The 144,179-nt window shown below is 39.7% G+C and overlaps 3 protein-coding genes across 3 annotated transcripts; 2 read left to right on the top strand and 1 right to left on the bottom strand.

Annotated features, from left to right (window-relative positions):
* Positions 1-65,915: 65,915 nt before the first annotated feature.
* LOC137088828 (zinc finger protein 160-like) lies at positions 65,916-79,521 on the bottom strand. The gene is made up of 3 exons (XM_067452179.1): positions 79,260-79,521; positions 78,818-78,966; positions 65,916-68,219 (listed from the first exon to the last, which is right to left on the bottom strand). Exons 2-3 carry the CDS (start codon positions 78,903-78,905, stop codon positions 66,415-66,417), a joined length of 1,893 nt encoding a protein of 630 aa, XP_067308280.1. The 5' UTR covers positions 78,906-78,966; positions 79,260-79,521; the 3' UTR covers positions 65,916-66,414.
* Positions 79,522-79,615: 94 nt separating this feature from the next.
* On the top strand, positions 79,616-97,981 carry sharpin (SHANK-associated RH domain interacting protein). The gene is made up of 9 exons (XM_067452184.1): positions 79,616-79,905; positions 80,398-80,572; positions 86,662-86,748; positions 88,038-88,179; positions 88,994-89,084; positions 89,230-89,539; positions 95,803-95,903; positions 96,237-96,347; positions 96,446-97,981. Exons 1-9 carry the CDS (start codon positions 79,735-79,737, stop codon positions 96,470-96,472), a joined length of 1,215 nt encoding a protein of 404 aa, XP_067308285.1. The 5' UTR covers positions 79,616-79,734; the 3' UTR covers positions 96,473-97,981.
* A 3,958-nt stretch (positions 97,982-101,939) lies between these two features.
* On the top strand, positions 101,940-119,859 carry LOC137088830 (alanine aminotransferase 2). Its single transcript, XM_067452183.1, has 11 exons — positions 101,940-102,223; positions 102,588-102,677; positions 102,807-102,915; positions 104,412-104,545; positions 104,697-104,940; positions 105,040-105,119; positions 108,583-108,719; positions 108,893-109,061; positions 114,643-114,798; positions 119,122-119,234; positions 119,461-119,859. Exons 1-11 carry the CDS (start codon positions 102,119-102,121, stop codon positions 119,549-119,551), a joined length of 1,428 nt encoding a protein of 475 aa, XP_067308284.1. The 5' UTR covers positions 101,940-102,118; the 3' UTR covers positions 119,552-119,859.
* The last annotated feature ends 24,320 nt before the right edge of the window (positions 119,860-144,179 follow it).

The following is a 144,179-nucleotide window of genomic DNA, read 5'->3' as shown; positions in this document are numbered from 1 at the left end:
GTGGTGTGCCAGTTTACCAAGTGGGTGGAGTGTCTACCAGCACCCAACGACACCGCCCAGACCACAGCATACCTCCTGTTAAACCACGTTTTCTCACGGTTCGGATTGCCACTGAAAGTCAACTCAGACAGAGGCACCCATTTCACTGCCGAGATCATGCAACAAATCTGGAAATGCCTGGGGATACAGGCTAGACTGCACGTCAGCTACCATCCAATCGCATCAGGGCAAGTTGAACGATCGAATCACACAGTAGTCGCCATGCTGAGAAAGTACGTGTCTGCTAACCAAAAAGACTGGGATATGAAACTCCCCCTCGTGCTGATGGCCCTCAGAGCCACCCCGCAGGAATCAACACGGGTATCCCCTTTTGAACTCATGACTGGGCGGCAGATGACTCTGCCACTACACCTGCTGTACCAACCCGGCGACTCCAACCTGGTCACCGCGTACACCACATTCCAGTACCTCGATGAGCTCCATAGACATTTAAAAACAACTTTTGCCTTTGCTCAGCAACACTTGCAAAAGAGCGCTGAAGGTCAGAAAGCCTACTACGACCGCAAAGCCTCACACCAAGAACTGGAGGTGGGCAACAAGGTCTGGTATTACAACTTCAACCCGCCACCTTTGACAGGCTCCCGACGATTGTCAAAGAAATTTCTGCCCCACTGGACGGGACCCCATGAGATTATGAACAAACTCTCTCCCGTCGCATACCAGATTCAGCTAAACCAGGGACAAAGAGAACCAGTTCTCAAATGGGTTCACAGGAACCAGATCAAGAGACATGTGGCCACTAACAGAGAAAGACAGTTAGGGGCCAATGCAAGCTGAACACAACCGCCGTCCCCGAAACGAGAAGACTGTCCCACCCACCTGGGACAAATCTCACTGACACACACTCTCTCTTTCTCTCTCTCCCTCTCTCTCTCTCTCTCTCTCTCTTGCCTGTAACAGGATGCCACTGTGGATCCTGCTCCTGTGCCTCCAGACAATCAGAGGCCAGCCACCACCAGACATCATCACACCGGGTCCAGCCTCGGGCATCGTACTGAGAGAGCAACCTGGACTTCTGATCACCAACTGCCGAACCCACACTCAGAAGGTGTATGTCCGACTTGACCCCCGCAACGTCTACAACGCACACTACCCCCGTGCAGTAGCCCAGTACAGCTGGGCCGGTGCTCGCTGGACAAAGGACTCTCTCCGCCACGCCGATGCTGATGTCACGCACATGCTAAAACAACTAGAGAAGATGACCGTCACCCAGGCAGAATTAGGTGGACACAACCGCCGCCCCAAACGGTTCCTGGGAGCGCTGCTCGGAGCCGCTGCCGCCGTCGGAACTCTGTTTAACATTGGTATGTCCAGTGTCAACGCAGTGAACATCGCCACAGTAAGACGACATGTGGCTGAAATCCAAACTGAACTTCCACAGCTCAAAGAGCAACTCACCACACAGAGTGCCGCTCTACAGACTATCGGCAAGACGTTGAGAGGAACTGTGGTAATTCTAAACACCCACAGTGTCCTGTTGAACCAGACCGTGAACTCCATGAAACAGTTATTCACCGTCTTCCAAAATGACTTTGCCCAAACACAGCTAGTTACCGCCTTAATGACGGACATGTTACGGGAAATAAGCTCGTCCATCGACAGCTTAGCCATGGGTAGAATCCCACCGTACCTGATACCCTTAAGCCTGGTGCAAAACGTGTTGGCATCTGCGATCAACGCACCCACTGACCCGCTGCAGATACACCTGGCCTACTCGTTGGGAAGCGCCATTCCCCTGTATGTGGATCCCGAGCAGAAAGAAATGGGTTTCCTCCTTAATTTACCCATCATCGAGTCGAGCCGAATCTACCGACTCAAAGACATTATTAATGTAGGCTTTTGGAAAGGTAACACCCACCTCAAGGTGCGCACTCCTCAGGTAGTCGCGTACCATGACAGCGACACACAGCTGTACCTAGCCCCAAACCTACACATGTGCACCCTGACCAAAGACATTCATTATCTCTGCCCAAGCAAACCTTTCCTCCGAGACAACACGGAGGGAATCTGCGGGTTGCAACCTATGCTCAGCAATACCCGCTGCCCCACCGACGCAACGCCTCGTACCCTAGTCACCGAGACGCAAGCAGAGATCGTAGGTGACAGGTGGCTCGTCAACACTCCCGTGCGCACCGCCACACTGATCTACGACCAACACGACACTGCGACTCGTATCAACCTGCTGGATCAGAGCATGTGGGTCCAAGTACCACGAGGAGCCATCCTCCACCTGGACGACTTGGCCTTGTACCACCTCCCGAGCGAAGAATACCAGTCGGAACTGGAAATCCCCGCCTTCTTCAAGGACCACAACTTCACCCTCGCTCCCGAGTTAGAATTGTGGATTGAGAAAGGGGGGCCCCAGCTCATTGACATTGCTCCCCTTGATACAGCCCTCCAAGCATTGTCCCGAATACCCATCCTGAATAACTCTCCTGTGGTCCAAACCTGGACCGCAGCTGACACTGCGCTATGTGTCTCTATGATCTTCGGCAATACCCTAACCCTGGGCATCGCTTTCCTCCTGTACAGAAAATTCAACCAGATGAGAACCTCCACAGCCAAGCTCACAACGGCCGTGTCCGGGGGTCTCCGATGGAAACCCCGGAGGGAAATTACAACGCCCGGAGCAGAGACGGACCTCATCGAGCTGGCGCCCCAGCCGTAACAAACACCTGCTCCCGACTGCCCGACTCACCTACCATCCATCCATCGTGATGGGAGGCTGTCCGAGAATAACCTCAGGAACCGAAGGCTGAAGAAAAACAACAATTAAGAAACCACTAGCCACTTGACCCTCATGATCCACCTGTCATCCGACCAAAACGATAACTGTCATCCGACGATGTCATACGGACTTCGTCAGATGAAAAGGGGGAACTGTAGCGTCTGTGGTCTCTTACAATGAGGATCAAAGAGGAACCCAGTGTTGATTGTAAAAAGGGGGGGGGGGTAGCTTTTAGCCGCATGTAAATTAAGAGCCACGCCACAGAGTCTGGGGGAAGTGACAACTTCGGCAGTTTTACGACCCCGTCCAATAACACAGGCCCTGATCGGGTCACACGACTCGAACCCTGTTTCCCCCCCCTTTTTCATTCCCCAGACCGAAAGGCGCCTGTCAATACACAAGGACTCACACACACACACATTCCTTATGAAGCTTTAATTAAGACTATTCTAGACTGTATACGAGGTAGCTTGGTGTGTATATGCATGCTCCTTGACTCAGGCCTACTCAGTCATGGCATAGAAACAATGTAAGCTCATTTTAAATGCTTGTATTCCTGTGTAAAATTGTATCTCTGTTTTAATATCTCCCAGCCATAAGGTGTTTGATATCTAAATATTCCTATTTCTTTGACTTACTCAATGATGCACAAAATGGGATTGTGAAATGTATCATTAATATGTTTAGCCGACTTGGGAGTAAAACCATACAAAATCAACACCCCTTTACGACACCTCAGGAACATGCAAAATAGGCCATAAAATGAGACAAAGAGAACTTTTCCCGCTACCGAATTCACCCTCTGGATTGGGTGAATTAGCCAGAAGGGGGCGTGGATTAATTCTCTTAAAAGATCAGTGGAGACCACAATCTTCCCTCTTCTTCCCCTCTTGACTTCCCTCTTCTCTTCTGGAAACTCCTCTTCAAGAAACTCCGTTTCTACAATCCGGTCTTCAACAATCCTTTGTTCCTCGTTCCATCAACTTACTAGCCACGGGCTACTTCAGGAGGTAGACCCGAAACGCCGCTAAAGGAAAACTACGTCACCTCCCGACCTCGGAGAGAACTACCTAAGACGCAGACATATAGCCTACACACACACACAAGCGAGAAGCCAAAACGAAACCAAAAGAAATGCAAGTATTCTTCTTCTTATAAAATTCATACTGCTGTAAAGAAGGTGTGTATTGTCCCGTTGGGACAAGCTCCGTGAAGGTCGTAGTTGCTGAACTGAAGGAAAGTTGTGTTTTTACCTCTAAATGCTTTGTACCATCTCTCTCTCTCATCTCTCTCTCTCTCCCATCTCTCTCTTTTATCTCTCTCTAATTTCAGTCTATTCATTATTCTCTTTTATGTATTCTTTCGTTAATATCTACATGTCTACTTTCTTGATGCATATTTAGTGTGTACTCTCTGTGTGAATCGTAGTGTTATTTTTAGTCTGTGTTTATTAAACCTCCAGAAAGACATTTAATGAGTTGGGTCTGTTGTTCTCCCACATACACAAAGTCAATGAAACTTGCGATCTAAGTTACCTAACTGCTTATGCTACTATGTTAGTAAAGTAAACTGTATGACCATTTGAAATATTGAACTTGTCCTGATCAGTAAAGTTAATGTTTCTTATGCGCTCGTAAAGCAGTGATCCCTTATGGAGAATTGAGTTGAAAAGTCTATAACTAATTTGGTGGACGAACTTAGTAGGATAATTTCAAGCAATTTCATAAAGGGTTACTTGTATTTAATTAAACAATTTTCCCTATCGGGAAATTTTTAATACGTAATGAATGACGGGCAAATTATATTCATAAATTCATGAATATTGAATAGTGAACCCCTTTTGAGTTAATTATTCCCCGAGACATTAAACTCATAAACTCGTTGTTGTTACAACAGGTTGACGCGTACAGAGAAGAGCGAAATGTTGGAATTTGCATGGTTACTCAAATGTTTTTTTTAATTTATTTATTTTTACCACTTTCGTTATTTTGGCTAGACATTTTGTTTGTTGGACATATTACCTGAATTTAGAAATGCTTTTGAAAAGAAAAAATTGGCATTTAATAAACAAAATATTTTTTTTTAAATGAAGACAGCGTTTGGAGTGAGTGCATGCAAAATAATTAGTTCCCTGAGTCCACAAATAAACGTAGACAGTTTATAGTTTATAATTTTGTCTTGAACTTATCTGTATAGCTAAAAATTGTGAATTGTTAAAGGAAGTCTTAAAGGAAGAAGGAAAAAATTAGAAAACGTAGGCGCTTTTATTGGCCGTGGGTTAAAGAAAACAGCCTAACTAGGAAACTAAATAGGCTTTGTTTAGGCCTTAACATTAGCCTGTAATATTATTGTTTTAATTTATATGTTGATTATGAAAAGTGAGCAGCATGAGTAAGATATAAGAATCGCAATATGTTTCAGACCTGGGGAGTCACATGATTTTGATCACTTCGAGTTTTATTTTCTAGAAAGTCTTTCTTTAAAAAATGATTTAGTTTTGTATTTTTATTTTGATCGATGTTTCATCAATTAATTGCCTGTATATTAAATAAGAAGCATCGTCTGGAATGGATTGACGTGCGTAGCTGGCCTGTTTCCTCGGCCTTTGAGTAAGGCTAAAGCTATAGCTCTTTCTCTTTTAATACATTTCTTGAATATATGTCTTAATTACAGTAGGCCTAATTATTTGTGGCTGCACCGGGGTCCGTCATTACTAGGTTAAAGTTACGCCACTGTCCTTATTAGGAGAAAATATATGTCCTTTTAACTACATTATATCTTATTACGACACAGTTGAGTGGAAAATATAATATATATGCCCTATGTTGCAGCAATGCGTCACCGCACCAGGTGACCTGTAAATGCGAAAAAAACGTTTCCATTGCAGTTTTGCGAAAATGTCCTTTTTCGAATTGCCTGAAAAACCACCTCATGAGAGCGTAAAAACTTTTTTGCGATATATGGGAGTTTTTGCGAAATTGCCGCGTTTCCATTGGGCGTATTTTCAATTCGCAATTTCAATTTGCGCAATTTGAAGGCTAATGGAAACGCGGCTAATGATGGTAAGGAATATCTCAGGGCTAAATACAAGATGAACATAACATTACAATGTTGCATCTCCATCGATCTCCATTTAAAAATGACACTGTAAATGCAGTTGATATAATAATCAATGCACACTATGCTGTACTGTTTACCAAAAATGGCTGCAAATACCTGTATAGTGAAGCTGTTGTCTATTCAAATGTAATGATTGACACAGTGCTGCTTTGTTTAGAACAAATGAGAGTGTTGTGATCACGTGAGTGAGTGAGGCGAAGAGAGAGCTCAGGAAATGCTGCTGAACGAATATGTGTGCGTCTTTTAAATAGCGTAAAAAGAATGACGAAACGCAATATGTGGTGGCCGATGTTGATTCTGTGGTGGACCGCCACAAATTAGTCTGTGTGGGAAACACTGCTTTGTATCATACTAAAAGTAACAAAAGTAATAATTGAGATTATTATACAAATACACTACAAATGTTTTCATGCATGGACTGACAGAATAGACTGAAATGGGTTTAAAAGAACACTTCATGTAACCCAAGACGATGGGAGTGGGCCTGCTCTTGCTGTCAAAATGCCAAATGGTTCTGAACACATCTATATTTCAACCACAAGTACTATAACTTATTGGGATCCTGTTTTTTGTTTCAGGTTAATGATGACATCATGAGGTCCCCACTGTACAAAGGAGCATTGGTTACTCTTGGACAGACCATTCTACTTCTGATGGCCTTTGCTGGAACTGTAGGATTGACGCAAGATGGTCTGCAAAAACTTCTACAAATGTTGATTCTTATATTACCACAAGATTGCCACTTACCAGCCACCAAATACCTCTTAAAAAAACTTTTCAAAACAGGAAATTATGATTTTCATGGTTATTGCCCCAACTGCTGTTGTGTTTTGGAAAGTAATGAATGCAAAACGTGCAATCAGTTCTTTGACAAAACCAAACTAATAAAAAATGGTAACTTCTTTTTTACACTACCACTTATTGGCCAACTATAACATGTCCTAGAAACTTTGAATCTTGGAGAGTCATTAAACTACAGAAAGACCAGGCCAAGGAACTCTGACACAATTTCAGACGTTATGGATGGGAAATTGTATGAACAAATGTGCAAAAACTCAAATTTAAAAAAAGATTACTCTTTTAGCTTCACTTTTAATTCTGATGGTGTACCTATCTTCAAATCCTCCTCTTTCTCGATCTGGCCACTTCTGTGTTACATAAATGAGCTCCCACCTAATATAAGGAAAAAGAACATGTTTTTAACAGGACTATGGTTTGGTGTGAAAAAACCAACCATCTCCACATTTTTTTAGACCATTTATCAGCGAAATGAAAACTCTTGGTTCAGCAGGTTTTGAGTGGTGTTTAAAGGGAAAGATTATAAAGTCTTATGTATATGCTATAATTTGTTCGTGTGATAGTGTAGCTCGGGCTATGATACAAAATATCAAGCAATTTAATGGGAAATTTGGTTGCAATTGGTGTCTACATCCAGGGGAAAGAGTCGAGAAAGGTAAAGGATATGTTCAAGTATATCCTTATATGGAAGAAGTGACTGAACGCTCTCACAAAGATACGGTTGAATGTGGAAGAAATGTAGTGGTTGGTGAAACCTTTGGTGTGAAAGGAACCACACCTTTGATGTCGCTGCCTTTTTTTGACATTGTCTCTGGATTCATTGTTGACTTCATGCATTGCATTGATTTAGGTGTGATGAGACAGCTGTCTACCCTGTGGTTTGATAGTTCTTACCATAGAGAACCATGGTATATAGGAACGCGAATCAATGAGATAGATGGGAAGATGGAACATTTTCAACCTCCATCTAACATCACAAGAATGCCTAGATCTATTATAACCAGAGCCTACTGGAAAGCCTCAGAATGGCGAGCTTTTCTCTTGTTTTATGTTCCCATTGTTTTGAAATATGTTCTTCCATGTAGATTTTTTGAGCACTTCCTCCTTTTGTGCCAAGCAGTTTTTGTCTTGCAAACAACCACCATTACGCAGCTGGAGCTTTTTTATGCATCTCAACACCTGAATGAGTTTGTGCGGAATTTTGAGACCTTGTATGGTAAATCACATATGACATACAATGTTCACATTCTTCTTCATCTTAGTGACAGTGTCAGAAACTAAGGGCCTTTATGGTGTTATAGTGCATACAGTTTTGAAGGGTGCAATGGATTTCTGCTGAAACTCTATAATGGTACACAATCCGTCCCCTTACAGATAGTAACATCTTTTCTCTTACTAAAACAAGTAGAGTGCATTGGCACGATTGTGATGGTAAACCCTCCCCCTAGAGTGAAACAGCTGTTTGACACAGTGCTCGATGGCTATAGTACAACTAAACATGCAAGAAGAGTGGATGGCACTGTGCTTTTTGGGTATGGTTGCTTTAGAGCTCTTGATTTATATGAAAGGGATGCTATTGAGCAACATCTCGGATACCCTGTCAGAGATCGAGCTATGTTTTACCACAAAGCTGTAGTTAACTCTCAAATATTTCTGAGCATTAATTACAGAAGAAAACTTAGAAGAGATAACACTCTGGTCAGGATATCTGATGGCAGTGTTTGCCAGATAGTCTCACTGGCTGTGAACATGCATTATGTCTTTTGAGAAAATGTGTGTCAAAACCAAGATTGTTCCTTCAAGTCTACTATGGTGAATCTAGGTGCCAGGTTAAGCATGTAATGTCAATACCATCTGAATTTGGTGATTTGATTGCTCTAGACATATGCCAATTTTCAGAAAAATGCAAAGTGTATAGAAAAGAAAGTGGTTGTGTTGTTTTTTGCTTAATGCCAAACACTTTTGAGCAAGATTAGCGTGCCTGGTTACAGTGTGTTTATATATATATAAATAATATGCATACATACATACATACACACGTGTGTATGCATATATATAATATACGTGTGTGTATATATATAATATAAATATGAATTTCACATCCATTTTTATTTAACTCCATATTAATGCCATTGAATGACTTGATTTTGATGTGGATTTTGCAATCCTGTTTTTTGTGTATATTTTGTACAACTTAAAAGAATCTGCATCTGGTCAGTTTTACTTTTGTCAATAGCTCATTCTGTCAAAATAAATATTTTAAAAAGTCTATGTGTGGTGTATGTATTCCCTTTATACAGACTTAATATGAGTTTATATCACTAATCAATTTTGCACAAATTTTGTGTTTGTACTTACCGCTTGGTTATCGCTTTTGTAACTGCTGCATAGTTTAGCTAATGGGGATGAACACGGAATGAACAAAATATAAACATTGCATAAGTTTTTGTGTTTGGGGATTTGCCCATAACGTAACCTTTTAATGTGTTGAGGAATTTAGCTATTATGATGTAAGATTTTAATTATAAACAAGATTCAAAGATCTAGTAAAATGATCTGAAATTCCCATTGTGAAGTTGAAAATGTACCTTATTTGTGACATGGTAACATGATTTACATGTTAACCTATTACAGCATGTGCAAATATATTCCAACATTGACGTTCACGTGATGACGTTCACATGTGTTAATTTTCACATGTGGTGACATGTTCACATGTGTCAATCTTCACGTGGTGACATTCACCTGTTAATCTTCACATGTGCTGACATGTTCACGTGGTGACATTCACATGTGTTAAAATCTTCACATGTGCTGACATTTACATGTATTAAAAACACATGGTGACATTCACATGTGTTAAAATCTTCACATGTGCTAAAATCTTCACATATGCTGACATTCACATGTGTTAAAAACACATATGGTGATATTCACATGTGTTAAAATCTTTACATGTGCTGACATTCACGTGTTAAAATCACATATGGTGACCTTCACATGTGGTGAATGTTATTCACATGTGGTGAATGTTATTCACATGTGGTGCAATGTTGTTCACATGTGGTGAAATGTTGTTCACATGTGATCATTGAAGGTCACATGTAATCACATGTGAAATTCATGTGGTTTTTCTGTAAGGGTTAAGCCATTGGTTACATTCAACACTGCCTTCCAGGTGTGTTGAATGAATGGTGGAGAACAAGTATTCTTTATTATACATTATATTTAAATAAAAAAATATATATATTTTTTTTTGTTTTATTAAAGTTTACCCATTTTTGCCCAATAGGCAGAGGGAGTGATGATCCATAAGCTACACAGTGAGATGACAAGACTGGTCAAGAGATACTTGGGCTACATTGTTCCAGCAAGATTAATTGTGGATATACCAATTAGTGAAGTGTCATATGGACATGAACACCAGCTGGCGAATGAGGATCTGTTCATTGGGGCTGAGGCCAGAGCATTTCTTGAAAATGAAGAACTATCCCTCATGTTAATGACAAAAATATATAAGTAAGCTATAACTTCAGTAACTATGATGCCTGCATGCTTCATTTGTCTTTCTTCATGATTCATTGTTAATATGTGATTCTGTCATAATTGTGCTCTTAGGACAGTGAGAGCTTTCTATGTGGAAGTTATTGGGAAGATGCTCAAGGTCTTTCCCTTAGACTCACAGCTGCTCTGTGACCTGAAGGTGTTGGATCCAGCCTCTCTCCTGGACGTCTCTCCTGAAACAGGTTGACTGTGTTCTTTTGTGATTTACCTATCCCCTCCAATTATTTTATTATTGTAAGAATACCAGCTTTGTACATTTAAGTATGAAGTATTTAACCTAACTGATAATGTGTTGGAAATGTGTTCATACCACATAGTGACAAGGCTAGGTTGCATGTTTCCACAACTGAGGCTTGATGCAGATAAACTGAGAGAGGAGTTCACAGACTACCAGGTCACAGACAGCAAGGAGTTAACCCAGGAAGAGAGAGTGGACAGATTATGGGGACTTGTAGGGAAAAGTGAGACTGAGACCAGGTTTAGTCAGCTGGCTGGTCTGATGAAGGCACTACTTTGCATTCCTCACAGCAATGCCTCCTCAGAAAGAACATTCAGCATGGTAAGAAATATTGTAACAGAAAATCGGATGAGCATGAGTAATAGCACACTTTGTGCTTTCTTGTGCTGCAAAATAAACTACACAAACCCTGCACACAAGTACACTCCCTCCAGGGGAGTACTTAGAGCAGCAAAGTCTGCAACGTACAATTGTAATTCAGGATGTAAGAAAAACTAAGCCTCCTGCTCTACTCCTGGAATACTGTAACACATACTGTAAACAACAGTTAATGTAATCTACAATGTTAAAAACATTTTACATGTGTGTTTGTTACATGTTCCACAGTGCTACATCACATGCACCAGTTTTTCCTTTTATGTAATATAAAATGTTATAATGTGTTATAATAAAAATAAAAGAAACATGTCCCATTATTATAATATTTTTTTATTAATAATTATGTATCTATGTGTATTTAGCCTGCCTTTGCCATCACAACCAAATGTTAAAAGGTATGGTTGCTGTTACTGTTCAGATAATAATTTATCTTTTTTTCCATGCAGTTTGTTGATCTTGTTGATTATTGTACTTAAACGTTGTACTTGTTTAAAACATCTGTAGTACTTGAATTATTATTTGGAAAATTATTGTCAATACCTATTTAAAATTCATCTATAAGCGGCCAAATGTTTTGGCCATTAATAACCAGACCCTGGGTCACATTCTGGAGGGTGATGCCCGGGCAAGGATCAGTTATTTTAACAAAGGTAAGAAGTGCCCTGACAACTTAAAAAGCCAGTTCTTAATAGTTGTATGGGTATACTGTAACTAATATAGACACAAATTCATTGCTAGTCTAACACAATAGTTAATTTGCTCATGTTGACTTAAAGATATAACATACAATTTACTTTACATTTGCATCTCCTTTTAAGAAGAACATATTTGAAAATATAACAGGTTGTTGGTCCCTTTTTGGAGGATGGAAATCATTGGACGTTTTTTGTAATTTACTCACCAATTAATTATGTGTATTATAAACATGTCAGGCATATTGGCTCCTAGTGTAACATACTTGTATTTTCTAGCACTGCAGCATATCAGATTGCGCTATAACGTACCTAAATTCACTTGGAGAAACGGATGTAAAATACAATAAACTAGCAGAAAACTGGAGGTACGGGCATTTAATCCACTCAAAAAACTAATATACATTATGTTTTTCTATAGAAACTTTATTTTACACATCTACTACATATTTTAATCTTTATCTACGTTTCAGCACATTTGCTGCATCAAAAGGCCTCCAGGGGCCATGGAAAAGGGTAGTGAGGAAACATAGCTTGCAGCAGGATATAATTTCATGCGGTGTTTTCACAGCTTTGGTAAAATGTTTTTAATTGATTATTGTTCATATTATTACTATTGCAACAAATCATTGGCAGTTTTTTAGATCATGAAACTGTTGTTATTTGTAATTATACTGTATATATTCCATATGACTAAATGGTTTATTGGTTTTAGATAGAATGGCCTTTTCATTCTACCACAAAATTACAATTGATTATGGCATTGAACTTATTATTCTTTTTGGAACACCTTTAGTTTGTTGAGGCCATTCTAGGAGGCTCAGTGGGGTACATCGTGTGCTCTACTGTTCAGGAAGAGAGGGAGCGTCTGGCGACATTTCTTTTCACTTCACTTGGTAAGTGCCATGCCCATGAAAGAGTTCCTATTGGTTGTTTCCTTTTGAAAGATTAACAATGAAGCAATGTTCATATGTGTTTTAGATAAGTCAGGTACCCAGGAAGAACAAGGCAAGTGATGCAAATGACATTTAAAATATTAGAAAATAAGATTGAAGAGATCAAATTGTCTAATTAATTGGGGAGTAAAAAAATAATTGTTCCACAGAATTGGATAACCTTGATCTAACCTTTTTTTCATGGAAATGATCTTTCTAGGAAAAATGTTCAACCTGTCTGGTAAAGATTCATAAAAAGTGTCTACCTGGGAAACAGGAGGATGCAAAGTGTCTTTTTTGTAAAGGTATCATATTTTGGATAGAATGACCCTTGTGACTTAATTATAAAACAATCCTTCTAATATTACATAGTTTAGGGTTAGTTGACCCAAAAATGAAAAAATTCAGTTATTAATTTACACTCATGTTGTTCCACACCCGTAATGCAGAGTTTACAATGCCGATTGTAGCCCTTATTTTCCATCACCGACAGGTTTTGTGTAATCACTGACAAATGTCGAAATCATAGTCAAACGAGTGACAATTATGCAGTGTCAATTATGAATCAGAGAGAATCACTGGCAAGTCCCAGACTCCCATTAAATATTCTGCATGCTCAATAATTGATGCATCAAATGCATCACAAACTTTCTGGAGTTTATCATTTTTAATAACAATTCCAGTCTTGCCTGAGAACTCCGGTCTGACACACGTTTGATCTTGCATTGTTTCCTTGTCACATTTAGCATGTGTTTGGTTGTGAAGCATACTTTTAGATTTGTCGGTGATTCTTCTTATGGTAATAGTCATGCAGTGTAAAATATACCCTGGCGCCAATAGAGGTCTCACTAAGCCATCAGATTTAATCACAAATATCTTAATTTGTGTTCCAAAGATGAACTAAGGGGTTATGGGAGTGGAACTAATGACATAAATAACTTTTTAGGGCAAACTAACCCTACATGGCATTTTACAGGCTGATAAAATATTATTAAAATTCACTAATAGATAGTCAGTTCACTGTTCATTTAATATTATGTCTAAATGTATCAATTATGTTAGAAGACAGCTCAGCAAAAAAAACAACAACAAAGCAACTAAGGGACAAGACAACTCAGTAGAAAGAAACGAAGAACACGAGGGACAAGACACCTCAGTAGAAATAAACCAAGATCCCGAGGGACAAGACAGTGCAGAAGAGAGAAACCAAGAACCTGAGGGACAAGACCAGCGCCAGAATTGAGGGACAAGACAGCTTAGGAGAAAGTAACCAAAATGAAGGATTTCCAGAAGAAAGCAGCTCAGGACTTAACCAAGTTCAGACAAGTAACAGTTTAAGTAGGATCTTGGACAAATACAAACTTGCTTAAATGTTTGTGGACACTTTGTCCTTCATGAATTTTTATGTGATATCAAGGTTGTTACTATTGAGGTATTATGCCATGCGCAGCTGCTCTGTAACTGCTTTATCCTCTGGAAGGTTTTAGCCATTGTAAACACGGCAGTGAACAATGTGATTTTTGTTTTGTGTAGTAAAGAACCAGTTTAACGCTGATATAAACACTTTAAAGTTGGCATAAATAAAGGAAACCAGGATGAACACATTTTATGATGCTGTAGACGAGTAAAAAAAATAAAAATCAATGCATTTATTTGGCAATAGACATGGCAATTACTTTTAACGTCCATGGGAAGCATGCTATGCGGTGTTGTCATACTAATACTGTTGTTCTTCTTTTTAAAAATTGTATTCGCTCTCCCAGGGGGATTCCTGGTGGAAAGTGTTTACAAAGTGTCAGACGCGCACCAAACAAAAAGGTAAAAAATAATTAGTAAATAAAAAATGAGAAAAAGACTATTGCTTTAAATGGGTTATAAATTATAGCAAATTATACTGTATATCAATTATTTTCATTCTTTTCTTTTCATAACAATAAATTCAAATCCTAAATTCAAAAGATTCAGTTTCGTTTGTATTCGGATGCATCTGACATATATATATTTTTAAAGGATAAAGCAATTCTGCCTTTTAAAGAATCATTATAATGTAACGCATTGATATTTCAGATACCTGGTCACACCAGAGGAGCTACAGAGGAGGTGCTCTCCTCCAGAGAGTTACTCAGCAAACACAGTTGTGGCTTATTTACGCAAAGCAAAGGGACAAAAAATTTTTGGGGTCACCCACCTAGAGACTGATCCCTAATGTCCTGGTTTGTGACGCCCATAAACATTCCTCAAGACCTCAGCAGTAGTGGGTGAAGCAAAGAAAGACCAAAACTGATCCATCCAAATCCATTCACAACTATGTTTGGAAACTACACACATCCATTTCATACTTATTCAGAAAAATAAGTATTCTCAGTGACAGCTATTTGTAATGCAACATCTTACACAGAATCAGCTGTTAATGAACAAATTAATGAACACATGACAGTTCAATCTTTTTCTATCATGTTTGGTGTCTATTTGTTTAGTATATTGCCAAGGGTATTCTGATGGTGGTTTGGAAAATGAGAAATGCATTGATAAACTTTAAAGGCATTTTAAAGACTTTTAACTGTGTACAGTATGCAAATGAGTTCCACAGGGGAAAAAAGGGTGGGCCACACTGTGTGCCCTCTCTGATGCCAGCAGCCAAAAGCAACACTGGAATGGAGAAGCACCAAATTGCAATCTCCTCCTATTCGGAAAAGGATAAAGGTACCCTTTCAATTGACACTCCTTGTTCTGAGTCTGTTCGCTGAGGATTAGACTGTGACAGAGCAACCTTGTTCTGAGTCTGTCCGCTGAGGATTACGCCCGTTTCACACATACTCCGTCTGCAGTGCGTGTGCGGTGCGTGTTGCGTTGCAGGAGCCCCACATCCTGTTGTGCTTTCACATATGCTGCGTTTGCAGTCCGCAACTGATCCGCTGTTGCATACCACAAACACAGCATTTATTCATTATTTTTTACTTAAAGGGTTACTTCAGCGATTAGCATATGGCTTTGTATCAGTAGAAACCCTGGAGAATATTCAAATTATTGTGCTTTCCCCCCTCATATCTCCCTGAGACGAGAGATTTATGCATTTTATTTCTGGAAAAATTCCTCCTATGATGCAAAATGACGATTTTTGCATCATAGGAGGAATGCTTGCCCAAAGGCTAAAGACTACAGCCAGCAGAGGGAGCCATTTCCGCATGTTTTGAATCTGCGCATGGGGGATGGGAGATAACACTCAGCTGGCAGGGAGAGCTCAGCTTGCAGACAGGATCATTTAAACGGAGCTATGGTGTGCAATGTAAGTCTTTTAACTTCTCAAATTCATTTCTATGAAAGTTAAGCTTGCAAAGGCATGAACTGAAACGCGTGCCAGACTGAACTGGCGTTGTGAATGTATGCCGCGAATGTAGTCGCGATTACCTCAGCTCTCATCACTCCTGCAGTTAGTGCTCAGTGCTGTGATACTCGCGCGGTGACTCACTCATTATATTGAACAGACACGTTCAGTTTTTAATTATAGTGTCTTCTCTAACTCAGTCACAGTAATGAAGTTGGTGGTGTTGGAATGGCCTCACAGGGCAGCGAAGCATTCTGGGAATTGTAGTCTTTCATCCCCATGGGACAAAAATACATTTTCTGTCTTTTCTCAGTCTAGAAGGCACCAAATTCAAAAATAATTTCACATTTCTACTGCATTGATGACCCAGTTTAAATACAGATTCATCTTCCCAGCGCTGAAGTACCCCTTTAAAATCCAACAGTTTTTACTGAATGTGCCTCGTCAGAATTCCAATTCTCTTTGTTTACTCTTTAATATAAGTCAGGTTACGTAGCCTACTACATTTAAACAACATTTTATTAAATTCATTTATTTATATATATATAGGCTACTTTAGATTTAGCTCACACAAGTGGCAAAACATTTAAACATAGGTTATAGCCTTAAATCACAAACATTTTAAAATAGAAACTAACAATAGTCTATTCAAAAACAGACGACTCGTCTTTTCTTTCGTTTTTACACCCTTTTAAAAGAAATCCTGCAGGTCAAAAAGAACTTTGCTTTTCACCTCCAAGAAAGTACGAGTGCTATATTATGGCACTTTTTTTTTTTTTTTTACCTAAATGCCAGGTAAGGTGTCGTTTTGTTGCTTTACTTGAGAAAAAAAGCCATGTCTTGACTTTGAAACAAGAGTATATTTTAAATGATATGCATCTGTGGTGAAATTACTAGATTTTCGCGTCAGTACATGTTTATTTTAATGCGAACAATGTTCTGTCACTTTAATGCAGCAACGCAGCGCAGCAAAAAATAGACTCGGTACGAAAACGATCCGTGCACTGCTGCAGACGCAACGCACCTGGAACGGACTGATGGACCGCATCCGTGTGCAGTGTGAAAGCTGTCATCCGTTAACATGGGTACTGAAAAAAATGTGCACCGCACACGCACTGCAGACGGAGTATGTGTGAAACGGGCATTAGACTGTGACAGAGCAACCAGGTTCTGAGTCTCCACACGAGTGACAAACAGTCCAACCAGTTCTGAATCTGTCCGCCGAGGATTAGACTGTGACAGAGCAATCAGGTTCTGAGTCTGGCCGCTGAGGATTAGACTGTGACAGAGCAACCAGGTTCTGAGTCTCCACGCGAGTGACAAACAGTCCAACCAGGTTCTGAGTCTGTCCACCGAGGATTAGACTGTGACAGAGCAACCAGGTTCTGAGTCTGTCCGCCGAGGATTAGACTGTGACAGAGCAACCAGTTCTGAGTATGTCCGCCAAGGATTAGACTGAAACAGTTCACCAAGTTCTGAGTTTTTTCGCCGAGGATTAGACTGTGACAGAGCAACCAAGTTCTGAGCCTCTGGTTTAACCAGAGAGACAACACAAGATCCGAGGATCTGAATCTACAGCTTGTGAGGCAGTGACAGATACAACAACGTTCTGAGCCTCCAGCCTGTGAGGAAAGAGACATTAACCAACACTACGTTCAGAGTTTTAGTCCAGCGAGACGACAAGCAGATCCAGTCAGTTTATTCCGTCTAGCACGTCCCGAGTCTCCATGCTAAAGAGACCAGAGCAGATTGACTAACTTCCGAGTGTCTGGTCCAAAGAGGCAGAAGACACACAGAGACATTTGCAACAAGGTTAAGCTCAGGAGAGCAAACCTTCACTTCAAGGTTCCTTCGTCTGCGTGTTCCAGATTAAGGACCTTCTGCACCTACTTCAGGGCCTCATCTGCATGTTCCAGATTTTAGGACCCTTTGGTGCCCCAGGAGATCAGCATCCCACAGATCTTCGTGTTCAAGGCTGTTGAAACGGATTCCAGCTCCTTTCTTCACTGCACTGTCTCCCAGCAAAACCATTGGAAGAAGTCATCACCATCGGACTGCTTACTCAACCACGTGGAACGTAAATATCACTTAACCAAACCTCTTTCTAGAGACCTTGGCATTGTTGATTATTATCATGTATGATTATATATATTATATGTATAATTATGATATAATAATAATCATGGTATGATTATTATTATATATGATTTTCTAATTTACATTAGAGGTAATATAACTGATGCTAGTAAATAACAAATAATCTTTCGTTTATTTGTTTAATGCATAATAAGGTTCTTCACCTTAATTTCAGAGAAACAACAGTTTATCTTTCCATAAGATAACGTAAATCTTCTATAGCCACACTTAACTTACTCACATGCATTTTATGCATTTTACGCACTTTATTCCTTTATCATTCATTGTATTCATTAAGTAGTTGTGTTAATTGTTGTTTATCTTTTGTTAATAAAATCTATTTTATTACAATTGTGTCTTCCTTGTGCTGATAAAACAAAAAAGGCTCTACAAGTTAGAAATCTCACCATTCTTTCAGATAAATCAGCGGACCAATTCTCCCCCCTTTACATTCATTATAAATGACTGGGCAGCCTCCTGTTCGGGGTGTTTTCATACAGCCAAGGTAAAAGACCTTGACTAGTGTCCCAAACTAAGAGGGGGGAGGTGGTCATCTGATGTACTCATAACCACACCTTAAGTGACGTGTGATCCAAAAATCACAACGTCAGCGGTGATGTGAGTACCAATCACTACCTTACTTAGTGTCCTTGGGTGGACAAAAGTAAAAATCACTACAACAGAATATCCATCCAGACCTGGGGTTTTTCCAGAGGGCATTGACTTAATTACTTGTAACACTTCCTCTGGGGTAAATGAGGCATTTAACTGTTCATTCTCATCCTCGGAGATAGAGGGTAGGGATATTTTTTCCAAAAATCTGTGGATATCTGTTGCGGAGGGATTTTCTGACGCGTAAAGCTGTTTATAAAAATCAAGAAATGAGGACATAATAGATTGTGTATCATATTTCAACTGGCCTGCCGCATTGCGTCTGCACTTTATTGTGCTTTCGGAATGTTCTTTTTTGAGTTGATAAGCTAGAAGTTTACTTGGCTTGTTACCATATTCATGATATTTCTGTTTAGTAAAGAATATAAGTTTTTTAATATGTTCTGTTTGAATGAGATTAAGATTAGTTCTGGCTGCATTTAGTTTTCTCAAGTTTTCCTCTTTAGGAGATTGTTTATGGCATTGTTCCAAATCGATTAACTCTTTCTTACGTTGTTCTGCTTTTTTAGTAATTGATTTTTTTTTTTGCAGATGCGTATGAGATCAACTGGCCCCTAATTACTGCTTTAGCCACGTCCCACATCACTGCCAGAGTGACAGGGGAGGCCGCATTATCCTGTCTGTACTGCTCTAACTATTTTTTTACATTTTTACAGGCTTCAAGGTCTGTAAGAAGTGAGGCATTAAATCTCCATTGTTTGGTTTGATTTGTCTGCTGGGGGAGGGATAACCGCAGGTAGACAGGTGAGTGGTCTGATATAAGAATGGGCTCTATGTCGCATGAAACTATGGATGAGAGATGATCTTGGGGTAAAAAAAAAAAAATCTAATCAAGAGTATGATTTGTGTCTAGCTGAATAGAAAGTGTAGTCTTTCCTTGTGGGATTAAGTTCTCTCCAAACATCGACCAGTCCTACATCAGCCGAGGCTAATCTCAGAGTCTTAGAAGCGTTGGGGTTAGACAGTGTGGTTGGAAATTTGTCTAAGTTACTATCCATATGACAATTAAAATCTCCAGCAACTATTCCAAAGTCTGTATTATATTGATTAAATAAGCCGATTATATCCATCATGAATTTAGGGTCATCTTTGTTTGGTGCATATACGTTCAACAATGTCACTTCTTGTCCATATAGCAAGAATACTTAGTATTCTTAGATTAGTATTTGCCTACCACCAAAATCGCTATTTTGCTCCTTAAATATGAAAGGTATTTTTTTATGAATGAGTATTGCGGTTCCCCTTTTATTACTAGTAAAGCTAGAGAAATAAACTTGTCCAACCCAGTCTCTCTTGAGTTTTTTGTGCTCTTTATTGGACAAATGGGTTTCCTGAAGGAAAGCTATGTCTACTTTTTCTTTTTCTTTAAATGTAAGAATTCTCTTTCACTTGATTGGGTGGCCAAGGCCTCTGACATTAAACGTTATTACATTAAGTATACTAAACATACAACGTTTGGCCTGCTACATTGGTTTCGTGTGACCATGATAGAGTAAAAGTCAAATAAAAAACAATATAAGACAAACTAATAAAAGCAAAAAAAAATATAACATCTGCAGAGCATGAAGGGCCCCCTCTGCCCACTCCCTACCCAAAACCCTAGCCTAGTCCCCAAACGACAAGGCAACCCCATTGAAACGCGTAACACCCTCAAGTTGACCGGCAAGTAACCGCTAACTGTCAACAGCGCACATCTGTTTAGAAAAAGGCGGCATCTCTATGCCGAAGAACGGCCAAGAAAAGAGTTAAAGTTTAAGATTCTTAGGTGGTAGCCTATTTTACTCCACTTTAACAGCAAGCAGGCAGGTAAAAAAAAAAAATCTTAGCCTTGCTCTCTTCTGTTTACCATGTTAGGCAAGTATCAAATATATCCAAAATAAAGTGACAGTCATAAACAGAGGCTGTTTAGTATTCACAGAAAATTAAAAAAGAAATTAAAAAAAGGATGAAGCAGAAGACTGTTTGATGCCTGCTGTGGATTGTTCATACTTCCCACCGGTGTAGAGCCTAATCTTACCTGGCCACCATCAATCCCAGAGGTGAGACTGATTTCCACACAGAAAAGTATGCACTCGCCCCTCTTCAGGTGTGGAAAATGATTAAATTCAGTTCAAACCTGGTCATGTTTAGGCTATTTTGCTGAGGTTTTGCGGTGGAATACCTCAGCCTCATGTGGGGAGGAAAACATCTGGATCTTCCCATTGTGTAGCACTCTCAGTTTACATGGTTGGAGGTGAAATCCTTGGAAGGTCCCCATGTCCACAAACAGCTTTTTTACTGTGTTGAACTCCTGTCTTCGTCGGATCGTCTCCGCAGAAAAATCCTGGACGAACGCGAGTGTGGATCCATCGTGTGTAATGTCCCTTGGCTTGTGAAGCGTAAGACGAATTCTTTATCTTGATAGTTGAGAAAAAGGAGGAGGGCGGCTCGATTCTGGTTGGGGATAACTGAGGTCAGGGTAGAGTGGGCTCTTTCTAGTATGAACACTGTCACCTTCGATGCCCAGCCACTGGGGTAGCATATCGGTTACAAAGTCAAAATAGAACGGTTACAATAGTCAAAAATAGAACGTTTACCCTCAGCTCCCTCCTTAAGACCAAACAGACGGATATTTTTCTTCCTACCACGGTTTTCTAGGTCGAGTTGTTTTTCATTAGCTGTCACATCTCGTTTAATTTCACCTAAATTATTCTCAATCACCGAAATAGAGTTTGTCAGCTCGCCCAATTGGTTGTTTATTCCGTCTAATTTAGAGCTGAACTCAGAGCGGAGTGATTTAAGCTCAGTTAGCACGTCGGTTACACTAGCCACGCTGATGGTTTCGACACTCTCGACCGGAGATGATATCTTCGCGCTTCGTGAGCTTGTTTTGCGAGCATTCGAGAAGATTTCGCACTCCTTTGGTACAGGGGGCTTAGGCATTATTTGTATCATATAGTTTACCAGTTTTGCAAAGGTCTGGAGCTGTTTATTGTGCAACGTTGTACGGAGCCGTCAAACTATGCTGCCATCTTGTTCGGGCTCTCTAGCGTCCCCCGGACAAAATTTCTAACCGGCATGCAGTGCTTCAAATCTGCCGCCAATCGGTCTGCGCATCGCTGGGTGAAGTCGAACAAGCCTATTGACATCCATGGAGTAGTAGGGTTAACTCAACCTGAGCCAAAGCCTGAGCCAAGTCCTTCATGTTCAGAGGAACTATTTTCACCTGCCATTTCCCAGCACCTACCATCTCCTACTTCTCTACTTCAGCCACAGCACCTCAGCAGTTTGATAATTTGTGTAATTGTAGTCAGGACTTAGTTCATCTGGAGATGGAGAAACTAGATGTCTTGAAAGATATTAGGCAATCCCTTAAAGAAGCCACTGTAGCGTCTGTGGTCTCTTACAATGAGGATCAAAGAGGAACCCAATGTTGATTGTAAAAAGGGGGGGGGTAGCTTTTAGCCGCATGTAAATTAAGAGCCACGCCACAGAGTCTGGGGGAAGTGACAACTTCGGCAGTTTTACGACCCCGTCCAAATAACACAGGCCCTGATCGGGTCACACGACTCGAACCCTGTTTCCCCCCCTTTTCATTCCCCAGACCAAAAGGCGCCAAGGCTCCTGTCAATACACAAGGACTCACAAACACACACACACATTCCTTATGAAGCTTTAATTAAGACTATTCTAGACTGTATACGAGGTAGCTTGGTGTGTATATGCATGCTCCTTGACTCAGGCCTACTCAGTCATGGCATAGAAACAATGTAAGCTCATTTTAAATGCTTGTATTCCTGTGTAAAATTGTATCTCTGTTTTAATATCTCCCAGCCATAAGGTGTTTGATATCTAAATATTCCTATTTCTTTGACTTACTCAACGATGCACAAAATGGGATTGTGAAATGTATCATTAATATGTTTAGCCGACTTGGGAGTAAAACCATACAAAATCAACACCCCTTTACGACACCTCAGAAACATGCAAAATAGGCCATAAAATGAGACAAAGAGAACTTTTCCCGCTCAGAATTCACCCTCTGGATTAGGTGAATTAGCCAGAAGGGGGCGTGGATTAATTCTCTTAAAAGACCAGTGGAGACCACAATCGTTCGCTTCTGAAACTCTCCTCTGAACTCTTCTGAACTCTTCTCTTCTGAAAACTCCTCTTCAAGAAACTCCTCTTCTACAATCCGGTCTTCAACAACCCTTTGTTCCTCGTTCCATCAACTTAAGCCCACGGGCTTCTTCAGGAGGTAGACCCGAAGCGCCGCTAAAGGAAAACTACGTCACCTCCCGACCTCGGAGAGAACCACCGGAGACGCAGAAATATACACACACACAAGCGAGAAGCCAAAACGAAACCAAAAAGAATGCAAGTATTCTTCTTCTTATAAAATTCAAACTGCTGTAAAGGTGGTGTGTATTTTCCCGTTGGGACAAGCTCCGTGAAGGTCGTAGTTGATGAACTGAAGGAAAGCTGTTTTTTTTTACCTCTAAATGCTTTGTACCATCTCTCTCTCTCTCTCATCTCTCTCTTTTATCTCTCTCTAATTTCAGTCTATTCATTATTCTCTTTTATGTATTCTTTCGTTAATACCTACATGTCTACTTTCTTGATGCATATTTAGTGTGTACTTTCTGTGTGAATCGTAGTGTTATTTTTAGTCTGTGTTTATTAAACCTCCAAAAGACATTTAATGAGTTGGGTCTGTTGTTCTCCCACATACACAAAGTCAATGAAACTTGCGATCTAAGTTACCTAACTGCTTATGCTACTATGTTAGTAAAGTAAACTGTATGACCATTTGAAATATTGAACTTGTCCTGATCAGTAAAGTTAATGTTTCTTATGCGCTCGTAAAGCAGTGATCCCTTATGGAGAATTGAGTTGAAAAGTCTATAACTAATTTGGTGGACGAACCTAGTAGGATAATTTCAAGCAATTTCATAAAGGATTACTTGTATTTAATTAAACAATTTTCCCTATCGGAAAATTTTTAATACGTAATGAATGACTGGCAAATTATATTCATAAATTCATGAATATTGAATATTGAACCCCTTTTGAGTTAATTATTCCCCGAGACATTAAACTCATAAGTCGTAGTTGTTACACCAATAAAAGGGATAAAAATTTTCAACAGCAGCTCATTGATCTCAAAAAGGCCAAGCTGGCCTTAGAAGAGAGGAGACTTGCTCTAGAGGAGATGAGGTTTGCAAGGCCCTCCATATCTGTGCCAATTATCTTGCCAGAGGAGTCAGGTAATATAATTATTGTTACATGTAGTGGAGCGGCTAAGTGCTTATGTTTGGCAGAATCGTTCAGTTTTTGATACAAGCATAGAAATTGGCACAAGCAGTCTCCATGGGTCACTTGACAAGAAAATTGTCAGAGCCACTGGAAATTTCAAGATGGCAGCAATTTTTCAAGATGGCTGACACCTTAGTGGAGCAGTTAGATGATATAGTGGTTTATTTGGTGATACAAGCATGAAAATCTCCATGAGCAGTCTCTAATGGTCACTAGACAATAAGCCACCCACAGCTACTTGAAATTTCAAGATGGCGGCCATTTTTCAAGATGGCCATTACCTTAGTGGAGCAATTAGGCTTAAGAAATCATTTAGTTGGTGATACAAGCACGAAAATTGCCTTGAGCTGTCTCTAAGGATTGCTTAACATAAAAACACTCTCAGCCACTTGAAATTTCTATGTTGAAGATGGCCGACCCCTGGATCCTAAAAAGATCAATTTTTCAATAGAAATGTATTGTTTTTTTCTTTCATTAAGGAAGATTTGGTGTCATTTTATACGTTTTAGATTATTCTAAAGAACAACTTTTAAAACATCAAAATACAGTTGTGTTGATTTGTTGATTATAGATAGATTAGACAAGAGTGAATATCTGCACTACCAGGGTACACTGGTGATATATCACTGCTGTTAAACTCAGAGTGGGGTTCAATGTCAGCTAATTGTAAAGTTAGTATCCCAAATGCTGTCTAATCTACCCCAAAACAGTTAGATAGCCGCACCAGAACTGACAGGTTATGCTATCGCGGGAGAGTCGAGCCAAGGTTAATGGGGTTTTAGTTAACCGGATGGTGTACAGATCGCACGGGATATAAATGGCATTGGATGAACGATCAGACTAAGTATAGCGTTAAGGCATGAACTTAGTTGTATCCCATACATTAAAATGCTTGGTAAAAGGTGGTAAAAGGATAAACCTTCGGCCTCTGCCTATACATTTGCTGCCGACATCACAGAAGCCATCATAACAGTTGAGAAAACTAACTGGGACAGATGTTTTATTTGTTGAACATAAGTTTACATAAGCTGTAAACTTATGTTCAATAACACAAAGCTGGAAGGGCCCAAAAGAGAGCATCTACTGCTGCTAAAGACACTGAAGATAGCAAAGATATCAATGTCAAGATGCCAAGAGGATCCCAACCCTCGAAAGCTTTGTGCTTTATATGTGAAGATGAGAATGCAATGTCTCCCTCACGAGAAGCAATGACAATGAAACTTAATGAAAGTATCAATAAATGTGCCAGGAATCTAAGCGACATGAATCTCCTTGCAAAGCTTAGTGTTGATGTTGTTGCACAGGAATTTAAATACCACCCTGCCTGTCTCGTTGGACTGTACAACAGAGAGCGAGACCATCTCAATGCCATCAAGCAAAAGCAGAGCCTCAAAAGCTCAGCTTTTGACTGGTATCCCTCTATTTGTTCAGAACTTGTCATCTACATCACGGACATGCAGACCACAAGTGACAGTACAGATCCAGTTATATTTAAGCTTGCAGATTTATTCCGTCTCTACAAGCAATGACTGCAGCAACTTGATGTCGAATCACCAGATGTGATTTCAACCAGACTGAAGGAGCAGCTGCTTTCTAGCATACCTGAGCTAGAAGAACACAAGGCAGGACGTGATGTACTGCTTGCATTCAAAAAGGACATCAGCGCTGTTCTTTCTGATGTAAGCAAATACAATACAGCTAAAGCCATTCACTTAGCCAAGGCCGCCAGCATCATACGTAGAGAGATGCTTAATCACAAGATAAAGTTTGATAAATATGCTATATTGAACATGGTCCAGATATCAAGTCACATTTGAATCATGGGGTATTCAAATTAGACATTGCAATTGCAGTTATTGCAATACAATTGCTACTCTAAGTGCAGAGATGATGCAGCATGCACAGACACTCATTAGGCCGCGAAACTCCAGAATGGAATTAGCATCTCCTATGACAGGGTGTTGGAAGTTTCCGCATTGATAGGATAATCTGTAGTGAACCATTTAGCTCAATAGGGAATTATGGGTATTCATATTTAATTATTTATTATTATTTAACTGGTTATGATCAAACTATAAATCTTCAAATCACCCAAAAGAACATACCTAACCTAGGTATTTAAGCAATATAAATTTGGTTAACAACAATGGATTGCAATTAACAAATATATATTAAATCATTACAGAATAACCTTTAAAGAATTAATTCAAAACTCATCTGATCCGTTCTTTTAACGAATGATCAGTACAATCTCTTATCAACTCTCAAAGCTTTTACTCTTTCTACCAAATCTTCGGGAAGGTTACTCTTCTGGCCACAAAGAATAAACTTTCCGAGCTATTGGGATATTAGTTAAAGTATTCAAAGATACTTGAGCTGTAGCTGTAGATCTGAACATTAAAGTGACTTATGTTTTGTGAGCAGGAAAAATTACAATTAAACATGGATACAATGGTTTTAATAATTGATACTACAAATACATATGACTAAATAAAGAATACATGTATATACAGACAGGGTAACGACAAATAGAAAAAGAGAAAGAAGAGAAAGGAAGGGTTCAGAATGGCATTGCACAAACATTACTACAGAGAGCCAGCAAAAAACAATATCACCGTAAACAGGGTTACTAGTCTTAAAAAAGCATCTAAATTTCAATGGAATTTATACTTGCATGGGTTGCTTTGTGTTGAGTATAAAAGAATGAATGTGAGTCCTCTCCGAGTGTTTTGTGAGCTGGAGCGCTCTCTCTCAGTTCTTCCAAGTGATCCTGTCTCCAATCAGCGGGAAGTTTGAAGGTAGTTTGAAAGCGAAGTTGTGGAAGTTCCTTGACCATTGAGATGGTGCTCAGTGCCTGTCCACCTTTGTCCAAGGACTGAGTAGCGGAGTGTGCCGACTTCAAAGGACACAACCAATGTGACTGCACCTCCTAGCCAGGAACGAAGCCACATGGCAAAGGGGTGAGCCGGCTTCAGAGGACAATAGGAAAGGTCTGAGGACGAGTAGAGAAGACCCAAAGAAATGTTTCCACTTGTCTTTTAAGACAATGAATCCACAACCCTTCTGGGTTAGCTAACCCAATCCAGAGGGTGAATTCTGAGCGGGAAAGATTCTCTTTGTCTCTGTTTACGACACACTTTGCATGTTTTATCAGGTGTCGTAAAGGGTGTCAAGTTTATACAGTTTTACTCCCAAGTTTGCTAAACGTACTAATGATACATTTCATAATCCTATTCTGTGCATCGTTGATTAAGACAAAGAGAGAGGAATATTTAGATATCAAATATGTTATGGCTGGGAGATATTAAAGCAGAGATACATTCTTACACAGGAATACAAGCATTTAAAATGAACTTACATTGTTTATACATCATGATTATGTTGGTAGGACATAGGGAGCATACATGCACACAGGGATATATCGTATACATTCTGGAATAGTTTAATTGAAAGCTGCATAAAGAAAGTGTGTGCGTGTGTGTGTGTGTGTGTGTATGTGTGTGTATTGGAAAGTCTTCTGTCCCTCTCTGTCTGGGGGGTAATGGAACCAGATTAGAATCTGATTGAAGTTGTCACAGTCTTTCAAAGAGGCTCCATGTTCTACTTCAGTTGGGTCCCAAAACCGTCGAAAGTGTCAACTTCCCCAGACTCATTGCCATCGGGCCCCTAATTTATATGCATTTATATGCTAAAAGCTATCCACCATAAACATAAGAATTGACTCATGTTTGATCCTGGTGAAAGAGACTCCAGACGCTACAACTAATATGTTGTAGATGGGGTTGTATGCCCTCTGATTCTGCTAAAGGGACCACATCTGCTGTGGACAACATTGACCATAATCTCACAGCAACAACAGAAAACACCTCTTTTCATGGTACAAGTATTTCCATGATTCAACATTCAACCCTTAAAGGGCGGGGGGGATTGGGGGGGGGGGGGGGGGTCATGCATACTGAGCTTTTTATACTGTTAAAGACTTGGATTCCCATCCTAAACATAGACAAAAACTAATGTTGGACGTTTGATGGAATATTTCTGTGTTAAAAATACTCCTTCCAGTTTCTCACAAGTTTAGTACTAGTATGGGTCGACTTGACATTAATAGACCGGAAGGTCTTTGTATGGGCCGTACGGGCTCTTCTCCCGGTAGGGTGCGCGCGCGTGACTAGCGCGAGAGAGGAAATGCACGGCCATAAACACTCTCTCAGCTGCAGATCCAGTCGTCCGTGAACACTAATGTCGGTTATAGTCCGCGCCACTTCATTCCTCCACTTTGACATTAAGCGACTTCAACGCTTCAGCACAGCATTCCGGGAAGGCAGCACTCTATTTGAACCGATTTGAACGCAGAAATGCTTCAGTCGCATCGCAAAGTGGATCTCCACACTCCAAGAAGTGTGTTTTTGACGGAGCCGTCCCAGCGATAAAGGTTCGGTCCTGCTTTGGAAGCAGCCGGTGAGTAAAACTGCTTCAAATGTCTGTGCTGTTGCTTATCGTCGCGTATGTAAACATCAGTAAACGACACGACCGCGTGCTTCGTCATTCAAATGCGCTAACGGACTTCGTTGCTGTTCTCTGTATAACGTTACACTAGTCTGATGTGCAAAACCGTTTTGCTTGCTACTAAGGTTTGGTCGCATACAATAGTCCATAAACGGAATCATGTCCTCATAAACTGAGAGTAAAGACAAATGTTGACAGGCCACTAAATACAGAGCGGTGACGTCCTCAAAACATGCGGAAATGGCTCCCTCTGCTAGCTGTAGTCTTTGGCCAAACATTTTTCCAGAAATAAAATGCATAAATCTCTTGTCTCAGGGGGATATGAGGGGGGAAAACACATTTATTTGAATATACTCCAGGGTTTCTACTGATACAAAGCCATATGCTAATCGCTGAAGTAACCCTTTAAGTTTCTGTAATGTCTTGTGTAATGTGACATGTTTTCTGTATATGTATATCATCTCACTGTACAATGTTTTTTGCAGGTCCTGGGGAACTGAATTACCCAAATGAATAAGCCATGTTATTGCGCTGTTAATTTGGTGTACGCACTTTTGATAAATGAGGGCCAATGACTCTCTGTAGTTCTGTCCAACTTCCGACTTTTCAGGTACTTTTGGTAACTGGATATATATAATTTGTTGCTTCTAAATATGAATGAGGATTATTAATAAATCAAATTGTTTTTCTTGTTCTTATTATTGTTTAGGGGGGTTTAGAAACATTTTGGAGGAGCTTCAGCGACATCCCTGCCTGATGATCCCTGGTGAAGAGTTGGTGGAGAAGGAGTAGGACGACGATGAAGATGGCATCGGACCGCATGCTGGCCAACCAAGAAATGTCCAATAGATGGCTGGTTTTCGTGCATTTCAGCAAATCATTGACAGATTTTTTGAGTTTCTCGATTTTTTTTAAAGTATATTTTCTGCATTACTTATTTTATTCTTTTTTTGCTGTCATTTAATTCAGATGTGTATTTATAATTTTTTGTTTGTTACCAGCCCTAATAAAAAATAAAATAAAAAAAAACTTGAAACAATGCACTTGAATAAAGTTAAAGGTGTAATCTGCCGGTTGTCCTGTAGGTGACCTCATAACGGTCTTCTTACGATACACTTAGAGCTTTACGATTACTTCAAAGCACTCGTAGATCTACAATAGTTTTCAAGTACTACTTAAAGGTGCACTATGCAACTTTCCGTCCACTGGAGGGGGCGCCTATTCTAAACAAAGGCGTAGTTTGATGACACCAAGTGTGAGTGCAGCATCTTGGGACATGTGGTCTTCACCTCACAGCCGGTGGAAAATAGGACTCTGGCAGAAATCATGTTCATGGATGCGGTTATTAACATTACTGTAGTGTAAAGTAGAGCAGGACCGAGTGTTGTGCTGAGCACGGCCGCTGGAGCGATTGTTATACAAACACACAGCTTGTGAGTAACGGGACTTTTATTATGACGGGACACAGTCGCCCGCTTGCACTTCCGCTTTTTCCGGTCAGGTAAAGCAGCTCGGTTTATCATATAAGATACATTCAGGGCCGGCGCTCCGCACACGCACATCACGCACTGCGTGTAGGGCACCAAGTGCTTGGGGGGGGGCACCAAAAAATCTGGGTCGTGAAAAAATCATCACAATAGGCTAGCCTACTAGTATAAAGAACACATAAAATATTTCTAAAAGCATGTTAATATACAAATGCAATACAAAAGTAATATAGGCTGTTATGAAGGACTGTCATGTGTACATAATAATGTACTATGATTGTTTAAAATCATAGTTTACCGCGAACTGAAAGTATTAGTAGCATAGATCCTTATCTATCGCAATCGTGCATAGACAATTCTAATGGAGAACGAGTATTCCTCTGTACTATAATTATTATAAGACATGTTTACATATATTTACCATGAGTGCTATATTCTTTGTTGTACATTCGCGAGCTAAATGTGTATGCCGTAAATGCGCCGTTGTGTTGTTTACATAAAGGCAGCCGGAATGGCGCTAATGACGTTACGGCCGGGAGTTCGAGCCCCGCTCAGAACAGGATTCTTACATGATGATAAAATAAGCCTACATGACAATTTATAGGCTAGTAAGTGCGGATTTCATTTCTTGTGTAACAGTTTAGTACTTTGTACTGTTATTTGTCCATTGTTATCATAATTACACATCATTTATGTGTACTGCTATTGGCATCCTTTTGTATATTGTTATTTACCAATTTGTAAGTATATTTTCAGAACCACAAACTTGCCCCGACTTATGGTGGAGAATAAATGTTACAGAAGAAACATCAGAGTCCTTATTGCATTCTAACTGGATGTGCCTTAGTGATTGCAACCAATTACAACCAGACAATTTAAGTACTTCAACTAAACATAGGCCTAGACCAAATTAGTCGAGAAAAAGGTGAATCTCTGTGCCAGACTCCCTCTGGTTTTCAGTAGAATCCCTGAATATTTTGTCTTGTGGTTATCAATGGGGACGTGGCTCAGAAACTGTCATATGATGACCTGATAGCTGATTTTGCAGCTAGGAAATGTAGACGTGTGCCTCTGTAGGGCCTCTGACAACTGATGGTAGTGAAAATGTTTAATATAGTTCTATAGAATAGCAGAATGGACTCTTTATAGAGATGTAGTCCCTCTGTTGAGTAATTTGTACTGTGCAGTTATGCATGGTTATTAGCAGTTTAAAACGTGCACTTTAAAATTCATACTTTATAAAATTCATAGACTTATTCTATTTACACAAAACTTTTTTTTTGCACTTTTAACTTTCTGTGTTTACATTGTTCAGTTTCAATTATTCATTTGCAGCAGTTATTTTGGAAGTAAAGAGAACCTAAATAAGAAATTCTGAATGGTAGTTATTTCTTTGGTGGGTGGGTGTTTGTTTGGGGAGGATAGGGTAGGGTGGGTTGGGTGGTGGGGTGTTGGGGGGGGGGGGGGGGGGCACCGCCAAGCATTTGTGCTTAGGGAACCCAAATGGCTAGCACCGGCCCTGGATACATTTAAGGGTGTTTAAAATTATGTTATGACGTTTCTCTGTGCATTCGCTTGGTGCTGCTGTGACATGTTCACACTGCTAAGAGAAAAGCGCTTCTGCAGAATAAAGCCGAGGGTAACACAGATATGACGCGATTGACAGGCGACTCGCTCAAACACTATGCTGAAACGTCCCTTAGTTAAAATAAAAATTCTCTTACAATTTACAAATAGTTGGAAACATTTGGGATATTGTAAGTACTCAACTGAACAAAATATATAACACTGGCCTAGTGGTTTTTGGATATTTTACTGCAAAAATAATACATAGTGCACCTTTAAGTTACGATGCTTTTGGGAAACAGCCCTTAATATTAAGATCACTCATATGATCGTTTTTACGATCAACTTAGGCTTACAATGCTTTTGGGAAATGCAGCCCAGGCTAGTAGAGAGCAGGAAGTAGAGCAGGAAGTACAGACGCAATATCAAAAGCCCACCCACACTCTCACAGATGCAGAACAATTAATTATGTTGGTGTAAAATAAACAGTTATGGAAATGTAGAAATGAAAGCTAAAGCTCCAATCTCCAAAAATCCTGAAAAAAGTCTGTTAGTGCCTCAGTGACAACTTCACTCAGAGAACATGTCGATTTCAGCTGTCAATTGATGTCACACCCCCCGTTATTATAGCATCAAATAACTAACTAAAACTAAACTTTAAAAAAACAAACACTTGAAATGAAATAATTGTGATGATAACTGCCTACAATGACATTAACTTTGGGGGAAAAATATTTGAAGTGTATTTGATTGTTTAGTTTGCCTTGCATCCATTAGAAAACACTGGGACCGGTCACCTGGGGGCGAACGAGGCGCGAAGGCTTCAGTTTCCAGAGACGCTTCAGAGAGGAGTGCTGCAGGCTTGCTTTCAACACATTCAAATGTATCTAATATGATAAAACAGCACTGTGTAACTCACGTACTCATGAGCAGAAGAAGCGGAAGCACTTGTCTGTGACATAATAAAAGCTCTGCAAAATCATCAAGCTATTTTTGAATAAACTACCTCCAGCGCCAAAAAATTACATATTGTGGCTTTAAGTAATTAAGAGCATCATTTGCAGCTGCTTCATGTGAGTACTAGGCAGGATTTGCTTGTCATAATTATCTGAATGGTGAAGAATTGTCTGCACAATCAAGGGTAATGTAGTTTTTCACCAGGATTTTTGTTAATTAGTATTAAAATAAGTAGAATTAATGTGGGTTGATGGCTTCAACAAAGCCACAAACTGAAGTTTTGAAGTAGTCTAGAGCAGGGTTTTTCAAACTGGTGACCTCCCAGGGGGTCCTACAGAAAGTTAAGGGGTCCCCAGAAAACTTTAGAGACTAAAAAAATAAAGCAAAAATCGCTTAATTCTACCAAATGTTCTAACTGTTTAATTTCTAAATGTTTCTCTCCTTTCTTGCCATATACATACTTTCCAGAATATATATGTTTGCTTTGTATCTTTCTAGTGAGTTTTTCTTCACTGTAGTCGCCTTTATCTTCCTCACTGGGGTTCAGTGAATTTTATCTTAATGCATTAGTGGAATGTGATGTGAGATATTCAAATAGAGTTGGAATTTGTGCTCTGTAGTTCACCCATCCATGTGCACACACACAGCAGTAAGTTCTGAACACACACACACACACACACACACACACACACACACACACACACACACACACACACACACACACACACACACACACACACACACACACACACACACAGAGAGCAGTGGGCAAAAATTTGTAATAAACAAATAATTAATAATAAAATAAATACAAAGATTTCTGACATTTATATCAATGTGATTGAGAAATGAATGCCATAATACTTACGATGTCCACTAGATGGAGCCATATGACAGCAAATCCTTTAAGATCTCTGTTCAACGAATCTCTGCATCCCAGTGTCCATACTATCCATCCTAAATAGTATGTAAGATTAAAATCTCAATGTTCTACCATTTCCAGTTGATATCTGAAGTGTGGGTTAGGGTTAGGAGGATTGTGGAGGATTTTAACTGTGACAAGACGACAGAGAACAATGCAATTTAATGATGTGATAGTATGTCTACTCTTCTTCTACACACTCAAAAGTATGCATGCAGCATGTGAAAATTGTTCAGTCATTTTTTGTGAAAGGACTTCGAAACAGCAAACAGGGAAAACAATAAAAGGCATGACTTACATTACATCCAGATCTCATATCCAACTCTGCCCAAAATCCATGATCCTTATTTATTTACTTATTTATTTATTTATTTATTTTTATTTAAATGCCTTGTGAAATTATTTTTTGTAAAGATAAAACCAAATTTACTTGAAAGTTGAGAATGGCCCAAATCACATGAGGCCAAAATTTTTAAAACCAATATTGATTTGCTAAAAATCAAAAGTGGAGAGGATCTGGAGCGCAGTGCTCTCTCAACAATATGTTAATAACATAATAATGTTGATTTTTTAAATAAAATCATAATTATTTTAACAATATAACCTCCCACATTCATATTTAAATCAAAGACAGTTACATATCTGATTTTTGGTGGGTTTCCAACATAAACGATGATTAATTCTGCTTGATAAAATAAGGCAGCCACACAACTTCTGGTTGTTTGTTCCTTTTACCTGAATTCATTTAAATTATAATGAGCATTTAACAACCAACTCATACTACAACCACAACAGTGCTATATCATTCACACTCCACTTGTGCATCTGAGATCAAACATTAATCCATCTTGATCAAATTATGTATCAAGTCTTTGCTTGTACAAACACTATATGTGTAAAGCCGGGTGCACACTGTGCGATTTTGGCCACGATTTGGCCGTCTGAGACAAATTTGGCAAATCCTAAAAGATTCCTCTGATCCTAGGCTAAAATCTGACGTCTTTGGTCGTTAGTTTGACATGTTCACCGGCAGCCGATTAATGAGCGCTGCGATCAAATTTGACCTCAGACGAAATTCTGGCAGTGTCAGAAGATTTGGCACACAATCCTGCAGTGTGACTTCTCCTACGACGACAGTCAAATATCTCCGTTTTTCAAGACAAACTATGACCAAAACGAGAGCTAGAGATTTCTTTATAGCCAGCATTTCAGTCCCGTGTGTAATGCAGCTCACTGTTATCGAACATGCAGTGTCTTACATTGATGATAAAACTCCGGACAAGTTTTCTTGCGCGCGTCCGTTTTTAGCGCGCCTTCACTATCGTACAGTCTGACATTAATGGCAACTGAGATCTTACAGCATGGCTTACATCGGGGATGTGGCATGGCTTACATCGGGGATCATGTTCGTACAGTCTGACAAGGGACATTCGCAAAGGATTTTGAAAAATCGCACAGTGTGCAGGACCCATAAGAGTCAAAGAAAACAGTCTTATCTGTGTTAACCCTCTGGGGTTCTTCGGTCATTTCTGACCCGAATTTTTTTTTGAAAGAAATGTTAAAAATCGTAGCTTCATCTGAATGGTACGAAACTTGGTGAGGGTATTGGTACTTGGTATATGGACAGAAAAAAAAATTGGGGACAGGATTGGAAAAGTCTAAGTGGTCGTAAAAAAAATAGTCACACTCGGGGCCTTCAGGTCAAAAAAGACCCCCATAGGAAATGAATGGGAAATTGGCAAAAATATGAAAATACAGAGTTTTTTGTGCATATAATCTACAAATCAGCCAGGATGCAGAAAAAAAGGACTCAACGGTGAAGGGGTGAATCTCTAAAACATCAAGAGTGCAAAACAGACAAGCAAAAACTCACACACACACACACACACACACACACACACACACACACACACACACACACACACACACACACACACAGGTTCTGTAATGCACTCTAGTGGTAAAAATGTGCTATTGCGTGATAAAAATGCTCACTGTGTCCACCAGATGGCACCAATCAAATAAAAAAAAATGCTTTCATGAGGCCTAGGCTTGACTCTAAAATGAAATACAGCTTTAATAAAAAAAGGAAAAAATAAATAAAATAAAATTCTATTATATTCAATGGGAAAAAATGGGTCATAATTATTGCATAAATATTATTTATAAATCATAAAATTATCTCAAAACACCAAAAAAGAAAAGAAAAAATATTATTGAACAAATATATATTTCATTGATTTTACTCAATTTTTTTTTTTTTTTTTATTCCCGACCTCCGGGTCCTTTTAGACCCGAAGGTCTTGAGTGTGACCCATAAATGAAGAACCCCAGAGGGTTAAACACTGAAGGAGATCAGAGGAGATATCGACTGACAGTAACTGACATCCTTGAATCACAATGGTAGTTTGTATTGTAGAACTTCAAAGAAGTCCTCAATGCAAATCCATAGAAGAGAAGACAATTTGGTCAATTTAAGTCCTTGTCAACCGCATCAATGAAGATTCCAATTCAATCCCCAAAATGATCATATCAATTAAACATCTCGACAAAAAAACCCTTCTACAAACAGAAAAAAACTAAATAATATTTGTTTAACATAATACCCGTCAACCACAGGAAATGTTACCCATTAGTTTTGTTTAATACAAAATTATTAATCAAACTACCCCTTTCATAATTAAATGAAGGTAAAACAAATAACGATAGTCAAAGTTGAGAATGAAGTAAAAATGCTTCTCAACAAGGGTTCCTCAAATGCAGATCAGCTCAAACACTGCTACCATGCACATGGGCACACAAACCAACTCTCAATCAATTCTTATTCTATCCATTTATCCAAGCTTACCTAAAGTTAATACTGCCCCCTACCAGGGAGGATCACTAATACACTGCACTTAACTCGTAGCAGGCTGAAGACTGTTACATACCCCCTCCATCAAAAGAAGCCTTGAAATACCCATGACAGACTTTCAAATTCTGAACATGAAAGGTATCAAACTTTTCAGGCTCCCTGTGAAATGAAACAGCATTATTTACTGGACCCAAACATTTTTCGACTTTTGCTGGCCCTTTCCATTTGGCAGACAGTTTAGACATAAACCCATCATCTGCTTTGGACAAAGGATGAGCTCGAACCCAAACTAGGTCTCCTACTTGAAATCGAGTATGTTTTCTTCTTTTGTTATAATTGCGTTTTTGCTTGGTCTAAGCTCGTTCTACATTCTCCCTTACCACCTGGATCAGACTTTGTTGTCTATCACTTCATAGTTAGGGCTACTTGGATCAGGTGGTCGCCTAATGGTTCTTTCTAAAGGACCCTTAAGTTTGCGTCCCAAAGCAACTTCGGCAGGTGTATAGCCCGTACTTTCATGCCATGCCGTATTAATTGCAAACCTAAACTCAGCTAACCACATATTCCATTCTCTGTGGTGCTCTCCCACTTATGAAGCCATCATTGTTTTGAGGGTGCAATTTACCCTTTCCGTGAGGTTTGTTTGTGGGTGATACGCAGTTGTTAATTTCTGCACAACTTCCCATTGCTTACACATTAAGTTAATAAGATGGGATGTGAATTGTGCTCCTCAATCTGATCAACCTGGTCTCACAGAATTCCATGAAATGAACATGGACCCTTAACTCAAAAATCCGTGGTAGTTTCACGGAATTGCCGAAAATTCTGTGATGGGTTCACGGAAGTGATGCCTAATTAAAGCCGGGTGCACACTGTGCGATTTTGGCCACGATTTGGCCGTCTGAGACAAATTTAGCGAATCCTAAAAGATTCCTCAGATCCTAGGCTAAAATCTGATGTCTTTGGTCGTTAGTTTGACATTAGGGATGGGCGATACCAATCATTTTCTTTTCGATCCGATACCAAGTACTTTCAAGACCAGTATCGTCAATATCGATACCGATACCAATACTTCTATTAAATATTTTTATTTGAGTGATTTTATAATGCATTTTGAAAGCCATTATTATTAATATTAAATAAAAAGCAATAGACATTACTCCTTTTTTGTTACATTTATTTAAAATAACTGAACATTATTAATCAAATAAACATTTAACAAAAATATAATGTCACAAACAATTTTCAATGATGGTCAAATAATGTTTCTACATCCACAATAAAGGTTTTTGTGATGGAATAAGAGCATGATGGAAAATTTTCCACTTGAACTGGTTTCTGATCAGCTCTCTTGTTTTTGAAAAAAGAAAACAAAAATTCTGTGAAAAGGAATTTCCACTGAAATCCAAACCAGGGATATGTGAGAGGCGTAACACTTCAAATTATTTAAATGTCAAATTAACTGACCTTAAGTTTGAATCATACATTTTAGTTGGAATCTACATTTCTTCATGTACTGATACACAAAAATATTGTGTAATCCATGAAACTGACACAGATTTGTAACTGCTTTATATGTTTTTGTTAAGGAACAAGAGCATGTTGACATTTTTCCCCTTTAGCCGGTTTCTTCTTTGACTGATCAGCTCCCCTGCTTTAGAAAATATTCTCTCAGAAGGGACAGATGATGCAGTGATCCCAAGATATTTTTTTGCTAGTTTGCTGAGAGATGGGAAGGTTTGCTCATGATTTCTCCACCAAACTAACGGGTCTTGGTTTCGGGGGATCACCTTTTCCTCAGCATAGCGACGCATTTCAATTATAGAACCACTGCTTCCTGATTGTTGTTGTGCCGACAGAACTTGAGAGTCAAAATCCTCCCATATGCCTCCAGCTGTAGCTGATGCAGGGGGTCAATGGAGGAGTCACTGATGAGGCACAACTTGCTGTAGGTCCTGAGACAGACCCAGGGAAAGATGTTGAGGTAGCTTCTGGTGGTGCAGCAGCTAAGTCTGATGTGGCCAAGTGGACATCCTGCATTTCAGACAGTAGTCGCTTTTTTACAACTTCAACATGATCTTTGTCACGAAATGCAAGGTGCTTAAACCTAATGTCAAGGAAGGTGCTGGCACCGAGACTGTGTATTGTTTCAACCCCACGGAATCTGCGCTGACATTGCTGTGCCAGTTCTGTGGCAAAAGAGCTACCTTGACGCTCACTGACAGCAGTTGCTTTAAGAAGCAGTGTAACTAGGGGAATGATCTTTGAGACAGAAATGTGTTTTTCTGCTGACACTTCACGTGTTGCCTCTTCAAAAGGTTTCAAGGCCTCAATGGTCAGGTGGACAACTGACTGCTCTTCATTTGTAAAGCACAGGTCACTCTTCTTCAGTAGACAGAGGGCTGTGGTAATTGGATCCATTTGTTCATGTAGCCTCTCTAACATGTAGAAAGCTGAATTCCACCTGGTTTCAACTGAAATAATCAGTTTATGTTCTGCCACCTTCAGTTGCTTTTGTAACTGTTTAAGCTTTTCTGTGGCTTTTGTGCTGTGGTGGAAAAAGGATACAATGTTTCTGCATTTTTCCAGGAGGTGCGAGATCTCAGGAGATGCTTTTATGGCATCTTTGACCACCAAGTTTAGCGTGTGGGCGAAACATGGGTAGTGCTTCCACCCAGCCTTATGCACTGCAGAAACCATATTAGCACCATTGTCTGTGACAACTGCAAGTACCTTCTGAGTTATGCCCCATTCTTCAGCTATTCTTTTCAGCTCTTCACTGATATTGTCAGATGTGTGCTGTGCACTGAAATGGCAGGTTTCTAACACAAATTCCTGCATTTGCCAGTTGTCAATAAAATGACAGGTCACAGTTAAATATGCTTCTGTGGACCTTGAAGTCCACATGTCCGTTGTGAGAATCACATGGTCAGCTTGTTGTAATGTTGCCATTACTTTGGCTTTGCAGTCACAATACATTTTGTTTATTGTACCCTCCATCAACGTTTTCCGACTTGGCATTTGGTAACGTGAATCAAGCGTCTTGACAACTGCAATAAATCCTCTGTCTTCTACAATTGAGATTGGCTGCAGGTCCCTCACAATCATCTCTCCTATGCTTTTTGTAATTTCTGATGCTCTCTGGGAGTCATCTAAAATATAATACATAAAGCTATGTTACAGGCATTTAAGTAAACATTTCTTAGGCTTACTTGACACTTAAACTTTAATTTATTTAACAAAAAAAATTATGAAAGTACCCTAATATAAAAAGATTTAAAATACTGTTTAAATTAAAATGTCCAGTATAATCAGTATATTCCTCATGAAATACTGTATGTAATCTTCATATTTTAAACGATCTGTATTTTATAGGCCTAAAGGATTATATAAATAAACGTGACTAAACTATTTTATTAAAATAATTAAATTGATGTTATCATCACACGGTACCTGGATAATGCCTGCCTCTCTGAAAGGATTCTGCTAAAGAACTCTGCCTCGAGCCAGAAGATGGGGGTCGTGTCTGTGTTACCTCCTCTGCTCGCCTCAGCTGTACTTCTTCGTGCTCTATGGGGTGTTTAACTTTTAGATGCTTTATCATGTTTGTGGTATTGCCACAATGGCGAATTTTTTGGTGACAAAATGTCACATGAAGCTTCATCGTTGTTAACTGGAGTGAAATAACTCCAGATTATGCTTCTTTTTCTTTCAGTCATGACCGCAGCAATGCATTCGATTCTGCGCTGAGTGTGTTTTGAAGTGAGAGATTGCGGGCGGCGCTCACCGCTCTGCCACTGACATGAACACATGCATGCACAGACACCGCGGAAGAAGAAATAGTTCCCATTGACGGGAACTCCCATTTCATATTTAAGTAAATGTATACGGCCTACTACTATTTTAAACAGATACTAATATCACTTGTTTAAAAAAAATCCCAGGTAGGATCGATATTTCAATTTGAGAATCGATCCTTTCGATGCAATGCTAGTATCGAAAATATCGATACTCCAGGATCGATCCGCCCATCCCTATTTGACATGTTCACCGGCCGCCGATTAATGAGCGATGCGATCAAATTTTACCTCAGACGAAATTCTGGCAGTGTCAGAAGATTTGGCACACAATCCTGCAGTGTGACTTCTCCTACGACGACAGTCAAATATCTCCGTTTTTCAAGACAAACTATGACCAAAACGAGAGATTTCTTTGTAGCCAGCATTTCAGTCCCGCGTGTAATGCAGCTCACTGTCACCCAACGCGTCATTCATTGATGATATAATACTCTGGGTGAGTTTTCTTGCGCGCGTCCGTTTTTAGCGCGCCTTCACTATCGTTCAGTCTGACATTAATGTCAACTGAGATCTTACAGTGTGACATGGCGATCATGTTCGTACAGTCTGACAAGGGACATTCGCAAAGGATTTTGAAAAATCGCACAGTGTGCAGGACCCATAAGTCAATGACAGGCAGCATCCGTGGTCCACACACGGATTCCCAACACACATTTAATTATTTGCATTTGTAAAAGTAGACATGATTTTATAAATATTTATAGCCTACTTTTATATTTTGGAGCAACTAACTCCACTCTACCCTAAACCTACCCACTTATCAACAATATAAAACACATAACAGGCAAATAAATGTACAGTCACAGTTATTTATTGACAAAAACGGACCAGAAACAGTATAGAAGTATTAACTCATGTTGCATTCCAAGTCTTCTGAAGTCGTACGATATCTTCATGTAGTTGAGATTAATGTTTTAATTGCTGAAATGATGATCACGCACACGCACTCATAATTCAAATGATACAGATGACAGCATGATGACGCAATCGGTCACGAGACACACGAGAGCCAATGGTATTTTACAATCAAAGCGGACGTAGTGACGCAATTGGTCACGCGACATACAACAGCCAATGCTGTCAAACTTGACCTGATGTTTCTTCCGGCGGCAATATTTGAAATGTATTATTATTCGGCGAATGGACTTGACGTTACTGATCGCTTTTGGGGATTTTCTTCACACAAATCAATAGTTTGGCCTCGGAACACTTGGTATATTTGTACTTTCTGAATAAATTGTGCCTGCAGTATCTGTGTATCTGCCCGTTATATCCTGTTTTTTATAATACACAAATGGGTAGGTTTAGGAAAGGGATTGAGTTACGTGTTCAAAACGTGTCTGAATAAAAAGAAAAATACATGTAAATAAATTATGCTGACTGAATCAAACTGACGAATATAAGGTGATGGAACAGGGAATCCATGTGTGGACCACGGACGCTTGTGTAGACACTTCCGGGAAACCATCACAGAATTTTCAGCGATTCCGTGAAACTACCACAGGTTTTTGAGTTAAGGGTCCGTGTTAATTTCACGGAAATCTGTAAGATCAGGTTGATCTGATACAAGGTAAGCAGGAGTTACCCACCTAGTGAATATTTCCTCCACTAAGATGCGTGCTATTTGGGGGAGTCTGGGCCGTTTGTAAAGGAAATAACTCCACCCACTTGGAGCAAAAGTCAACCACTACTAGCAGGTGTTCATTCTGTTTACCACTTTTTGGAAAAGGTCCCATCAAATCTACACCCAGCATGTACCCCGGCTCAACCACAGGTGTTGACTGTAGATAGCCAGACAGCTTTGACAAGTTAGGTTTGTACTTCTGACATATATGACAGAACTTGCAGTACTTCCATACATCAGCACGCATACTAGGCCAATAGGCAACTTCCATTAGCCGAAGCAATGTCTTCATTCTTCCAAGATGCCCATTCATTGGATTATCAAGCGCGTACTGCAAAAACTCCTTTCGGAGGGATGCTGGGATAACTAATTGCAATTTCTCTCCATCCTGGCTACTAGGGACACTGTGGAATAACAAGCCATTTTCCCACAGATATCTTACATGTTTGTTATCCGCATCCACCAGAGCATCTGCTTTCTCATTCATTACTTGCACTTCAAAATCCTCACTCTGAGCAGTGGCTAGTTCAGACAGGTATACCGGTAACATTGCTGGCTTTACTGGGGATTTCATGGCTTTAAGAACCGTAAACCTTCCAGAAGTTGCCACTGGTTCCATGCTTCTTGATAGCACATCTGGGACAACATTGGACCGACCCTTTCTATACTTCACAGTAAACTGAAAACCTTGCAAACAGATGGTCCACCGTGTCAATCTTGAAGACAGTTTGGGGTGTTGGAATACCCAAGTTAACGCAGAGTGGTCCGTAATCACCTCAAAAGGTCGACCTTCTAAATAGGTTCTCCATTTCTCCACTGTCCAGATCACTGAGAGACATTCCTTTTCTGAAACAGAATATACTCTTTCAGGTCCTCGCAACAAACGAGATGCGTATGCAACCACATGCTCTTCTCCCTCCAACTCTTGAGTCAGTAATGATTTTAAGCCAACCTCACTTGCATCTGTTTGTACTCTGAATGACCTTGACAAGTCAGGTAGAATTAGTACTGGAGCATTCGTCAGGTCTCGCTTAATGGTGTCAAATGCTGTCTGGCATTCTTCTGTCCAAACCCAAGTAGCATTCTTTTGTTTCAGAGCATGAAGTGCAGCAGCCTTTTCCGAAAACTTGGGTATAAATCGGTGATACCATCTGGCCAAACCCATAAAACGTTGTAACTCCTTAAGAGATTGAGGCACCGGAAGTCACCTACTGCAGACACTTTTGATGGATCTGTCTCAACTCCTCCTCCAGATATTACCTGTCCCAAGAATGTAAGAGATTTCTGGAAAAAATTAAAAATGTTCAGGTTAAAGGTGGGGTAAGTGTTATTTCAAAACCGTTTTAGCAAAAGGACTAGGGTGAGAAGAAAGGCCCAGTGCACGTCATTATTGAAACACATGAGTCACACAGAACGGACATTAGCCAAGAAAGAATCAATATATGCTGGCTTTTTCTTGAATATGCTCGTGTGTCATGTTCGCTTGTTTGTCCATTTGCGATCGTATTGTGGCTCACTTCAGCGATGATAAAGACCAGTTCATTTCCACACCGTATGGAGCATCTAAATCCCCTCAGTGTTTCAAGGTTTCAAGTGTCAGCTCACAAAATGTGTCCGACAGGTAAGATACTATACTCGTAATATATGTTTGTTCCATGCATTGATTCCAGAATGTCCTGTATTTGTGGTATAGGATAAGCATCAAGGTGCGTTTTTGCATTTATGCCTCTATAATCTACACACAGCCTTGATCCTCCATCTTTTTTTAGGTACCACCACTACTGGTGCTGCATATGGAGAAATTGAGGGACGGATGATCTTTTCAACTAACCCTTTAATTTCTGCATCTATGAATTGTTGTTTTTCTCTTGACGCCCTATAGGGTCTTTTCCTCACAGGCACTTCGTCAGTGGTGATTATCCGATGTTTAACTACACTTGACTGCCCTATTTCATTGGTGCAGACTGTGGGCCATTTCAACATCATCTCCCTTACCACCTCTTTGCCATGATGATTCATATCAGCTTTTTGAACAATGTCATGGATTGACTGTACAGTTTCCTCTGAGGCCACTGGAGGAGACAGAGCAAGGTAGAAATGTACAGTAGTACAGGATTTGTGTGACAACAAAGGAAAAGTTACCATCTTATCATCTTCTAATGCTGGCAGTTGATACTGAGATCTTCTGAAATCATGGACGATCTCTGAAGATAGCAGAAAATCCATACCAAGGATAATAGGTACTGTTAAGTTAACATAACACATTACATACAATGTAAGATCTCTTTCTCCCTTGCAGGTCACATTCCCATTCCAGCTTGCCAATGGCATCCTGCCTCTGACCATTGGCTAGCAAGAAGGATTGACCATTACTCGGTTTACACGGTTCTTGGCATTGCAATTGCTTCCAGCAGGATTCTTGTACGATCGATAAAGTACTGCCAGTATCAATCATTGCTTGGAAGTATCTGCCATGTAAAATGATAGGGAGACTGATCATTTTAGGTTGAACAACACTCTTCGTAGACTGCATAGTTCTCATGTTAGCCAGAGCAGACCTAGGTACAACTTCTCTAGAAACATTCGCTCTTCGTTATTGTGTCTCTGAATTAACTTGGCTCCAGTATCTTCTAGATTCTTCTAAATATTTTTCAATTTGAGCACCAAATCTTTCTAAATCATCTACCACTCTTGCAGTTCCTCTGAGTAAACTCGCCAGTCGTGGGTTGCAGTTTCATAAGATCACATGTATGATTTCCCTGACTGGTCCTTGTTTCTTCGAAGGCACAGGGCTCTATAATGATAAGCAAAATCTCTAATACTCTCTTTAATACCCTGCTTTCTTTCCAACAATCTTCCAGCAACTTCTTCTTCATAGTCCTCACTTAAGAATGAACCCAAAAATATCTCTTTGAACCGTTGCCATGTCTGAAAGTTCCTATTTTCTGCCAGCCACCAATCTTTTGCAGTACCCTTTAACACGGAGTGTCAAAGAAGCAAGAATTTCACCATCATTGAAAGGCCGGATAGCAACATATTCTTCACATCTTTCTATGAAAGTAACAGGATCTACCTCTTTAATATTGCTAAAACTTGGAAATTCTATTTTCACTGGTGGATGGAAGGACATCATTGACACCCCTTCTACGCATGACATTTGGCTGCTTGGTACATGGTAAGTCTGGCTTCCACCTGCAGTTCTGGAAACAGGAGCAGAAAGATTTGGTTTTGGAGGTTTAGGAGTAGGTGCACAGGTGCACAATCTTTTAACTTGTGGTCAAATTGAGCATCTCACCTTTTCAAACGGTCCACCATAGATATACCCAAATCTTGAAGTTCAAGCTCCATTTTTTTCTGTACTCTTTCACATTCTTCAAAAGCTTTACACTTAACAAAGGTCATGCTTTCTTGCTACTGTTGGACACACTCTTCCACACGAGTCTCCAACTTTGAGACTCGTTCCATCAACTGTTCTATTACTGTTGCCCCTGATATTTGAACTTGCTCTTGGGTGGTTGTCTCTTTTTTTTCTTCTCAGGTTCAGGTAGTGAATGTTCACCAATATGCTGTCCAACTTCATTCTCAGCTGTAACCCCTTCATTTTCTTCTTCTGAATCTACATAAAGAGTGCTAAATGTATCTATTAGTTCTTTAACAGGTTCTCTTCAACTAAGAATGCATCAGAAGAAAAGTCTAGTTTGTGTTCCTGCTCATCCCCGTCACTCGATCTCGGCTTGCCATATTTTATCAGCAGATAAAAAAAACTATCATACATAAATGTTTCCCTGCTCGGGCGCCATTATATAACCTCTTACAATTATATTTAAATCAAAGACAGTTAGATATCTGATTTTTGGTGGGTTTTCAACATAAACGATGATTAATTCTGCTTGATAAAATAAAGCCTAGTTCACACTGCCCGTTTTTTGCCCCGATTTTGACTCACCGACAGGTTTTGCGAAATCGCTGACAAATGCCCGAGATCATAGGCAAATCGGTGCTTGTGCACGCAAGTGACAATCACGCCGTGTGAATGATGAAAGACGCGATCAGAGAGAATCGCTGACGCCTGTAAGATATTTGCCATGTTAAATATCTGGACCTGTCAACGATTGAAACTCCTGCTGTGTGAACTGCGTTCTGACTGAAAATGACATCGCCGATGACCGACGGCCAATGAAAGAGTGAGATACAGGGCAGCGGGAGGTTCAGGGAGGAGTTATAGAGCAGAATATTAGTATTTTAATAGATATATTTACAATTCTATCAAACAGAAACAAAGCCCAAACATTTGCACATCCAGCTGCAGCAGCAGCACATTACAAAATTATTTATTTACCTTAAACTCTCTTTGCAGAACACGATCCTGGCTCCCTCTGTCTCTCCAACAATTTCCTCCACCATAATCTTTTTTTCCCTTTTCTCCACAAATCAACGCACATACAATTTGAAGCAAATTTGTGCAGTTTATCATTTTTAATAACAGTCTTAGTCTTGCGCGAGAACTCCGGTCTGATGCATGTGTGATCTTGCGTTGTTGTACTTGTCACATTGCATATGTTGTTGGGAAACGTAGTTTGCTTACCAGAGAGAGAGTTGTCGGCTTATTCTTCCTCTTGTTCAGTATACTGCAGTTGAAAATCGTGCAGTCTGAACTAGGCTTAAAGCTGGGCATACACTGTGCAATTTCTATGCGATTTCAGCAAGGTAACTTACTCACACTGTACGAGTAGATCGCATGCGATGTAAAGCCAAAGCTCACGATTGATGTGCTCACACTGTACGGGTGAAAAAAGCGCAATAAAACCCCCGTGGTGACGATAGACCATGGTGTATTATAGAGAGGTAGCCTATCAAATGCATCAGCTATTGATATCAAGAGGACTTAGAATTTATGTATAAAATTATTATTATTATTATTAGAGTAGGCCTACTTTTATTAATAAATTGATATTACATTAATTTGCCCCCTCCCCCCAACAATTTCATAATGCACAATCTACACACTGCATAATAAAATAATAGATAGATTACTCCTCACTATTTAAAAACATTTAGCTGGATTAAACAAGGAATTATAGGTCTATAATTATATGATTATAATGTCAGAACACTGCAATAATGTCCGTCTCAATGAAAAGTAAGAGCAGATTTATCTAAAAACAACTTGTTTAACACAAAATGGGCCTACTTCTCTTCTATTTTTTTCTCACAATATGGACCAAAATAGAAATATTAAGAAAATAAATTAAGGCAGTAGGCTACGTTATCAGCATGTTGAATTACATTCATCTCTATCTTGTCTGAGAATATGCGCCGAAAGCTTGTCAGATTTTACTTTCACTTTCGGTAGGTTTGAGACTGCGTTTGCGCATTGCGTGATATCCACTGGCTCATGAATTAAGACAGGAAAAGGAAAAACAAAGAAGAAAAAAAAAGACAACATGACATTGTGTCAACATGGACTTTCCGTCATACGATTAAGTAGGCCTAGGCTAAATATTAATTAATATTAAAAAATAAATAGAAAAAATGTGAAAGTGAAACAAGTAAATTAATAATCAACTAGCTAAATTAATAAGAGACACTGGATATATACAACACAAACTGGAGGTACAACAGTTTACTTAATTTCTGCTATTTGATAGCTGACTACATAATTAAAGATCTCCTTCTTTTCGAATTCTTCCTTAAAGGACAACTCCGGTGAGAAATGAACCTAGGGGTAATTAACAGATGGTTACAGAGTAGATCGTTCTCTGGGATGCGTTTTCATGGAAATCGAATGTAAAGAGTTTTATCTTTAAAAACAGATTAGCTTATAACACTAGTCTATGGGGCACACAGTAGTGAAATTAAATCGCTAGTTAATACCACTAACAAGGCTCAAAATAGCCCCACACTAACACAGTTACATAATGAGGGTCCCTACATGCAAACCGAAGCATTGAGAACTTTGTAAGAGTACAAACAGTTTAATAAAAAGACACTTTAAAAACATAGTACATTACGCGTTCACGGACAGGCGCCATCTTGGAAAACAATCTCGACTCATCCACGAGCGCTCTGCTAAGTGATGAACTGTGACTTGAAATCTCATATGGTCTGTTGTTTCTGGAAGAAAACACTGAACACAACAGAGAAAATAAATAAATAAAACTAAAAATGTCCATGTTATTACATTTCACAAACTTAATTCCTATCGACCAGCTCACTTAGAACAGCGCTCGTGGATCGATTAGTCAAGACTGTTTTCCAAGATGGCGCCTGTCCGTGAACGCGTAAGGGACTATGTTTATAAATTATCTTCTTATTAAACTGTTTGTACACTTACAAAGTTCTCAATGCTTCGGTTTGCATGTAGGGACCCTCATTATGCTACCGTGTTAGTGTGAGGCTATTTTGAGCCTTGTTAGTGGTATTAACTAGCGATTTAATTTTACCACCCTGTGTCTACCCTGTGCCCCATAGACTAGCGTTATAAGCTAATCTGTTTTTAAAGATAAAACTCTTTACATTCGATTTTCATTAAAACACATCCCAGAGAACGATCTACTCGGTAACCATCTGTTAATTACCTCTAGGTTCATTTCTCACCGGAGTTGTCCTTTAATCCCACCGGTCACAATAGTGACCGTAAAAAATGTTTCATTTCTAAGGCTATAAAAATGTTACTGAATGATCTATCAATGCATTTCCAGCAGATATTGAAATAATAAAGGGTCTCAATGAAATATGTGCAGTGTTGCATGTTTATGTTAAATTGTCACATGACCAGAGCTGTTTACTTCTTGTTTGCGTCAAGAGAAGAGGATGGCAGCATGAAAGCTCCCAAAGAAAAGGATAGTAAAGTATGTTAACATAAGGATGGAACATAGATTTTTGGTACACATCATGTTTAAGGTGTCTAGTATTGATATATACATTTGCAATTACACAACTTTGTTTAATGTGGCCATAGAACTCACAAACATGTCAACGGCAACAATAATGACCGGTGGGATAACCCATTGTATCTACATGCTAATACACATAGGCTAACTGTTCTACCTTACTTTCTGCTACTATCTAACTTTCTACCTAATTTTACACAGACACACACACACACACACAGACACACACACACGGAGCCAAGGAAGACTAGCTAACTAGCTAATTCTGCTGCTCCCAAGGGCCTCTAAGCACCCAACGAGGGTCCAGACAGAAGCCCCAAGGGCCTCTAAGCACCCGAGGGTCCATCCAGAAGCCCCAAGGGCCTATAAACGCCCGAGGGTCCAGACAGAAGACCCAAGGGCCTCTAAGCACCCGACGAGGGTACATCCAGAAGCCTCAAGGGCCTCTAAAGGCCCGATGGTCCAGACAGAAGACCCAAGGGCCTCTAAGCACCCGATGGTCCAGCCAGAAGACCCAAGGGCCTCTAAACGCCCGAGGGTCCAGACAGAAGCCCCAAGGGCCTCTAACCACCCGACGAGGGTCCATCCAGAAGACCCAAGCACCCGAGGGTCCATCCAGAAGACCCTAGGGCCTCTAAGCACCCGAGGATCCAGCCAGAAAACCCAAGTGCCTCTAAACGCCAAAGGGTTCGGCCAAGTCAGACAGAAGAACCAAGGGCAAAACTGCAAGTGGTCAAAAATAAAGATGGAGTATTTAAGCGATCCAATAGTATAAGGCTTATATGTAAAATATTCAGGCTACAATGAGAGAGCATTTAGAGGCAATGCAGGAATTTTTAAAAGTGATAATAACTAGCCTTTGATATAAGGATTTTATACACTCACACACACACACACACACTCACAAACACACTGCACAGGTTAAATAGACCTATATTCAATCTGTCCAAAGGTTGATACAACACAGTATCCCACCGGTCACAATTGTGACCGATCATAAAACACACTTTTTCACACACTTTTCCATGAAAATTTCTAAAAATGATGATTGATTGTTTCAAAGGGATACTAATGACACATGATTTGGATATTTTTGTGTCTGGGAAAAATTTGGGAATAAATGGGTTAATGCTCTTAAAATTAAATGGTTAGACTTCTGCTTTCGCGCAGGCGCAGTGAGGGGAAATAGGGCAATCAGTTCGTGGCTTTGCTTCAGCTGTGCGATAACCTCACGAGGGGCGAGCAGAATTTCTGACATGCCAGAAATTTATCCGACCATCCGATTCCCGATCGTGAGAGGTTTGTCGCCTCTCGTTTCCCCCTGTACACTGCACGAACACCTCACGACAAACGACGCACAATAAACCTGAAAATCGTCCTGACCCAAAAAAAGAGTCGCACGAGTCAGAATTCGGCTCGAAATCGGACGAAAATAGCACAGTGTATGCCCAGCTTAAGGCAGCCACACAAAGGCTGCATTTACACTGGAGTTCTTGATGTACAATTCCGATTTGGTGACTATATCCGATTTTTTTGACGACCCGCTTACATCATCTTTTCAAAAGCAACCCGTATCTGATATTTGCCTTTACACTGTACACTGGCAAAACAGCCCAAGATGTTCTTAACCGGTGAAAGGAAGTAAAACAGCGCGATATGCAATGGATGCAGACAAAATGATTGCACAATGTTTTGCTGTCTGCACTGTTCCACACATCTTTAAAGGGTCATGATACCTCCCTGCTGCAGCGGTGTTTTTTCACACCTTCGATTTGAAAAGGCTTGTTAAAAAGGGGAGTGGTCGACTGTGAAAAGGTGGGATGGTATTGTGTGGAAAGAGGGAATGGTTTGCATAAATAGGGGAGTGTCATTAGGTGCATTAGATTAGCGATACAGCAGCAGTTACAGTGGTTCTGAGACATGTTCTTGGTTCACGTTGGCATTGTTTACCACAGTGAGATTAAATGAGGGATGAGTACAGCGAATGAGAGAGCTATGAGTGGCGTGCAGCATAGATCGCAAATCATTCAGCTCTTCAAACCAGCATTATACAGTGAGAAATGAAAATACATTTTATTCTGCATGACAAAATATTTTGCAAACGTGATAAAACTATATTTGTCCAAATATGCACGCTCTTTGGCAAGATGAACAGCGCGCCGACGTGATAAGAGAACGTAAACCACCCACGAACATGCAATGCGACAGAGATGTGTAATTTTAGATTGGGGTGAAAGCGAAGGGGTTTGAGGTTTCATAAGCTGTGTCTCATTTCGTTAAATTTCGAAGGCTGCGTCCTCCGGAGGACACGTCCTGTGTAGGATGCAGTATACTGAGTGTCCTCAATCAGAATTAAACGAGACGTCCTTCGTAGGACACACAGGCAGGAAGTATCTCGTTGCTATGCCAACAATCTCAGCCTCGTTGCGCTCTTACGCCAGTTATATGAATGAAAATTATTTATAACTTGAAAATGACTATGAAATGTATCGTCTTGACAGCAATGTACTGTTCTAAACGTTTAAAATGCACTAAACAGTTATAATCATGTTTACCACAACTATCTGTTTGAGGTAATAGAGCTTAAAAGAAACAACAAAAAAGCTTGAACTACTTGATTTAAACACCACACCTACACTCGCATGTATATCTGGTGGTGGTGCCGTTTTTTCATATAATATATTAAAAAAAAATTACGGTTGTTAACGGATACACAAAGAATTGTGGGTTATCTCCTCATGCACACTTTCTGTGAAAGAAGGACGCATTCGAAGGTCGCATTTGGAGTGTCCTACTCACTTTTTTGAAATGAGACGGCCTTATGACGTATGCGGCCTTCGAATGCGACCTCCGGAGGACGCACCCTTCTGAAATGAGACACAAGGATAGTCTCGACCACGCATCTGAAGCACAAAGCGACGCGCGCTGGGTTGCCGTGACGATCCGCGCTGTCACTCGGCAGCTAAATCTATATTTGTCCAAATATGCACACTGTTTCACTAAGAGCCCGAACACATGCGGTTTAGTGCATGTCTGTGACCACAAATTTTTATTCTTGTTGATATTTCATCAAAAATATTGTTGATTAGCCTACAGATTGGTTATTTTGCACTCCTGACATAAATTAGATAGTCAACGTTTGCAGGTTCGACGTGCGATTCCTCAAGTTAATTTTACTTTACCGAGCCTTTTTAGCAAAGCCTTCCACAGACCGCGCCCACTTACAGCTCGCTCGGCGCCCTTATGTTACTTAATATCAGCATAACGCCTAGCTTTCCTTCTTGACTTTTCCGCACGCTGCTTCCAAAACTTTCCCAACATTGCCCCAACAATAATGATGGAAGACGAGCCTGACAGAAGTGACTGTCTCATGCATATTAACTAAATTATCTTGTATGCATACTACAGTGCAGTGATTGGACTGAATGAGCTTTATGTCATGAATATATATCGAGAATCGTTCGGAGCGGTCGACGTCAGCATGTCCCCAGCAGCCCATACTAAGCTTTTCAAACCGGAAGACAGAAATCGCTCTGAAAAACGCAAAAACAACTATTTTCACATATGAATACCATTAATGAGTACCCTTAGTGTTTTCAATACTGTGCAGCCTATACATATCTGTTTACATCTCAAAAAAAGTGTTTTGGGGTTTCATGACCCTTTAAAGGTTTGCAAAACATTTCTCTTTTAAGGCGGAGAAAAAGAGGAGAGCCCTTGACGGGGTTGCCAGGTTTTCACAACAAAACCCGCTCAAAACTGTGTTAAAGTAGCCCAATTCCGCATGAAAACCGCCGACTTGGCAACACTGGATCGTAGTTTGTGTCCACCTAAGTTGACGCCATTCGCCTCTGTCCTTTTTTCAATGACGTACAACTCGCATTTACTGGGGAATATCCGATTTGACCGCTCGCTTACATGGCAGCCGCTAATGCACTCATCCGTATCATATCGGATTTATTACCACATATGAGTGAGGCCTGAATCCGATCTGAGGATATCGGAATTCATGCGTTTTTTTACTACTTACACGTTCACATGTCATCCGATCTGTGCCACATGAGAGGAAAAAACGGAATTGGTTCACTTGAACCATGCAGTGTAAATGGGGCCAACTTCTGGTTGTTTGTTCCTTTTACTTGAATTTCTTTAAATTACTAGTATCATTCACACCAAACATTAATCCATCTTGATCAAACTATGTATCAAGTCTTTGCTTGTACAAACACTAAATGTGTAAGAGTCAAAGAAAACAGTCTTATCTGTGTTACACACTGAAGGAGTAACTGATGTCCTTGAATCACAATGTACTCCATATTGTAGAACGTCAAAGAAGTCCTCAATGCAAATCCATAGAAAAGACAATTTGGTCAATTTAGGGGGAGGGGGGGGGGGGGGGTACTCATGTCAATCTTGAGTACCTATAGAGTAGTATTGCATCCTTCATATCTCCGAAAAGTCTTTAGTTTTATTATATTTATAAAAGAAATATAGGCTGTACCGAGTCTTTCCGGAAAAAAACGAGCGTTAAACGTTATACACAATCGTGATGTTTACTGATGTTTACTTACGCAACGATAGCCATTAACAGACATTTGAAGCAGTTTTACTCACCGGTTGTTTCCAAAGCAGGACCGTGAAACTTTATCGTTGGGACCGCTCCGTCAAAAACACACTTCTTTGGTAAGTTAACTGTTGATTTCGTAAAGTCCTGACAGCAGAGACCTTGGAGATCCACTTTCGCGACCGAAGCGTATGTTGTGACGCTTCCCGTCATTTCTGCGTTCAAATCGGTTCAAATGCAGCGCTGCCTTCCCGGAATGCTGTCCTGAAGCATTGAAGTCGCTTGATGTCACCCATAGGAATAAAGTGGAGTGTGGCGCACGGAGGACTGGATCTGCTACACCTGAGAGCAGTGTTTATAGGCGGCGTGCATCTAGTCACGCGCGCTCGCACGCGCACCTTTCTGGGAGAAGAGCCCGTACGGCCCATACAAGGACCTTCCGCTCTATCGACGTCAAGCCGACCCATACTCGAAAAAACTCTCCGAAACTTGTGAGAAACCGGAAGGAATATTTTTGATACAGAAATACTCCATCAAACGTCCAACTTAGTTTTTGAAACTTTGTCTATGTTTAGGATGGGAATCCAAGTCTTTAACAATGTAAAAAGCTCAGTATGCATGAAACAGCATTTCACCCCCCCTTTAAGTCCTTGTCAACCGCATCAATGAAGATTCCAATTCAATCCCCAACATGATTATATGCATTAAACATCTCGTAGACAAAAAAAACCTTCTACAAACAGAAAAAAAAGATTAATAATATTTGTTTAACATAATACCCATCAACCACAGGAAATTTTACCCATTAGTTTTGTTTTATACAAAATTATTAATCAAACTACCTTTTTCATAATTAAATGAAGGTAAAACAAATTACGATACTCACAGTTGAGAATGAAGCAAAAATGCTTCTCAACAAGGGTTCCTCAAATGTAAATCAGCTCAAAACCTGCTACCATGCACATGGGCACACAAACCATACATATCCATAATAAGGACTAGATATCTTACGGCGGAGTCACCATCGTCATCAGGAGTGGCCATCTTGTCACAGGCAAGCTTTCTGTTGGGCTCTGTGGAACCTGATGTAAGATAAGCGATCTGTACGAACATAATTACTCTTATCTCGCTGAAATCTTAATGGATTTACAAATGGTTTGGTTTCTTACAAACGTTATAAACATGGCTACAAATCTGGATGCTTTAACACGTTGAAATTGCAGCTTTTCGTTTCGATAAACGACTTAATCGTGCAGCTTGTGTATCACAGCTAACTTACATGCACGTTATCAAGGGGGCTGAGACCACAATCGAGCTGTTCAATTATATAGGTTTTATTGACACCAATAACGCTTTAATGGTTAAAATAAACTTAGTTTGCATGTTTTTTTTGTTTAATTAAAAAATTTTTTTAGTAATTTATTTTATTAGTTATTTTAGTAATATTTTTATAAGTGATATTCTTATTATAAAAGCGTATATTTTATATATATATATATATAATATATATATATAGCTCTGGAAAAAAATCAGAGCTGTATATGTGTATAAATATATATAATTTCTCATGTTGCCATTCGGTACACAATTTTAGTAGCCTATATATTGATTTGATATTGATATTATATTGATTATCACACCTTGTGTGTATGTACAGGGAGTGCAGAATTATTAGGCAAGTTGTATTTTTGAGGATTAATTTTATTATTGAACAACAACCATGTTCTCAATGAACACAAAAAAACTCATTAATATCAAAGCTGAATATTTTTGGAAGTTTTAGTTTTTAGTTTTAGCTATTTATTTTAGGGGGATATCTGTGTGTGCAGGCGACTATTACTGTGCATAATTATTAGGCAACTTAACAAAAAACAAATTTATACCCATTTCAATTATTTATTTTTACCAGTGAAACCAATATAACATCTCAACATTCACAAATATACATTTCTGACATTCAAAAACCAAACAAAAACAAATCAGTGACCAATATAGCCACCTTTCTTTGCAAGGACACTCAAAAGCCTGCCATCCATGGATTCTGTCAGTGTTTTGATCTGTTCACCATCAACATTGCGTGCAGCAGCAACCACAGCCTCCCAGACACTGTTCAGAGAGGTGTATTGTTTTCCCTCCTTGTAAATCGCACATTTGATGATGGACCACAGGTTCTCAATGGGGTTCAGATCAGGTGAACAAGGAGGCCATATCATTAGATTTTCTTCTTTTATACCCTTTCTTGCCAGCCACGCTGTGGAGTACTTGGACGCGTTTGATGGAGCATTGTCCTGCATGAAAATCATGTTTTTCTTGAAGGACGCAGACTTCTTCCTGTACCACTGCTTGAAGAAGGTGTCTTCCAGAAACTGGCAGTAGGACTGGGAGTTGAGCTTGACTCCATCCTCAACCCGAAAAGGCCCCACAAGCTCATCTTTGATGATACCAGCCCAAACCAGTACTCCACCTCCACCTTCCTGGCGTCTGAGTCGGACTGGAGCTCTCTGCCCTTTACCAATCCAGCCACGGGCCCATCCATCTGGCCCATCAAGATTCACTCTCATTTCATCAGTCCATAAAACCTTAGAAAAATCAGTCTTGATATATTTCTTGGCCCAGTCTTGACGTTTCAGCTTGTGTGTCTTGTTCAGTGGTGGTCGACTTTCTGCCTTTCTTACTGTGGCCATGTCTCTGAGTATTGCACACCTTGTGCTTTTGGGCACTCCAGTGATGTTGCAGCTCTGAAATATGGCCAAACTGGTGGCAAGTGGCATCTTGGCAGCTGCACGCTTGACTTTTCTCAGTTCACGGGCAGTTATTTTGCGCCTTGGTTTTTCCACACGCTTCTTGCGACCCTGTTGACTATTTTGAAACGCTTGATTGTTCGATGATCACGCTTCAGAAGCTTGGCTATTTTAAGACTGCTGCATCCCTCTGCAATATATCTCACTATTTTTGACTTTTCTGAGCCTGTCAAGTCCTTCTTTTGACCCATTTTGCCAAAGGAAAGGAAGTTGCCTAATAATTATGCACACCTGATATAGGGTGTTGATGTCATTAGACAACACCCCTTCTCATTACAGAGATGCACATCACCTAATATGCTTAATTGGTAGTAGGCTTTCCAGCATATACAGCTTGGAGTAAGACAACATGCATTACGAGGATGATGTGGTCAAAATACTCATTTGCCTAATAATTCTGCACTCCCTGTATATTCATTGCACCTATCTGTTCTGTTCAATGTTACTTTCATATTAAAGTCCATGGTTATAATTATTCATAAGTATGTAGTGTCATAACTACATCTCTGACATTTATAACAAACGAAACAGTTTGAAAATCGGTTGAAAATTGAGCAAGTTATGGTTATTTAAAAGTACATGCACCATTAAAACACACTGTTACAAGTGAGCGAGCTGTGACAAGATGGCCGCAAGTTGCCGACTGGCGACCTCCATTGGCCAACAGCACGCACAAAACATTAGCCTTTATTATGGAAATCTATAGCTGTGTCTCATTTCAGAAGGCTGCGTCCTCCGGAGGTCGCATTCGAAGAGTGAATACGTCATAAGGCCGTCTCATTTCAAAAAAGTGAAAAGGACTCTCCAAATGCGACCTTCAAATGCGTCCTTCTTTCACAGGAATTTGGCGTGTGCATGAGGTGTAGCCTTCATGGCTGGAGATAACCCACAATTCTTTGCGTCTTCGTTAACACCCGTCATTTTTTTTATATTATATGAAAAAACGGCACCACCGCCAGATATACATGCGAGCGTAGGTGTGGTGTTTAAAATAAGTAGTTAAAGCTTTTTTTTTTTTTAAGCTCTATTACCTCAAACAGATAGTTGTGGTAAACATGATTATAACTGTTTAGTGCATTTTAAACGTTTAGAACAGTACATTGCTGTCAAGACAGGAAACATTTCATAGTCATTTTCAAGTTATAAATAATTTTCATTCATATAACTGGCGTGAGAGCGCACGGAGGCTACACAGGACGTGTCCTCCGGAGGACGCAGCCTTCGAAATTTAAGGAAATGAGACACAGCTTATGACACAAACCAACTCTCAATCAATTCTTCTTCTATCCATTTATCCAAGCTTACCTAAAGTTAATACTGCCCCCTACCAGGGAGGATCGCTACTACAGCTGCACTTAACTCGTAGCAGGCTGAAGACTGTTACAGCATACTGAGGACAATCTGGCATCAAGGAACATCTGAATCCAAAGTTAGCTTCACTTCCTGTCTCCAGAGATGCCTTCATCTGGTCAATTTTTGAAGGCAGCATAGATGTATCTTTTGGTCCCTTTGATATCCCAAAATCCTGTGCTTTCCATTTGGTAACAGTTGAGCTAGAAAAATAAAGATGGCATCTGAAAGCTGCAGTTACTGCTCAGTGTCTGTGTAAATGTACATTTTTCTAGCAAGAAACGACTACTTTAGTAATTAAATATTTGTTTAGTTCTTGCCAAAGCTCGCTCTATTTTGCAGTAGATCATTAATTTTGCCACAGAAATCTTTCTTTAAGGTGCGCAAACGTTGCCTGCAGAGTTTTCGGATGCAGCTATTGACATCCTAATTGACAACCAATTTTTTATTTAAGTGCCAACATAACAGTCGAATAGTATGACTAAATAATGTTATTTCGTAATTATGTTGCAGTACATATTTAACTTATTTTTAACATGTTGAAGTAGCGTTCTTCTTTAGCTAACTTAAATGGGGCGGCACCTCAGCGCCCCCATTTGACCACCCACCAATGCTTGTGGCTGACTGGTTGTCCTTCATGGTGGAGGAGGTGCAGGGGGATGCGTGCTCCACTCCAGAGGCCATGTTCTCCCCAGAGCTAGAACCTGCTGCCACATCTGTCCTTGAGCTGGCACCCATTGAGCTGGATACCCTAGAGTAGACATTCATCCATGCTCCCACCCCTGGAGTCTTTCCTTTCCAGCCAGTTCCACTAGGCTTACTAGATCACTTCCCTGACCCTTCCACCTCCACTGGTTTCGTCCAACCTCCTGGCTCCATCCAGGTCTCTGGCTCTGCGTCTTTCGTTGTGTTCTGTGTTGTATACTCTCGTCTGTTGTCAGTTATCGTCTTCACATGTTATTGTATTTCTGTGTTACGTTTGGTGTTACCCTTCGATGTTGGATTATCTGGTTTGACAATGACATGATAAAAAATTCATAAAGTTAGTATTACCATGTCATATTAAAATTATCACTGAACCTGTATTGGATTATTGCGATTTAAAAAACTTGTGGTAAATACTGTTCAGCATTAAGCAAAGTTAGTAACACAGGGGGAACCAACCTTCTTCAGAAAAGTTTAGATTGTATTTTTTTTTCATCTTCCCTCGCCTAATCGTGTAATACTCAGCCGTTTCACATTTTGACAGCAGGATCAGTGAACATGGAGTTTACTTCAGCACTATTTGTGGGAATGAATGATACATTTATTTTTACTCATCATCAACCACATTTCCCAGTGTGTACAAACATTCTGAGGACAGATAGTACATTTTGGTGACACGTGCTCAATTTAAGATGGAGCCTTATTATTGTGAAATGATTCTTCATCATATCAGCTTGTACATCTAGTGGAACAGATGTCCACCGCTTTAAGTGGCTAACTACATCATCAATATCATACATAAAACTGAGAGTAATTTTCTAAACTTACTAAAACTTAGATTCTGAAGGGCCAATGTATTGCAGAGTTTAGATCCTTTACTCATCTGCAAGAGTAATTATGGGATGGAGTTTGACAATATTCCTGAGGTGGAAGAAGGAGGTCCTACACAGATGTTTGATGTGAGACTCAAAGGTCAGATAAGAATCCATTCTAACACCCAGGTTGTTGACTTATGTTGAAAATGGAATATTCTGGCAAGAGAATATAATGCTGCTAATGACATATGTCCGGACCTGGTGTGGGGTGCCGACTAGGATGGCTTTAGTCATGGAACTGTTTAACTGCAGAAAGTTTTGCTTCATCCATACCTTTATATCCTCCAATATGGTCAAAATGTATAATGGCAGGGCAGCAGAGAGGTTGAGTTGGTCCTTGAGAAGAGAATTGAGTGTCGCAGTTGAGGGGCAGCATTTAGATGATAAACAGGGTTCAGAAGGATGAGAAGAGATGGGGAGCCAGCATCTGCTGTCATTAAAAGGTAATTTGTGACCCTGAACAGAGCTGTTTCCATACTGTGGCCAAAGCGGGAACCACTGGAATTTCTCAAACAAATATTTTTGTTTTAAATGGACCTGCAGCTGTGCAGCAAAATCTTTTTCCAGCACTTTGGAAAGGAATGGAAGGTTGGAGATCAGCCTGTAGTTGGCAAGAACTGGGTCTAAGATGTTTTTTCATTTTCATACCATTCTTTGTAAACCCTTGAAATGGTTGTGCGTGAAAATCCCAGTAACTGAGCAGATTGTGAAATACTCAGACCGGCCCATCTGGCACCAACAACCATGCCACGCTCAAAATTGCTTAAATCACCTTTCTTTCACATTCTGACATTCAGTTTGGAGTTCAGGAGATGTTCTTGACCAGGACCACACCCCTAAATGCATTGAAGCAACTGAGTGATTGGTTGATTAGATAATTGCATTAATGATAAATTGAACAGGTGTTACTAATAATCCTTTAGGTGAGTATATTATATGAATTATAATTACTTTTACTATATAATATATAAATTTAATTATTATATTAATTGACAAGTAGCCAAATATAAATATATAATGCATGCATTTATAATTCTTTTAAACAATGTGTGTTCACTTGAGCTCTTTGTGAACCTATAATTATTAGGAATTTTTCTTTGATCACATCATGCATTGATATAGTCAGATATTCTTTTAGCTGTCATCTCAAACTTTCGCTGCAGCAGCAGTGTTTATTCCTTCCTTGTAAATGCATTTATTTTCATAATAATTTTCAGAATGCTCTCAATCTTCAGAAAAGAAGTGAATTGCACGTCTCTCTTGCGAGAAGTGAATCAAACGGATGTGCTGCCGCAGGTGTCTCACTTTCAGGTGCATGCGCTTCAGGGTTAATTGCAAACTCTGGATTAAACCCGAGTTAACAGAGACCATTAAACTTGGATTCTAAAAATCTAAACCAGGTTGGATTTATCTGGATTTGTTAACTCTAAATCTACCATCATGCAACAGCCTTCATGCCTCTGTGGTCTCGCGGTCCACACAAATCTTTTAGTGTGTGCATTCAAAGGATTATAATGCAATCAGTTGAAATCAGTCTGTCGTCTCTCACAGTTTAAAAATTGGTTGAGATTTGAAAATCATATAGGCCCTCATTTATCAAAAGTGCGTACACCAAATTTCCAGCGTACACCTTGCGTACACCCAAACCCACGGTGACTTTGAGATTTATCAATATGGACGTTGGTGTACGGCACGCTCAAATCCTACGCCAGCTCAGGAGGTGGTGTACGCACGTTTGAGTTAGTGGGAAAATGCGCAGAAAAGCAATTCCTAACACCACAAAACGCACTGACAAGATATGCTATATGACCCACTGTTAAAAACCACAACAACAACATTCAGTGTTTATTTTTGTGCAACATGAACGTCAATGTTTAATTTTTGTGACTTTACCAAAGCGTTTGACTTTTAGGCTTATGTATTCTTCCAGTCACGAGCCTGTGCGCTTTATCTGACGTTTCAGGCCCGCCTGACCCGGCAGCTGCGCACGGACTGGGACTAAAATAATTCAGACTGACAAAATAATAAAAATGACCTTCTTCTTTTAAATAATAATAAAATCAATAAAAACGACATTCTTCTTCTAAATAACAAGCGTCATTAAGAATAATAATCATAATAATAATAAGAAGAATCTTACAAATTGTCATGTAATTATTAATGTGAATGAATCTTACTCCACATCACATCATCATCACTGTTGTACACCCCAACACATGTGCCGTGATACGAAATTAAATGCTAATTTTTTCAAAAACGTGCTGTAAAATAATGCAGTGATGGTTTATCATCCAAACAGCTTTAAACTGCTGGAGGGCGCTTCTCAACCTCCACACTATTAACAGTACTCGTTATTTGTGTCCATACTTTGTTTTTGTAGGTGCCTTTAATTCCACTCTTTAAACTCCCAAATAAAACAATTTCGGGGTTTTTTCCACTTCCCTGGTGATCTCCATGGGCGTGTCTCAATCATCTCAATAGGTCAGTAGTCAGAGCACTGATCAGGGAGTCAGCCCATTGACTTATGCCCTAATCAGTGCCCTGACTAGTGGACTAGTGATGATTGAGCGCGTCCAATCTCCACGTCGGAGAAGTTTTGCTTCTTTGCCGTCTTCTGTTTGTCCATGGCGTAAAATGAGGGCGTGGGGGAGGCGGAGACTTGAATATATAGGGGCGTGTTATTCTAATGACGATTTCAGCCGCCGCATTTATCAAGGGCAAGTATTGCGTATTGCAGAGGTGCGCACAGCTTCATAAATCAGGCGGTGAGAGGAATGTAAGCATAATCTTACACCAACATATACACCAGTTTCTATGCAAGATTGATAAATGAGGGCCATAGTGTGTACCAGGCCTAAGGAAACAAACTGACAAGTAGGTCACAGAACAAAGACATACACACAGATAAATCCTGACCATAAGTTTTTTTTGTTGTTAGTTTTTGAAAGGAGTCTATTATACTCACCAAGACTGCCATTATTGTATACAATAAAAACAGTGATATTGTGAAATATCACTACAACTTACAGTTTGAATATATATTGTTTTAAAATGTTGGCTATTTTTTCTTGCCATGGCAAAGAAAAAGCATTACTCCAGTCTTTATGTTCACAAGAGCCTTAGAGCTAATGCTGATTTGGTGCTCAAGAAAAATATATTAGTCTCATTATTATTAGCTAAAAAGAGTTCCTATTTAGAGGGGCTTTTTATCAGGATGTTTTTTTTTTTTTACAGAAAGATTGAAATAGAAATGTGAAATGGAATAGCAATGTGAATTATTTGAAATTATTTAAAATGCTAAATGTATATTAACATTACAAATGTCTCAAATGTCTTTTCAATATTTTTATTGCACATTTACAAAGAAGGACAGAGACCATACAGTGGGGCAAAAAAAGTATTTAGCCAGCCACCAGTTGTGCAAATTCTCCCACTTAAAAAGAGGAGAGGCCTGTAATTTTCCTCATAGGTACACATAGTTGACAGAATAAGAAATAGAAAATCACATTGTCTGATTTTTAAAGAATTTATTTGCAAATTATGGTGATTGATACATGGCACTTTTTAGGGATCAAAAACCAAGCCAATACTGGTTGCATTCATCATGAATATAACATGGTCTAATTAAAAGTAAATGTAAAATGCAGTATATCAATTAATATCAAGTAGTAAATGAGATTAGCTACTAATTTAAACAAGGTGCAGAATGCCAATGATATATGTCAAGATTAACTTTATTTTTATTCAGCAATCATACAAATATACAAAAGACATAGGGTACAACGGAGCTAAAGGCACACCCTCAAATGTGTTCTTCATTGCTTCTATGACTGCAGAAAATGTGTTTTTATTGAACATTAATGGAGCAACAGATTTTGTGTGAAAATAAATCATAAAAGCGGTTTGTTTAAAAAAAAAATTGTATAAAATGTATGCGGTGGCAAGGTACGAGTTAGTCATATATAATTTATGCAGTTAAGAAAGGTGTTTGATAACTTTATTTGATTGCTGTATGTGTAACAGGTAGGAAGGCCACAGGTAAATGTGACATTTATTATAATGGGATTATGTATAAAGATTGTTTTAAGTTCACTTAAATAAAAATGTGTTCTTCTAAAAGCCTAATAAATGTTGAAATTGGTCGCTTTCAATTATACTGTAATGTTGTCTATCATTAATATTTTAACATTTATTTCATAAAGACATAAAAATATTAAAAAATATATACAGTTTAAAAAATTTAAAAATATGCCTTTACAACCAATTTAAAATATACAGTCTTTAAATTGTTTCGACATAAATTTGGAGAGTAACTGCAATATTCGTACAATATAAAAATATAAAAAATGGCAATGTTTTTAGCGAATAAGTACAGAAATAAATGTGAGATTAATTAGTTGAAAAACAATCACTAGCAAAGTTTGCACTATTTTCTTTGGCGCTTATTGATAAATAAAATTTTAGTTTAACATATTCTTCCGTTATATGTACCTTGAAAAAAACTAAAAATCATTAACAAGACATTAGTCTCATAATATAGACATTAATTTTATGTACATAAATATACAACATTTCTAAACAAAATTTTAAATATTCGATTTTTTTCATGGATCAGCCAAATTTCCACATGTATATTCAAACAACCCGATCACACATAAATGCGTATAAATAGTACGAGTGTGCAATGTCGTGGAATGTATACGCCAAAACTCATTTTGGCGTGCATATGATACGCTGTTTTTCGCGTGCATATGATACGCACTTTATGGCGTATATATGACGCGCTTGGGTAGGTTTAGGGTAGTGGGGCGTATATATGACACGCGCTTGGGCAGGTTTAGGGTGGTGGGGTGGGGGTTCGTATGTATAATACGCCATAAAATGCGTATCATATGCACGCGAAAAACAGCGTGCCATAGACATGCCAAAATGAGTTTTGGCGTATACATTCCACGACATTGCACACTTGTACTATTTATATGCATTTTTGTGAGAATACCCTGATTCAAAAGTGGTTGTTAAGAAAAGTGCAGAGCCATCTAATGGTTTAAAAAAAAAAATCTGTCAAACGCCCCGTTTTTTACCCCGGTGTGCCTTTAGCCCCATTGTATCCTATATCTTTTTACTAAAAGGTGTAAGACATGCAAAATAAAAATATTTACAGAGGAAATTAAAAACTGAAGAGCTCAGATGCAAAAGCCGCTAAATGCAACCTCTGACCGAAATGAGATAATCATATTGAGTGAATGCTCTCCACACATAGTGTACATTTATCAAGTGTCAACCCATTCAGAAATACTAGTTTGTTGGCAGAAACCTCTAAACACCACTTCCCGTAGTGAGCAAAAATTCTTTAAGTCCACAAAAACCATGAATCGAATGATATGATTTCAAGATGAATGACGGTGTGCGAATGAGACATCTTTCATTTGCCGAGCTTCCATTGTTACAGTTGCAGGGATTTTGCGACTAGCAAGTAAACACAACAGGGTTCCTTGTGCTTCTGTAAAACTCTGACAGAAATTGATGTGGCCGTCACTTTGCATCATAGCGCCCCCTACTCTGTGGATCAGTTCTTTATTGTTACATTTTGAATTTTCCTTTAATCTTTTGCAATGTTTCCAATTGCATCTTTAGTGATTTTGCAGCTGTTTACTATGTCCCTTTGTCCAAACAAATCATACCGGTGAGGTGACATTCTTCAAAATAAGGCATTTCATTAACTGACTAATAACCTTTTCATTGCCATTAAAGTTAAATTACTAACCCTAAACTACGGAAGCTTATTGCATTCACTTGAGAAAAAAAAAATCTACTCTGTTTTTCTGAATTAATGACTTAATTATCTCAGAATTATGAGAATTTTTCATGAATATTTTTTTTTGTTTTGTTTTTCTGAATTAATGACTTAATTATCTCAGAATTATGAGATAATTTTTCATGAATATTTTTTTTGTTTTGTTTTTCTGAATTAATGACTTAATTATCTCAGAATTATGAGATCATTTTTCATGAATAATTTTTTTTTGCTCTGTTTTTCTGAATTAATGACTTCATTTTTTCTTGAAAAAAAAATGTGTTCTGTTTTTCTCAATTAATGAGATCCCTCAAAATCCAGCCAAGAGCTCTATTTTAGCTGGATTGCATGGAAGTAAACATGTCCCGCCTTTCAAATTTGTGCAGACAGCCGATCTCATGAAAATTCATATAAATAGTAGTATAAATAAGTGTGCAATCTTGTGGAATGTATACGCTAAAATGAGTTTTGGTGTGCATATGGTACACAGTTTTTCACGTGCTTATACGCACTTTATGGCATATTATACGTACGAACCCCCCATCCCACCATCCCCAACCTACTCAAGAGGATGTCATATGCATGCACGCGAAAGACTGTGTAGCACGTGCATTATCTCAGTAAACATTCCACACAATATACATCCCAGACGATATACATTAGACACGATTTCACACTCGTACTATTGATACGCATTACTATGTGATCGTGTTAAGATGATGCATCTGAAATGCATGCAGGCTGGCTACGTGGTGACACAAGAGACAATCAGGCAATTGTTGAAAATACTGGATCCCCATGGAGTGCAATAGCAATGTCAAGCAGATCAGAATGTTCATTTCTGCTGTCATGAGCTGTCTGCACAAAGTTGATGCACTAAAAACAATACAATTTTTATTACTTAAAGACAATGTCTCAAACCCAAAGTAAAATAAATCCGGATTAAATTTGAAAGGCGGCACATGTTTACTTCCATGCAATCCAGCTAAAATAGAGCTCTTGGCTGGATTTTGAGGGATCTCATTAATTCAGAAAAACAGAGCAAAAAAAATGTATTCATGAAAATTCTCTCATAATTCTGAGATAATTAAGTCATTAATTCAGAAAAACAGAGCAAAAAAAAATTATTCATGAAAAATTATCTCATAATTCTGAGATAATTGTCATTAATTCAGAAAAACAGAGTAGATTTTTTTTTCTCAAGTGAATGCAATAAGCTTCCATACTAAACATAGGGGCCTGATTAAAAAAATCTAATTTAAAAGACCACATGTAAGATGGACTTAGAGATTTTTGCATCTGAATCCTTCAACTGCAGCCAGCATTTAGACTGTATACTGTAAGTAGTTATGGCAATGTGAATACAAAGATAAATTACTAGGTTTATATATAGAACTGGGCTTACAGTATACTGTATATCAACTCTATTATGAACACTTTTAATGAGAAACATTCTTGTTTTTTACATTTCGCAGCAACACATAGTCAAAACATTACATTTGGCCAATAACAAGTATTTCTTGCCAGGTTTTGTACTCTTGAACATGAGAGCTAGTCTTTCAATGTGACTTTATGCTTTTTTGTTCTTTTTTAGAAGCAGCAACCATATGGAATGTTTAATATTTATTAAAATGACAATGATTTTTCGTGACTTTGCTTATATTTTTCTTTGTTGGAAGAGGACAAACATCACCACTAGCTCACCGAATATCACACTATTTACTAATTACCGAAGACAAATTTTGCACTTTGTGGACAAGGTTTTTGTCTAGGTTTTCTCCAGTGTGAGTCCGTTGGTGCCGTTTTAAATAGCTTGCTCTGGTAAAAGCTTTCCCGCACTCAGGGCACACATAAGATTTCTCACTGGCATGTATTTTCTGGTGTGATTTTAAACTGCCAAGCAGTTTAAAACTCTCTCCACACAAAGAGCATAAATAGGGTCTCTCATCTGTATGAAGTTTCAGATGTGCCTTTAAGCGTGCTGCCAAAATAAACTTTTTGCCACACTTTTCGCAACTAAACGGTCTTTCTTCAGAGTGAATGAGCAAATGCGTTTTGAATGTGTTGCTCTCTGCAAACCTCTTGCCACACTCAGAACACTCATGTAACTTCTCTCCAGAATGATATTTCATGTGCATGTGTAGGCTTCTTTGAACTGTGAAGCTCTTCCCACACTCATGGCATGTGAACGGCTTCTCTCCGGTGTGAGTTCTTATGTGCGTCTTAAGGTGTCCTTTACATTTGAAACTCTTTCCACACTGAGGGCATGTGTAAGGCTTCTCTCCGGTGTGAATTCTCATGTGATCTTTAAGCTGTCCTCTATGTGTGAAACTCTTTCCACACTCTGGACACTTGGATGGCTTCTCTCCGGTGTGAATTCTTATGTGAATTTTAAGGTTTCCTTTATGTGTAAAACTCTTTCCACACTGAGGGCATATGAAAGGCTTCTCTCCAGTGTGACTTCTCATGTGACGCTTTATGTATCCTTTATCTGTGAAACTCTTTCCACACTGATGGCATGTGTAAGGCTTCTCACCAGAGTGTGTTTTTATGTGATTCTGAAGGATTACTTTGCGAGCAAAGGTCTTTCCACACTGATTACATGTGAAAGGCCTCTCTCCAGAGTGAATTCTCATGTGACACTTGAGGTTTTCTTTATGTGTGAAACACTTTCCACACTGATGGCAAGTTAAAGGGCTCTCTTCTGAGTGAATTCTTGCATGAATCTTTAGGTTTCCTTTATTTGTAAAACTCTTTCCACACTGAAGGCACGTGAAAGGCTTCTCTCCAGTGTGAATTCTCATGTGACACTTGAGGCTTCCTTTACATGTTAAACCTTTTCCACACAGATGGCATGTGAAAGGCTTCCCCCCAGTGTGAATTCGTATATGATTCTTAAGGTATTCTTTCTGTGTGAAACTCTTTCCACACTGATGGCAAGTGAAAGGCCCCTCTTCGATGTGAATTCTCATGTGACACTTAAGGCTTCCTTTATGTGAGAAGCTCTTGTCACACTGGGGGCAAGTGAAAGGCTTCTCTCCGGTGTGAACTCTCACATGACATGTAAGAGTGCCTTTGCACGTAAAACTTTTTCCACACAGGTGACACGTGAAAGGCCTCTCTCCAGTGTGAATTCTCATGTGACCATTAAGGCTTCCTTTACACGTGAAGTTCTTTCCACACAGATGACATGCATAAGGCTTCTCTCCAGTGTGTATTCTAATGTGATCATTAAGGTGTCCTTTGTGAATAAAAATCTTCTTACACAGATGGCAGGTGTAAGGCTTCTCACCGATGTGAATTTTGATGTGATCCCTAAGGTTTCCTTTATGTGTGAACGTCTTCTCACACTGAGGGCAGGATAAAGAATTATTGGCTTCTGTTTTTTGTGAGAAATTATTTTCAGTTAGCGAGGAACTGATACATTTTTCTCCAACTATAAAATCTTCAGGTTTCTCGAAATAGTGGTTCTCCTTGACGTCTCTCACTTCTTGACTTTCCTCTTTCACTTCCATCTGGTCTAAAATTAACATATTACATTGTCAAAAATAAGTTAAAGAAAGGTGAAACAAGAAACACTAAATTGAAGTTTAGCTTAAATAGTTAGTTCACCCATTATCCCATAATTTACTCGTTCTCAAGCCATCCAAGATGTATGTGCCTTTCTTCTTTCAGCCAAACACGATCAGAATTATATTAAAAAAAATATCCTGGCTCTTCCAAGCTTTATAACGGGAAGCGAACCCTTGGGGAAGAAGAGCGCTGTCGTGTTTACATTGTGACAATATCCCTTTTCACACATACATCTTAACAGACTGGTAAATTACCGGTAACAGATCATGTGTGAACAAGCCCTTTTCAAAAATACCGGAAAATTGGTTTCAGCAATATACCAGTAAAGAAAGTTGTAACATTACCAGTAAATTACTGGTAGTGATGCCAGTAACGCATTAAGGCGGGCGTACACTGTGCGAATTCGGACACTCGGAAGGTCGTGAGATATTGCAGACGCTATGAGTCATTTAATTTGATCATCGCATCAAATCAGCTGGTACACGGCACGACTGTTTGCACCGCGAGCCGGCCGCGATCACACGAGTTTTCATGTAACACAGACACCGGACTCCGGAGCTTTCAATGTTGCTGCTATAGCTTTAGATACAAAAAATAAAGAAAAAAGGTGTGAAAATGATTTGTTGAAAAGCAGAGAACAGCCATTCCTTTTAACCGGAACAACCAGAGGGAGAGAGAAGAGTGCACGTGAGAGAGAGAGAGAGAGAGAGAGAGAGAGAGAGAGAGAGAGAGTGTGTGTGTGTGTGTGTGTGTGTGAGTGTGAGTGTGAACGCAGTATGTGGCAGCCACTGAGCTAATAATAGTCATATAGATTGATTTGGCAATAGGGGACAGTCATATGCTGGTAAAAATCGGGCCGACTCGCCGAACTTTTTAAACATGTTTAAAAATTATCGTAAGGTCGGGAGGTGCTCTTAACGTGCTCGGCTCGTCTCGTATTTCCTCTCACACGGTGCGAGCCGCGACGATAAGAGCATCCACGATGTCCACGCGATTTCTCCCGAGAAAAAAAAATCGTCTGCGAGTTCGTACGACAGCAAAAATCGCACCGTGTATGCCCGCCTTTACTCTAATCTGACTACTTTTTATCCAGTAATGAGTAATCGAACGCGTTACCATTTCCAAACCAGTAATCATATTAAAGTAACTTCTCCAAGTCACTGCAAGTTACTTTTTTAGTCATTGTCCTTAGTAATAAAAAAAAATCAGGAAATATTTTTTTAATTTCTACTTAAAATTTCCGGAAATACATTGTTGACGTTACTGTTAAATATGCACTTCCAATAAAGTGAGTGTTGGCAAAAACGGTTGTCATTTCTATGTTGAGGCGTCAGGGGTGTTGTCGGCAACTGCTGATTGTAACTAATAAAGTAACTTGTAGTCTTACTTAGTTACTTTTAAAACCAAGTAATCTGTAAAGTAACTAAGGGTGCTTTCACACCTACCTTGTTTGGTCCGGATTTTCAATCTTTTCAGTTTGGTCTGACTCAGAATTACAGGTGTGAAACCTCCCTCGGACCACGGTCCGGACCAAACAGACGAAATTTCTCATGTCTGTGAGACGTAGCCTATATGCTGAGTTTCGGTTTATTTATGAGACCGCTCCAGTTCATGTGCAACCCATATGATCGCTCCGTCACAGTTTGTCTGCTATATTATTTATTAAAGCTTATTGTGGCAAGGGGGGCGTGGTTCAGCGAGGTCTGCAGCGGGAGAGCCTCGGGACGAGCGGTAAGTGAGTGGGTTGGACGCAGATTAATAACACCTGTATCTTGTTCCAGTGATGGGCGTGGGGAGAGGATAAAACGCCTGTGGAACCGGAAGCCTGGGAGAGAGAGACGGACGATTGATGCCACACACGAGACCCTGAGTTGACCCGGAAGCCGGAAGTGCTGTGAACCAGAAACGATTATTGTTCATGAGTTTGACTGAACACACACGCCTGAGTGTTGTACTGAGTTTTGAGATACGAAATAAAAGAAGCATCAACCGTCCAGCCGACCCCCGTGTCCTCTTCCTTCCACACACACACAAACTTATTACACTGGTGCCGAAACCCGGGAGGAAGTAGGACAGCGCCGCCGCCATGCAGACGTCTTCCGCCACGCCATTTGAGGACATTATCACCTCCCTCGCGGTCCTCCACCGCGAACAACATCAAGCCTTCGGACGGATCTGATCTCAACATCTGGACCTTCCGACGGATCAGGAGCGCCGCTTCGTGGCGATAGTCCAAGGCCAGCAAGAGGACCGCGAGAGGTTCCGGAGCTGGCTTGACCGGGAGGCTCGCACCGAGGCCGCCGGGCAGTCCGGCGCACCGGTCCACGTGCCCCTACACAAGATGGGGCCACAAGACGACCCCGAGGCCTTCATAGACCTCTTTCAGAAATCCGTGGAGGCCTGCGAGTGGCCCCGGGCACAGTGGCCGGTGCGTCTCATTCCACTACTTTCCGGAGAAGCCCAGGCGGCTGCCCAACAACTGCCGGTGGCGAACCGGTGGCCACCCCCTTCGCGATGGCCCAACAGCTCCGGGACTCCTGTCGCAAATGGCTCTTGGCTGGCGGAAGCGCCGTGGTACTGGAGCAGTTTATCGAGCCGAGTGGGTCCAGTGCCACCGGCCCACGTCGCTGGAGACGGCCATCAACCTGGCGGAGGACCACATGGAGGCGTGCCCGGGGGTCGGCGAGCCCCTTCTAACTTCTACCTCTCTCTCTCCCCCCTCTGTCTCTCTCTCTCGCCCTGTCCCTCTCCCTAGGTCCCGCCCTCCGGGCCCTCCTCGCATTCCCCCCAGAGGCCGGGGTGGGATGGGCACTGGGCCGTTCGAGGGGGCGGGAGGGGATAATGGTTCCGGTTCCACCCCCTCTCCACGCCCATTCTCCAACCCACGCTGGGGCGGCGGGTAGGCCTGGGCTGGGCTGGCCTGTTGGCGTTGTGGGGACCCGGATCATTTTGTGGACCGGTGTCCTATGATGGACATCGGGACAATGATCCGGGTTCCGGACGTCCAGCAGACCACTCCTGATCAAGCAGGAGAGTACCAAATTCCTGTGAGTATCAAGGGCGGTACATATCAGGCCTTGGTGGATTCGGGATGTAACCAAACCTCAATCCATCAAAGCCTGATGCAGCCTGGGGCATTGGATACAAGCCGCGTGGTTAAGGTGTGGTGTGTGCACGGGGATGTGGTGGAATATCCGGTTGTCCCAATCACGATTCAGTTTCGGGGAGAAAAGCATCGTGTAGAGGTGGCGATTAGTCCTCGCATCCAGCATCGGTTTTATTGGGATCATTATGTGCGGATGCCGCTTGGGAGAAAAAGGCTAGGAGGGGGGCGGCGCTAGTGCAGCTTGGGGAGACTGAGACGGGACCCTTGGGGACGGCTTCAGAGGAAACGAGCGGGATCGAGAGACTGATTCTCTCGGACTGTGATGACTTCCCTTTGGAGCAGTCCCAGGATGAGACCCACAAAAACGCCTTCCAGCAGGTCCGCTCTATCGACGGCCAGTCTCTCCAACCTGCCTTTCCCGTCACCTATCCCTATTTCGCCATAATAAAAGACAGGTTGTATCGAGTAACCCAAGACACTCGGACAAAGATAGATACAACCCAATTGTTAGTTCCGAAGAGCCGCCCGGGAAATGCTTTTCCGGGCGGCTCACTCCAATCCAATGGCGGGCCACTTGGGACAGGCGGCCACACTGAATCGCCTCATGACCCGGTTTTTTTGGCCAGGCATTCATGACAACGTGTGCAGGTGGTGCGCGTCTTGTCCTGAATGTCAGTTGGTAAATCCACTGGCCGCTCCAAAAGCGCCATTGCGCCCCCTTCCATTAACCCTTAAAGACCTAGAACATTTTTGGGGCGCCTGATGTGCCTCTACTTTTCTTTGTTTTTCTCCCCCATTCTAGCAGTTATCATCAAGTGCTATATATCATTTTAAACAGGAGAACCTGAAGTTTCCATCTAGCTCATTTGATGTCCCAATTTTACATTTATTTATTCTGAGAATGGATTAAATTAATATAATTTCAAGAAAAATGGCAGCAAAAATGTGATGTTTTTACTGTGAACTCGAACAGAACTTCATGAAGTTTGGATTTTTTCCTTTAGAAAGTTAGACTTGGTTGTTTTACACTTCCAGATTAAATTTTGTCTACATGTAACAATCCCTCAACAAGTTATAGCCATTTATTATAACATTATTCTAGGCGTTTCTAGGTTTTTGAGTGAAAACAGGTGTATTTTATTTACTGATAATGTGTCCAAAAAAGTTCAAGTAATAAAGTAAATAGAAAGATTGTTATATAATAACAGCACTGAAACAAACATTTTTCTTCAGAGAAATATATTATAATTTGAACATGAAAAACAAACGCAAACAATACATCAAGTTGTGACAACAAACCATGAAATAAAATATACTGAGGCTACTTTTACATGTGGGCGGCTATTTTCATGAACGGACATTTCAACCTCTCTGCACATAATCTTCTCAAACACAAATTGAGGAAAATATAATAGTGAAAATTGTGTAAAACACAAACTACATACAAATAGAGAAATATACTGGCTGTGCTCTGAGAGAGCGCTTTGCACGCGTTTCTGTTTGGTTTCATGATGCATGCAAATTCACACCCACGTTAATTTTTCAGAGAAACGTGATTCGTGGTTCAAAAGACCAAACACTGTGTTTATTGGTTGAATTGATCAAAGTTTCAACGAATCTGGGCACAGGGGGGTGGGACTAATAAAAAAAAAAATTCTGTTTGGCTCAGGGGAACAACCCACGTGTGTTTCCTGGACAAATCAATGCTGCATATTTTGTTGACGCATCCACGCTGACTATGGAGCCTCTGAATGATCAATCGCGAGACATATTATACGGATATGGAAAGCAGAGATTCTCCTCTTTATGGTGCAGTTTACAGCATACAGATTGGATTAGCGGTTTAAAAGTTATTAAACATTTTAGAACGATAGTTATTTTTAGTCAATGCTGCATATTTTGATGACGCATCGATGCTGACTACGGAGCCCCTGAATGATCAATCGCGATTAATGTTATAGCTTTAGAAAGCGGAGATTCTCCTCTTTACGGTGCAGTTTACAGCATACAGATTGGATTTGCGGTTTAAAAGTTATTAAACATTTCAGAACGATAGTTATTTTTAGCCGCTGGCGGCTGTCTCGGTCTTTAAGGGTTAATGCAGGTCCCCTTCGAGAGAATTGGGATGGACCTCATCGGGCTATTAGAGGGATCCGCACACGGACATCGTTTTGCATTAGTTATCGTGGACTACACAACACGATATCCGGAAGCAGTGGCTCTCCGCAACATCTCCGCGAAGAGTGTTGCGGACGCCCTGTTTCGACTAATCTCCCGGGTGGGGGTTCCGAAAGAAATCCTCACTGACCAAGGCACGGCGTTTGAGGTCGCACGACAGGTCGGGATCTCGATTATGAAGTGATACGATCCGATAGGAACGGGGCACGTCAAATATATCACCTCAATCTCCTAAAAAAATGGAATGAGGTGGAATCAGTGTTGTTGGCAACGGTGATTGGGGGGAAGGATGATCTCGGGCCAGAGGCGAGCATCAAGGCACAATCAGTCGCGCTGGCCCCTGGGGGAGATCACCTCTCACCGTCCCAACTCACTGATTTATCAAAATTACAGGCAGAGTTTGCCGACGTGTTCTCGCCCCTACTGGGACGCACCGACTTAATTCAGCACCATATCGAGACCGAGCCGGGCGTGGTAGTTCGCAGCCGGCCGTATCGGTTACCTGAACACAAAAAAAGGTGGTTCAGGAAGAATTAGGGGCGATGCTGGACATGGGAGTAATAGAGGAGTCCAACAGTGACAGGGCGAGCCCGATAGTTTTGGTTCCTAAAACCGACGGCTCGGTCAGGTTATGTGTGGACTATCGCAAGGTGAACGCTGTGTCGAAATTCGACGCTTATCCAATGCCGCGGGTTGACGAGTTGCTTGATCGGCTGGGCACGGCTCGATTTTATTCGACATTGGACTTAACAAAGGGCTATTGGCAGATCCCCTTGTCTCCATTGTCCAAAGAAAAGACAGCTTTCACCACGCTGTTTGCATTGCACCAATTTGTCACGCTTCCTTTCGGTATGTTCGGGGCTCCCGCTACCTTCCAGCGCCTCATGGATAGGATTTTGCGTCCACATGCCGCATATGCTGCTGCCTATCTGGATGATATCGTGATTTACAGTCACGACTGGCAGCGGCATATGCAGCATGTCAGGGCGGTCCTGAGGTCGCTGAGAGGAACGGGGCTCATGGCCAATCCGAAGAAGTGTGCGATTGGGGGGCAAGGGGGGCGTGGTTCAGCGAGGTCTGCAGCGGGAGAGAGAGCCTCAGGACGAGCGGTAAGTGAGTGGGGTTGGACGCAGATTAATAACATCTGTTTCTTGTTCCAGTGATGGGCGTGGGGAGAGCATAAAACGCCTGTGGAACCGGAAGCCTGGGAGAGAGAGACGGACGGTTGATGCCACACACGAGACCCTGAGTTGACCCGGAAGCCGGAAGTGCTGTGAACCGGAAACGATTATTGTTTATGAGTTTGACTGAACACACACGCCTGAGTGTGGTACTGAGTTTTGAGATCCGAAATAAAAGAAGCATCAACCGTCCAGCCGACCCCCGTGTCCTCTTCCTTCCACACACACATGAACTTATTACACTTATTTATTAAATTCAGGCAAATTAAAATTAAGATACAATTTATAAAAGCTTTCTACAAAACAAAACTTAATGAAGTGGTCGAAATCATTTCTGACCCCATGTCTTTGACATATATTGCACATTTGTGCATGTTTCATAATCAATATAGCCTAGATGAAATTTAAAAATAACATTATACTATTTAAACATAATACAAAATACATTGTTTGGCTAAAAAAGTAATCTTCTCCTCCTTTCCTGTTGGCGCCGATAAAACGTTTGCACAACGAGGACGTACATTTGGTGAATTTGAACTAGCCTTGAGTATAGATGGTGCTGCAGATAGTAATGCCATAATATTAACAGTATTGGCAACGATATGTGTCTGTTCATTTATTCATTCAAATGGATACAATGTATTAAAACCTTGGTGTGGACTTTCAGGTGTGAAAACACCCTAAGTTACTTTTTAAAGGAGTAATGAGTAATCAGATTACTTATTCAAAGTAACTGTGGCACTGGGAACTGATTACCAGTAATGTGCTCTGTGTTAACGCGGAATAAAGATTACGTATATTCATGTATGAAATCAGAACACGGCTGACGCAAGTGTGCTTTATGGCCAGTCATAAAGACTTGATTACGTGATTAGTCCGCTCTGTTTAAAGTAAGGTTTTTAATTGTTTTTCTATTTAAATATGCGCTTAATTATCATCTTTGACCATTATGCCACGTCTTGCAGCTTTTTTAATGTATCACGCTCGACAGATAGTGAAACTAAAGCGTTTCTCCTCATTTGGGCGGATGAAGAAAAAACAGCAGCACGGGCGTAAATTTCATCTAACACTTGGGGGCAGTTTGGAAAACAAAAAATATCTTAAGGGTATTAAGGGTTTTTGAAGGGGACACATAATACAGCCAAAATTGTACTTTTAAGGATATGTGTGGTAGCTTGACAAGCCAGACCCACATCAAGATGTTTGGTCTGGAAACTCACCATTGACAGGGCTCAATCCGAGGGGCGGGATAAACGTTTGTTTTTCAAACTCCCTCTGCACGAGATAGGATAGCGCTACAACCAACCAGAGCAACGAAGGTGAAGCAGAGCTAGTTGACAGATTAAACTTTCGGCGTATCCGGTCGGCAAAACTCAGAACACATCTTCCCTTTTTAAGGCCTCGTCCACACGAAGCCAGCGCTTTCCTAATCCGATCTTTTTTTTTTCCTCGTTTCAAGAAATATCTGCGTCCACACGGGATTAAGAAAACGGACTAAAAACGATGTAGCTTGCATGCCAGGCCAGTGTGTGGTGCTGTAATTCTGCCACAGAAATACACTAAAAACGGAGAAGAAGAGTTGTGGCTAGAAGGGGTATAGCAGTGGTCGGAGGTGAGCCAAAATCTCACAATAAAATAACAATAAATACATTTGCTACTTAACAGATGTGTTTTATTAATGCCTACACCTACCCCAACCCATAACATACCCTTACAATAATGCAGATACGGTCATTAAATGACGCGATATTGATGTGCGCATGCCCAGTACCCGTAGTTGTATCCCTCAACTCTTTCACCGTGCTGGACGTAGTGTGATGACATCACCGTTTCAGAAAATATACGGATTCGCTGTACACACGAAGACGGAACATGATCGTTTTCAGATTTACCCACCTTGGGACCCGGTTTCGAAAAATATCGGATTCATGCTTCTAAAACGCCGGATCCGTGTGGACAAAACGCTGATACGGTACAAAATTTATACGTATACAGCTAAACGCGTCTCCGTGTGGATGGACCAAGAATGACTTCAGTGCCGTTCTTTTCTCAGAAAAAAGCTCAACTCCAAGTCTTCTAGAATCGCGGTCAAAGCTGATTCGAAAGACCGCCGTTCGCCAGCTTCTGTGTTTACTAGTAGCATGCAAGCTCAACTCGGCCGTCATTATGTTAAGGCCAGCCCACCGACTCTATACACGATGTGATTGGCCCGACCAGAGTTTGAATTTTACGGCTCAGAATTGTATTGAGTGTTGCTGACGACACTCGCGGCAGATTAGATTTGCTGCCGCTAGGGTGCGTCTAGATTTCTGAATTGAACTGAAAAATTATCTTAGTCCTTTTTCTTTTTTTCTGTCATTTTATCTAGACAAACAACACAAAACAATAGTTGTTTAAATATGAGTTATCATAGGTTCAATACATGGTAATATAATTATTAAAGATAAAAATAAAAAATGAAAAAAAAGTAAACACTGCAGTAGATCCACAATATTAGCCTAATATCAGTTCATACATAGGATCATTGCCATGTTAGTAGTAGTGGGTGACATAGAACAAGCTACCAAAACAACAATCACTAAAATATCTGAATTATACATCGGTTATCATTTTATTTGTCATTGCTAATTTATTAATAACTCAGCATTGTCTGTATTAAAGAGAAAATAATCACTTCATCTGGTGTTTAAAGGGAATAAAATTGCCTTAACAGCTACTTACTGGAGTTCCACAACTACTGAAGAACTTTGTTCTCTCCCACCGGACTTGTGAGTGTAGGTGAGGTGCGTGGTGAACCAAAAACACAGTGAGGCAAGAGAGGGGGGAACTCAAAATGTTACTAAACTTAAAACGTATTTAGGCCGCGTTTGTGTTTTTATTGTTTTACTACTTGTTTTACTAATACAATTATTTTAGGTAAATATATTATTTACAATACACAAAGAGGTTTTTAATTATATTTTTTAAAGGGGGACACACCTCAGATAGATAACAACCCTTTATGGTGAGGGGTGATTTTTTTTTTTAAACATTCGTTTACATTATATAAAGCCATAAAGTTCTGCATGATTAAAGGCGTGGCCATTTTGAGTGACAGGTGGGTTGCTGTTTTTCTGCTGTCTGTAAGTCACCACATCACCTCAGCTCCAGCCACGTCCTGCCTCTTTGCCCATTGTCAGTTATCCAGGAGTGGCGCACTGCCAAGATGACAACAGCTGACTTTACACTCCAAAAACTCTCTTCAGAAACCTATGGGTTACATCACGGACACTACATCCATAATTTTTTTACAGTCTATGGTCTAGACCTTCTGCCGTCAGTCTAAATGTCTGTCTACGGGAGACTAGGATAACTCTGGCACAATGCTAGTGCACCATATCGAAAGGAAACTCAAGCTCCTCTTCACTTATATAGAAATTCTCATTCTCCAGTCATCGTGACTGGTGTTTCGTTTTGCTCTATCCTCTGCACTTGTGCATTTGTCAGTAAGTCATGCGTCAGGTCAGAGGTCACTCTTCCGCCAGAACAAAACCGTTACTGGATGCCAGTAATTATAGTTTATAAAGTTATGAATAAGAAACTTTTTCTTAAAAAAAAAAAAAAAATGCATCGCTTCGCTTCAGAAGTACTTTTTTTTGATCCCCTGAAGCTGTATGGATTACTTTTATAATGGACGGTGGACTTTTTTGGGCGTCAAAATCTAGGATACCAAAATTTGGAAGAACCAGGATTGTGTTTGGTAAAAGTAACCTTGAAAGGCTTGAGGGAGAGTACATTATGGCATATGAACCTTTTAAGTTATGTGATCTTTAGTGTGCTAAAAGTTAATTCTGACATTCTCACGTTAACAATTTGAAACCTGCAAGATTACTACTGATATAAAATGTTTGAATTGATTTACAGTGTTACTCAGAATTATTTTTAATTGCTATTTTAACTCCTTTATAAAATTCAAGTCTGATGAGTTTTCTTAAGCTTTACTTACTTTCTTTACAATGAATGCCACATATTTCGCTGTGGATCTCCAAAATGCATAACTGTAACAAATGTACTTTAACAGTCCTTAATCAAGAAACAAACCTCTTTGTTCATCAGCATCTTCTTCATCTTTCACTCTGCAGGGTTCTGGAACATTCATGTCCACAATCTCCACTTTAATAAACTCCATTTTTCCTGCAGTATGCCAAGCAAGATCTCAGCTGTTCAATCCTGCTGGCCTGGAAACTTTTCTTTGTCACGTTTAAGTGGGAATAATCAATAGAGAAAAGGGACACGTCAATCACCCTGTTCCCCATGTATGGATGCGCTTGAAAGTAAGTCATACATTTTGGTCCTATTTATGAGTGCAAAATATCAGCACTTCAGACAAAGCCATCCATGTCTACAATAGGTTCAACATTTTCAAAGCAAAATGCTTTCAGTAATATTATAAACATGTTTTTGGAACTAATTTGTTAAAAAACTTTAAAACATCTATGAAACGTTATATACATATTAATTTAAATAAGGACTAAAGACAAACCTTTATTCGGTCAAAAAACGTAACTGTCGCGGCGCGGACCTTATGATGTCAGCGGTACGGAGTGGCAAAATAAAAGACAATTTAAACAGTCTAAAATAATACTAGACAAATGCTAAAATATATTTAAAATGTATACATTCAAACGTCAGTTTTATATGTTGTAAAGACACGTAAATGTAAATCATAAAAAACAGTATTTACTATATTAATCAAATTAATTACATACAAATACCTAATAAAATAGAGGGTTTTATTAAATTAAATAATTATTAAAGTTGTTTTAGTGTAGATTATCGATTAGTAGCGCCGCTTGCTGCACATCACTCTCGGAACTGCATGTTAAAGTGATACAAAGGGGGCAGTAAATATCAGACGGACCTGCTTCCTGTTTTGAAACTGGTTGCCTGTTACTCAAGATGATGGTGATGAAGAAGATGATGTCAGTGCGTGCTGTATAGATCTTCGTGCTGAAGACATGATGGCTGTGAGCTCGGGCTGTAGTACGGTGTTGATGTCGGTGCGGGTGTCGGTTCGGCCGCTCTCTGTGGGCTCAGACTCTCTGCGGCTGCAGCTCAGCATGAACGCGAACCGTGCGGGACTCTTCACGCTCACGCTCAGACACACCGACCGCGGAGGACGCAGCGTGGTACTAACACACACACACACACTCTGTTGCTCACACTCTCTCTTACACTCGCACTCACTCACTTTCACTCAGACCATCTCTCTCTCTCTCTCTCTCTCTCTCTCTCTCTCTCTCTCTCTCTCTCTCTCTCTCTCTCTCTCTCTCTCTCTCTCTCTCTCTCTCTCTCTCTCTCATATATCCTTACGTTCATAACGTTTAGTGCTTTGTCTACCTGTCAGTCTGTCAATCAACCCTGTTTAAACAGTTTACTTTCTTGTAAACACCTCGCTTCTCTCACTCATTGTCTTGTCACACACTTATAAATAAAATTAAAACATTTCAGTTTGCTAAATGCAATTTGCTTTGTGGCATATTGACAATTCTGTGAGACTGATTGTTCCTCACAAGGTAAAGACTGGATTGTCTTGCATCACTTAAGGAACATGTATTATGTATCATACATGTAGGGTGATAATAACTGAAGGGTTTATGATGAGCGGTTCTCTCTCTCAGTCTCTTGCAGAGTTTGATCTGCGTTCAGTGAAGTATGAGATCACGTCGGCTCGATGTCACGAACTGCGTCTCACCAAGCCGCCCCACGACTGTCTCACGTTTACCTTCCGCAGCGAGCAGGAGGCCCAGGAATGGGCAACTGTCATGTTGTCATCACTGAGGGAGTCACACAGAGGTCAGAGGTCACAGCTAAATTTCACACCATACAGCTACTCTATCATATAGTAATGTAGCCTGACTAGGGAGTCACAATTTTCGAATATTCAATTATTTGGGATTATATTAAATGGGTTGTGGAATGTTTTCGGTGCTGATGTGGTGGTGGCACGGTGGAAACAACACGAGACCACCTGACTGTCAAGCCTGGCTCGCACAGTGTTCAGAGTCCGCGCCAACAGCAGCGAGCGTGCCTTCAATATTAGTATTCACTAATACAAATCAATTCTGTTGCAGAGTTTGAGCATGAGCTAATAAATAAAATGCAGCTCATATCTGTTGCTGTCGTTGATGTGAACTATTTACATGTACATTTAGCACTGGAACTGTGGGAACTTTACTGTGGTGTGGGTAGTAGTAAACATATAATCTAACATTCTGATATTCTTAAAGTGATTTATATCTATTGATTTTATTATAGGCAAGACAAGAAAAGTGTTGATTTGAGAGGCAAAAATAATCAAGCGTGGTTAACTCACTGTCGGCTGCTGGATGCTTGCTTGTCACTTTAAAAAACTAAAATTTTAATTTAACAAACAATAAATACTTTTCTTCCTGAACAAGTGCGCAACTCGAGTGTTGCTCACACGCTCACTGTAGACTTGTGGCATGTAACGGTTATGTTAACTTGGGGCAATTGTCAAATAACAGTCATAAGTTTCAGCATGTTACAATAATTATATGGCTTCAGTTAATATAGCCTATCCCCTAATGAATTAAACAGTTTGTTATCATACATACTGAGAGTGTGAATGGTCTCTCTCCCTCTCACATATTTATATGTGTGTAGCTTATACATGCATGCATGTGGGGGAGTTGCGATTTTCGAATAATAATCGAATAATTCCTAGCGATCTTCGAATATTATTTTTGCTTGAAGTGCCCATCCCTAAGCCTGACAAGCCAGACCCTCATCAAGATGTTGGTCTGGGAACTCACCTTTGGCAGGGCTCAATATGAGAGTCGGGATAAACATTTGTCTTTCAAAGTCCCTCTGCACCAATAGCATAGCGCTACAACCAACCAGAGCAGCGAAGAAGGTGAAGTGGAGCTAGTTTATAGATTAAACTTTCGCCATATCCGGTCGGCAAAACTCCGAACACATCTTCCTTTTTTAACAATGACTTCAGTACGCTTAACAACAGGTCTTCCAGAGTTGCGGCCAAAGCCGATTTGAAAGACCGCTGTTTGCCAGCTTCTTTGTTTTTAAGTAGCATACGGAACCGCGGCAGGTCTGCCGTCATTATGTAAAGCCCACCCACCAACTCTATACATGATCTGATTGGCCTGAACAGAGTTTGGTTTTTCCAGCTCGCAAGCCAAGTTGGAGTGGGAGTTGCTAGACTCCCTGGCTGCAAATTTAATTTTCTGCCACTAGGGTGCGTCTAGATTTCTAGGCTAAGAGTAATGGGAAATTCGGATCATTTTACTGACTCGGATCTTTGAATCTCATTTTTCAAAGGAAACGTATTATATTTTTGTGTTATTTCATTAATTTCAGTAGAATATAATTCAAATGTTACATATAATTTCCAAATACCTCAATACATCAACTTGAATACAGTTAATCACATACCTGTATACTAAAAGTTCAGGAAACAGCTTGTGATGCATCATGGTTACTCTTTCAGCCTTAAGACAATTTGCTACTGCTGACTGAGAGAAGCTCTTTATTTAAGTATATAAAGGTTTAAATATGGATATTTTTTGGTTCCACTTTAAGTACTATGTACTTATTTTGTTCATATTATATTGCAAAACACTTTTGCTGATATTGAGGTGGGATAAAGGTAGAGTTAGGGACAGGTGTGGTGGTATGGGTAAGTTTAAGGGTATGGTTACATGTAAGGGGAGTGTCAACAGTGTAATTACAAATGTAACTACAGAAATTAATTATAGATGTAATTACATGTAGGTCATTTTGAAAATTTAAGTACAATGTAAAAACATGTATGTACACAATAAGTCCATTGTATCAAATGAGTAATTACAATGTTAGTACATAGTAGTTAAAGCCGCACTTGGCTACTTTTGCTCTCGGGGTCCCCCTACAGTTTGGAAAAAAGAATGTCCTCAACTACTGTCGTAAGAGCTGTCATCGTACAACAGGGGATGCCATAGCTCCCGTGCATTTGTTGACATGACAACCCTGATAGCCCTGAACTAGTGATGTGCGGGTCGTCTCATGTCAGCATCGGTCGGGCACGCCTCCTTCAGCTCACGCCGACGAGCAAACGCTGGTCACATGTTGATCCTCGTCCTGCCTTTAATCACATCACTTTCTCGTTTCCTCTTATTGCTTTCCTCCAACAAAACCTTTTCTTTCTTATTTGTCTCTGCTGCTTCGGACATGACTATATTATCCGACGAACAAAGTTGGGCTCGCACGTCCGAATTTAAGGAAGTGTGGGTGTTGGTGGAAGTGACGTATATGCCGTAAAGCAGTCGAATTTTGTAGTTCTTTTTTTTCTCGGGTTACTACCCAAAACCCGAAGTTTAAAAGTACGATTAAAAACGATACAGACCCCATCAGGCTATGGCAGACGTGTCATTGAACCTATTGTAAGTTGATTTATCATCACAAGAGTCTTAAAAAATATATTATGAAGGTTGAAAAGTTACCTAGTGCTGATTTAAGGCCACCTAATATAAAGCGGTTCCTATTTTTCTTACACAAATGTGCCACTTTGCTTCAGAAGGCCTTTTTTTTTAACTCCCCGCAGCCGTGTGGAACAGTTATATAATGGATAAATGTACTTTTATGGACTTCAAAAATGACTCAAGAAGTCACTGCCATTATAAAGCTTGGAAGAGCCAGGACATTTTTAATATAACTCCGAGTGTATTCGTCTCGAAGAATGTAATATACACCTAGGATGACTTGAGGGTGAGTAAATCATTGGATAACTTTTTATTCTTGGGTGAACTAACCCTTTTTAAAAGAACAAAAGAAAATAAATTGCAGATCTTGACAGAATAACTGTTGTAACTTTAGTTAGCCTTAGCCTAATCTGTATTTTCAATTTAATTCTTTAATTAAATTAAACAAACGCAGGCTATTATTCAATAAAATGCAGCCAAATTCAACATGTGTGTTTACGGTCTATTTTGGCAGTGTTTTTTTTCTGGGGCCCAGGATATAATTGGGTATTGATTTTTTTTTTTTTTTTAAGGCGATTAATTGTTAAAATTGTGCTTAAAACGTGGTTAAAGCGTGCTTGCCTGACGCGCGAGACATGATCTCTAAAGATTGATCACACCGTTATTATTCATATCTCTCAAAACAAGATCAGAGAGCTCATCAAATCCACCCTTTAGACTTCAAACTCTTTTAAACTCTTATATTTTAGATGCATTGCAAGCAAAATGAGAAGATTGTGAAAACACACACAAAACATAACAGATGTGCTTAAAGGTGCCCTAGAATGAGTTAAACAATATGTTAAATTATTCTCTGATATCTACATAGAGGGTATGTGGCTTATTTAAGGGCAAAAATTGTCCAGATACAGTTTTACAGGTCCATTTACAACCCTATAAATTGTCCCTAGGATGTAATGCTCTGTTTTTGCCTTATTTGGAAGAGTCATGAATATTAATGTTGAACTCTGCTCTGATTGGCTTATTTCAGCCGCTCACAGCAGTTCAGCTGTTCAGTGAAGCGGCTTGTGAGTCCTGACAGAACACAGGCCGACTGAATGACACTTTAAGCACTTTTCTGTGAAAAGAACAAGTATACAATCCTGTGTTTTAACATGTCCAATTTGGCAACCATATGCAAGTGAGCTCTCTCGCGCGTGCGGATGTTATAAAAACACCAATAAACAAGTAGGCTGCATTTTAGCAATCTCCATTTGAGATTTGTTGTTCTGCTTAAAGTGTCATTTCAGTCTACATTTTAGACATGTCTTTTTTCGTCAACGATATTGCATGTTTATTAGGCATGTGCCGATTTTGAATATGCACAATATTGTTATCGTGGGCACTTCAAAATATCGTAAATAATAATTTATTGACAATTATTAAAAAATGTATAATGCACTCAAGAATACTTTGCCCATCTACCGTATAAATTCTCAACACCGGTGTATTCTGCGTCAAAGGGACACACACTCAGATCTAAATCAGAAGCACATGAAGGAGACACTGAATAAAGCGCACGCTTAGTGACAGCAGAGGGCACTGATGAACTGCAGAATGCAGCGATTACCCCGGAAACCCCGCAAACAAAAGCCACCGCTAGTGAAGTTTTTAAAACAGCCATTCGTTTTTTGTAATCTCAATGTTGTTCATCACAGCACCAAATACTTAATACTTAAAGACTTAATAGGCTTTTTATTTTTAAACTTAAACATTTTTATGTTTTTATCTGGACTACAACATGCCCTAATGATTCAATTCTTTTAAATTCTTTGTTATTGTTCATTCAAACTTTGAGACATACGACTTTATTAGTTAACATGTTAATTCATAATGACCAAACTGACAATGAAAAATACGTATAAAGATTTAATTATTCTAAGTAATGTTAATGTCTTAGTTACTGTTTAAAAACAAAATAACCTTTTTAATGGACCTAAGATAAAACTTACAATGATCAGTATTTCTTAACTAACATTACCAAAAACATTATACTTTCTGTAACAAATGTATCTATTGCTCAATCTTGGTTAATGCATTAATTGAGACCTTATTGTTATTTGTTAGCCTACCTGTTGTTCTTTATTGCCAATTTTTTTTGCACTTTAATCTATTTGAAGATTTTACTTTTACAGCTCTGGAAAAAATTAAGAGACCACGTAACATTGATTTCTCAATGTAAAGTGGTCACGTAATTTTTTCCAGAGTTGTATATATTTTTGGTGCATTGTATTATTGTATTTAAACATTCAGTTGTTTTTGTTACTATAAAAATAGTTCTTAAAGCTGTTATGCTATGACAACACTTTTTTGCAACTTATTTCAATATCGTTATAATATCGTATACCGTGATAATAGCTTCAGCAATTAATCACAACATGAAAAATATATATCGGCACATGCCTAATGTTCATATAACGTTAGTCACAATGTAGGCTATGCAGTGACTGTGATGTACTCTGAAATACAAGCATGCAAAAACATCATAGGCCTACTTAAGTTCTAAAAAATATAAATATATAACTTATATTTTTACAAAATGAATAGCCTTGTCAAATGACTGTCGTTTTAACTTATAAGGTGAAAAAGGTGACGTTTGCTAGAAGGATCGAGTGAACGATCTGTAAGCAACGTATCTACGGTTGTATTTTGTAATACAAAATAATGGTACTTGGTGTGTCCTATTGTTACTGTACTAGCATCTTGCATCATCTAGACAATGCTGTCTCTCTAAGAAACTTTAATCAGAATTTAATCTGAAATTGTTTAAACAGGCAATAATTGGATAAATCACTACTTACGGCTTGCAGGAATATAGTTGCCCCTTTCTTCAGTTTAAGACGCTGAGTGAAGCTTGCTTGAAATGGGCCCAACAAACAAACGATCTTGAATTAAATTGTTGTGGTATCCGATTATAATAAACCTCAACCATGACAGTTGACATATGAAAAGTCCTCACATCCCCTGCACAGCCTATGTGTTCTTGAGAGCTACCGTTTTCGCTATTCTCCTGTGTCTTGTTCACCTGCAGTCCCGATGATTCGCTCCGTCAGTTCAGTCTGACAATGAACATGCTTAGACAGATGCAAATGTTGGGGGCGTACATATCAATGATCCCCAACGCTTGCGTCACGGTTGGCATTATGCTGAGAATCACTTATTTTTCCTTAGTGTTTTTCATGCACAAGATTTACATAAGAAGTAGGAGGCAATGGTGTTTGAGACTCACAGTATGTGATGTCCATGTACTGAACTCTTATTATTTCACTATGGCAAGGTTAATTCAATTTTTCATTCTAGGGCACCTTTAACCTTTCTGCTTGATAAATGATTTTCTAAACTTTATTTTAAAGATGGACTCTGCTCTTACTGTGGCTTATTAATCATTCCCTCTTTCTTGTGTCTCAGTTGCCAACATTTCGCACTCCTCGCATGATGGACTGCCGCAAATGAAGTGTGAAGAGAAAAACTTGGTCTTGTCGCTGTCAATGAAAGGTTTGTTTTCTAATGGGAGAGTTGACTGGGTTTAAGCTTGGTTTTCCTTGATCACTTCTTTCGTTCCACCTTTTGAGTATCTGGATCAGTGTGGAAGTGACTAAAAAGTGCACTTTAAAAGGAAAATGGACAGCTTGCAGTGATATTAAACTGGCCTCATACTTTCAAACCACCTGACAAATCCGATTTCAAATTCAGAAACAACAGATCTCATTTATAATAACAGTTTCTGCTGTCTTGAAAATGTCATAAGTCTTAATTTGTCCTTCCCCAAATTAAGGCCTTAAATCAGAGCAAAAAGTATTAAGTTCATAAAGTTATGGCATTAAATGTTGCATGTACTGCAAAAAATGAATATCTTCCTCAGTATTTTTGTTGTTTTTCAGTTTTTATTTGTAGTGTCTGTTCTCTAACTGAACTAAATGATTTTATTACTATTATAAAAATCAAAACGACTGTGTGCGTGGTGCCATGGTGGGCAAAGGATGTAACCAGTGTTGTGATTGAACACCGGCAACACAGCGTATCACAGCAAGCCTAAAGCTTATCTTTTTTTTGAGCCCATTGGCAGCCATCTGTTCTTTTTTTTAATAAAACAACTCACTTCATTTTTATCAGTTTCACAGTAAACAAGACTACTTCGATCTTTTTGCTTCTCATATAAATGTACCTTGATTTAAGAATCTTAATTTGCACTGGAAAACCAGACAAAAATATTGAGAGCATTTTTTTTGCAGTGTGATCAGTAAATAAAGTAAAAGATACGTCCATATTAGGAAGCCTTAAGCCATACTCAAGTCTTAAGCTATTTTTTGTTGTTGTTATAAAATGAATTAAAACGTATACGAAATCTAGGAAGTTGTATTTTTAAACTTTAACATGCTATTACTACTCATTGTGTTTCTCCCTAGACATTTACATAGGGTTCCCTTCATGTTATTCCATATATGCATTCCTTATAATTGTAATTATTATTTTTGAATGTTTTTTTCAGAATTGATTGATCCCTTTATTTATATATATATATATATATATATATATATATATATATATATATATATATATATATATATATATATATATATATATATATATATATATATATATCCCTTTATTTTGTTGTTCTCCATTTGAAAACATCACTCTTAGTTTATTTTGCCTATTGTCATAATATGAAGAAATTTATAAAAGCAGAAGTAAAACAATAAACAAAGGTTCTCCATGTGAGTTATCAGACTTAAAAGATAAATACAGATAAATAAATAAAAAATCTCTTCCTCCTGCTGTAGAGGAGCTGTGTGTAGAGCTTTCTCGAGCAATAGAGGCTGGAGATACTCATGCAGCTGTGCACTACGCCACAGATCTGGCCAGGCAGCGGATCGCACTGACTGTTCAACCAGCGCTGCGGGACGCTGAGGACAAAGAGATAAGGTATGTGTGTGCGCCCTCGTCATGCTTCAATTACAGTAGATCTGTCTCTTGCCTCATGCTTGTTATGGGTATTTAACACAGATTCTTATCTGTGTTGCCACATCTAAAAGTATGTTAATCACTTCTTTGTAATTATTGTAAGAAATATCAGTTAATCATAAATGAGTTAATTTAATATTTTTATTAATAATAATTTAAGCTGTAGATTTAACATGTCAACTCAATTAGTTATTGGGGAAAAATAACAAATTAATTGTTTTACGCATCTGCTCCGCCCCAGACCTACGTAGTTAATTTTACATGTCATACAGTTGATGATGACGAACATGAAGCAGGGCAACAACTCGCTGTGTGATGGAGCCTATAGAATACAGTTAGAATGACCCTTAAATTCAAGATAGCAGAACAACTGTGCTGTGTTTCTGAATAATTGGGTGAACCAATGATTCAATGACCCATTTATAAAGAGAGCCATTTACTTAATTCCTGAATGAATAAGCCATTTGACCAAATCTAATGAATGAATGACTTAATTAGACATTTACCTCCATCTAAATGAGTTTTAATTTCTTTTTAAAATATTGTTTCATTAAAAAAAAAATCATTTTTTTATCGTCCATATTAATAATAAACCTATTAAAGGTATAGTTCACCCAAAAATTCTGTCATCATTTACTCTCATGGCTGTTGAAGCCGTTGAATCAAAGAAAAAAAAATCTAAAGCTATTTTTTGTAATGTCTATTTGATGATTTTCTCATTTAGCATGATAAAAACTTTAAATTATCGCTTGAATGGATATGCTTTCATTTTCAGCTTAGCTGTGGTAGTAGAAGATGCATCATCTTCCTGTTGTGTCACAGTAAAAATCCATCCGCAGGTGACTGTCGCATCTCTGAAGCAGCAGGTAAGAAAGATCAAAATATATCTTGACCAAATATTTTTTTCAAGTCTGTCAAGTCAAAATTTTCAAGTGAAATATTTTTTTCATTTGTCTGATTTGCTGAATTGTTAAATGACCATCTAATAATTTTCTGCCGTGTCTCTTCCAGATGTTTGTTGAGTATGGTTTCCACCCCAGGGTGCAGCGCTGGGTGATTGCTCAGTGCCTGTGTGCCGACGGCCGTTCTTTAGCGTCGTACGGCATCTATAGGGACGGTGACACAGCATTTCTCTACCTCTTGTCTGCCCGCCATGCCTGCCTCGATCACCAGGAGGACCAGGAGAATGGCCTCCCAATGCTGACAGCAGCGGCACCACTAAACACATCGTTGGTCCACACGCCGGCCAGCGGCGGTCCTGGCGGCCATGACTGGAGAGGCTACAGCACATTACCGCCCCGGTTTAGCCACAGCAGCACAGGTGAGCACAATTCACACAAATTTGTTTGGCTGGGTCCAAAATTAGATTTTGGCTATAAATTGCATAAAATAAAATGCAATTTTATTAGTTTGTTTTTTTTAAATATAGATTTTTTAAAATAAAAAAAATCTAATGACTGGAATTGTTTAAGTGTATTTCCTGACATATTAGTGACAAACAGCACAGGTATGTGTTAATCGAAGTATCTTATGTTTGGTGTGAGGAAAATTCCAAGCGTCACATGGAGTTGAGTAGGAAAAATGTATCCTTTATTCGTAGTAAATATCAGTTGAGGATCATCTTTAGTAGATGGCTGTAGTCCTTACATAAGCAATGATCAGACTAGGGACAAAGGGACAAGCTTCTTTTTATACTACCGTTCAAATGTTTGGATTGGGTTAGATTTGTTGTTGTTTTGTTTTGTTTTTGAAAAAATTCCCTTATGCTCTCCAAGGCCTCTAGGGCTTTTCTGCTGATATGGCTGTTTTGTTAGAGATTGCTCTAGTTCAATCACCATGTTGCCCAACTGCAGAGCTGGCATTTCTGTTACTTATAAGAAACATCAAACGAAAAAGCTGTTGAAACGAAAGTGTATGTTAGTTTTTCTACATATTTAAACTTTTAGTTGTACAAATCATCACATGAAATAACATAAAATTGGATAATATTTTAAAATTTGAAGTGCTGGAAAAAATTTAAAGTACATGAAAGCCTCTGAATAGTGCTTGAGTTTAACTCAAAAGGTCGTCTGAACCCTGAGATAAATAATGTAAAAATAATCACAGAAAAAAAAAAAAACCTTTGACTATTTCTTCCACGATACCATGGTTACAGTTAGCTTTGCTTTCATAGTGAATGTTGGCGATTTGTGGACTGAAAAGCCTTCTATAACAATGTTTCTCCTGGTTTCAATGTCAGCGCTGTTTGGTTTATAACAGAAGTTCTCACTGGATCTCTTAACACTGTGTAGTAAGTGTTGCATGATCGAGATCGGCCCGTGAGTAAAACTGTTCTGTGCTTGCGATGCGTTGTCTAGTATTGCTCAGAGCAGCTTTACCGAGTAGCGTGGTTTTGCTACACTTTCGTTTCAACAGCTTTTTCGTTTGATGTTTCTTATAAGTAACAGAAATGCCAGCTCTCAAAAACGTTGCCTGGTCTTACGAGTCTCGATTTGTGCTGCGAGTCAGATGGTGAGGTCAGAATTTGGTGTAAGTAACATGAAAGCATGGATCCATCCTAGCTTCTATCAGCAGTTCTATCAGTACTATCTTCAGTACTATCACCAGCTGGTGGTGTAATGGTGTGAGGGATATTTTCTTGGCACACTTTGGACCTCTTAGTACCAATTGAGCATTGTTTAAACGCCACATTCTGTCTGAGTATTGTTGCTAACCGTTTCCTTCCCTTTACGACTACAATGACTCTTCTGACAGCTAACTCCAGCAGGAAAACTCGCCATGTCACAAAGCTTCGTAAGACCAGGCAACGTTTTTCAAATCTTATATTGTCCAGTTTTGGTGGGCCCCTGTGAATTGTAGCCTCAGTTTCCTGTTGTTAGCTTTCATAAGTGTCACCTGACCTGGTGTGTCTTCTGCTGCTGTAGTTTATCTGCATTAAGCTTCGATATGCTGTGTGTGTACACAGAGGTGGGCACAAATACTTCAAAAACTATTTTGTTACAAACTACAAATACTGGCTCATGAAATGTAACAAAATAAAATACAAAATACTGATGTGAAAAATGTATTTAAATAAAATACATGTAATTAGTATTTTGAAAATACAAAAATACTTTTTTTCCCCTTTTTTTATATGATTAATCATTTACATTTATGCATTTGACAGACACTTTTATCCAAAGCAACTTACATTGTATTCAAGGTACACATTTTACATGAGTGATAAAACATTGTAAAAAACATTTTACAAGGTACACATTAATCATTATATGTGTGGATTTGTTTTACACATGAGACTCTAACTGCCTTGACCACGTATGCCTTTTCCATAGTGGAATGGCTCTGCATGCGAAATTATTGAAAAACAATAGGATTGATGATTATTTTATACAAATTCCGACAGAATATCAATATTTCTCATTTGTAATATGTTTAAAAACGTGTAAAAACTGCAGATGAATTTTATATTGTGCACTTGCTTAGCATGGTGATTTCAGTGGCGTTACGGCCTTACAACGATTTCAGTGGAGTTATGAGCTTATGACGATCTTATAAGGCACCTTTTTTTCTCTATAATGCCGTTCAGTGTGCGTGTAGACTCTATATTTTTCACAAAAGACTTTTCAAAAGGCCGTTTTTAAGAGGAGCAGCGCCACTTCTAGCCTAGAAATCAAGACGCACCCTAGCGGTAGCAAATCTAATCTGCCGCTAATCTAGCAACTCTCAATACACGTCTGAGCTGTACAAACCAAACTCTGGTCAGGCCAATCAAATCGTGTATAGAGTCGGTGGGTGGGGCTTAACATGATGATGGCCGAGTTGCGTGCTACTTAAAAAAATAAAGAAGCTGGCAAACGACGGTTTTTCGAATCGGCTTGGGCCGCGACTCTGGGAGACTTGGAGTTGAGCTTTTCTTTGAGAAAAGAACGGCACTGAAATCATTCAAGAAGGGAAGATGTGTTTTCTCTATGCTTTGCCTTATATGTTGCTTTGGTTGGTTGTAGCGCTATCCAATAGTGACAGAGCGACACTCGTCATAATCTGAAAGCCCCGCCCACGCAATCTGAAAGGGAGGGAAACAAACAAACCGTCTCGATTGACTGTCTATTGCGTGAGGCTGCCTCCTTGTTATTTCTGACTTATAACAAAAAACGAACAATGTCTAAAAGCCGATATGTGACAAGGGGTACAGAAAACAAGCTAAACAACACACAACCAAAAACCCAGAAGTTTTTATAAGCTGTTGACCCCATAAAAACAGCGTTTAAAGACATAAAAGTGCATACATGCGATAGAGACAGAGCGTGACAAGTTATATTACACTGAGAACTACGCCCACTGGAGGCGAAAGCCTGTATTCACTTTTGTCTCCGTAAACGCTCATTTTTTGGGGTTGACAACTTAGAAAAATGTAGTTACCGGTATATGTTTTTTTAGCTTGTTTGCTGTATACACCTTGTCACATATCAGCGTTTATACATTGTTCTGTTTTTTTGTAATGAGTCCGAAATGACAAGGAGGCAGCTTCACGCAATACAAAGTCAATGGAGAGCATTGGATTGTGTGGGCGTGGCCTAAATAAGCTCTGTCTCTATGGTGAGTTTGAGAAGTGGCGTAGCCCAACAAGCCAGACCCACATCAAGATGTTGGCTCTGGCTTGTCAGGCTACGCCACTTCTTCTCCTGTGTTCAAAACTTGTTCACTTCTTGGAGAGACCCGGTCCAGAGCTATTAGGGTGTCACGTGATTTTCGTGCATCTAACCTGGACATTGCAATTGCCAACATCAGACCGAAAATATGGCAAAATCATTTACTATGGTGATAAGCATTATATATTACTGTTTGACACTGTGAAGCTGCTTTGACACAATCGTGATTGTAAAAGCGCTATATAAATAAAGTTGATTGATAAGCATATGGAGATTTTTCTTAAGTATTTAAGTATTTGAAATACTTAAATACACTCCCTCAAAATATTTTGTTACAAACTACATTTAATTTTTTCCACACCTGCAAAATACAAATTACAAAATACACTAAAGTAATTAAATACATATTTAAAATACATTTAATTGAAATACTGCCCATGTCTGTGTGTACAGAGATGCTCTTCTGCATGAGACCAGTGGTTATTTGAGTTAGTGTTGTCTTTCTATCAGCTCAAACAGGTCTGTCTGTTCTCCTCTGACCTCTGGCATCAACAAGGCATTTTCACCCTCAGAACTGCCAATCACTCTTTTTGTCGGATCATTCTCTGTAAACTCTAGAGATGGTTTTACCAGTAGATCAGCAGTTTCTGAAATACTCAGACTAGCCTGTCTGGCACCAACTATGTTATCTCAATTTCATTTGTCTGCCGCGATAAGTTACGGTGTAGCCTGTGTACTGTCATAGCCTACATGTTTTCATAATGCAGAATATTCACTCAGCGCGCTGTCAGGCAGTTTGGGGCTGCCCACTGAACGAGTGTGTGCACTCGAATGCCGTGACATCGTGAGCTCACGCAAACAATCTAGTAGTAACAGTTCGCAATTATGTCCATATATCCTTGCTTTTCTTGTAAACCCGATAAAATCCATGGCAATGAATGTCATCGGGGATGTTTAATCCACAAGCATTCTGAGAATTATTCCTACTTGTCGTTCACATCAATCTAAAAGTTGTCCTTTTAGGCTATAGGCGATTTTCATTCAAAGATGTTAAAGTAATTAAGCTATAGCCTATTGTATCATTTTTTTGCTAGATAAAAACATTAAAAACATATTGCAATAAATAATTTCTCTGTTTAGCCTATGAATGGGCAATCCGATCCAGTCAGTGCTGTCATTAGAGTGTGATAGCCAAACTTAACCCTTGATTAACCAGCGGCACTATTTGCTATTTATCTTATTACAATCACATGCATTTTTACATGATTTGTTATTTGTTCTATTTTTATATCTTTGCATTATATATGCAAATGTTTACTCATTAGAAATAATCTTATCTTGTTCATATAATTCAGTGTCACCTATCAACCTGTAAGTTTTGCTGCACAGCAATGAAGATACTCTTTACTAGAGGTATTGTGTCCTTAATAATGGCATCAGAATGCAACCAAAGCACATGATGGTAATAAGAAGATGGCTATAATTAATTGTAAATCATCCAAAATAAATGCCATGATCATTACATTTTATACAGGTGTTACTATATTGATTTTGTAAAAGGTGATCAGCAACCAAATATTGATAATATGGAAGTTACTGCCTTTTGCCTTGGCATGACTCCACATTTTTTGCAGACAATACAAAGGCAGAGTGCAGTAACTTCAAAATTGTGTGTGTGTGTGTGTGTGTGTGTGTGTGTGTGTGTGTGTGTGTGTGTGTGTGTGTGTGTGTGTGTGTGTGTGTGTGTGTGTGTGTGTGTGTGTGTATTTTGTTATGATTTTATTGAATGCATTGTTCTTGTATAGCCTTTTACTTTGGAATTTTAAGAGCAATAAACATATATTGCAATGTTAAAGGGTTACTTCAGCGATTAGCATATGGCTTTGTATCAGTAGAAACCCTGGAGAATGATCAAATTATTGTGCTTTCCCCCCTCATATCCCCCTGAGACAAGAGATTTATGCATTTTATTTCTGGAAAAATTCCTCCTATGATGCAAAATGACGATTTTTGCATCATAGGAGGAATGTTTGCCCAAAGGCTAAAGACTACATCCAGCAGAGGGAGCTATTTCCGCATGTTTTGAATCTGCGCATGGGGGATGGGAGATTACACTCAGCTGGCAGGGAGAGCTCAGCTTGCAGACAGGATAATTTAAACAGAGCTATCGTGAGCAATGTAAGTCTTTTAACTTCTCAAATTCATTTCTATGAAAGTTAAGCTTGCAAAGGCATGAACTGAAACGCGTGCCAGACTGAACTCCTGTGTGAATGTATGCCGCGAATGTAGTCGCGATTACCTCAGCTCTCATCACTCCTGCAGTTAGTGCTCAGGGCTGTGACACTCATTATATTGAACAGACACGTTCAGTTTTTAATTGTAGTGTCTTCTCTAACTCAGTCACAGTAATGAAGTTGGTGGTGTTGGGAATGGCCTCACAGGGCAGCGAAGCATTCTGGGAATTGTAGTCTTTCATCCCCATGGGACAAAAATACATTTTCTGTCTTTTCTCAGTCTAGAAGACACCAAATTCAAAAATAATTTCACATTTCTACTGCATTGATGACCCAGTTTAAATACAGATTCATCTTCCCAGCGCTGAAGTACCCCTTTAAGGAATTAGTTTTTTTCATTCAGATAATTAAATCAACATGTATAAATTGCTATTAGGCAATTAATGGGGAGATAATCGGTAATCGAATCGAACCGTAACCGAATCGGACAGGAAAAAAATTTATCGTTAGATTAATCGATGCATCGAAAAAATAATCGCTAGATTAATCGTTTAAAAAATAATCGTTTATCCCAGCCCTATTGAAAAGTATTAATTTCTTACTAATTCCAGACTTCTGAAAGGTTGTAGGTATCAGGGATCTAAAACTGGCTCTTGCATTACCACGGCTTGCTTCAATGTGTTTTTCTCATTGTTGAATAGGCAGTAGTGGGTGTGGTCCAGACAAACCTAGCGTCAATGACATCATTAACCTTGAGATGTTGCAACTTGGACGATCCAAACTGAAATCAAGTAACACGCAGGTAATAATTACATGCCATTCACATTTAGCGTTTTTTTTTTAACTAACAAATGCAGCCAGATTGTAAATAAGTCACAGCCACACAATCATGAACCACGAAAACACACACTCCCACAGACAGTGCCATTGTATAGCTTATGGACAACTTAAAATGTTATGAAACTTTTCAAAGAAAGAGGAATGATTCCATGAAAAACACAACATTATAAGGTATATTTGTATACATTAGTATCCCCTGATTGATGTGAATCAGTCTTCCTGTTTCATGCACATAACAAATGCAAATATTTGGATTATATATAACCAACAGTTGCATTTTTGTCTCTCTCTTCAGCCAGGCTGGTCCTGCCCTTCCTGTACATACATAAATAAGTCTACAAGACCAGGCTGTGAAATCTGCAGCACAGATCGACCAAACCCTCCCAATCCCAGTAGCGTTCAACAGGTGACTTCACACAACAACTACACCTGTTACACAACTAGACAACATTGACTGTGTCAGAACAGTGTGGGATATTATGCATTTGTTTTTCTCTATTACAGGAAAAAGTAAGAAGATCTAACCAGTGAAACTGTAAATACACACAGATACAGAGACTAAAACCCTAAAATGATCTCCCTTTCATTCACGTTTCGAACGACATGTGGGGAAGTACATCCAAACTCCATCTCTCGCCCTCCATCCTGAGGTTTGACATGCTAGTCCTGCACTTGTAGTTTTAATAAGAATGTTGTTTGCAGCAGAGCTTCAAACTCCCATTGTGGCTATGCAGCGGTAATGTCAGTTGGTTTTCCTGGTCGTGTCACAGTGCAGTTGTCAGTTACTAGTAACTGCCCAATTGATTTTTTTTGGTCGGTTTTTCTTAACTGAATACTGCTGTGACCGTATTATTGGATAGGCTTCCGAAGTTATTTTGGTTAATTTTATCAGCTAAGAAAAAAAATAAACAGAAGCCTTGTCATCTATGGCACTTGATGGTATAAACTAAATTTATTTATTGACAATGGCACAAGTTCTTGTTTCAAGGTTGTAGATTCAGATCTGAAGTAAAAAAATAATTAATAAATAAAATAAAATAAACAATCCTGGCAAAACTTCAGTGTAAAATGAAATGCTGATTAAACATGCAGCATTTCAGGCTCTGTTTTTAAACATCTTTACTGAAAAAGAAGGTTCTGTACTTCAGATTTGCATTGTATCCATTTGCAGATGCGACTACTTTTGCTCTTTATTCACAAACTCATTTGCTGTGTATTGTAATGTCAGCTTGTGTAACGGTTTATGAATATTCTTTACTCACTACACGGTAGAGCTGCACGATTGTAAAATAGAGATTGCGATTCTGGGAAAAAAAACATTAGACAACTAAACAAAATAACATGCTAACTAGAGGTTCTGACAAACAGTGTTGGGGGTAACTCATTACAGGTAACTTGAGTTACATAATCCGATGACTTTTTCAAGTAACTAGTAAAGTAATGCATTTCTATATACAACAAAATACCTGAGTTACTTTTTCAAATAAGTAATGCAAGTTACTTTGTTTTCCCATTTATTGACAGCTCTTTTGTCCCAATGTTGAGACAAATAGTAAGTTTGGAGATGGTTATTGTAATTTTAGGCTGTTTGTGTGTGCGTTTGTGTGCGTGTGTATATAGCCCAGTGAAAAAAGTTTTTCTTAAAAAGTAACAATTATTTACTCTTTAAGGGGGTAATGCAAACTTGTAATGCATTCATTTTCAAAGTAACTTTCCTCAACACTGCTGAAAAAATCTATTTAAAACGTATATTAATTTGAACCAAATAATAAAAAAAATATTTGAATGGAGTCTGTATGATGTATATATAATATAATGTATAATGTAAATGACTTTATACATTTACATTATACATTTACAAATATGCATTTGGCAGACGCTTTTATCCAAAGCGACTTACATTGCATTTTTAAGGTACACATTTTACATTTTTGTCAATTCTCAATTCTTGTAAATTACTCTGGTACCATTTCCGCCTGGATTTGGCCTACCCAAATTTAAAAGCTTCCCATACACACATACAGTGGTCTAAGTTCAAAATGTTGGTGTTATTTTACAGGAAACCCTTTGAAGTTACATAAAACACTGCTAAAAGTGATAAACATGTAAGGATAAGTTGTCTAAGCTGTTATAACCCCCCCAAAAAATAGATGCCCCCCTTCAGACTCACAACTCACAAAGCACTGTTACACACTTTCAAAAATGTATTTATACCAACAAAAAAAAAACTTTTTTTGGGGGGGGGTAATACAGCTTAGACAACATATACTTACATGTTTATGACTTTTAGCAGTGTTTTATGTAACTTTAAAGGGTTTCCTGTAAAATGACACCAAAATTTTGAACTTGGACCACTGTATGTGTGTATGTGAAGCTTTTCAATTTGAGTAGGCCAAATCCAGGCAGAAATCCCAAAAAATGGTCTTGAAGTTTAAGTGGATAAGTTTAATTGCATTAGTTTAATCTAAGAATTGTGTTTACATAAGGTAAAGTTTAACCACAAAATTAGGGAAGCCCGCTTCCGCCATTAAAAAAAAAAAATAGTATGTGTGACTTTTTATCTCAGAATTCTGACTTTTTTCTCTCACAATTGCTAGTTAAAAAGTCAGATTTGTGACTTTATAACTCATAATTGTGAGGGGAAAAATAGTAAAAATTGTGACTTTACAACTCGCAATTGTTAGAAAAGTCTCAATTACTCTTTATTTTTTCATTTAGTGGCGGAAACGGGCTTCTATACAATATTGCTAAAATCCATTATCATCACATGAGCTTGCATGTAAACGCACTAAATGTCTCATTCATAAAGACTTTTTTCGTTATTGGATGAATCGTATTTGTGGATGAATCACATTTGTGAATAAATATTTTGCACTCACTTGTCACCACCTCTTGGTGTAACGATAAGCAATATAATACATAGTGTAAAAGTGATTTACTTAGAATTTATTTTGTGTTTAACTTTCTACCCAAACGATAAACTTTTATCTCATTATTTGAATCTTTGTATCGAATAAATAACGATAATGTGTGGTTAAAATGTTTGTGACGCTGCTTCATACTGTACATTTACATGAAAGCTGCTCTTTTTCCGGATTAGCTGGAGCACAGACGCAGATTTGAATGTTTCAGTGCGATGATCGTTCTCCAAAAAGTCTTTGGTTCAAACAGATTCCCTCACAAGGGTCAGCGGAACATGAGCAGCACATGTTTTGTTACTGCCCATGTCAATGAATGAGAATGCTCGAAAGCGTGATGACCGATCCTCTCATTCATTAACATGGGCAGCAATGAAATATGCGGTGTTCACACACTGCTGATGCTTGTGATGTGAAACAGGCTGACAGACCCCGATAGCACATGTACATCACAGAGACGGATATTTGATGTCTGCGGTTACATCTGCAGAAGAATTTAAGTGTTTGCTCATCTGCAATATGTATCCGAGATGTTTCCTGTCATTTAGAAAATGTCTTTTAAGATGTTTGTTGGTGAATGCAAAACTGCTTTTTCTAAGATGGTTATCAGATGTTTTCCAGATCTTTAACAGACATCATAGAGACGGAAGTGTGCTATAAATAGTGGTATTGTCATTTAGGAATAAAATCACATGGGTGTTTGAATTGAGATCGCCATCTTTGAACAAATAACCGTGCAGCTCTACTTACCAGCATGCAAGTCAGTGTTATTGTCTGTTGCATAAGTGTACTGGAAAAGGACAAATATCGGTTTACTACTATTTATGTTCAGCAAGCTCTATTTTAGGGGCTTTAAGTTTTAAATGTGACTGTCATTATGTGATGCGGCCAGTATATAGTGACAAAACAATCTGAGTGAGACTTTCATAAATGCATGTTGTGTAAATTTTAAATATTCCTTATCTAACTGACTGGGAATTCTCATTGAAGACGTTGTTCATGTTTGGAACAAATAAAACTACAATCATAACAGGGTTATTAAGTGCATTTATTTTATTTTTATATATAAATAGAGCATATTATTTAATGAAATGTCTATTGGGTTGAATTGTAATTGTATTGATTATATGTGTATTGTAAATGATTGTGTTATAAATGTCTTGCCAAAAAAAAATGTCTACCTGCATTTCACTATGGCTTTGCTGTGAATAAACAATGGATTGAGAAGCTTAAGATAAGACTCTTTAAATGTGCAATATTTTACTGTTTAGTAATGTAAAGTACTCTGTCTTGTTGTAAATTTCTTTTGTTTTATTTAACCTAAAATGTTCAATAGTTATCTGACATGAATCGAAACCTGAACTTCTCCCTGCACCTCAATCGTTGAACTTTCTGTAAATGTTTGAAGAATTCAAGGAGACACATGGTTTTAGTTTTAGGTAGATGGAAAAAATGGGGCCGTTGCATAATTTGTATTTTAATTTATGTATACTTTGACTGGATACACTGGATACCACCTCAATTATGATGTAAAGAGACATTTATGAAGAATCAACATTGTATTCAGCTGTGCTGGCAGCCACCAGAATGATTTTATTCACTACCAGGCTTATTAAACTTACCTTATACTATGTCTAGAATTAAAAAAAACTTGAAATGCTAATTTTATGGTGCTTTCACACCTACCTTGTTTGGTCCGGATTTTCGGACTTTTCAGTTTGGTCCAACTAAAAATTACAGGTGTGAAACCTCCCTCGGACCATGGTCCGGACCAAACAGATGAAATTTTGTAATCAAATGTAAAATAATTGCATATTTCACTGTTTAAATTAAAGATTAGGCCTTATTAAACTTACACAAGCTATTCAATCAAAAGTAGAGTTTAGATTCTCTGCCCGAGCCCGAACTGACCCGCGGGCCAAGATTTTCCGGCATTATCCTCGGGTCGGGCCGGGCCCTTGATCAAGCTTTTGTTTTTTTAATCATAAGCCTACTTTACTAGTCTAATTGGGTGGGCAGAAAGCTATACTATAATCAGAAATTATATATATTTTTATCAAAGTAAGAACTAATACAACAACTAAGAAACAAATGTGTAGGCTACAAAGTTGCACAAGTCAGGATTAGTGTAAAAATGCGCATTAAACTCACAGCTTGTGTGCTGTGTCAAGAGCTGCTTGCGTGAACACTGCACTTTGCTTAATTAAATATCTTTGAATCATTTCATTTAAAAGTGGACATTTCAAGCCTTCTATACGCATATTTCTCATGTCTGTGAGGCAAGTAGCCTGCTGAGTTTCGGTTTATTTATGAGACGCTCGCTCCAGTTCATGAGCAATAAAAGCGATCACTCCCACAACTTCATGTCACTATCACCCCGGGCTCGGACACAACGTGCACGGGCTCGGGTAGAGCACATGATTTTTTGAGCCCGATCTAACCTCTAATCAAGAGCAGTGAGTGATCATTTGTTTGACATTAAACAGTGTAAAGGTTACTGCCCCTTTAAGACCTAATGCAGGGATGCGTTGTCTTTCTCGACTCTTTACAGTTCACTTAAGGCATGTATTGAGAGTTGACGATACTCGCGGCAGATTAGATTTGCTGCCGCTAGGGTGCATCTAGATTTCTAGGCTACGTCTGTTCATTCATTCTTGTCAAAGTTACACGCTGAATTGACAACACACTGACGTCAGACGCACATCTGCTTACAAACCAATCAATGTTAAGATGCAGCCCACATAGATGATAACAACAGGACGTCAGTGCATCATGTAAACTTCTTTAGTGCGCTTGCATAACTGCAATGTGAAAGCAAACCAAAACTAACCAAATGGATACAATGTATCAAAAAACAAACTTTGGTTCGGACCTTGGTGTGGACTTTCAGGTGTGAAAATGCCTAAGTCCCACTTTACATACACATAATTCCAATGTTAATACTGTAGATGATTGATATTCCTCTGGTGAGAAGTTGAGCATGGAATAGTCATCTATTTATCTTGCAATGTCTTTGTTAATGTCTCAAGAAGCCTGAACTTTGCTCCTATGAATAAGCTAAATCCCCATGGGATGGTAGATTTAGGTTTAATATCAACTGAAACTCATGGTAAAGGGTGGTTTTGAACATAGCTGACCATTAAGATCCTTGAATTCAACAGGTCCAGGCACTGAACCCATCAAAAGACGGAAGATTCTAGCCAATTTAGACTACAAAGAAAATACACGTAATTCTAAATCTCCATGCTGAGAAACAACGATGTCCTTCTTGAGAAAGATCAGCCCATTGGTAAAGAACATGTTTCTCTCAGAGAGGGATGTTTTATCCTTACGGGCGGCAGAGATTGAAGCTGAAATACAACAGGTGAGGTATTACTTTGACGATAATGTCATCTTTTATTTTTGTATAATAGATTCTGGAGCAAAACATATGTCTTAAATCTTAAAGTCTTAAATTTGGCAGATGATAACATGGATGGGTTGTGTGACACACCCATATTTGTGGAAAAAACCTTTTTAATCAAAATTGTATTGTTCGACTTTGACATTTTTATATATTTTGCCTTATAGGAACTTGATAATCTATTCAAAGTCTGGATCCTGAGTTAAAACGGTTTCACTGATTTACTCAGCTGACTGGATTCCATTTTTAAAGCTCTAATACTCTAATTGTATGGTTACACAGGGCAACATATGGTTCCTTTTATGACAATTGTTTTTTATTTTAGGGTAAGAGAAAAAACTATAAAGAGGTGATTGATTTGTCTTCTGGAGATCTCCACAGAGGAGGAATAAAGCCCATCACCTTTGTTCGTCAAGTAAGTAGTAGCCTAGCGTTCTACCAGTCAAATTCTATGGAGAACGGACATGATTGGAAAAATATGATTTTTCTTAACCCATACCTATAAGAGAAATGAGGGTCAGTGTTTTTGTGTGCTATTTTTCAGGTCCTTGCTGCGTGCCTCTATCCAGCACTTTTGGAGGATGACAGTCTGCCATTAGATGTTAAACAAAGGGCAGATGTTCTCCTTGGACAATGTGATGGTGGAAGTGTAGGTGAGCACAGTGGCAAAATTGCTGTTTTTATACATTTAAGTGACTTCACGGTAAAACGTTTTACAAATAAATAATGTTAAAGTTGTGAGAGTTGAGGATTATAGTGATAAGAAAAGTGCTACGGTCACTCTTCAAATGTTCATTGTCAAATGTCACGACTTCAAGGGATCAGCTAAATGTAAGCTTTCAGTGAGTTGATTTTTTTTTTATAGAGTGGACTGAAAAGTCTGCTCAAATGTTAATTGACCTATCGGTTAGCCCCTCCTCTCGCAGATAAGCCAATGGAAGTTGAGCATTAGTTGCATGGGGACCAGAACTAACAAATCTTTAGGTTTCAGCACAATAGAGAAACGTGATGATCCGAAGCTTTCATTGGTTTTATGGTGTTTATGCTTAAAAAAATGGTAAAGTGATGAACTTGGGGTACTTGTAACACTGATTCCAGGTATTCTGAGAGGATGGGCAATAAAATGTTTTTATTCACATGGTTAATCCAGTGATGTGGGTGTAGTAACCTGGTTCACTAAACCCCAATCCCAATGAAGACGAAAACTTTCACTTTCTGGTTGTTGGGAAATTAAAGTTAGTGAGTCCATGCTAACATACAAACTTAAATAGATAACTGTTCTCACGTAATCTACAATGTAACTCTAGGTCAAAAACTAAAAAAGAAAGATTATTCAGTGCTAATTATTATTAATAATTTCAGTGCCTTTTTCATATTAAACTGGTTAAATGTAAATTAATTTAAAGCTGCTGTCCGTAACTTTTTTGTGTTCAAGATTTAAAAAAATTATACAATGAGAATGTACAACATGAATCCATTTTCCAAACTGTGTTTTTGTCTTACCCTGAATCATTATGGTACACTTATAATAAGTATTCATATTGGGACTATTTCAGGCCAGACTGGTAGGTACCGCTGCAGAGGAGCACAGGACCTGCGTGATCCGCCATAGACATAAACAGAGAGAAGTAGCTCCGGCTGCAATGTTCTTCTGCAAGATGCATGCAGTTCTGTTTATTAACCACTAGAGTGCAAAAAGTTACGGACTGCAGCTTTAATCTTAACCTGCAGTGTTGATGAACAGTGTTGATCCTGGATGTTGTCATCTGCAATCGTGATGACCGTAACATGAGGCTTCTCCTGCTTGCATTGTTATCTGTGAATTCTCGCTTCCAAATTAATCTTGTTCCCAACCATATTTATTTTAAAATATTTTATATATCCCTTCATGGCATATTAAAGTCCCACTTGAATGCTCCTTGATAAGAGGTGGTCCTTCTGTGTCCAAAATGTTTAAAAAACATCTTGGGAAGGTTTTCACATTGACAACCGTCATTGTAAGACAGTTAGCAACTCCATTTGTTTGTCCGAGCTAGCAACAGTAACTAAGGGGGGTGGGGCATACCGATCGGTCAATTGAAGTATATGAATGGCAGGAGTTGAATACTTTCATATGTACGTGATTATCATATTGTGCTAATCTCTTCAGGCTCATATTCAGATTCGTGTGGAATCACCCAAATCAGACACTGCTTGTCAAACTTCATTACCAGGAGAGATGGAGGAGTTCCTTCCTCACCCAACAACATATTCATCACGTCTGGGTCACAGATGGCTCTCATGGTGTTTAGTCAACAAAAATAATTTATCTTCAGACTTTTTATATTATTTAAAAGCAAATGCATAAACATACATGCACTTTTCTTTGATAATGTTAAATTGGACGTGATAGATGTTAAGTCACTTCATTCCAGTAAAAAATTTTTTTTTGCAGCTTATGCTGAAACTGCTGATTCAGCGCGAGGGCTCACGTCAGACTGGTGTGCTCATAGCTGTGCCCACCTACTCTACATTTATCCTGGCTCTGGTGGACCAGGGAGCTGCCATCATACCGTACCATTTGTGTGAGGAGCAGGGCTGGACACTGCAGGTGGAGGAGCTTCGTAGAGCGCTTTATGCAGGTAGAAAGACTTGCAATCCAGTAGCGCTTTATATCTGCAACCCAGGGAATCCTACAGGTACAGTAATGAATGTTAGAAATCTGTGCCATCTGGTAACCAAAAGTTTAGAAAAGAAGAACAGGATTATGAATGGATGAATGTTGCTTTGATAATCAGGTCATATACAGAGTAGGAAGTCCATAGAAGAAGTGATTCGGTTTGCTGCAGAAGAAAGGCTCTTCCTTCTGGTTGATGAGGTGAGTTTTTCTCAAGTAATGTAATACTTTCTTTTGCTAAAAAGTATTTAAGCCACCAATTGTGCAAATTCTCCCACTTAAAAAGATGAGAAAGGCCTGTCATTTTCATCATAGGTACACTTCAACCATGAGAGACAGAATGAGAAAATAAATCCAGAAAATAACAAAAACATTTTTTTTTGTGTGCAAATTATGGTGGAAAAATTCTTTGGTCAATAACAAAAGTTCATCTCAATACTTTGTTATATACCCTTTGTTGGCAATGACAGAGGTCAAATGTTTTCTGTAAGTCTTCACAAGGTTTTTACACACTGTTGCTGGTATTTTTGGCCCTTTCCTCCATGCAGATCTCCTCTAGAGCAGTGATGTTTGGGGCTGTCGCTGGGCAACACAGATGTTCTATGTGGTTGAGATCTGGAGACTGGCTAGGCCAGGACCTTGAAATGCTTCTTACGAAGCCACTCCTTCGTTGCCTAGGGAGTGTGTTTGGATCATTGTCATGCTAAAAGACCTAGTCACGTTTCATCTTCAATGCCCTTGCTGTTGGAGGGAGGTTTTTATTCAAAATCTCACGATACATGGCCCCATTCATTCTTTCCTTTACAAAGGTCAGTCATCCTGGTCCCTTTGCAGAAAAACAGCCCAAAACCATGATGTTTCCACCCCATGCTTCACAGTAGGTATCATGCTACTAAACACGACAAGTTGAGTTTTTACCAAAAAGTTCTATTTTGGTTTCATCCATTTCAAGCCAGACCCACATCAAAATGTTTGGTCTGGAAACTCACCATTGACAGGGCTCAATCTGAGGGGCGGGATAAAGGGTTGTCTTTCAAACTCCCTCTGCACGCTATTGGATAGTGCTACAACCAACCAGAGCAACGAAGGTGAAGCGAAACTAGTTAACAGATTAAACTTTTGCCGTATCTGGTCGGCAAAACTCCGAACACATCTTCCCTTTTTAAGAATGACTTCAGTGCCGTTCTTTGTTCTTTTCTGAGATAAAAGCTTAACTCCAAGTCTTCCAGAAAGGTCAAAGCACGGTCAAAACTGATTTCGAAAGACCGCCGTTCGCCAGCTTCTGTGTTTCTGTTTATTAGTAGCATGCAAGCGCAATTTGACCGTCATTATGTTAAGCCCCGCCCACCGACTCTATACACGATGTGATTGGGCTAACCAGAGTTTGGTTTTTACAGCTTAAACGTGTATTGAGAGTTGCTAGACGATACTCGCGGCAGATTAGTTTTGCTGCCGCTAGGGTGCGTCTAGATTTCTAGGCTAACATTCTCCCAATCCTCTTCTGGATCATCCAAATGGTCTCTAGCAAACTTCAGACAGGCCCGGACATGTACTGACTTAAGCACAGGGACACGTCTGGTACTACACGATTTCAGTCCCTGGAGGCGTAGTGTGTTACTAATGGTAGCCTGTTTTACTTTGGTACTCTCTGCAGGTCATTCGCTAGGTCCCCTGTGTGGTTCTGGGATTTTTGCTCACCATTCTTGTGATCATTTTGACACCACGGTGTGAGCTCTTGTGTGGAGCCCCAGATTGAGGGAGATTATCAGTTTTCTTGTACGTCTTCCATTTTCTAATAATTGCTCCCACAGTTGATTTCTTCACACCAAGCTGCTTACCTATTGCAGATCCAGTCTTCCCAACCTGGTGCAGTTCTATAATTTTGTTTCTTGTGTCCTTTGACAGCTCTTTGGTCAAGCTCATAGTGGAGTTTGGAGTCTGACTGTTTGAAGTTGTGGACAGGTGTCTTTTATACTGATAAAAAGTTCAAAACAGATGCCATTAATAGAGGTAACAAGCAGAGGACAGAGTAGCCTCTTAAAGAAGAAGTTACAGGTCTGTGAGAGCCAGAAATCTTGCTTTTTTTGTAGGTGACCAAATACTCCACCATAATTTTCAAATAAACTCTTTAAAAATCAGACAATGTGATTTTCAGGATTTTTTTCTCATTCTGTCTCTCATAGTTAAAGTGTACATATGAGGAAAATTACAGGCCTCTCTCATTTTTTTAAGTGGGAGAACTTGCACTATTGGTGACTGACTAAATACTTTTTTTGCCCCACTTTACAAACCACAAACGAAGCAGTGCTTGCTTACCGTTTTAAATATCAATCATACTGATCACTTTATTCTTCATTCCTGTCAGCTCATTTATATCAAAATATTTGTGCATTTGAATGTTAAGGCAAGATGATATAAAATTATAGCCTTCTGTCTGTACAGTCTTGACTTCTTTGCTTGCTTTCATCATTTTCACTTTAAATAAAACCGTTCGCTTTTATTCTTGTGCACTGCCTCATTCGCTAAGTTGAACAGCCAATCAGACTTCTCTCTCTCGCTGACGGGCAGACGCCAATTCAGCATACTGAATTGGCCCAAAAAGAGCCATCAGTGAAAAAGAACCAATAATGTAGAACGCACCAAAAATAAATAAACCACCGACTCTTAAAACGGCCCGACATTGCCCAATGTCTGATCATTGTCTTGGTGTGTCCCGACCTTTAGAGATAAACTCTGTAGAAAAGTGGCGCTGCGGGAACAGGATTCGACACCTTTGCTTTTGAATCCTCCATTGACATGATTGTATGCCCGCCCAATTGTCCTAATGGAGGCTCACAATTGGTGGGTGAAGGTTCCTTGTGTGTTCAATCTTTTCAGTTAGACAAATAGGAATTTAATTTTTTTATGACTCCATTTTTATTATGACCTTAAATTTATGTTAGAATGCCAATTGATTATTTGGTAATTTATATTTAATAGTTTAACTACACATTTAATTAATCTGTTTAATTTTTTTTTTTTAATTATACCTGTTCATAATCTACTAGAGATAGTTAATAATTCCAGAGTAAGTCTGAATAAGTCAGTGTAACAATTTACTATTAGTCAGGTAAATGTATCATGTCAATTACATAATCAATTCTGAGATAGTCCATACATAACATCAAAATGCTCTGAAGTACAAAATAAAATATGGATACTTGACTTCTATAAATTACATAACATTACAGGCTGACCGATATAAAGGATTGAGCCCCGACATCTTTGCAACATCTCAAATACCAGACCAAGACAGAAACCTCTTTCAAATGCAAATGTGTTGACAATGGGATTTTACATTAATCACTGTTCTGTAGACCTTTATTGATGGCAGGAGGTAGAGAAAAGGCCAAAGACACCCATTACACATTAAACAAAATATCTCTAAACTCTTAAAACCTTTATTATCTTTTAGTTTACTTCTTTGGAGACTTTGTACCAGTCGCACTGAGACATTTCAAACAATATCAAACATGTATAATACTGTATGTTGACGCTAAATGCATGAGTGAGTTCAGATGCTTATATCCTTTTATTTTCTCAGTCCTTGATCCTCAATAAGACATTACGGCATTTGCTAGTTTATTTCCAGCCTTTGATGATCATGAGCTGTATTTTTTTTCAGGTTTATCAGAGCTGTGTGTATGAAGAAGATACTGAGTTTGAATCCTACAAGAAGGTGTTATCAGAAATGGACTCTACTATTTCCAGCACTGTGGAACTGGCCTCCTTCAATTCTGCTTCCAAGGGCTACATGGGAGAGTAAGTAACATGTTGTGCTTTTGAGTATATTCTTCCTTGACCTCTCTATAAATATGATTACAATGTAGCAATCCTTATATTAAAATTACTTAGGATACAACTAATAATAACAATGAGAGTGGGCCAATGAGTCTGACAGTGTGTCTATTTTTGTTACCAATTTTTGTATCCAGGTGTGGGCTTCGTGGTGGCTACGTGGAGCTGGTGAATCTTGACCCTGCAGTGAAGGAATACTGTCGTAAACTTTTTCGGTCCAGCCCACCTGTTCTTGGACAAATTGCACTTGATCTCATGACTGATCTTCCAAAACCTGGGGATCCTTCATTCCCCACCTTCTCTGAGGTTGGTATGTTCTATTTCAGTACTTAACCTATACAGAAAAATTTCATACACAGTACTTTATATGTTGGGCACCCACTTTGATTTGAGGTGTGAGGTTAATATTTTATAACCGAACGTTGTTATTGAGTTGTGAGCCCAACTGACAAGAGGTATCACCAGAAGGTATGAAAACCAAGGCGGAATCAGATGGACAAACAGACCAGGCAACACTGGAGGACCAAGAGGCCTATGCAAATCTGCAGTGATGAGTGGCTGAGGTGAAGCTAGGGTGCAAGAGGACTTAGAGGAAGCCGGTGGTAACGAGGACTGAGGTTAAGCTGGAGGGAAGGAGTCCAATGAAGCCAAAAATGTGGAGGAACGAGGTGCCGCTGAAGGCCCAGAAGTCTGTGGCAGAGGTAGAGTGATGACTGACTAAGGTGTAGATGGAGGGTTGAGGAAACCCGGTAGAGCCAGATAGGGATGATCCCAGGTGGAGCCAAGGTGACTAGTCGATGGGCTGATGTGGAGTAAAGCTTGGAACATACTCTGCAAGAACAAAGAAATTTGTTTGTTTTCTTGAGGTGGCAAGAACAAGAACAAAGTTTATTCTCTTCAGTGCATTCCATACTTCACGAGAAAAGCAGGTGCTGATCATCTGCGTTTCTCTGCATTAACCCCACCCACCTTAAATGTATGACCAATCACATAATAGTTCTCGGACACCCGCAAGAAAAAAGTGCTCAGGCGATGTGTCAAGCTGTGAGAACTCCCAAACCAGGGCTGTGAGAACAAAACGACGTCATTTAGTTCTCGCAGCCCTGGGAGCGAGAACTTTTTTCTCTGTTCTTGCAGAGTATGTTGTAGCCTCTATGGGCATGGAGGCCTAAGGTGGAACCAGGGATTATTTCACCAAAGTGGAGTTGAGGACCGTGAGGCCCAAGGTGTTGCCACATAGCTGGGCTGAACGGGCTAAGGAGAAGATGAAGAAGACTTAGGGCTTGGCTGAACCAACAGAGACGAGGAGACTTGGTGCTGGATTGAACAAGTGGAGGAGGAAGGTCAGTCTGAGGGTCCTCTGAGGGTCCTCTGCAGGCATAAAAGTTAAAACTACAATGCTCTGACTTTTAAAAAATACGCTCCTCACTCCATTCAAAGTCATGCCACTCCTCACTCCGCTTCCACTCTGCTCACATACTCTGGTCTGCGGTGGGCTCAGACTCAAGATCTACAGTGAATCTGGGTTTGAGTTCTGGCTTTACGCCGTCCACTGAAGGATTTGCGGTAGGGATGGCTGGAATAGGCATATAGATTGTGGAAAAGGCTTTCTCTCTTGCTTCCATGGTGAGAGGAGAACCAGTTATCCATGCAGCATAATTATGTTGTATTGGAGCAGGGATCATCTGGACCCCCATGGGCATGAGGTGGAGGAGGTGGTGGCACAGTTTTAGATAGTCCTCTACAAAATCCTTTCAGTGGCTGTCCTCCCTGATATAAGGACAGCAGTTGGTCTTCAGAGCGGATGGTGTCTGGTGCTGACATAATCCATTTTGCAATCCCTTTGACCTTTTACTGAGTTCATGTTCACAAAGATGTAATGTTCAGGTTCACAAAGATGAAGAAGGAAAGTGTGGCTGATCAAATAGCAGCAGTAATTTAATAAACAAGCCAAAAGAAAGTAATTCAATCAGAGAAAAATGCAACAAAAGTGTGCATAGCACAACCAACACTAGATAAAGTACACTGAGCAGAAATAAATTTGCCCACATCTGTATGTCACGTTTATTTGTTGTTTTAATTTAATTGATATATATAATCAATGAAATTAAATTAAAACAACAATTGAACGTGACACAGATGTGGGCAAATTTGCTGGTACCCTTACAGCTCATTAAAAAAAAATCTTCATTCCTTCTGAAAACTGATTTTTAAACTAACTGTTCTGCTTAATTAGTATCACATGTCTTCGATATTGTAATCAGTCATTCAGCCTATTTAATTTGAGAAAAGCAGCCACTCAGATGTTTGGTATCATTGTGTGGACTATACTGAACATGGACCAGATAAAGCAAATGAGAGAGTTGTGTGAGGAGATTATAAAGAAAATCATAGGCAAGCATGTTAACGGTGAAGGCTATTAGACCATCTCCCAGCAGCTTGATCTTCCTGCAAATATCATTAAAAAGTTTAATGGAACTATAACCTCCCTAGATATGCTCGCGAGAGGAAAATCATCCCCAGACTGAACAGAAAGGATAGCTTGAATGGTAGACAAAGAGCTGAGGAAAACTGGTAAAGAGATACAAGCTGAACTCCAAGGTCAGGGTACTTCAGTGTCTAAATGCGCTGCCTGTTGTTTTCTGAGCAACAGTGGGCTTCATGGACGAACACCCACTCTTAAATACAAGCCCCAATGCTTCTGGGAGATTGTCCTTTGGCCAGACGAGAGACAAATTGAGCTTTTTAGCCAGGCACATCAGCTCTATGTTTACAAATGGATACATTAAGATTTCAAAGAAAACACAACACCTAATATGAAACATGGAGGAGGCTTGGTTATGGCTTGGGGCTGCTTTGCTGCTTCTGGCACAGGGTGCATTTAATTTGTGCCGGGCACAATTAAATCTCAATGAGTCAAGTCAACCTTTATTTATATAGCACTTTATACAATCTAGATTGTTTCAAAGAAGCTTTGCAGTAATAAACAGAAAATAAATGATGCAAACAGAGTTAAATTCTGCAGCAAAGCAGCTCTAAAAAGAAAATAGCATCATTGTTAAAGGGGTACTATAGCCCTGGGAAGGTGAATCTGTATTTAAACTGGGTCATTAATGTAGTAGAAATGTGAAATTATTTTTGAATTTGGTGCCTTCAAGACTGAGAAAAGACAGAAAATGTATTTTTGTCTCATGGGGATGAAAGACAACAATACCCAGAATGCTTTGCTGCCCTGTGAGGCCACTTCCGCTACTGGATTACTGTGACTGGATCACTTTTCCCATCGCGTTTCTTTTCATAAAATCAGTTCAGTTGGAGAACAGACAGTACAATTAAATACTGAACGTGTCTGTTCAATATAATGAGTGAGTTGCCGAGCGAGTGTCACAGCACACTAACGCTGCAGGAGTCAGATTCACCGCCATGAATGAGCTCTCGTGATTAGAGCTGAGGTAATCGTGACCGCGCTCGCGGCATACATTCACAGCGGGTGTTCAGTCTGGCACGTTTTTTCAGTTCATGCCTTTGGAAGCTTAAAGGGTAACTAAACCCTAGAACAACTTTTTTTAGTTAATGATCTGCAAGAATGGAGCTTTATTATTATTGTTCATTGAGTCGAGTAAATGTTTTGACAGTTGGGTTTAAAGTGTTTAAATTCTATAATATATGGTGTAAAAACGTCTTAGTGCTGCCCTCTTAAGGTTGAACGGTGGCTACTGCAGTTGAATTTTCCTATTGGACGTTATGGTACTTCGTTACGTAGGTTTGTACTTCCAACGGCTCACTATCCACGCCCCTGGCACGAGCTCACCACGCCCTGAGAAATGTTTTCCGTGATCACATGATGAGAATGGCTTCAGTCCAGTATGAGCGCTCATGTTAAATGAAGTAGAAACATTATGAATGAAACTTTCTCTTCACTTGCGTTCAACATCCTAATTAAGAAAATACAGATATATAATGCAGTTGTAAGTACATGTTAAGCTTTTCTTCTGATAGTTTTGCCACCTGTCATGTCTACAGATAATTTTCATACCTCAGACGCTTTCAGACAAACCCTGACACGCAAATGGTTGCCGTGGTAACGAACAACAAATCCGTGACGTGCTAGACTGCGGGCGTATGTAGTCTAACTTTTATTTAATGCATGAGGAATATTTAATATGAGGAAATATGTTGTAATAGGCTATTAGGTTTGAACTTATTGGTCCTGTGATTTTTTTTAGTGGCATTCAGTATAAGGATATGGCTGTTCAGGGTTCATAGATTAGTTAGTGATCTCATTCTCTCTTGCGCTGCTGCTTCGCTAGCATGAATGAATGAATCAATGAAAGCATCGTATGCATCAGGAGTTAAAGCAGTTTGAGCCAACAAACTCTGTGTCTACAGACATTTCACCCTCCTCCACTTCAGGTGAAGGTGGTGGAGAGAAGTCCTCTACTTTAGATGACCGCTCTGTTGCAAAACTACTGTCCTCACTCCAGTCACTATCAATCTTTGCGAGTCTGACAACTGTCAAACAAGTTGTCACTACGGGTCTCAGGTGCACGCCCCCCGCTCAGCGCCGCCCTCGTCTCGTCCCCTCTGTCTCCGCTGGGCTCTGCCCACTTTTGCAGCATTTTTCAAATATTGCCAGAGGGCGGAGTTAGGCTGTGAACAGGGGTTTAGTTACCCTTTAACTTTCAACGGAATTAATTTGAGAAGTTGAAACACTTACTTTGCTCCGCATAGCTCTGTTTACATGAATGCCCGCGGCTGCGAGCTAAATGCTGTGAGTGCGATCCCGTTCCCCATGCGCGGGTTGAAAACATGCGGAAATGGCTCCCTCTGCTGGCTATAATTTTTAGCCTTTGGCCAAAAAATCCTCTAATGATGCAAATATCGTCATTTTGCATCATTGAGGAATTTTTCTAGAACTACAAATTATCATAAATTGCATAAATCTCTTGTCTCAGGGGGATAAGAGGGGTGAAGCACAATCATTTGAATATACTCCAGGGTTTCTACTGATACAAAGCCGTATGCTAATCGCTGAAGTAACCCTTTAAGTTGAAGTCACTTCAGTTCAATAACTCTTAAGTGAATAAATTTTGAAATTAGTTAAAATCAGTTATAAAGCAGTACTGCAGAAAACAGTTATGTAATCATCCCGCTCATTTCAGTTCTCATCCGATACGGTCAGTGCAGTCAAATAAAAAATATATTACTGAATATAAAGTGTACCCAACTAAGCAAGCCAGAGGAAACAGTGGCAAGGAACCCAAACTTGCCACAGTCAGGGGTGCAGTGTTCTTCTAGCTAAACAAATGAACATGTTGGTATTATGATTCCAGGCTGCATCACAAGTCAGATTGTGGAGTGATATCAATCAGAGTATTCCATCCAATTATTACCACCCAGGATTTGTAGCTGGCCATAGGGGTCTGTGCAGAGGACTTGTCTGGTTCCTGTGGTTTTTGCTGAGGATCTGTGCCAAATTCTGTTTAGTTTAACAGGGGGATCTGTCGCTTAGGTTTGTCTCTTGTCATGGTTTCTGGTGACATCCAGGGCTGCATTGTGGTCGTGTCTGTGGTCTTGTGTCTTAATACTACCAAGGCATTCTAGAGCGAAATGTACTGCGGAGCATCAGAAAGCTCTAAACGTCTCAGTCGCAAATCATGGGTCCGCCCAACAGGATAATGACCCAAAACATACAGCTAAAAGCATCCCAGAATGCTGCCTGCGGGGCTCAAAAGCCCATGGCTTCTGCAAGCGGTTTTTGCTCCAGCTCTCTCCAACATCCTTGATGTGGTCTGTCAAAAATATATATGTAAAAGCAATTATCTGTCTATCACAAGTTCTTGATTTTTTTATTTGACTAAATTATTATTATTTTTATTTTTCTCAGGAGGTCCAGTCCATTAAAAATGTGATAAGTAAAAATGCATGTCGGATTCAGGAGGTCTTTGCTGAGCTAACGGGGATCAGCTGCCAGCCACTGAAGGCAGGATTTTTTGTCTTCCCTTGTCTAAACTTACCTCCAAGGGCAATAAAATGGGCTAAGGTGAGAATCTGTGTATTACACCAATCTGTAAATGACAATTAATTAAAAGTACTACTGTTATTGAATAATAATAACACTCACCAGAGGACATGTATACATCACCAATCCGTATAATAGCCATTTCAAATCCTGGAAACAGCTGCCTATCTCACTATTCAGCAAAAAAATTAGTGGCAACCCTACAAAATGATGATTTTTGATTTGTAAAATATCAGGTTTACAGAAAGAATTTCATTGAATTGCTCATAAATGTTATACAAACAAATCTTACCTCCTTCTAAATCACAATTGAAAGCCCAACACAATCTGACTAAACTATTAACATAAACAGTTTAGTACTTTTCAATGAGACAATGAAAATAATTAGTTATCATTCAGAGTGAAAAAGTAACCCTCTGTTTTAACAACTTCTCCAAAAGCTTACTGAGGCCAAAACTACACTGCACACCAACACCAAAGCTTAATTTCAACTGTGAAGCATGAAGAGAGCATCGTCAGCACAGCACCGAAGCGGTGTCTGAAGTAATCCAAAGTAATCCAATCCACCTTTATTTATTAAGCATCTTTATTTAAAAACAACACTTTTGACCAAAGTGCTGAACACAATTCACAAAGCATGATCAAAACATCAAAACAACAAATAGCAATAAAGCAAATACAACAATAACACAATAAAAAAGTCAACCCTAAGACTGATCCAAAAGCCAGAGAAAATAAATACGTTTTGAGACGGGATTTAAAAACAGGGAGAGACTCAGCCAGTCTACAGGTCCTTCTCAAAAAATTAGCATATGTGATAAAAGTTCATTATTTTCCATAATGTAATGATAAAAATTAAACTTTCATATATTTTAGATTCATTGCACACCAACTGAAATATTTCAGGTCTTTTATTGTTTTAATACTGATGATTTTGGCATACAGCTCATGAAAAACCAAAATTCTCAAAAAATTTGCATATTTCATCCGACCAATAAAAGAAAAGTGTTTTTAATACAAAAAAAGTGAACCTTCAAATAATTTTGTTCAGTTATGCACTCAATACTTGGTCAGGAATCCTTTTGCAGAAATGACTGCGTCAATGCAGCGTGGCATGGAGGCAATCAGCCTGTGGCACTGCTGAGGTGTTATGGAGGCCCAGGATGCTTCGATAGCGGCCTTAAAGGGGGGTGAAATGCTGTTTCATGAACACTAATGTCGGTTATAGTCCGTGCCACGCTCTACTTCATTCCTCCACTTTGACATTAAGCGACTTCAACGCTTCAGCACAGCATTCCGGGAAGGCAGCGCTGCATTTGAACCAATTTGAACGCAGAAATGCTTTAGTCGCATCGCAAAGTGGATCTTCACACTCCAAGAAGTGTGTTTTTGACAGAGCCGTCCCAGCTATAAAGGTTCGGTCCTGCTTTGGAAGCAGCCGGTAAGTAAAACTGCTTCAAATGTCTGTGCTGTTGCTTATCGTCGCGTATGTAAACATCAGTAAACGACACGATCGCGTGCTTCGTCATTCAAATGCGCTAATGGACTTCATTGCTGTTCTCTGTATAACGTTACACTAGTCTGACGTGCAAAACCGTTTTGCTTGCTACTAAGGTTTGGTTGCATACAATAGTCCATAAACCGAATCATGTCCTCATAAACTGAGAGTAAAGACAAATGTTGACAGGTCACTAAATACAGTACATACCACAGAGACGGACGTCCTGCTGTTGCTGTTTCTATTTCAGCCTCCGAATGATCCTGGATCATATATCTATTAGCTGAGATCGATAGCGATGGGCTTCTCCACGCTTGAGGACGTCACCGCTTTGCGCTCGTTATTCTTTAGCTCCTCCCACACGATACGCCTCCAGGCGCTCGTTTTTTTCCGGAAAGACTCGATACAGCCCATATTTCTTTTATAAATATAATAAAACTAAAGACTTTTCGGAGATATGAAGGATGCAATACTACTCTATAGGTACTCAAGATTGACATGAGATTGACTGAAACTGAGTGTCCCCCCCCCTTTAATGTTTGGCCCCACTTTATATCAGGTGGCCTTAAGTACTATGTACTTACATCAAAAAATAAGTACAATGTACTTACTGTGTTCAAATTGTATTGCAAAACACGTTTGCTGATATTGAGATGGATACGGGTAGAGTTAGGTGTGTTGGAAGTCGGGAAGTGTCAACAGTATATTTACCAATGTAACTACAGAAATTAATTACAGACGTAATTACATGCAGGTATTTTTAAAATGTAAGTACAATGAAAAATCATGTATGTTCACAATAAGTGCATTGTATCAAATTATTAATTAAAATGTTAGTACATAGTAGTTAGGGCCACCTAATATAAAGTGGTTCCAAATGTTCCCCTCTGTCCTAGCTGTTAGCCAGTCATAACGGTCATAGTTACCCTCAGTGAAGTGCCACACAAATCCTTTACCGGCCTTGGTCAGCCCATCCAGCTTAGGGTGTAGGTCTTCCTTTTGAAAAGATCTCTTTCTTCTCTACAAACGATAGCTTCGAAAAAAGCAGGCAAAGAATCGCTAAGAAGTGTGAAAGCAGAAGCCATAGCTTATTCACTTAAGCCCCTTTCACACTGCACGTCGGACCCGCAATATTCCCGGAACATTGCCGGGTCGCCTTCTGTGTGAAAGCAACCACGTCCCGGGATTGATTACCGAATTCGACCCGGGTCGGGGACCTAGTAATATTGTGGTATTTGACCCGGGACGAGCGCTGTGTGAACAAAAGCCGAAACTAATGCCGCAACGTGTACGTAGTTATCGTGCGACTCCTAGAGCTTGTTTTTTCAATAATACAACCCTGCCGTGCCAGGAGAGCTAGTCGGTGTTTTAAACGCAGAGAGTGTTCGTATACAAAAGAAACTAAAATTAAACAAGCAGAAACGTGCACAAACTGGACACAAGTCGAGACCACGGAGCTCCTTACTATCCGCGCTGAATCTGAGATTGCTCGCCATTATACGTCACATCAGGATGTCACGTGTCAACTCGACCCGGGACCGTTAAGCACTGTGTGTGAAAGCGCACATATTATGGTATTTCGCTGGCAGTGTGAATGGACCAAATCTAGCGGCCCGGGAAAAAAAGCCGGGTCGCATTATCCGTGTATTTGCCGGAATCGCAGTATGAAAGGGGCTTTAGATTGCTCACAACCTGCCAAAAGTTCAGACGTCATTGGGGTGGAAGTAGCACTGACACATCGCTGGGCCCCTGGGGTGTTGTCACTACACAACAAAATTTGATTGACTAATGTCCAAAGTTATGAAAAATTGGAAAATAGCAGCTTCAATGGAAGGCTAGCAATACTACTAGTGCTGGTCCAAAGAGCGGAGATGCGTTTTTAGATGATTACATGGAAAATCCACCTCAGTTATTATCCAGCTGGTAATAATAAAATACAATTACCAGTAAAGAACCTCCATTTGTGTAAAACGCTCAAGTAAACCAACCAACTGAAGGATGGCTGGAAAAAAAGTTTATTTTAGACCTAATTTTCTGCTCATGCCATTTAAACCAGATTGTGCAAGTGTAATAAGAAGCTAAAGAAAACATTAGGTGGATGTTGTTGCTGCTAAAAGAGGATCTACTACACATTTTTCCTTTTAAGTGAACTGCCCAAGAGACACACCGTTGTACCCCAAAGGTACAATTTTTTCATAACATTTTTATCATAATCATTTCAAGGGTTACTTAATCCAGCTTACGATGTAAATTATTAATCATTGACTTCAATGATAATTTGAGAAGCACAACTGTTTATGTGTTATTAGTTTAATCATCATAAGATCAGATCAAAGATCATAAGATAGAAAGAATTGACACAGAAATTCCAAACTGTTCAGACCTTTTCTTGCAACTGTACGTTAACTTCCATGTCAATGAGAAATTGTATTTAGACATAATGTGCCATCAAATTTCTGCCCTCAGCCAGTCAGCATTTCAATGATTTATTTACATCTATTCATTTAGCAGATGCTTTCATCCAAAATGAGTTAGAAATGAGAAGGCAGAATGGTATTTTCCTCCATTCCCAAAGCGATCAGTGAATGTACTGCTTACAAATCAAAATGCAAGGATTTCTGATCAAGTCTGTTTGTCTCTATATATGACGTAATGCAAAAATGATAATGAAGTGAGACTTTAACAGTGTTGGAAGATGTCTCGATACACATGATCAATTGGATAATCTTCAGTCATGCCATAAACTCTGAATAACTAATTAACCAGAAATCTCTTTAGGCAAAACAAAAATGGCAGTATCCTTAATGTAATTGTTTTCTACAATTAAAGTTGTTTTCTCTTTGTAGAAAAAACAGATTGAACCAGACATGCTGTACTGTTTGCATTTGCTAGAGGAAACGGGTCTGCATGTGAGGCCGGGCTGTGAATTTGGACAAAGAAAGGACAGCCATCACTTCAGGTTTTTGCACTGCCATTGTTGCATGAGTGAATGGATAAAAAACAACTTAAATCATACTATGAATGTGTCACTTATTATTCTAACAGATTTGGTTGTTTTCAAAATTACAGCCAGCTATACTAACCATAAGACATTAAAATAAACTGTAAACTTTATCTTAATTGTAAGCATCTTTTGAGTTCCCCATTGATTGTCTGTAAAAAACAAATTCTCAATTGTTTCTCAGGCTTTTTGTGGCAAGTCAAGAGGACATCATGGAAGATGCTCTACAAAGACTGAAGACATTCCACACGCAATTCATGAAGGAGTTTTCTTAGTGTCATTTTATCTGCTTTTGTCAGATTATTTATGAGATTTGTTTGAAAGTAAACTGAAAATAGTTCAAATTAAACTCTTTATTTCCCTCAAAATTGTATGTTAAGCGGTTACATGAATATTGATCGTTTAATAAATTCAGATATTTGATTATTGTAATTGTATACTTTAGATTGGAATCTGTGATGTTACGCCTGATAACAACTTTTGTTCCGATACTATGTTGCCAGGCAGGTTTGAAAAATGCACCATCCCTGAGGGATGAACTTAAGTGTGTGCTCACTTAATAAATAACCAGAAATTACAGCAAGTCTTTGTCCCGTGGTATTTATAACATAACATGGTGTCAGAAATAGGGATTGGCGAACACCAGAGAGTGTGTAAAACCACCAGAGAGATCAGACACATGGTGAGTGAGACCCGAGTGCAGGAGTATGGGGGTATTATTGTTGCCTTATTCCAAACAAATATAACAAATATCAATATACTGAGAGCCACAAATATATGAAGAAGTTTCACAAAAATGAATTAGATTCACAAATAAATAAAATTACATTTGTGAATAACAAAAAAATCCACAAATATATTTTTATGTCACAAACACACATCTCTGCCTTGCATAAGTTGCATTCATTTGTGAATCGCTTCCTGTGCATTTGTTGATGGCTTCCTCTACATTTGTGGCTCTCTTCTTGCACATTAAATCGCGTGGAAACATTTCTAGCGTCTTGACTCAAACAAATCCACAAATAGGACTCCACACACCATCTACTTAAGCCAATCAGATAACGGCCATATTGTGCTGACCAATCGTAGCATGTCCTCGCTCCAACCAATCACGTTTTGGCCAGTGCCATTGAAAAACAGAGTTACGACCACTGAAAAAGCCATAGAAACAGGAGGGCTATGCGCAAATCTATGTAAAAACAGGTCGAAAAGACTTTGTAGCAACTCATAATGTAATAACTGCACATAATGTAATAAGTATTACATTATTATATATATGTTCATAATGTCATGTCAATTCAACTTTATTTATATAGTGCGTTTACAATAACGATTGTTTCAAAGCAGGTTCAGTGTTAAACACAGTGTTAAAATTTGATTTGGCTGTACAGTCGCTGAGGTTATCACTATTTTTTCAATTTATCATATAGTGACGATGTAGGCAGATCAGTGATATAGTTGATACAGTTAATTTAGTAATTAATTGTATTTGGATATTTAGTTGAAAACTTGGATCGAAATTTTTGTGGTGTTCCCAACTGAGCAAGTTAAGCTCAATGTAATCATTTTTACATTGAGAAAATTATTACATTATAAACTTACCAAAAACATGTAAGTTTTATTATTGTAATAGTTGTTAAAACAATTTTATTTCCTTGGGCCTATAGTACATTTTTAAAAATAAGTCTTAAACTACCTGCGAAATGCAACATTTAAATATTATTATTATTAGTAATATATGTATGTATATATATATATATAATATATATATATATATATATATATATATATATATATATATATATATATATATATATATATATATATATATATATATATGTATATATATATGTAATATATATATGTAATATATTAAACAAAGTATTTTTTTTTTACAGTACATTTCAAAAATAGCAATGTTTTGTTTGTTAATAATAATAAGAAAATATTTAAATCTGTTCCAATTTCACAGGTAGTTTAAGACTTTAAATGGGGGTCAATGGCATTCTCAAGTGAAACGAGTTAAGGCTTGGACCCAGAAACGGTGTTCCTTACGTCACAACAAGCGGATAGCGCCTTTAAAAGAGCTTCTCAAAGTGCTTTACAGTAAAAGAATAATGCAACAATCAAAAAGAAAACCAGACAGAAAAATAAAGTAGGGTAAAATAAACAGGAAACACGCAATGAGTACCACTATTAACAATAAGTTTTTAACTGTTTTAAAAGTTCTAAGAGACTGAGCTTCCCGAATTTCACCCGGAAGTTGGTTCCACAACCTGGGGGCAGCTAGAGAAAAAGCTCTGTCACCCATTGAGTGTAACCGAGTTTGCTGGACAACCAACAAATCCTGCAGAGAAGGTTATGGCCTTGCTTTGAAATAGTCTATTATTTTAAGTACAATAAAAAAACCCATTATTTCAGTATTACATTATGATTTAATTTTTATTGGCCACATTTATTAGTACACAATTACCATTACACACCTGTTAGTAATTGAAAGGTGTGAAGGACGAAAGATAACCAGATCCAAAAATCTCAAATATATTGGCAAAATAAAAAAATAAAATAAAAAAAAGTAGGCAAGAGAGGAATGTTCAAATTCAGAGGAACAGTTCATGTTCAGAAGAAACATTCAAGTTGAAGAACTGTTAATAATAAAGATTGAGAAGATTGGATCAGGTGTGCTCTTTTTTTTGGAAAACGATGCGGCCCAGCCTGACCCAGAGTCTACCTCCAGCGGCCCCTGGGTAATTTGAGTTTGAGACCCCTGCTCTAGTGACTGACGCTAGAGGTTGCAGCTTTTAGCTTCCTTTTTAGAGCGTCCGACTCTCATGCCGGCGGACCAGGGTTCAAGTTTTTTTAATTTTCAGCATTATATCGTATTACAAGGAGAATTTGTTTTACATTTTTTATATTTATTGTGAAGTAAAACTTTGTGACTTTGTTTATTTAAGAAAAAAATCCTGAAAAGAAGTGCACTAAAGAGGAGAGACATTTTTTGTTAACATGCTACTTGAAAAGAGAATTTGTTTTTACATTTTTTTATATTTGTGAAGTAATCATTTTGCTACTTTGTTTATTTAAATAAAACAGAAGTAACCAAAAGTTGTTTCTGAACAAAAGCTTTTGTAGTACTGATTAATAACCCAAAATGCAAATCACAAAAACAAATTAAGTCATGAAAATTCATTTAGATTTAGGTTGAAGACACATCCACCTTAATTATTAAAAAGTATTGGTATCGGTATCGGCGATACTGGCCCTGTATTTACTTGGTATCGGATCGATACCAAATCTAGCGGTATCACACACCTCTACCACACACATACACACACACTCGCGTGTCTCTGCCGTGTGCCACTATGAGGACACACGAACGCATAAACTGTCACTTCATGAGAATTAAACGTTTCGTTTAAGAAAGCTGTCATATGAACACAGACACTCAAAGGTCTTTACTGCAACCTGTCAAAATAAAAGTTTAATTTAACGTGAAGTTTAACATGGAGAAATTGACAGACTATATTAGGCTACTGTTGCAGCCTATACTGTAGATTTAACTACATCTCTATGTAATAATAATACGTCTCTACTAATAATAATAATGCCTAGATGGTTCCTTATTTTTCACTTGATATTTTATGTATAAACGATTAAAACAGCATACAGCCTTTAAATGTTTATATATGATTTACATATATCGATGAATAATTAGGGGTTCAAGCACGAAGTGCTTGAAAACCTATTGTATTTGTGCCGGTTTATTATTCTGCCGTAAAACGCATCGTGCAGACCAAACCATAAGGGCTAGAGACTTGAAACTTGCCCAATAGGTAGTACAAAAATCGAGGAGAGGTTATCAAATTATGAGCCAGATTGGCCCATAGGTGGCGCTATAGCGATCAATTGCGCAAAACTGCTCATAACTCCTAGACCGTCGGCCGTAGCCTCAAGTGCCTTATATCGTTGGAATCCTTGGCTCGAGACGGGCCAGACGCATGCCTCGGATTGGCTCGTGACCTGGGAAAATGTCCGGCTATTTTGGCTTTTTCCAAAAACCTACTTTTGCGAACTAGTCCCTGGTTTTCGGCCAAACCGGGACCAAACCAGTGCAGGCAGATTCTCTGGAGTCTGAATGTCAATAATCATTGAAAAAAAGTGGAAATTTGGGTTCAGGGTTCCTAAGGGCCGCCAAGTTTGAGGTGGGAGGAGCCCCTTTCGACTTAATTGGCTATAGCTCGTCAACGGAACGAGATATTTTCACCAGACTCAGCACAACTATGTAAGAGCTCATTCTGTGGTCACCCGAAAAAGGACGTGGCAACTGGCCTCTTGGTGGCGCTTTAACTGTTAGAAAGGTCAACTACATTATCCTATGCAAAATGACATTTAAATGACTAAAAAATGTCTGTTCTGCGCAGAACTTCACCAGATTAGCTGAGCATGTGCACCCTATTATTGTAAAGCAGCGTGCAAACTTTTATGGAGATCGGGCCGTCGGTAGAGGTATTACAGTTTAAAAGGGAAAAAATTTAAATAAAAAATAAAAATAATTTCCATGATAAATGAGCTGAAAACGCAAAAATCTACCGTGTTCCTCTCTGCCGCCCATGTCAGAACGCTTGATAAAGTTTTTGTAACCAGCAGCTCAAAAATAAGCCGCTGAGACCCTATAGTTTTTTTTTTATAAGCCTTTTTAGGCCCTTTTACGCCTCTGTTATTAGGGGTTCAAGCACGAAGTGCTTGAAAACCTATTGTATTTGTGCCGGTTTATTATTCTGCCGTAAAACGCATCGTGCAGACCAAACCATAAGGGCTAGAGACTTGAAACTTGCCCAATAGGTAGTACAAAAATCGAGGAGAGGTTATCAAATTATGAGCCAGATTGGCCCATAGGTGGCGCTATAGCGATCAATTGCGCAAAACTGCTCATAACTCCTAGACCGTCGGCCGTAGCCTCAAGTGCCTTATATCGTTGGAATCCTTGGCTCGAGACGGACCAGACGCATGCCTCGGATTGGCTCGTGACCTGGGAAAATGTCCGGCTATTTTGGCTTTTTCCAAAAACCTACTTTTGCGAACTAGTCCCTGGTTTTCGGCCAAACCGGGACCAAACCAGTGCAGGCAGATTCTCTGGAGTCTGAATGTCAATAATCATTGAAAAAAAGTGGAAATTTGGGTTCAGGGTTCCTAAGGGCCGCCAAGTTTGAGGTGGGAGGAGCCCCTTTCGACTTAATTGGCTATAGCTCGTCAACGGAACGAGATATTTTCACCAGACTCAGCACAACTATGTAAGAGCTCATTCTGTGGTCACCCGAAAAAGGACGTGGCAACTGGCCTCTTGGTGGCGCTTTAACTGTTAGAAAGGTCAACTACATTATCCTATGCAAAATGACATTTAAATGACTAAAAAATGTCTGTTCTGCGCAGAACTTCACCAGATTAGCTGAGCATGTGCACCCTATTATTGTAAAGCAGCGTGCAAACTTTTATGGAGATCGGGCCGTCGGTAGAGGTATTACAGTTTAAAAGGGAAAAAATTTAAATAAAAAATAAAAATCATTTCCATGATAAATGAGCTGAAAACGCAAAAATCTACCGTGTTCCTCTCTGCCGCCCATGTCAGAACGCTTGATAAAGTTTTTGTAACCAGCAGCTCAAAAATAAGCCGCTGAGACCCTATAGTTTTTTTTTTATAAGCCTTTTTAGGCCCTTTTACGCCTCTGTTATTAGGGGTTCAAGCACGAAGTGCTTGAAAACCTATTGTATTTGTGCCGGTTTATTATTCTGCCGTAAAACGCATCGTGCAGACCAAACCATAAGGGCTAGAGACTTGAAACTTGCCCAATAGGTAGTACAAAAATCGAGGAGAGGTTATCAAATTATGAGCCAGATTGGCCCATAGGTGGCGCTATAGCGATCAATTGCGCAAAACTGCTCATAACTCCTAGACCGTCGGCCGTAGCCTCAAGTGCCTTATATCGTTGGAATCCTTGGCTCGAGACGGGCCAGACGCATGCCTCGGATTGGCTCGTGACCTGGGAAAATGTCCGGCTATTTTGGCTTTTTCCAAAAACCTACTTTTGCGAACTAGTCCCTGGTTTTCGGCCAAACCGGGACCAAACCAGTGCAGGCAGATTCTCTGGAGTCTGAATGTCAATAATCATTGAAAAAAAGTGGAAATTTGGGTTCAGGGTTCCTAAGGGCCGCCAAGTTTGAGGTGGGAGGAGCCCCTTTCGACTTAATTGGCTATAGCTCGTCAACGGAACGAGATATTTTCACCAGACTCAGCACAACTATGTAAGAGCTCATTCTGTGGTCACCCGCAAAAGGACGTGGCAACTGGCCTCTTGGTGGCGCTTTAACTGTTAGAAAGGTCAACTACATTATCCTATGCAAAATGACATTTAAATGACTAAAAAATGTCTGTTCTGCGCAGAACTTCACCAGATTAGCTGAGCATGTGCACCCTATTATTGTAAAGCAGCGTGCAAACTTTTATGGAGATCGGGCCGTCGGTAGAGGTATTACAGTTTAAAAGGGAAAAAATTTAAATAAAAAATAAAAATAATTTCCATGATAAATGAGCTGAAAACGCAAAAATCTACCGTGTTCCTCTCTGCCGCCCATGTCAGAACGCTTGATAAAGTTTTTGTAACCAGCAGCTCAAAAATAAGCCGCTGAGACCCTATAGTTTTTTTTTTATAAGCCTTTTTAGGCCCTTTTACGCCTCTGTTATTAGGGGTTCAAGCACGAAGTGCTTGAAAACCTATTGTATTTGTGCCGGTTTATTATTCTGCCGTAAAACGCATCGTGCAGACCAAACCATAAGGGCTAGAGACTTGAAACTTGCCCAATAGGTAGTACAAAAATCGAGGAGAGGTTATCAATTTATGAGCCAGATTGGCCCATAGGTGGCGCTATAGCGATCAATTGCGCAAAACTGCTCATAACTCCTAGACCGTCGGCCGTAGCCTCAAGTGCCTTATATCGTTGGAATCCTTGGCTCGAGACGGACCAGACGCATGCCTCGGATTGGCTCGTGACCTGGGAAAATGTCCGGCTATTTTGGCTTTTTCCAAAAACCTACTTTTGCGAACTAGTCCCTGGTTTTCGGCCAAACCGGGACCAAACCAGTGCAGGCAGATTCTCTGGAGTCTGAATGTCAATAATCATTGAAAAAAAGTGGAAATTTGGGTTCAGGGTTCCTAAGGGCCGCCAAGTTTGAGGTGGGAGGAGCCCCTTTCGACTTAATTGGCTATAGCTCGTCAACGGAACGAGATATTTTCACCAGACTCAGCACAACTATGTAAGAGCTCATTCTGTGGTCACCCGAAAAAGGACGTGGCAACTGGCCTCTTGGTGGCGCTTTAACTGTTAGAAAGGTCAACTACATTATCCTATGCAAAATGACATTTAAATGACTAAAAAATGTCTGTTCTGCGCAGAACTTCACCAGATTAGCTGAGCATGTGCACCCTATTATTGTAAAGCAGCGTGCAAACTTTTATGGAGATCGGGCCGTCGGTAGAGGTATTACAGTTTAAAAGGGAAAAAATTTAAATAAAAAATAAAAATCATTTCCATGATAAATGAGCTGAAAACGCAAAAATCTACCGTGTTCCTCTCTGCCGCCCATGTCAGAACGCTTGATAAAGTTTTTGTAACCAGCAGCTCAAAAATAAGCCGCTGATACCCTATAGTTTTTTTTTTATAAGCCTTTTTAGGCCCTTTTACGCCTCTGTTATTAGGGGTTCAAGCACGAAGTGCTTGAAAACCTATTGTATTTGTGCCGGTTTATTATTCTGCCGTAAAACGCATCGTGCAGACCAAACCATAAGGGCTAGAGACTTGAAACTTGCCCAATAGGTAGTACAAAAATCGAGGAGAGGTTATCAAATTATGAGCCAGATTGGCCCATAGGTGGCGCTATAGCGATCAATTGCGCAAAACTGCTCATAACTCCTAGACCGTCGGCCGTAGCCTCAAGTGCCTTATATCGTTGGAATCCTTGGCTCGAGACGGGCCAGACGCATGCCTCGGATTGGCTCGTGACCTGGGAAAATGTCCGGCTATTTTGGCTTTTTCCAAAAACCTACTTTTGCGAACTAGTCCCTGGTTTTCGGCCAAACCGGGACCAAACCAGTGCAGGCAGATTCTCTGGAGTCTGAATGTCAATAATCATTGAAAAAAAGTGGAAATTTGGGTTCAGGGTTCCTAAGGGCCGCCAAGTTTGAGGTGGGAGGAGCCCCTTTCGACTTAATTGGCTATAGCTCGTCAACGGAACGAGATATTTTCACCAGACTCAGCACAACTATGTAAGAGCTCATTCTGTGGTCACCCGAAAAAGGACGTGGCAACTGGCCTCTTGGTGGCGCTTTAACTGTTAGAAAGGTCAACTACATTATCCTATGCAAAATGACATTTAAATGACTAAAAAATGTCTGTTCTGCGCAGAACTTCACCAGATTAGCTGAGCATGTGCACCCTATTATTGTAAAGCAGCGTGCAAACTTTTATGGAGATCGGGCCGTCGGTAGAGGTATTACAGTTTAAAAGGGAAAAAATTTAAATAAAAAATAAAAATCATTTCCATGATAAATGAGCTGAAAACGCAAAAATCTACCGTGTTCCTCTCTGCCGCCCATGTCAGAACGCTTGATAAAGTTTTTGTAACCAGCAGCTCAAAAATAAGCCGCTGAGACCCTATAGTTTTTTTTTTATAAGCCTTTTTAGGCCCTTTTACGCCTCTGTTATTAGGGGTTCAAGCACGAAGTGCTTGAAAACCTATTGTATTTGTGCCGGTTTATTATTCTGCCGTAAAACGCATCGTGCAGACCAAACCATAAGGGCTAGAGACTTGAAACTTGCCCAATAGGTAGTACAAAAATCGAGGAGAGGTTATCAAATTATGAGCCAGATTGGCCCATAGGTGGCGCTATAGCGATCAATTGCGCAAAACTGCTCATAACTCCTAGACCGTCGGCCGTAGCCTCAAGTGCCTTATATCGTTGGAATCCTTGGCTCGAGACGGGCCAGACGCATGCCTCGGATTGGCTCGTGACCTGGGAAAATGTCCGGCTATTTTGGCTTTTTCCAAAAACCTACTTTTGCGAACTAGTCCCTGGTTTTCGGCCAAACCGGGACCAAACCAGTGCAGGCAGATTCTCTGGAGTCTGAATGTCAATAATCATTGAAAAAAAGTGGAAATTTGGGTTCAGGGTTCCTAAGGGCCGCCAAGTTTGAGGTGGGAGGAGCCCCTTTCGACTTAATTGGCTATAGCTCGTCAACGGAACGAGATATTTTCACCAGACTCAGCACAACTATGTAAGAGCTCATTCTGTGGTCACCCGCAAAAGGACGTGGCAACTGGCCTCTTGGTGGCGCTTTAACTGTTAGAAAGGTCAACTACATTATCCTATGCAAAATGACATTTAAATGACTAAAAAATGTCTGTTCTGCGCAGAACTTCACCAGATTAGCTGAGCATGTGCACCCTATTATTGTAAAGCAGCGTGCAAACTTTTATGGAGATCGGGCCGTCGGTAGAGGTATTACAGTTTAAAAGGGAAAAAATTTAAATAAAAAATAAAAATCATTTCCATGATAAATGAGCTGAAAACGCAAAAATCTACCGTGTTCCTCTCTGCCGCCCATGTCAGAACGCTTGATAAAGTTTTTGTAACCAGCAGCTCAAAAATATGCCGCTGAGACCCTATAGTTTTTTTTTTATAAGCCTTTTTAGGCCCTTTTACGCCTCTGTTATTAGGGGTTCAAGCACGAAGTGCTTGAAAACCTATTGTATTTGTGCCGGTTTATTATTCTGCCGTAAAACGCATCGTGCAGACCAAACCATAAGGGCTAGAGACTTGAAACTTGCCCAATAGGTAGTACAAAAATCGAGGAGAGGTTATCAAATTATGAGCCAGATTGGCCCATAGGTGGCGCTATAGCGATCAATTGCGCAAAACTGCTCATAACTCCTAGACCGTCGGCCGTAGCCTCAAGTGCCTTATATCGTTGGAATCCTTGGCTCGAGACGGACCAGACGCATGCCTCGGATTGGCTCGTGACCTGGGAAAATGTCCGGCTATTTTGGCTTTTTCCAAAAACCTACTTTTGCGAACTAGTCCCTGGTTTTCGGCCAAACCGGGACCAAACCAGTGCAGGCAGATTCTCTGGAGTCTGAATGTCAATAATCATTGAAAAAAAGTGGAAATTTGGGTTCAGGGTTCCTAAGGGCCGCCAAGTTTGAGGTGGGAGGAGCCCCTTTCGACTTAATTGGCTATAGCTCGTCAACGGAACGAGATATTTTCACCAGACTCAGCACAACTATGTAAGAGCTCATTCTGTGGTCACCCGAAAAAGGACGTGGCAACTGGCCTCTTGGTGGCGCTTTAACTGTTAGAAAGGTCAACTACATTATCCTATGCAAAATGACATTTAAATGACTAAAAAATGTCTGTTCTGCGCAGAACTTCACCAGATTAGCTGAGCATGTGCACCCTATTATTGTAAAGCAGCGTGCAAACTTTTATGGAGATCGGGCCGTCGGTAGAGGTATTACAGTTTAAAAGGGAAAAAAATTAAATAAAAAATAAAAATCATTTCCATGATAAATGAGCTGAAAACGCAAAAATCTACCGTGTTCCTCTCTGCCGCCCATGTCAGAACGCTTGATAAAGTTTTTGTAACCAGCAGCTCAAAAATAAGCCGCTGAGACCCTATAGTTTTTTTTTTATAAGCCTTTTTAGGCCCTTTTACGCCTCTGTTATTAGGGGTTCAAGCACGAAGTGCTTGAAAACCTATTGTATTTGTGCCGGTTTATTATTCTGCCGTAAAACGCATCGTGCAGACCAAACTATAAGGGCTAGAGACTTGAAACTTGCCCAATAGGTAGTACAAAAATCGAGGAGAGGTTATCAAATTATGAGCCAGATTGGCCCATAGGTGGCGCTATAGCGATCAATTGCGCAAAACTGCTCATAACTCCTAGACCGTCGGCCGTAGCCTCAAGTGCCTTATATCGTTGGAATCCTTGGCTCGAGACGGACCAGACGCATGCCTCGGATTGGCTCGTGACCTGGGAAAATGTCCGGCTATTTTGGCTTTTTCCAAAAACCTACTTTTGCGAACTAGTCCCTGGTTTTTGGCCAAACCGGGACCAAACCAGTGCAGGCAGATTCTCTGGAGTCTGAATGTCAATAATCATTGAAAAAAAGTGGAAATTTGGGTTCAGGGTTCCTAAGGGCCGCCAAGTTTGAGGTGGGAGGAGCCCCTTTCGACTTAATTGGCTATAGCTCGTCAACGGAACGAGATATTTTCACCAGACTCAGCACAACTATGTAAGAGCTCATTCTGTGGTCACCCGAAAAAGGACGTGGCAACTGGCCTCTTGGTGGCGCTTTAACTGTTAGAAAGGTCAACTACATTATCCTATGCAAAATGACATTTAAATGACTAAAAAATGTCTGTTCTGCGCAGAACTTCACCAGATTAGCTGAGCATGTGCACCCTATTATTGTAAAGCAGCGTGCAAACTTTTATGGAGATCGGGCCGTCGGTAGAGGTATTACAGTTTAAAAGGGAAAAAAATTAAATAAAAAATAAAAATCATTTCCATGATAAATGAGCTGAAAACGCAAAAATCTACCGTGTTCCTCTCTGCCGCCCATGTCAGAACGCTTGATAAAGTTTTTGTAACCAGCAGCTCAAAAATAAGCCGCTGAGACCCTATAGTTTTTTTTTTATAAGCCTTTTTAGGCCCTTTTACGCCTCTGTTATTAGGGGTTCAAGCACGAAGTGCTTGAAAACCTATTGTATTTGTGCCGGTTTATTATTCTGCCGTAAAACGCATCGTGCAGACCAAACTATAAGGGCTAGAGACTTGAAACTTGCCCAATAGGTAGTACAAAAATCGAGGAGAGGTTATCAAATTATGAGCCAGATTGGCCCATAGGTGGCGCTATAGCGATCAATTGCGCAAAACTGCTCATAACTCCTAGACCGTCGGCCGTAGCCTCAAGTGCCTTATATCGTTGGAATCCTTGGCTCGAGACGGACCAGACGCATGCCTCGGATTGGCTCGTGACCTGGGAAAATGTCCGGCTATTTTGGCTTTTTCCAAAAACCTACTTTTGCGAACTAGTCCCTGGTTTTTGGCCAAACCGGGACCAAACCAGTGCAGGCAGATTCTCTGGAGTCTGAATGTCAATAATCATTGAAAAAAAGTGGAAATTTGGGTTCAGGGTTCCTAAGGGCCGCCAAGTTTGAGGTGGGAGGAGCCCCTTTCGACTTAATTGGCTATAGCTCGTCAACGGAACGAGATATTTTCACCAGACTCAGCACAACTATGTAAGAGCTCATTCTGTGGTCACCCGAAAAAGGACGTGGCAACTGGCCTCTTGGTGGCGCTTTAACTGTTAGAAAGGTCAACTACATTATCCTATGCAAAATGACATTTAAATGACTAAAAAATGTCTGTTCTGCGCAGAACTTCACCAGATTAGCTGAGCATGTGCACCCTATTATTGTAAAGCAGCGTGCAAACTTTTATGGAGATCGGGCCGTCGGTAGAGGTATTACAGTTTAAAAGGGAAAAAATTTAAATAAAAAATAAAAATCATTTCCATGATAAATGAGCTGAAAACGCAAAAATCTACCGTGTTCCTCTCTGCCGCCCATGTTAGAACGCTTGATAAAGTTTTTGTAACCAGCAGCTCAAAAATAAGCCGCTGAGACCCTATAGTTTTTTTTTTATAAGCCTTTTTAGGCCCTTTTACGCCTCTGTCATTAGGGGTTCAAGCACGAAGTGCTTGAAAACCTATTGTATTTGTGCCGGTTTATTATTCTGCCGTAAAACGCATCGTGCAGACCAAACCATAAGGGCTAGAGACTTGAAACTTGCCCAATAGGTAGTACAAAAATCGAGGAGAGGTTATCAAATTATGAGCCAGATTGGCCCATAGGTGGCGCTATAGCGATCAATTGCGCAAAACTGCTCATAACTCCTAGACCGTCGGCCGTAGCCTCAAGTGCCTTATATCGTTGGAATCCTTGGCTCGAGACGGACCAGACGCATGCCTCGGATTGGCTCGTGACCTGGGAAAATGTCCGGCTATTTTGGCTTTTTCCAAAAACCTACTTTTGCGAACTAGTCCCTGGTTTTCGGCCAAACCGGGACCAAACCAGTGCAGGCAGATTCTCTGGAGTCTGAATGTCAATAATCATTGAAAAAAAGTGGAAATTTGGGTTCAGGGTTCCTAAGGGCCGCCAAGTTTGAGGTGGGAGGAGCCCCTTTCGACTTAATTGGCTATAGCTCGTCAACGGAACGAGATATTTTCACCAGACTCAGCACAACTATGTAAGAGCTCATTCTGTGGTCACCCGAAAAAGGACGTGGCAACTGGCCTCTTGGTGGCGCTTTAACTGTTAGAAAGGTCAACTACATTATCCTATGCAAAATGACATTTAAATGACTAAAAAATGTCTGTTCTGCGCAGAACTTCACCAGATTAGCTGAGCATGTGCACCCTATTATTGTAAAGCAGCGTGCAAACTTTTATGGAGATCGGGCCGTCGGTAGAGGTATTACATTTTAAAAGGGAAAAAAATTAAATAAAAAATAAAAATCATTTCCATGATAAATGAGCTGAAAACGCAAAAATCTACCGTGTTCCTCTCTGCCGCCCATGTCAGAACGCTTGATAAAGTTTTTGTAACCAGCAGCTCAAAAATAAGCCGCTGAGACCCTATAGTTTTTTTTTATAAGCCTTTTTAGGCCCTTTTACGCCTCTGTTATTAGGGGTTCAAGCACGAAGTGCTTGAAAACCTATTGTATTTGTGCCGGTTTATTATTCTGCCGTAAAACGCATCGTGCAGACCAAACTATAAGGGCTAGAGACTTGAAACTTGCCCAATAGGTAGTACAAAAATCGAGGAGAGGTTATCAAATTATGAGCCAGATTGGCCCATAGGTGGCGCTATAGCGATCAATTGCGCAAAACTGCTCATAACTCCTAGACCGTCGGCCGTAGCCTCAAGTGCCTTATATCGTTGGAATCCTTGGCTCGAGACGGACCAGACGCATGCCTCGGATTGGCTCGTGACCTGGGAAAATGTCCGGCTATTTTGGCTTTTTCCAAAAACCTACTTTTGCGAACTAGTCCCTGGTTTTTGGCCAAACCGGGACCAAACCAGTGCAGGCAGATTCTCTGGAGTCTGAATGTCAATAATCATTGAAAAAAAGTGGAAATTTGGGTTCAGGGTTCCTAAGGGCCGCCAAGTTTGAGGTGGGAGGAGCCCCTTTCGACTTAATTGGCTATAGCTCGTCAACGGAACGAGATATTTTCACCAGACTCAGCACAACTATGTAAGAGCTCATTCTGTGGTCACCCGAAAAAGGACGTGGCAACTGGCCTCTTGGTGGCGCTTTAACTGTTAGAAAGGTCAACTACATTATCCTATGCAAAATGACATTTAAATGACTAAAAAATGTCTGTTCTGCGCAGAACTTCACCAGATTAGCTGAGCATGTGCACCCTATTATTGTAAAGCAGCGTGCAAACTTTTATGGAGATCGGGCCGTCGGTAGAGGTATTACATTTTAAAAGGGAAAAAAATTAAATAAAAAATAAAAATCATTTCCATGATAAATGAGCTGAAAACGCAAAAATCTACCGTGTTCCTCTCTGCCGCCCATGTCAGAACGCTTGATAAAGTTTTTGTAACCAGCAGCTCAAAAATAAGCCGCTGAGACCCTATAGTTTTTTTTTATAAGCCTTTTTAGGCCCTTTTACGCCTCTGTTATTAGGGGTTCAAGCACGAAGTGCTTGAAAACCTATTGTATTTGTGCCGGTTTATTATTCTGCCGTAAAACGCATCGTGCAGACCAAACTATAAGGGCTAGAGACTTGAAACTTGCCCAATAGGTAGTACAAAAATCGAGGAGAGGTTATCAAATTATGAGCCAGATTGGCCCATAGGTGGCGCTATAGCGATCAATTGCGCAAAACTGCTCATAACTCCTAGACCGTCGGCCGTAGCCTCAAGTGCCTTATATCGTTGGAATCCTTGGCTCGAGACGGACCAGACGCATGCCTCGGATTGGCTCGTGACCTGGGAAAATGTCCGGCTATTTTGGCTTTTTCCAAAAACCTACTTTTGCGAACTAGTCCCTGGTTTTTGGCCAAACCGGGACCAAACCAGTGCAGGCAGATTCTCTGGAGTCTGAATGTCAATAATCATTGAAAAAAAGTGGAAATTTGGGTTCAGGGTTCCTAAGGGCCGCCAAGTTTGAGGTGGGAGGAGCCCCTTTCGACTTAATTGGCTATAGCTCGTCAACGGAACGAGATATTTTCACCAGACTCAGCACAACTATGTAAGAGCTCATTCTGTGGTCACCCGAAAAAGGACGTGGCAACTGGCCTCTTGGTGGCGCTTTAACTGTTAGAAAGGTCAACTACATTATCCTATGCAAAATGACATTTAAATGACTAAAAAATGTCTGTTCTGCGCAGAACTTCACCAGATTAGCTGAGCATGTGCACCCTATTATTGTAAAGCAGCGTGCAAACTTTTATGGAGATCGGGCCGTCGGTAGAGGTATTACAGTTTAAAAGGGAAAAAATTTAAATAAAAAATAAAAATCATTTCCATGATAAATGAGCTGAAAACGCAAAAATCTACCGTGTTCCTCTCTGCCGCCCATGTTAGAACGCTTGATAAAGTTTTTGTAACCAGCAGCTCAAAAATAAGCCGCTGAGACCCTATAGTTTTTTTTTTATAAGCCTTTTTAGGCCCTTTTACGCCTCTGTCATTAGGGGTTCAAGCACGAAGTGCTTGAAAACCTATTGTATTTGTGCCGGTTAATTATTCTGCCGTAAAACGCATCGTGCAGACCAAACCATAAGGGCTAGAGACTTGAAACTTGCCCAATAGGTAGTACAAAAATCGAGGAGAGCTTATCAAATTATGAGCCAGATTGGCCCATAGGTGGCGCTATAGCGATCAATTGCGCAAAACTGCTCATAACTCCTAGACCGTCGGCCGTAGCCTCAAGTGCCTTATATCGTTGGAATCCTTGGCTCGAGACGGACCAGACGCATGCCTCGGATTGGCTCGTGACCTGGGAAAATGTCCGGCTATTTTGGCTTTTTCCAAAAACCTACTTTTGCGAACTAGTCCCTGGTTTTCGGCCAAACCGGGACCAAACCAGTGCAGGCAGATTCTCTGGAGTCTGAATGTCAATAATCATTGAAAAAAAGTGGAAATTTGGGTTCAGGGTTCCTAAGGGCCGCCAAGTTTGAGGTGGGAGGAGCCCCTTTCGACTTAATTGGCTATAGCTCGTCAACGGAACGAGATATTTTCACCAGACTCAGCACAACTATGTAAGAGCTCATTCTGTGGTCACCCGAAAAAGGACGTGGCAACTGGCCTCTTGGTGGCGCTTTAACTGTTAGAAAGGTCAACTACATTATCCTATGCAAAATGACATTTAAATGACTAAAAAATGTCTGTTCTGCGCAGAACTTCACCAGATTAGCTGAGCATGTGCACCCTATTATTGTAAAGCAGCGTGCAAACTTTTATGGAGATCGGGCCGTCGGTAGAGGTATTACAGTTTAAAAGGGAAAAAATTTAAATAAAAAATAAAAATCATTTCCATGATAAATGAGCTGAAAACGCAAAAATCTACCGTGTTCCTCTCTGCCGCCCATGTCAGAACGCTTGATAAAGTTTTTGTAACCAGCAGCTCAAAAATAAGCCGCTGAGACCCTATAGTTTTTTTTTTATAAGCCTTTTTAGGCCCTTTTACGCCTCTGTTATTAGGGGTTCAAGCACGAAGTGCTTGAAAACCTATTGTATTTGTGCCGGTTTATTATTCTGCCGTAAAACGCATCGTGCAGACCAAACCATAAGGGCTAGAGACTTGAAACTTGCCCAATAGGTAGTACAAAAATCGAGGAGAGGTTATCAAATTATGAGCCAGATTGGCCCATAGGTGGCGCTATAGCAATCAATTGCGCAAAACTGCTCATAACTCCTAGACCGTCGGCCGTAGCCTCAAGTGCCTTATATCGTTGGAATCCTTGGCTCGAGACGGACCAGACGCATGCCTCGGATTGGCTCGTGACCTGGGAAAATGTCCGGCTATTTTGGCTTTTTCCAAAAACCTACTTTTGCGAACTAGTCCCTGGTTTTCGGCCAAACCGGGACCAAACCAGTGCAGGCAGATTCTCTGGAGTCTGAATGTCAATAATCATTGAAAAAAAGTGGAAATTTGGGTTCAGGGTTCCTAAGGGCCGCCAAGTTTGAGGTGGGAGGAGCCCCTTTCGACTTAATTGGCTATAGCTCGTCAACGGAACGAGATATTTTCACCAGACTCAGCACAACTATGTAAGAGCTCATTCTGTGGTCACCCGAAAAAGGACGTGGCAACTGGCCTCTTGGTGGCGCTTTAACTGTTAGAAAGGTCAACTACATTATCCTATGCAAAATGACATTTAAATGACTAAAAAATGTCTGTTCTGCGCAGAACTTCACCAGATTAGCTGAGCATGTGCACCCTATTATTGTAAAGCAGCGTGCAAACTTTTATGGAGATCGGGCCGTCGGTAGAGGTATTACAGTTTAAAAGGGAAAAAATTTAAATAAAAAATAAAAATAATTTCCATGATAAATGAGCTGAAAACGCAAAAATCTACCGTGTTCCTCTCTGCCGCCCATGTCAGAACGCTTGATAAAGTTGAAACTTGGCCAATAGGTAGTACAAAAATCGAGGAGAGCTTATCAAATAAAGAGCCAGATTGGCCCATAGGTGGCGCTATAGCGATCAATTGCGCAAAACTGCTCATAACTCCTAGACCGTCGGCCGTAGCCTCAAGTGCCTTATATCGTTGGAATCCTTGGCTCGAGACGGACCAGACGCATGCCTCGGACTGGCTCGCTCTTTGCGCCAATTTTGAGATATTTTGGGTTTTTTGAAAAACCTACTTTTGCAAACTGGTCCCTGGTTTTTTGACCAATCGGAACCAAACCAGTGCAGAAATATTCTCTGGAGTCAGATTATCAATAATCATTGAAAAAAAGTTGAAACTTTGATTCAATTTTGCTAAGGGGCGTCAAAATGGACGTTCAAGGCGGAGCCTATTTTATTATTAAGGCTATAACTCAAGAAAGAAATGAGATATCATCACCAAACTTGGTGCACTTATGTATGGGCTCAATCTTTGGTCACGATAAAAAAAACGCGATGATTGGGCTCTAGGTGGCGCTATAATGTTAAAAAAAACATAAAAACGGCTATAACCACCTGACTGTTAGTCTGATTGACTTGAAAATTGGTATGCAGTATCTTGTTCCAAGGCCCCATGTATGTATATGAGGACATCAGCGTATCTCAATCAACATGGCCGCCATCGGCCAATGAAGTTGATACCTATAAGACAAGGTTAACGGAGGCCAATCAGAACGAAACTTGATGGGCATGTTTGACTCATGGCCCTAGAGGTTTGTAAGAATTTTGAAAGAAATCAACCACTAGTTGGCGCTAACGAGTTTTATGGCTCTGTAATCAAGTGGTGTTTGATATATCCACACCATATGCATATCAATTGATAGATCTCCTCATGTTAAATAACTTTGCCTCTAGAGCCATTGCTGTCAATCAAATCGTTCATTAAATATTTGCAATTATGTTAAAAACCTACTTTTGCAAACTAGTCCCTGGTTTTTTACCCGATTGGAACCAAACCAGTCTAGGACAATTCTCTGGACTCTCTAGAGCAATCATCTTTGAAAAAAACGTTGAACTTTTGCATTTGGATGGCCATAACAGGGACATTTAGAAAAGAGGTGTGGCAAAATACATTCAAAAGCCTATAAATACTAAGGGAAAACTCAAAACTTCACGACAATTGTTGGGTATATGTGGCATAACATGCTGAAGAAGCATGCAGAGTTTTATAGAGATCATACCATAGGTGGCGCTATACTGTTAAAAAGCTTTAAAACCATGCATTTCCTATGGTAAATTCCCTTTATTGGCTGTAAATGGCCTTTTCCATTTGTTATCATATAATGTTCAAATCATTTGTTAGATCTGCTCATTCTGACTCTCTAGATCAATTGAGAATGAGATGTCGTCACGACACAGTGCCCCGCCCATAGAGATCACGGAATCCTCCCCCTTCTGCCATTTTGGGAGGATAGTACTCGCCTTAGTGGATTCGGACAGAGACTGGAGAAGAGATATTCTGATGATTATTAAGTACAACATTTTCTAAACTCAATGTAACATGAAGTTTTAATCCACCCAAGCCGAGCTGAGAAAGCAGCTGCTGATAAACATACGCTATAATTCACCACAGGGTGTCAGTCATCGTCTAAACTCGTGACCGCGAAGCTGAAGTGTGTAACACCTGATGAATACGATCCTTTATTTATTTGTATTAAACATTTTGATCACTATTCTGTCATTTTCACTATCAATCATTTTACTGTATGTAATTTACATGTTTATGCCCAAAACGCTTAATTAATATTCAAAGTAGGCCTATAGTTGACAAATTTTCCTCTAACGTTACATTAATTTAAGGCACGTACCGAGCATTTATTCTACTTAAGAAGGCTGGACTAAAAGCACCAGCACACACAAGCGATCCTTTTTATTAGTCAAATTCATTTAGAAATCAAAACTCAACAGGTATTAAATATGATCAGTACGAGAAAAACTCTTACTGAGAGGACGAGCACTGGACTGCTGCAGGATAGTGGGGAGATTTATTTATTTATTATTCAGAATGCACAGAAAATATATGTATAGAAACATTTCAGGAAGGTAGTAAAGCGTCTAACGTTAGGTCTCTGTTCCATTGTTCTGCAGGCAGCTCGTATGGGTCGACGTTTTTGATCTCAGCCAGCTTAAATACCTCTCCCTGGTGCTGGTAGTAAGTTTCTCCCTGTAAGAGGCCTCCATTTCTCCGTTTAAACGCGGTGATGATAATTCCTCAAGCCGTCTTTCCTGCTCCGATCTCTGTATCGCTCTTACAATGTTGCCCCTGGCAACCGATAGCGTAGGATCCCAAAATGGTGGACGGGCTCAGACACCGCCCAATTCGTCACGTGACAGCAAGCTACCATGACATATGTCCTCATTCTCAATAATTATCCAAAAAAATTACTTTTGCATTTGGATAGCTATAATAGGGTCATATCAAAATGTGACTTTGACCAAGTGTACCTAAACCTTTAACTCCTCAATAAATGTTTAGATCTTCTCAAAAATAGTTTGAGAAAGTAAATGTGACATGTGACTCTAAACAAGCATTCAAACTTTTATGGAGATTGGTCTATAGGTGGCGCTATAACTATAAAAGCTTTGATGCGTTTGCTATGGTAAATTTCCTGTAATTGTTGTAAATGGTCTTTTGTATCTATTATCGTATAATGTTCAAATGATTTGTTAGATCTGCTCATTCTGACAGGTCAATTATTATCCAAAATGACTGGCATTTGCATTTGGATGGCTATAATTGGGTCATTTCAATATGTGGCCTTGACCAAGTGTCCCCAAAAGCCTTTAATAAATCCTCAATGAATGCTCAGATCTTCATTTCATCTCAGTTTTAATTAATTTAATGCTTTAAGGCCTTAAATACAAAAGACCTTAACTGTTTAAAGGCCTTAAATGCTTGAACCCCGCTAAATGCTGCTTGCAGCTTTAATTATTATTGTAATTAATAAACGTATTGCATTTAATCGATTTCAAAAAAATTGTTAAGTAAAAATAAATAAATAAAACAAAACATTTTGCTGTGGTACCAAAATTGGTACTTAGTAGGCTACCGTAAAATGTTTATGGTATTGGTACCGACTACTGGAACTTCTACTACACTCTTTCAGGTGTAAAACAGTTTGGATTGTTGTTAATATGAGAATTATGATACATTATTTAAGAGTTTTAAGTATTGTAGAACGTGAGTAGCTCTCCGCGACTTTCATTTTTAAAAAGTAGCTCTCAAATGAAAAAAGGTTGGAGACCCCTGGTGTATAGAGTCGTTGGGCGGGGCCATAATGACGACGGCCGAGTTGCGTTTGCATGCTTCTAGTAAACACACAAACTGGCAAACGGCGGCGGCCTTTCGAATCAGCCTTGACCACGACTCTGGAAGACTTGGAGTTAAGCTTTTCTCTGAGAAAAGAACAAAGAACGGCACTGAAGTCATTCTTAAAAAGGGAAGATGTGTTCAGAGTTTTGCCGACCGGATACGGCAAATGTTAAATCTATCAACAACCTCTGCTTCACCTTTGTTGCTCTGGTTGGTTGTAGCTCTATCCTATCGCGTGCAGAGGGAGTTTGAAAGACAACCGTTTATCCCGCCCCTCGGATTGAGCCCTGTCTATGGTGAGTTTCCAGACCAAACATCTTGATGTGGGTCTGGCTTGTCAGGCTAGGCTTTTTTGTGCTCTTTTAAGATTGCCTGTCCTGACTGTTGATCCACAGTCTGAGACTTTCCAAACATTCTGTTGTTTTTCTGACATATCACAACGAGAGGTTAAGGACATCATCAGAAAGATGAAATCGTCCACCTTTGCTCTGAACCTTTTTCCACAGCCTTTTAAAACTCTAACCTGCGTGCTATAAGTCCATGATTACAAAGGTCATCAAACACTCCATCCAGGCTGGCCATGTTCCAGCTACACTGAAAACTGCTGTCATCAGACCACTTATCAAAAAAATTAATCTTAGACCCACTTCTGCCAGAATTGACTTCTTGCCAATTACAGGCTGATCTCCAACCTTCCATTCCTTTCCAAAGTGCTGGAAAAAGATTTTGCTGCACAGCTGCAGGTCCATTTAAAACAAAAATATTTGTTTGAGAAATTCCAGTGGTTCCCGCTTTGGCCACAGTATGGAAACAGCTCTGTTCAGGGTCACAAATTACCTTTTAATGACAGCAGATGCTGGCTCCCCATCTCTTCTCATCCTTCTGAACCCTGTTTATCATCTAAATGCTGCCCCTCAACTGCGACACTCAATTCTCTTCTCAAGGACCAACTCAACCTCTCTGCTGCCCTGCCATTATACATTTTGACCATATTGGAGGTATGGATGAAGCAAAACTTTCTGCAGTTAAACAGTTCCATGACTAAAGCCATCCTAGTCGGCACCCCACACCAGGTCCGGACATATGTCATTAGCAGCATTATATTCTCTTGCCAGAATATTCCACTTTCAACATAAGTCAACAACCTGGGTGTTAGAATGGATTCTTATCTGACCTTTGAGTCTCACATCAAACATCTGTGTAGGACCTCCTTCTTCCACCTCAGGAATGTTGTCAAACTCCATCCCATAATTACGCTTGCAGATGAGTAAAGGATCTAAACTCTGCAATACATTGGCCCTTCAGAATCTAAGTTTTAGTAAGTTTAGAAAATTACTCTCAGTTTTATGTATGATATTGATGATGTAGTTAGCCACTTAAAGCGGTGGGCATCTGTTCCACTAGATGTACAAGCTGATATGATGAAGAATCATTTCACAATAATAAGGCTCCATCTTAAATTGAGCACGTGTCACCAAAATGTACTATCTGTCCTCAGAATGATTGTACACACTGGGAAATGTGGTTGATGATGAGTAAAAATAAATGTATCATTCATTCCCACAAATAGTGCTGAAGTAAACTCCATGTTCACTGATCCTGCTGTCAAAATGTGAAACGGCTGAGTATTACACGATTAGGCGAGGGAAGATGAAAAAAAAATACAATCTAAACTTTTCTGAAGAAGGTTGGTTCCCCCTGTGTTACTAACTTTGCTTAATGCTGAACAGTATTTACCACAAGTTTTTTAAATCGCAATAATCCAATACAGGTTTAGTGATAATTTTAATATGACATGGTAATACTAACTTTATGGATTTTTTATCATGTCATTGTCAAACCAGTGTAGTGATTTTTACTTTTGTCCACCCAAGGACACTAAGTAAGGTAGTGATTGGTACTCACGTCACCGCTGACGTTGTGAATTTGGATCACACGTCACTTAAGGTGTGGTTATGAGTACATCAGATGACCACCTTCCCCCCTGTTAGTTTGGGACACTAGTCAAGGCCTTTTACCTTGGCTGTATGAGAACACTCCGCACAGGAGGCTGCCCAGTCATTTATAATGAATGAAAAGGGGGGAGAGTTGGTCAGCTGATTTATCTGAAAGATTGGTGAGATTTCTAACTTGTAGAGCCTTTTCTGCTTTATCAGCACAAGGAAGACACAATTGTAATAAAATAGATTTTATTAACAAAAGATAAACAGAACAATTAACACAACTACTAAATGAATACAATGAATGATAAAGGAATAAAGTGCGTAAAATGTATAAAATACATGTAAGTTAAGTGTGGCTATAGAAGAGTTACGTTATCTTATGGAAAGATAAACTGTTGTTTCTCTGAAACTAAGGTGAAGAACCTTATTATGCATTAAACAAATAAACTAAAGATTATTTGTTATTAACTAGCATCAGTTATATTACCTCTAATGTAAATTAGAAAATCATATACTTATAATATACAACAATGCCAAGGTCTCTAGAAAGAGGTTTGGTTAAGTGATATTTACGTTCCACGTGGTTGAGTAAGCAGTCTGATGGTGATGACTTCTTCCAATGGTTTTGCTGGGAGACAGTGCAGTGAAGAAAGGAGCTGGAATCTGTTTCAACAGCCTTGAACACGAAGATCTGTGGAATGCTGATCTCCTGGGGCACCAAAGGGTCCTAAAATCTGGAACACGCAGATGAGGCCCTGAAGTAGGTGCAGAAGGTCCTTAATCTGGAACACGCAGATGAAGGAACCTTGAAGTGAAGGTTTGCTCTCCTGAGCTTAACCTTGTTGCAAATGTCTCTGTGTGTCTTCTGCCTCTTTGGACCAGACACTCAGAAGTTGGTCAATCTGCTCTGATCTCTTTAGCATGGAGACTCTGGACGTGCTGTAGTCGTCTCGCTGGACTAAAACTCTGAACGTAGTGTTGGTTAATGTCTCTTTCCTCACAGGCTGGAGGCTCAGAACGTTGTCGTATATGTTGCTGCCTCACAAGCTGTAGATTCAGATCCTCGGATCTTGTGTTGTCTCTCTGGTTAAACCAGAGGCTCAAAACTTGGTTGCTCTGTCACAGTCTAATCCTCGGCGGACAGACTCAGAACCTGGTGAACTGTTTGTCTCTCACATGGAGAAGACTCAGAACAAGGAGTGTCTATTGAAAGGGTACCTTTATCCTTTTCCGAATAGGAGGAGATTGCAATTTGGCGCTTCTCCATTCCAGTGTTGCTATTGGCTGCTGGCATCAGAGAGGGCACACAGTGTGGCCCACCCTTCTTTCCCCTGTGGAACTCATTTGCATACTGTACACAGTTAGAAGTCTTTAAAGTGTCTTTAAAGTGTCTCAATGCATTTCTCACTTTCCAAACCACCATCAGAATACCCTTGACAATATACTAAACAAATAGACACCAAACATGATGGAAAAAGATTGAACTGTCATGTGTTCATTCATTTGTTCATTAACAGCTGAATTTGTGGAAGATGTTGCATTACACATAGCTGTCACTGAGAATACTTATTTCTCTGAATAAGTATTAGATGGATGTGTGTAGTTTACATCAGTCTTAAGGTTTCCAAACATAGTTGTGAATGGATTTGGATGGATCAGTTTTGGTCTTTCTTTGTTTCTCCCACTACTGCTGAGGTCCTGAGGAATGTTTATGGCCGTCACAAATCAGGACATTAGGGATCCGTCTCTAGATGGGTGAAGGGCAGAAACTGCATGTGGACCAATGAGAATTCCTGTCCTTCCTGGGCTTGGTACTAGAGGTCTTCTTCTTGCCCTCAAAAAGGTGTCTG

The sequence above is a fragment of the Pseudorasbora parva genome, chromosome 9, assembly GCF_024679245.1.
Source record: "Pseudorasbora parva isolate DD20220531a chromosome 9, ASM2467924v1, whole genome shotgun sequence".
NCBI classification, from domain to species: domain Eukaryota; kingdom Metazoa; phylum Chordata; class Actinopteri; order Cypriniformes; family Gobionidae; genus Pseudorasbora; species Pseudorasbora parva.
This window is presented reverse-complemented; position numbering and strand designations above follow the sequence as displayed.

Bases quoted from the DNA above. Each gene is read 5' to 3' on its own strand.
- LOC137088830 (XM_067452183.1), top strand. From the start codon at position 102,119: ATGTCCTTCTTGAGAAAGATCAGCCCATTGGTAAAGAACATGTTTCTC. The intron at 102,916-104,411 runs GTGAGCACAGTG...TAATCTCTTCAG, and splicing joins ATGTGATGGTGGAAGTGTAG to GCTCATATTCAGATTCGTGT. The intron at 104,941-105,039 runs GTACAGTAATGA...TTTGATAATCAG, and splicing joins CAACCCAGGGAATCCTACAG to GTCATATACAGAGTAGGAAG.
- sharpin (XM_067452184.1), top strand. From the start codon at position 79,735: ATGATGGCTGTGAGCTCGGGCTGTAGTACGGTGTTGATGTCGGTGCGG. The intron at 86,749-88,037 runs GTTTGTTTTCTA...CTCCTGCTGTAG, and splicing joins CTTGTCGCTGTCAATGAAAG to AGGAGCTGTGTGTAGAGCTT. The intron at 88,180-88,993 runs GTATGTGTGTGC...TTTCATTTTCAG, and splicing joins GCTGAGGACAAAGAGATAAG to CTTAGCTGTGGTAGTAGAAG.
- LOC137088828 (XM_067452179.1), bottom strand. From the start codon at position 78,905: ATGGAGTTTATTAAAGTGGAGATTGTGGACATGAATGTTCCAGAACCC. The intron at 68,220-78,817 runs GTTTGTTTCTTG...TGTTAATTTTAG, and splicing joins AGATGCTGATGAACAAAGAG to ACCAGATGGAAGTGAAAGAG.